General features: G+C 41.8%; 3 protein-coding genes across 6 annotated transcripts; 1 reads left to right on the plus strand and 2 right to left on the minus strand.

Annotated features, from left to right (window-relative positions):
• The first annotated feature begins 402 nt into the window (after positions 1-402).
• On the plus strand, positions 403-22,811 carry TMEM40 (transmembrane protein 40). Its single transcript, XM_053377806.1, has 12 exons — positions 403-649; positions 6,814-6,877; positions 10,509-10,595; positions 14,432-14,488; positions 15,348-15,443; positions 16,071-16,106; positions 17,814-17,846; positions 18,819-18,887; positions 19,946-20,017; positions 20,099-20,173; positions 20,364-20,426; positions 20,860-22,811. Exons 4-12 carry the CDS (start codon positions 14,440-14,442, stop codon positions 20,877-20,879), a joined length of 513 nt encoding a protein of 170 aa, XP_053233781.1. The 5' UTR covers positions 403-649; positions 6,814-6,877; positions 10,509-10,595; positions 14,432-14,439; the 3' UTR covers positions 20,880-22,811.
• Positions 22,812-24,382: 1,571 nt separating this feature from the next.
• TKT (transketolase) lies at positions 24,383-59,477 on the minus strand. 2 transcript variants are annotated; one of them, XM_053377801.1, is made up of 14 exons: positions 59,200-59,477; positions 46,971-47,088; positions 45,791-45,904; positions 44,074-44,171; positions 38,869-39,060; positions 37,289-37,407; positions 33,899-34,092; positions 32,362-32,526; positions 31,008-31,164; positions 28,186-28,316; positions 27,473-27,556; positions 27,246-27,339; positions 25,831-25,953; positions 24,383-24,727 (listed from the first exon to the last, which is right to left on the minus strand). In XM_053377801.1, the coding sequence occupies exons 1-14, from the start codon at positions 59,304-59,306 to the stop codon at positions 24,540-24,542; spliced, it is 1,884 nt and encodes a 627-aa protein (XP_053233776.1). In that variant the 5' UTR covers positions 59,307-59,477; the 3' UTR covers positions 24,383-24,539. The 2 variants fall into 2 exon arrangements, with proteins under 2 accessions (XP_053233776.1, XP_053233777.1); XM_053377802.1 differs by lacking the exon at positions 59,200-59,477 and adding an exon at positions 48,079-48,236.
• A 2,465-nt stretch (positions 59,478-61,942) lies between these two features.
• DCP1A (decapping mRNA 1A) lies at positions 61,943-96,886 on the minus strand. 3 transcript variants are annotated; one of them, XM_053377804.1, is made up of 10 exons: positions 96,703-96,886; positions 92,786-92,826; positions 87,526-87,653; positions 82,158-82,224; positions 78,449-78,572; positions 74,778-74,888; positions 72,276-73,025; positions 71,126-71,182; positions 70,094-70,312; positions 61,943-66,622 (listed from the first exon to the last, which is right to left on the minus strand). In XM_053377804.1, the coding sequence occupies exons 1-10, from the start codon at positions 96,835-96,837 to the stop codon at positions 66,542-66,544; spliced, it is 1,713 nt and encodes a 570-aa protein (XP_053233779.1). In that variant the 5' UTR covers positions 96,838-96,886; the 3' UTR covers positions 61,943-66,541. The 3 variants fall into 3 exon arrangements, with proteins under 3 accessions (XP_053233779.1, XP_053233778.1, XP_053233780.1); XM_053377803.1 differs by having other exon boundaries at positions 71,117-71,182; positions 96,703-96,885; XM_053377805.1 differs by lacking the exon at positions 71,126-71,182.
• Between the last annotated feature and the right edge of the window lie 10,756 nt (positions 96,887-107,642).

The raw sequence follows: 107,642 nt of genomic DNA on the forward strand, positions 1-107,642 counted from the left end.
CAATCCAGTTGCAGGTAGTTCCAAAGATGGAACTGGTACAACAGCGGTATATTATGTGTATGACAACTATTTGTTTATGTACCTTGATGCTGCACTAGCTTATGCAGCTACAGTTACCTAAAAATGGGGAGTATGTTAGGATTTTTATCTATCCGAGCTGCTCCAGCGAAAGGTACTATGGTACTATGATTTGCATACATCATGTGAGTGTCTGGGAGAGCGTGATAAAGGAAGTCTGTCTTAACTTTTCCTTCTGAGTACTGTTGGAAGTTGGTTTCACTTCTGTATGTGTCACAGTTCTGTACTGGTGTTCAGAGAACACAGACATACTGATGGAGTCTCTGTATATAAGACTATAAAGAACATTAAACAAGATATTGAATTTTTCTCTTCCAGGTGTATCTATGCTGTCTTCAAGCCCACCCCGTGTATTTACAAGCCACTGAGTGTTTACCCATGGTATGTCAGCCGTATATGGGCAGCAGCAGAAGCGAGGTAAGAGTGAGAGAGGAAGCAGGCAGGAAGAGGAAGAGCAGAGAGAGCTACTGGCTAACATCAGGCCTCTGGTAGAAGCAGCTGAGTCTAAGAGACTGTGGTGTGTGTAGGTTTTTCAGTTTTACAAGCCAAGGATCAAAAGAAAAGCAGAATGGTAAGCAGCTGATAATGTAGTGTATCTGAAGACGTGTGCATGCACACAAAAGCTCATACCAAGAACTAACTTAGTTGGTCTTTAAGGTGCTACTGGAAGGAAAAAAAATTTTTGTTTTGACTATGGCAGACCAACACGGCTACCTTTCTGTAACTATAAATAAAGTAGTTTTAGAACTACGAATGAGTCTTTCTTCTGCTATGATATACCAGAACTGACTGGCGTGCTCTTTTCAGGAGAGAAGGGTCGCTTATTACCGTTCTCTCTGGACAGATGGAGATTTACAGCCAGAGAGGACCACCGGAGAGATGCTCCAAAGACTTGGGAAGTTGGCAGCCTTCCCAGGGCGTTTTCCCAACAGTGTATGTGTGTAGCTGTGTTTTTGAGGTCTCATCTGCCTATTCCTCTATTGACACTGTCATACAAAACCAGGCAGGATTCTTCCACCTGTCTCAATGTGAGATAAACAAAACACGCCCACTCTAGTCATGTGCCAAAAGAGTGCAAATCAAGCGATAAGCACACTATGGGACCTTAGAAATGAACAGAGGTCAAAACCTTCCAAGTCCAAAATGTCTGTGTTTTCAAGAAGCAGCCATTCTTTCAGCCAGCAGAAGGCTGCCGCTTCATAGTACAGTTTGAAGTCTGGCAGGGCAAACCCCCCTCTTTCCTTTGAATCCGTTAATATCTTAAATTTAATTCTGGGCTTTTTGCCCTGCCAGACAAATTTAGATATGTCTTTTTGCCACCTCTTGAAACAGTCCATTTTGTCCATTATTTGCAATGCTTGAAACAAAAACAGCATTCTTGGCAATACATTCATCTTTATAACTGCAATTCGACCTAACAAGGAAAGCTTTAAATTTGACCAAATCTCCAAGTCTTTTTTCACTTCTGTCCAAGTTTTTTCATAATTATCTTTAAATAAATTCACATTCTTAGCTGTCATGTTTATACCCAAATATTTCACTTTTTTAACCACAGTCAACCCTGTCTCATTCTGAAACCTTTCTTTTTCAACCTGTGTTAGATTTTTCTCCAATACCTTTGTTTTTAACTTATTCAATTTAAATCCTGCCAATTGACCAAACTCTTGGATTATTTCCAAAACTCTTTTCGTACTAGCTTCTGGCTCTTGCAATGTAAGTACTAGGTCATCTGCAAATGCTCTCAGTTTATATTGTTTAGCTCCGACCTGAATCCCTTTAACCAACTGGTCCCTCCTAATCATATTAAGCAAAACCTCCAGGACCGATATAAAAAGTAATGGGGAGATAGGGCACCCCTGTCGTGTCCCTTTTTCAATCTTGAACTCTTCTGTAACCACATTATTTACAATTAATTTTGCTTTCTGTTCAGAATAAATTGCACCTATACCATTCTCAAACCCTTGGCCTACCCCCATCCCCCGGAGGTTCTTCAACATAAAGCTCCAAGAAATGTTGTCAAAGGCTTTCTCGGCGTCCACAAATATCAAAACAGCCTTAGTGTTTATGTTCACTTCCAACTTTTCCAAAATGTCAATTATATTCCTTACATTATCCGACAAATGCCTTTTCGGGAGAAAGCCTGCTTGGTCCCCATGAATCTCCTCCATCAAAACTCTTTTCAGTCTCTTTGCTAAAATGTCAGCAAAAATTTTGTAATCCACATTCAATAACGAGATGGGTCGGTAGTTTTTAAGTTGGGTCTTTTCAGTCTCTGTCTTTGGTATAAGTGTAATGTAGGCCTCTCTCCACGTATCGGGTGCCCTTTTTCCCTCCATAATCTCGTTACAGACTTCCTTCAAAGGTTGTATCAACCCTTCCTTCAGTACTTTATAATATTTGGAAGTCAGTCCATCCGGTCCTGGGGATTTGCCCAACGCCATGCCTTGAATGGCATCTTCTATTTCTTGTGCTGATATCTCCTGGTTCAAAATGGTCTTATTTTCCTGCGAGACCTTTTTCAGCCCATTTTCCTCGAGGAATTGTTGTATGTCCATTTCCTTCTGCGGCCCTTGTGTGTAAAGTTGTCTAAAGTAGTTCTGAAAACAGTTCCTGATTTCAGCTGGGTTGCTTATATTCTTTCCTTCCACTTCTATATTTGTTACCGGGTTGAGTTTTTGTCTCTTCTTTATTTGCCAAGCCAATAACTTGCCACATTTGTCAGCAGATTCAAAGGTCTTTTGTCTCATTTGCTTAATTTTCCACTCTAATTCTTGATTCGTCAGTTCCATATATTGTATTTGATAAAATTTGATTTCTCTTAAAATCTCTTGTGATTTTGGCTTCAATCTTAGTTTCTTTTCCCCTTCTTTTATCTTTTCCAGAATTTTTTCCTTCCTCTCATTTTGTTTTCTTTTCTTTAATGTGTTTTGTTGTATCAAAAACCCTCTCATCACGGCTTTGCTTGCGTCCCATACTATTCTTTTTTCTACTTTAGTCCTTAAATTGATTTCAAAGTAATCTTTCAGAGTTTTTTGGGCCTTCTTGCAAATCTCCTCATCTCTAAGTAAGGTGTCATTCATTCTCCATCTAAAGGAGCCAGTTGTTGTTTGTCTCATCACCATCTTTACTGCATTGTGGTCGGAGAAAGTTTTTGGGCAGATTTCCACTCTCTTTATGTTCTGCGCCATACTGCTAGTCACCCAGATTTGGTCGATCCTTGTCCATGTCATTTTGGCTTCAGAGAAGAAGGTTCCCTCTCTTTCTAGTGGGTGTTTTGTTCTCCAAATATCTATCAAGTCCATATTGTCAGTCATTTCGAAAAAGGTCTTTGGTAGTCTTCCATCTTTTGTTACTACCTGTCTTTGTGCTTTGTCCATATTTGTTGAAACTACTCCATTCATGTCTCCCATCATAATTAGATTATAATCCATATAGTCCATCAAAGTCTCATGCAACTTCTTGAAAAATTCAGCTTTCCCTTCATTTGGCGCATGCATATCTGTGGTATGACAAGGTTAAAGCACATAAAAGTTTTAAAAACCATATTGTCAGAAAAGCATTATTAAATGTTTGGGTTAGATATAAAGATTTGCTGGAAAACAAAACTCCAAGGTGGTTGTCGCCAATGGAAGCTAAGGCAGTTAAAAAGTTAAACATGGAGTCTAAGTGGCCAAGATACTGGGAAATTTTGGAAAAGGAAGGGGACAAACTGAGATTGCAGAGTTTTGAGAAATTAAAAGGGAAGGTGAGAGATTGGTTGCATTATCACCAAATAAATGAAGTGTTTAAATTGGACAGTAAAGTTGGCTTCCAGGTGGAAAAATCCAAATTGGAGACTGAATTGTTAGAATCCAGTACTAAGAATCTGTCAAAAATGTATAATTTGCTGCTGAAATGGAATACACAAGATGAAACGGTTAAATCAGCTATGATTAAATGGGCTCAGGACATTGGTCACAATATTTTGTTTGCTGATTGGGAAAAGTTGTGGACCACCGGGATGAAATTTACGGCATGTAATGCCCTAAGAGAAAATATTATGAAAATGATCTATAGGTGGTACATAACCCCGGTCAAGCTTGCAAAGACTTACCATTTGCCTGACAATAAATGTTGGAAATGTAAAGAAAAGGAAGGTACATTTTTCCACCTTTGGTGGACGTGCCCGAAGATTAAGGCATTCTGGGAAATGATCTATAATGAACTCAAAAAGGTATTTAAATATACTTTCACCAAGAAACCAGAGGCCTTTCTCTTGGGTATTGTCGGCCAAGGGGTGTTAAAGACAGACATAACTTTTTTCATGTATGCTACAACAGCAGCTAGAATACTCATTGCGAAGTACTGGAAGACGCAAGATCTACCCACACTGGAAGAATGGCAGATGAAGGTGATAGACTACATGGGCTTGGCAGAAATGACGAGCAGAATCCGAAACCAGGGAAGAGAAACAGCGCAAGAAGAATGGAAAAAATTCAAGGACTATTTAAAGAAATATCACAAAGTTAATGAAAGTTAGAATGATGATGGATTGGAAAGTAAACGGTTACTATTAGTAATGGTTAAGACAAGGAGAATAAGGAAGATTAGCTTAAACTTAAATTAAAATAAGGGAAGATTTGCTGAGTAATTGATAAGAATTTGGAATACAGAAAAGGGAGGCATGAGGAAGTCGGGGAAGGAAGGTATAAGAAATCAGGATATGAAATGGTACATGTTTTTTGTTTTGTTTTTGTCTTTGTATGTTTATGTATGTTATGTTTATTTTATTCTTGAATAAAAATATTAAAAAAAAAAAAAGAAATGAACAGAGGTCAAAAGGTAGGGCAGCCTTTGCCAACCTGGTGTCCTAATGGGTGTTGTAGTTCCAAGCTTCTGGGGGGGCATCAGTCTGGCAAAGAGTACCCTAGAGATATGGTGGGCACTTATGGTGATGGTTTCCCACCTGTTGATGAAGATACAAGTATTCATGAGGATTTTCCCAAGCAGATTTTTTGGACCAGCTCTATTGGTATTCATGGGTGTCAGTGGTTTTATCTGTTCTAAATATCTGATTGTTTTATTGCATTGATTGTACAATGAAAGGTGGTTTATAAATATTTTAGGCAAAGAAAGTAAAATGGACAAATTCCCTGTAATTTGACTGGGAACTCAGCTACACTGGCAAAGAAAAAGCACTTTATATGTGGTGTGTATGCATTATAACACAGTGATACCAGGTGGCACTGTGGAGTTCTGTTTTTGCAACCAAATTTCTCATACAAAGTATACACCGTGTTTAACTGAAACGCTTCTTTGATGTGTCTAGATCAAGCTTGGGTTCCTTTTGGAGGGAGGGCAGGATAGAAATTTTGCAAGTAAATACTGGTATGGTAGCAGTTCGAAAGCACCCCTAAGTGCAAGTAGATAAATAGGTACCGCTTTATAGCGGGAAGGTAAACGGCGTTTCTGTGTGCTGCGCTGGTGCTGCCTCGCCAGAGCAGCTTCGTCACGCTGGTCACGTGACCCGGAAGTGTCTCCGGACAGCGCTGGCCCCCGGCCTCTTAAGTGAGATGGGCGCACAACCCTAGAGTCGGACACGACTGGCCTGTACGGGCAGGGGTACTTTTACATTTACCTTACTGGTATGGAGCAAAAACCCCCAAAGTTGTGGATAAATGCCCTTGTGGTAAAGATGTCTGCTATCTGTAACCCTGCCTATTTTGTTGAAAGGCGTCTCCCAATTAAGGGCATGTTGCATAAACTTGACACACATGATAGATAATTGGCCAGAGTTGCTACCTGCTGTTTTGAAGTTGCAAACCATGGAATGTTGTAAACACTGAAGCCTTTGAAGTAATTGTGTATGTCACAGAGAATGAGACTCAGCATGGAGCAATATGCTGGACTAGAATGCACTACCCAATTCTGACATCAAATTGTCCTGGGCTGGCCCACCTATGAGGCAAGATGAGGCAACTGCCTCAGGCAGCAAGATCCACAGGGGCAGCAGATCAAAACGTAGGTCTCATCCCTTCTTCCCTGGCAGGGTGTGTAGGTGTGTGTCATTTTGTGGTTCTCCTTAGGTGCCAAAATGTCTCAGGCTGGCCCTGGTCCTGAATATTCTGCTGATGCTGAGGGAGAGACAAGGAAGGACTCTTATTAATGTTGCCTGATATGAAATGCAGCCTTAAAAGGCTCCCAACTTCCTCATGGCTTCAGGAGGAGAGCAGGTTGTACTCTAAATACAATCATCTTTACCAGCTGCAAAGAAAAGCATTCTCAAACAAACTTTTAAACAATTATGTAAATACCTGATCTGAGATTGATTTTAGACAGATGGGAAATATCTTCTAGTGTCTGCATTTCCAGACAACAGAAGGATCAGAATTAGCCCTAAACTCCAGTTCAGTTCATTTAAAAATGTCTCAGATGTGGCCTTTAGCTTCTGAGTACAATTTTTTGGAGGAAGTCACATTTTCTTGTGCAAGATCACTCTGAATGTGGGCAGGAACGGGTTGTTGCAATGTGTCAACACATTATGAAACCTTTAGGTTTAAATACAATTAGCATGAGCCATTAGCGTATAGCTTTTGCAATTAGTAATGAACTCAATGAGTAACAATCAAACCTTATAGGATGTTTTGTAGCAGGAGGGAGGAGCATAGCTAAACTAACTAGAAAGTCTTGTTCCTGAGATTACAGAGAGGTGCTGTCTTCCATGAATTTTGTTATCCTTCTTTGTTACTATTTCAGCAAAGTGCTAATTTTGCTGTGCTTAGCTGAGAACACACTGCTTGAAACCAAGAATATTTTGCTGGTAAGTGATTTGTTTGGTGTTCTGTCTAACCTGATCAAAGTTTTAGAATTTTACTGTCTGGCTGTATGTAGTAAACCTTACTTGGCTGGTGATTTTTGTGTTATATATGAAATATGATTTCTCATTGTGTGGTTAAGAAAGGTTTCAAATCCATCTGTTCTGGTTTCTAATTAATGGATAGTTCACAACCACTATAAGATAGCAGTTCACATTTAACTGAACTTTAAATCTGTTTAATGCTAAATGCTCTCAAGCAAGAGACTATGGGAATTGTAGTTCTGGGAGAAATAGGGCAGTGATCTTTAGCAAACAATTTCTACTACCTACAACTAAACCTCTTTCAGCTAGTTTAAATATGTAATGTAGATTTACCATAAATCAACAGTTCAATGAGTACTTCAAAGGAAAAGATGAGACGTTTCGTCCAGGTTACCTCTGCATCTGACATCATACGGTCTGATTCCACACTTATCATGACACATTTCTTGGTATCTCTGAGATACCAACACCTTAAGGTGTTGAGATACCCTACACCTTAAGGTGCCAATGGGGGTTACAACATTAAAGCAACATTATTATAAGAAGTTTTATTGATTTTCAGTGTATAAACACAATTACAAAGAGCCCCCCATCCCAACTAACATTAGAACAAATAAGGTGGCTCCTAAAAATATACATCTCAGGTGTTGAAAGCCAGGGTAAAGGGGTGTGTCTTCATCATCCTCTGTATAATGAAGACATCCAGCTGTCTCTCTCCTTTTAATCTAATGCAGTTCAAGTGATAAATGTGCTAAAGAGATGTCTGGTGCCAGGGACTGGATTAGGGCTCATAAACTGAAGCTCAATTTATTAGATGGCTAGGCAGGGGTATTGTTGTTAGCTGACTTTATGGGAGTGACTATAGCTCAGTGACAGAGCACAGGCAGAAGGACCTAGGCTCAGTTCCTAGCATCTCTAGTTAAAAGGATGAGATGTGTTGCTCAAGTACATCTCCCACGAATCCTTGCCTTTGGCCATGTTGGCTGGAGCTGATGGGAGTTCATCGACATCAGCGAGGGGCACAGGTTCCCCAGTCAGGCCAGACAGATGAACAAATAGTCTAAGACAACTTCCTGTATTACTGATCAATGAGGTGGGGTTTCCTCTTCTGGACGGTGTTGTATTTCCCCTTAAAAATCAAGTTTGCAGTTGGGAAGGACTTTTGGATCTCTCCATTACCTGAGAAGTCCAGGTGGTATCTGTGGCATGAAGAGCTAGCATCGTTCGCAGGGCACACATGGTTACAGCAGTCAGAATCCCCCCTCCTCCTATTCCTTAAGTCACCAACAGAGAGAGTAACTTTTAAACAGTTTAAAACAAGGATGGGTGACCCCTGTTGCTCTGGAAGTTGTTGGACTCCTATTTGCCCCTGGGAGTTGGAGTCTAGCAACATTGGAAAGGCTACACCAGGCTTCCTCAACCTCAGTCCTCCAGATGTTTTTGGCCTACAACTCCCATGATCCCTAGCTAGCAGGATGAGTGGTCAGGGATGATGGGAATTGTAGTCTTAAAATATCTGGAGGCCTACAGGTACACTGCTCCTGGCTTAAAGGAGGAAGCAGCAAAATTAGAGGCAGCTGTCACTACATGGTAAATGCCGGGTCCCCTCCAAAAAAACCTCCCAAATTTATCCCCTAGCCCTCACAATTTGGGAGAGGGAAGTCAAAATGACACTCCACATAAGGCAAACCATTTTTAAAAAGAAATGTTCAATGGAACCCATGTTGTAAATGGGTCTGTCTTTTTGAAAACTACTGCTGCAATTGGTGCCAGAATACAGTCACAGGAGTAGTAAACAGTGTTTCCATGCACTCTGGCTTCCACCACAGTGTTTCATTGCACCAGAAGCGGTTTAGTCATGCTGACACATGACTGTCTGTGGACAGCAAGATGAGCACCACATCCCTTAGTCGCCTTTGACTGGACTTAACCATCCAGGGGTCCTTTACCTTACCTTACAGGAGTAGTGACTGGAACTGGCCAGTCAAAACATGCCTCCTCAGCTTTACTGGCTTTCTATGTGTTTCTGGACACAATTCAAAGAGCTGATTATAATATTTAAAGCCATGCACAGCCTGGGGCCTGGGACTCAAAGGTCCCACAAACCAGTCTCCTAGATGTTAAGATCTGCATCCATACTGAATTTGAACGCATGAAACTGCTGAAGCACACAAAGCTTCTTCCTCTCTAGGCCCATTATCAGGGCTTTTCCCCAGACAAAACTCGCTGGAGCTCAGTTCTGGCACCTCTCAGGTAGGCACCATTGCTATTCTAAGAGAACGAGGATGGTGTTCATGGTGACTTCTGGCACCTCTTTCTCTGGAAAAATAGCATTGCCCACTATACTTTCTCTTGGGAGCACATCTCTGATAACCACTCTTCCCAATTTCCCCATATGATCTGGACATGAATGTGTGGTAGCAGTAGAGTCAGAAGATATATTTGCATGCCATCTCCTAAGGCACTGAAAACAGGAAATAAACTCAGTATCATTGTAACAGCTAATAACTAGGTACCTCCCAGCCTTTCACTGTAAAAGAGACATGCAATAACGTGCTGCCCTTATGTGTCATTTTATCCAGTTCTCAACATTTGGCGTGTTAGGAAGACTAGATGCAAACAAAACCACAATCTCCTGCCACCCCATTTGCATTTCCTCCTTTGGGCTTTTGTGTCTAAGAAGGGATATAAAGCTATTATTGGTTGGCTGTACATGAAGTGGTGTGCATTAATGCTAATCCAATGTCTGGGAGTTCCTACAGTTGCTATCTCAGTGGTTCTGTAATGTAATGAGATTTTCTTCACTTAAATTTGAATCTATACTCCTGATATTGTCAGGTGACTGGTCTCCTGAGGCTCAGACCTCAAGAGTCTTGGGGCCTAAAGAGCATTGGGGACTTGTCCTTAGGAAGAAAATGGTCAGTGCCCCATGACCACTGGCAGACTGTGACCAGTCTTGCAGAGCCTGAGCCCACTCCTTCTCTCCTCTATCAGCATTCACTTTCCGTTGTCGTTCTTTTTGTTTGGAGTCTGCGTCACTGTGGTGTGACTCCATGCCCATAACACCAGAAAAAAGATCATTTTTCCCCAAACCCCATTGAAAATGGCTTTCTGGAAAGGCAAGGACACTTACCAACTTTTCCTTGTGACTGGCAACACCTAGCCAGTTATTTGCATACAATCAGCCTCAAGCACTGTAACTGCTGGTTCCCACGAGCCAGTTTTAGATTGCCACTGAAAGCAACAGGGATGCCAGTGGAGAGCACTCAGAGCCAGGCCAGCAGCAGTTGCTAGATAGCTTCAGTCTCTCTAACACCCACCCCACCCCGCTCTCATGCCCTATGCTCCCAATGATAGCAAAATCACAACAGTCTTGCCCACTCAGATCATGGTGAACTGAAACTGCACCAGCTGCTGTGAGTCAGGTGGTTGCCTACAACAGCTGATCTCAGATTACTCGACACAGAGTTATGATTTGTCACACACCCAACTCAGGATGCACAGTGACATCCTGCATGAGATACACACCCAGTTATCCTGCTCTAGCAAAGAATCATTCCTTGGCCATTCACAGTTCTCTCTTTTCTTTCAGGAAGTTCATCTCTGAAATAGAAAGACCAAACGAATAGCACTTACTTACGAGTTACCAAAGAGACAATTATACATAGTAACATCACAGGTCAGTTGATTATTTTTTTCTATGCCTATGTTGTTTTCTTTTGATAGTTGTTTTTCTATAAGTACATGGCTGTTCCATGTGTGGAATTTAAGGCTCATTGACTGGATTCAGATAAATAGTTTCCGATATTAACATTTTTTCAGGCACCGTAGAGTGGGGATTGAATGGCAGAAGGTTGTGTGAAGCAGGTGTATGTTGGATTCACAGCCAACACTTGCTGAAGAAACTGTAGCCTAGCATGTCTAACAAACCACAGAAACCTTAATGCACTGGGCCTCTTCACTCTGTGACCATTTGATTCCCAATACATAGTCAAAAGCCAGTAAAAAAAGAAAGTCTGAATCTGTCTACTACCTAATTGATAAGGCACCATAAGTTTGAACAAAGAGAAATGTAGAAAGAAATTATTCAAAATGTTCTGAGTCAGACTTTACCAACCTGGAGCCTTCCAGATGGTGTTGGACTACAACTCCCATCAGCCCCAGCCGGCACAGCCTGATGGGTTTTGTAGGCAACAATATATGGAGAGCACCAGGTTGGCAGAGGCTGGTCTGAGTCTTTAATATAATTCAATACAATGTGCATGTTGAGCCAAAAAAAATATGTTTTTTTTATTGTCCACTTTGTGCCTTTGATGAAATAGGCTTTTGGCTATGAAAGGTTAGCAATATACATGTTGCTTCAGTGATAAGCAGTGTCCTCTTTCTGGAGTTCTGTTTTTAAAATAATGGAGTGTAGGCAGAGATTATTTTTCAGTCTCTACTTCTATAAGAGCTATAAGCCTAAATTAACTATTATTAAACTTTAAACTATTTTTAATTAAGCTATTATCACTAAATTAATGCTTAGATATTACTACTAATTACTAGGAACACAGGAAGCTGACATATTCTGAGTCAGACCATTGGTCCCACTGGATCAGTACTGTCTACAGCAGGCTTCCTCAACCTCGGCCCTCCAGATGTTTTGAGACTACAATTTCCATCATCCCTGACCACTGGTCCTGCTAGCTAGGGATCATGTGAGTTGTAGGCTAAAAACAACTGGAGGGCCGAGTTTGAGGAAGCCTGGTCTGCAGTGACTGGCAGTGACTTCCCAGGATTTCAGGCGGAGGACATTTCCAGCCCTTCTTGGAGATGCCAAGGATTGAAACTGGCACCTTCTGTGTATAAAACTGTCACTCTACCACTGAGCTACTTACTTTTCATGTAAATAAGATAATGCAATTCCCTGTCCCTTTCTTGGTGGACTTGCAATACTTGATACACTGCTTCAACCGATATCACCTAACCACTTGATCTGCTGTGCATCGACTTCATTGATGATGTATTTGTTAGACAAATATATTATAATTACTATTCATGCATTTCAAGCTTAATTGTGTCTTGTTAGCAATGTATCAGAGAAGCCAAGGCACACCCAGGCTTCTCCACCCCACCACCGCACCCTTTCTCATGGTCTGTTGCCTATAGCAACATTCTTTCAAACCTGTAGGATTCCTATGTGGAAATCAAGAAATATTATAAAATACAAGTGCAGAGAACTGATGTTGCAGGTATATATAGGTCTCACAACTATTTGGACCTTTTTTGTTTCACTGAGTTGGAAACGAGCAAGTAGATTCCAGCAGCTTAGGAAAAGCATAACAATTAAAATGAATTCCATTTCTGAGGCTCAACACAATTCACAGCAACTCATCCAAGCATAAAGCCATTTCACTGGCTCCTCTACTTCACTGCAGGCCACTTGTCAGATCAAGCTATTTTTTAATATATAAAAAAAGAGGCTCGTCTGGAGTCTATTTTCATTACTTCAGTAAAGAGCTGTGAGGCTCAGAAATGAAGGAAATGAAGGACAGTCCTATAGAATAAGAAATATCCCTTCAAATGTGAGACAGTTGATCACTCTAGAGCCAACAGTCAGGCTGTGTTCCAGTGAAGGAAAATAACCCCAAAATTATCTGAACAAACTGAATGATGTGGATTTCCAGGTGGTTCCAGCATCACTGAAATGGTACATTACATTTTAGGACAGTCTGTAAGCTTGTCATCATTACATTGGTTTTGATGATTTGTGTTGTTGTTACCCTGCTTGTTGACCGTTTCTAAAGTCACTGCCACACCAATTCTAAGCATTGACAACAGGGAACCAGCCTCTAGCCATTTGTTTGTCTGCTGTAGACATTTTTGTCTCCATCATTCAGAATAAATCTTTCAAGGCAGCTAACAAGAAGAATGGCAAAATATGGAACAGAGTAAAATATTGAAACAATGAATGATAAACTATTGAAAGAAAACCTTACAACGCTATGCTAGAAAACTAAAAGTAAAAATAGTGAAGGAAGAGGTAGTTCATAATTAATTAAATGGGGGGGGTGTCAATTGTTGTTGGACTCCAACTCCCATCAGCCTACTGACCAGTAGACCGGGATGAGGGAAGTTGTAGCCCAACAGGATTCCCACCTATTAAAAGCATGAGAACAAAATGTTTTATTTAGCCGGTGCCTAAATGCTAGCAGATTAGGGAGATCATTCTGAAACCTGACCATGATCACAAAAAGAAGCCCTGACTTTAGTCACTACCTGCACCATTTCTGCGAGTCGGGGGAGCTGGAGCAAAGCCATAGCTGTCAACGTTTTTAAGGGAAATTCCCTTATTCCAAATAGGATTCCTCGCAAGAAAAGGGAAAAGTTGACAGCTATGAGCAGAGCACCTGAGAATTATCTCAACTCGTGGGCAGATTTATAAAGGAATAAGCAGTCCTTCAGATACCCTGGTTCCAAGCTCTATAGGGCTTAAAAGGCCAAAACCAGTATCCCCAGTTGCCCCCAAAAACAAACTGGAAGGGAGTGAAGCTATTTTAATACTGGTGAAGTGTTCTGACCAGTTGATTTTGACTAATTTTCTGGTGGCTACCATATGTTGAAATGAAGTTTCTGAGTAGTCTTAAGCTCATTGCAGGCTCTTCAGCACTTCTTCTACCTCACCTGATGATGGCATCCCATATTGATGGCATCACATGACAAATCCCTGAGCGACCTTTCTGAGTAGTTGCATGTAGCATGAGATGCAGCATAGAGCTCTATGGGACCTCCTGGCCCTAAAGCCGTGGGGAAGAGGAAACATTATCCAGCATTATCTTCTGAAACCAATCAGTCAGGTAGGGACAGAAATGCCACAGCATGATGCCCCCAAATACCAACATAGATAATGTAGATGAACACCATGGTCAATGGCAATGAGTGCCACTGAAAGATCCAGGATAGGTCATGTGACCAGAATGCCACTATAACATCCTGTTTTGTGACTTAGCATTGCTATAGCTGACAATAAAACCTGTTCCTCAGAAATATGCTCTCATTGCAAGTCATGTGACTGCTTCATGTGTTTCTCTTGTATCATTCAGTGCAATCTTAGGTACTCATAAATGTCTCAATGTGTTACCAGGATTTCAAAGGCGGATTTGGTACCTGGGTGGGTGGGTGTGCTGTGTCCTGGATTTTAGGCAAGTCAATCGGAAAACCATAACAACTTTCGGGGTGTCCTGGTTTTTACTTTTTGAAATGTGGCAACCCTACAATGTGTTAACTGGGCTTACTCCCTGTTAAGCATGCTTAGAATTGCAGCCTTACTGCAGTAAATAAAATGTCATGGCACATGACTCATGCGTGAAGCAGTTCTTTCTCAAGGAACTCTCAGGTTTTCTTATTTGCTTTCCCCACCTTATTTTTTAACGGTTGTTAACACTTTCTGCCTGTACAGATTTGAAATGGATTATGAAAGATCTGAAGGACTTAACCAGATTTACAATCTCTTTCTCCATCTCTTTTAAACAGAAACAACAATGAGTAACTCAAATTCTGCTGATTTAGTTCATACAGGAGGAAAACAAGGTAATGAAAAGATGGGGAGACTAAGCCTCGGGGCACATTATTGGCTTAAAAGACAACTGGGCAACCAAGTATAATATATTTTTGTGTGCTTGGCTGTACTAAAGCGACATTTTTCAGAAGGCAGACATCCATGTGTTTTGTTTCAGCTTATTCTTCTGTAATATTTTGAGTCAAACGCATAAAATAGTTGGATACCAAAGTCTGCATGTTCACATCCTGATTTTGGGCTTGGAATGGGATATGTGAATTGGTGAGATCTCTCTCTCAGTTTTAACAGTACCACTGTCTGTAATTTAGGCTTTCCTGATTAAGGTAAATTTTATTTTTATGGAAATTACTCTCTGATTAGATTATTCTTATTCTAATTATTAGTATTCACCTTCTATAGAATTGTCTCAAGGCAATGTACAATAAAAACACTATCTGCTTATACTCAACACTCATTTAAAAATGGGTAGCTATGGCTGTCAGCACTAACACCGAGGGCCTTCTCGGTAGTGGCGCCCGCCCTGTGGAATGTCCACCCATCAGATGTCAAGGAAATAAACAACTATCTGACTTTTAGAAGACACCTGAAGGCAGCCCTATTTAGGGAAGTTTTTAATGTTTGATGTTTTATCACATTATTATTATTATTATTATTATTATTATTATTATTATTCTGTTGGGAGCTGCCCAGAGTGGCTAGGGAAACCCAGCCAGATGGGTGGGGTATGTATAAATAATAAATAAATAAATAAATATTATTACTATTACTGTATGTAAGGCTAACTCTGTTTAGATATGTAAATAATACATGAAAAGTGCTTTACTATCAGTAGTACATCAAGAAAATCTTTTTCTCTTATACTTTGAACAGGTGGGAAACCAAAACGAGGCAAGAAATTAAAACCGCAAAAAGAAAGTGAGGGTGAAAGTTCTTCTGAGGAGCTTAGAACAGAGAGTCCGTCACAAGGTAACTCCAGAAGATTTTATGATGCTTTGTCTGTGTGCAGGGAGAACTGATCTTCACTTGGGAGCTGTCCTGAGTGCCAAGCTTCAACATGGAAAAAGCACTTGCCAATCAATATTCAGATAAACCCAGCAGCCAAGTTCAGGCTAGTGCTGAGCTGAAACAGGGTGGACCTTCGCAAACCTTTATCTCACCCACTCATTCTGCACAAAACCTGCAGAATGCCCCCTCTGAGATATGGCTGGCACTGAGGAACTTTTGGCATCAGCTGTAGACCCATTTACAGTATTTCATCTATTTGCCACTCTGGGGTTTTTTTGAGAGAGAGAGAGAGAATGGGTGGGATATGAATTCAATAAATCAGTAATAATAAATGCACAGGACTTTGTAATGCCTTGTCAAGTTTTGTTGTTGCCTTTCACTAGGTTAGTATTTGTTTTTAGATGCTATGTCAAATTATTAAAGATATGGAAATGATAACCTGCCTTTCAATTGAAAAGGGCACAAAAAGAAAAATTAAACCACAAAAACAAACTATAACAGGAGTTTCTATATTTTGACAGCAACATAAGCTGGAAAGTTTTACCTTAACCATACTTTTATCTGTTCTATATTTGTGTACTATTTTAGATTCACCCAGAGAAGTCGTTCCATATGGTGAATCAGGTAAGTCGGCTAAAATCCTGAGCAGCACCATTTTTAGGTTTGAGAGGCCCTTGGGTAATACCCCACACTCTGCATCTGTGAGTGGACCAACTGCTTCCTCCTTCATGTTGCTGCTGCTGTTGACTTCACCAGGGACGTCTTTACCATTGGGTGTAGTGGTGCAGCAGCCAGGGCGCCAAGCTGTGGAGGGCGCCTGGCCGAGAGTCCAGGGAGGGGAGAGCGGGGAGGTAAGCAAGGTGGAGCTGGGGCTTGGTGCCTGCATGCTTTCAGTGCCCTTCAGAGGCACTTGGAGCCTGTTCCGCTCTGCAGCACCAGGTCCGAAGAGTGAGGCGGAGGGCAGGGAGAAGGCATGGAAAAAGCCGTCTCAAAGAGCTGTGTGAGAACTTACAGTGGTACAGTTTTGTAATTTAGGCTCAAGGCTCAATGATCTTGCAGCAACAGCCCCGAAATCTGCCTCAAAGTCCTGCCTTGTAGCCTCTCCACCCCCCTTGCCACTGTGTGCGTGCGTGCCTGACAGCTTTAATCTGGAAACGGTGTTGTTTTTTCCTGCCAGCTGGAGACTGTCTATTGCTATTGGTCCTTTTTTCAATTGGCTGCGTCAGTGGCTGTTCCTGATTGGTTGTAACAGCTTTTGTTGTTGTTTTTTCCTGCGCTTTGGCTGACAAAAGCTGTTTTTGGTGCTGCGTGCTAGTTCCAGCGAAGGTATTATTTGTCATTTATTACTGATCTGTCCCTCCTTTAAAAAAGCGCGGAGGCCCCCTAGAAAAAGCTTAACAACTTTGGGGAGGCCCTAAATTTGGGGGCGCTGTGCGGATTTTTGCGGTGCTGCATATGCTAAAGATGGCCCTGGACCTTTTCTTCTCTTTCTTTGCTTCTCTTCTGGGCCAAATTGACATGCCTCTCTCTTCTGCGAGAGACACATGTATTGGTAAACCCTATTTGAATTCTTCCTTAAACAAAAGGCCCCACATGGAAAGAAATGGGTTATATCGAGCTTGAACAAAGCAGCTAGAATTTTCTAGCTTTGGGATGTTTCAAGACAAGTCTTCATTGCTCCCTCTAGTGGTAGCTTCACTCAACGGCTTCTGTGCATGGGTTTTACTGTTGTGAACCACCCGGTGACCTTAGGATGAAGGGTGGCATACAAATTTAATAAGTAAAAATAAATAAAACAATACTGTTATTTGGGCTGATGAGTTGCAGAGAAGCATGGTGAGCAAGTCAAGTAGCTGTTACAATGCACAGAGGTTTATTTTTGGCCAGGTAGGAAGAATCTTCATATATATGCACTTCCTAGTATTGCAATGTGGTTTGTTTCTGGTTTGTTTTGCAAAAGGAGATGCTTGTTTGCTTTGGTCCCCTCCAGACGACCTATTTATTGAACATTCATTCTGATTTGTTTCCACAGAGATAGATTAGGTAATGTCAGCTGTTTGTTGAACATTCGCTCTGATTTGTTTGCAGGGAGATTTATACATCACTGTATTAAGTAATTATCCCATGTTTTCCAATGCATTTCCCCATCACTTTAATTCTAGCAAAAAAAAATTGCATTTTTTGGTGGGGAGGAGGAGGCAGGCTAGTTGCACAAGATTGCCAGATTAACTTTAATTGCACAGCCTGAATTTGTCACTATGTGACTGAATCCCACCTCAAAATCGTGAAAGTCTGAAAGTACCATTTATATCAGTCTGTGTTGTTTTTCAGAAGTTGTGTGCAGAGACGGGGAACCAGCAACTGGTAAATATAAACTGCAGATTATGTTGTTCTTTTCTATATAATTCATGCCTTTTAAGTCTCATACAAGTACCATGTTATCTGCCTGGGCTATGAAAGCTTCAACATTGCATGATCTGCCATATCATCCAAACTTATAATCATGGAATTGTACATTTGGAGGGGATCCGAGGGTCATCCAACCCCCTGCAATGCCGGAATCTTAACTGAAAACACCCATGACAGATGACCACCCAACCTCTGCTTTAAAACCTCCAAGGAAGGAGAATGTTTGCTTTTACTTACAAAGTGTTCTACAATATTTTGTGAAATAGATTTATATTTTAAAGCGTTTTGGGCCACTCGATGGCGGATTTCCTAAAACAAAACAAAAAACAGCATATTGATCCAGTTTTCAAACTAGTCCTTGCTTGTGGCCACAGGTGCAGCTCGGTGTTTGGCTTCCTACGCACCCCCTCAATATTGTGGGGGCTGAGCCCTCTGTTAAACAATATAGAGGGCTCAGCCCATAGGAGTTGGCGCCTATGCTGGGTGGGCAGGAGACAGGCAGAACTGGCCAGGCGGAAGACCCCCCAGGGCACAGGGCCTGCAATAGCTGACCCTATTCCCTGCTCCCAGGGATAGCCTTTTAAGAAATGCTGCCTTTGATAACTACCTCCACTATGGGAGGCAGTGAAACTGAATTGCTGGGAATCACAGGTGGGGAGGTTGCTTTTATGCTCAGGTATGCTTGCAAGCCTCCCTTGGGCATCTGGCTGGCCAGTGTGAGAACAGAGTGTTGGATTGGATGGGTCTTATTTTTACAATACTTAGGTATTGTAAAATGCCCTGAGGTCCATTGACCAATGCACCAACTAGAAAAATAGCAACAACAATAATAAAGAATAGAATTCAGTGGCTAATATGATGTGGCTCAGCTTCAGTTTGTGTACCTGGGATTGACTTTTACTTTAACTGAAATTTCATTTCCCGTAGCGTATGAAAATGTTCCCTGCCACCCACCTCACCACCCAAGATGGTGGCTACCAGGCATACGAAAAGATGGTAAGAGTTTTACTGACCCTCAGACTCAGGCTGTGGGCACATTACCATTTACTCTGGCTCCAATGCACTCCTGCCCCTGAGTACACGTGACATTAGCCAGAATCGATATGTATGTTGTGGTTTCTTGAGTAATGCTGCTGTTTCATGTGTTTCCCTCAGACATGTGTTTCCATCCTATTTGAAAATGTAAGCCCATGGTTAAGCTGAGACGTGTATGTTTCAGACATCCATTGTGCATACACAACTCTGTTGAATAGGACTTGGCGGTGAGGTTGCAGGCACAGAGAAACAAATCAGGTCATAGCACGTACAGCACTTTAGAATGCAACTTGAAATGAACGAGGGGAAAAGCCTCTCTGTGTTTTCAAGCCATTAACATGCACATGCCCTTAATTGCAAAACTGCTCAGTGTGAACCAGAAGTTCTCGCATGTGCAGGTACCTGATAAAAATGCTAGAATTCATTCCTAGAATTGTGAATAAACAATGTAGTGGTGGTTTAATAATGGATGTTTAGATTCTAATACTTGTGTAATGGTTTACACACTTGCAAACAGCTTCAAAGACCATTTTGTCATTAAATAGTATATAAGTAAATAAATACTGCATGTGAGCACATGAAAGACAGAGTGCCTTTTCCACAACATTGCATAATCATAGACTTCACGTCTTGGACTTCCATATATAAAGTTCCTAGTAATTAATCAGTAAACTTAATTGCTGATTCTTGGCGTTTTTAGCTGTGTGGGAATAAAGCATAGTTCCATATTTTAAATAATGTATATGGCTAAGAAGGTTGCTGACTTAAGTTCTTCACTTGAGTTGATGCCTCTGGAAAGTATACATAAATTATATATATGTACAGTGCAGTTAATGAAAGTACTGGCTGTTGGTCTAAAGTATGTGAGTAATCATCACCTTACCCCCCTCCACAAACATATGTGCTCCAAAAGGACACAACCTTCACTAGTAGAAGAAAATTTCAAATTGCAGCCAATAGGGGCATTGAGTTTGATTTTGTGATATCCTTTAAGAACTGTCTCTTCTCTCTCATTTCAGATGAATTCTTCCATTTTGTCATTCTTTGTTTTGCCATTGGAACCTTGTTGGTTTGCTATTACAGATATAAAGGTACATCAAAACTGGAATGCACTGCTTTCCTTTGGGTAACACAGAACATAATGTAATACAAACATATATGTATATTTTTAGACTGGACAGTTTCCCTTGGTATTGGTTTGATGACCTTCGCAGGCTTAGAAACAACTGGAATATATTTCGGTCTAGGTAAGTGTTTCGCATGTACCACTTGAGACAGCAATAAGCTGCTTCGTATTTATACCTAGGTATAAATTTTAAAATATACCAACATTCCTTTGATGTTTATATTACAGTTTGAGTTGTAGTGGAGCTATTAGCTTGTCCAGTTTTCTTTGCTTCTTTGCATATAACCATTTGTCTTTCATTTCCCTAATAGTGCACCGCATTAGAAGTATCCTGGAAAGTTTCATCCCCCTGCTTCAGAGCGTCAGGACACCTGGTAATACCTACTGCCCTCTTGATGTGTCTTTTCCACCCCCGTGGAATCATTTGGGTACAGCACATAGATAATAGTTGTAGTTTTGCCATTTTTTAATAGAAAAACTCTATTCATCCCAGGAAAAAGGGCTCAGGATTAAGAGATTGTGTGTCAGCTCCAAAGATTGTCATGGTTCCAGGTTTTGAGGGGAGACCCATGTAAACTTCCCTGAGGGTCCTTAGAGACAGAGTACTAAAAGCACAGACTTCTTCGTGCTTTTAACCAGCAGGCTTGTGCCTATTGGGACTGCTGCCTCTAAAATCCCTGCTTCTTTCAAACTACTAAATTAAATGCTCATGAAAGTGCTATCTTTTCTGACCCACAAACCAATGTGTGGTATTTTGAAATAATCATACTGACGAGTTTCTCTCTCTCTCCCTTTGTCATTGTGTAGGTTTGAAAAAGATTAACTAAATCAGAGGTGTCAGCAGAGCTGGGTGGATCCTGTTAATATTGACAAGATGTTTACAGGGCTATTACGGCCAATGTAAAATAACATGTTAACTATACAAATGTGAAATTTCCACAGTTGGAGAAAAGAATCATGCTTACAGTGAATCCTTTGCTTCCTTGGTGTATGTTGAGAGATATATGTAAAAGTTGCCAGCCTTTTCGTATTCATTGGGTCTGTGGCTGTATGCTGCAACCCCACTTTGTGAAGGAATATCAGCTATTTCCACTCCGTCTTGTATTCTACCATGCACCAGGTCTCACCAACACTGAACATTGCTGCTCTTATCTATGGCTGAAATCACCTTCCCTACAGTTGGTCAGGACAAAAGACTGTGTATAGCCCATGGCTACGTCATGGGAAATGCTTTACATATTCCGTGAGCCAGCTCATATGATGAGTAGTATGTGAAATAGCTTCAAGACACGTTTCTCAAGTCATTTGTGATTGTGTGGGAAAAGTTAGTTCACATGGTAATCACTGTGCATGACCACAGCTGGCCTGTGGAACAACTTGGAAGTGGCCTCCATGTGGCAGCCATGAGCCATTACTGTGGGACAGCTTCTATTCATTGTGGTGGAACTTCTACAGACGTCCTTGGCTGGTTCTTGCTCTTCATTGTCCTATCATCCTGTCATCCATTTGCAGTCATCCACACTGCAAGGCTTGCCAATGTCGCAGGAACAATACCCCATTTCTCGCTAACACATGGGATATGCTTTAGAAAAAAATTATGCTACGTAATGCAAGCAATGAGCAATCCTAATGCCCATATCTTGAGCATTATTTCAAAGGTGTAATTCTGCGTGCAGTGTTTCCCCATCTCTTCAAAGAGCAACCTTCTGTCGCTCCTGCCTTTATCTGGATCATGGGGCATCAAGCACAATGCTATGCATTACATTCAGGTGAGAAATTTTACTGTACCTTTATCAGGATACTGTTTGTTTTGGTAAGGCATGGTAAGATAAGGTAACGAAAAGGCTGGGCAGTGTAAATGTACAGTAGGGAACAAAGTCTTCATTGTTTGATGAAAGTAGTAAGAACTCTGATGTGAACATACCTGATTTGCTTTAGTTCATTAATGTTTAATACCTTTGGGCAGGTCTTATTTTCCCTCTTGGCCATTTGACCAAGAATTCAGCTTCAATACCTCTTCCAGTCTTCAATCTTGACAACTTCAAATTTTAAAAAACGGGCGTTTCGGGGGGGGGGGGACTGTGGCAAGGAATTTTCTGAAAAGTGAATACAAGCTCAAATGGCAAAGTAAACTTGGAAGATCTGGTAATATTGGTACTTCCAGTTTGTAAAAAAAAACCAACACAAAATGTAGCTGAAACTCATAAGCCCATTGTTTTGAAATATTCCTACTAAATCTGGGGAAATATTTTGAAATGCCCTGTATCAAACGCATAGGGGAAGAGCAAGTATTTTTTAAATTAGGAGGTGGGAGCAAGTTCCTAACATTCTTCTTAACTGTATTAATGTAATTCAGCTATTTCATTAATAACAATTTATTAAGAACAATGGCTTAAATGATTGGAATTTATGTCACCTTTGCTTCATTTCATGCTGGCCTGAATGATGTCTGAATTGTGTCCTTTAAAAAATGCATTGATGCTGTGCTGTCACATTGATATACATATGAAAGGCTACTGTTGATGTTGATAAGTTAGATTTTCTGTTGTGTTGTTTGTGTGTGGTCCTACCTCTGCAAGTATCATAACTTCATTTAGAATCACAAAAGTCCAGTTGAGAAGTAAGGATTGCTGTAGATGCAGAAGGTCAGTGTATCCAAATGCACTTGATGGCTACACACATCTAGTCAGATCGGGCACCACACTTTCATGCGAGGCCCTGAAATGTCATTTGTAGAAGACAGCAGAATAATATTTCAATGTAAAATAGTTGCATACGTCCTTTGGCTTCCAAAGGCAAGCCAAATCTTGCTACCAAACGGACACATGCCTGGGAAGGGATGTAGCTTAGAGGCAGAGTAGTTGCTTTTAAGCAGAAGACCTCATTATCATCCCTGGCATCACCAGGCAAGGCTGAGAATGATCTGCCTGGTGTCCTGGGAAGCTGGTGTAGCCAAAGTTAAGCTAAACCAAAGTTAAGCTAAACCATGGGTAGGCAAACTAAGGCCCGGGGGCTGGATCCGGCCCAATCGCCTTCTAAATCTGGCCCGCAGACAGTCCAGGAATCGTGTTATTACATGAGTAGAATGTGCACTTTTATTTAAAATGCATCTCTGGGTTATTTGTGGGGCATAGGAATTCGTTTAATTTCCCCCAAAAAATATAGGCCAGCCCCCCACAAGGTCTGAGGGACAGTGGACCGGCCTCCTGCTGAAAAAGTTTGCTGTCCCCTGAGCTAAATGGACCAATGATCTGATTCCCTAACAAGGGAGTTTACCATGCTGGTTCAGGAACACCGCTTTGGTGAACTGCACTGGGAGCCATGTACACACTTATAGGCACAAACATGCTGCAGCTAAGTAGGTCTGCCCCAAGATGGGAGACCATCTGGGAGCAATCTGCAAGCTTCTCTGAACTCTGCAGCTGAAGAACAGGATACAAATAATGAATAAATAATAAGAAGCTGCTGTTTCCTCCTCCACTCCCTTAACCTCTGTTTGATTTCCCCATACACTCGAGATGGCATGCTCCACCTTGCTCCGAGCGCAGATGGTGGAGCAGGCTAATAATAGATCATAAACCTCAGAGAAGCCCAAGGACATGCTGTCTGTGGGTACTTGTTTGTTTTAAATCAGTGATGGGTGAGCCAATGACTCAGTCCAGATATTCCAGCTCAGTCAGCACTGATCTCAAGCAGACAGGACCGAGGGACAGAAAATTGGGCTCTTGGCCTTCCTAAACCAATGGATGATGCTGTTTTCTTCTCTCAGCACATGCACAAGAAGTGTGTTTGGTCAGTATTTAAGACAGGGATGAGTAACCAACTCCCATCAGTCTCCAGCCAGTTTGCAGAAGCAGAGGCTGACAGCAGTAGTAAAAGGACACCAGAAAATATAAGCAGAATCCGCTGGCGATAGAGGAAGAGGAGGATGGGAAGAAATAACAGCCTCACTTGGATGAAAATACAGTGCATGGAAATGTTTCACCTGAACATAGGAAGCAGGTAGTTGAAGTGAAATGTTTGCTTTTGTATATCGTATTTCACTACTGTGCCAAATAGGAAGTATTTCTGGACAAGCTGGCAGTTATGTGAGAGAGAAAAGTTTCTCAGAAGAAAGAGAAGAAGGGACTGAGATGTCACAGTGCTACATTCAAAGCCCTATGGTCAGCCATAAAATTCACAATCCCACAAGTGTTGAGAGAAGCATTATAAATCATTTTGGTACATTAAATTACAGCAATTTACTTGGATCTTTCTGTTTTACGTTATGTGCTATTGCCTTATCAGCATCTAGGTTTCCAGAAATCCTAACAGTTCAAAACAGCAAACATGACTTTTCTCCCAAAACTTTTACTTTTATTAGAATTCTTCCATTAAAACTCTGCATATAATTTCAACCCTGTTTGAAAGCTACAGTGTTTGGTTTTCTTTTTAACCATCCTTATCCCAAAACACTGCCCCAGAACACAATGGGTGTACAACACAAACTACTCTGCATTCCTTGATTTGGACACTGCCACCTTCACAGCCTGGATGATGCCATCCTTATCGATGCCAAACATCCTAAGCAGCTCAGCTGATTTTCCACTTCTTGGTATGTGGGACACAGCCAAGCGAGAGACTGTGATCCCTGGTTCTCCAACCACAGCCGCAGCAACGGCTTCTCCAATGCCACCTAGGGAAAGATAATATACAAATGGATGATAAGTCAAGGCTAACAAGCTTTATTTCTTTTTAAATAGCTGGATTAAGCTGCTTACAAAGAAAACAATTGGATAGTTCAGAGGGATTGGAAAGGTTGCAAAGTTGTTTGTCCCATGAGAAGCTTTTGCCTAAACAGTTTTTCTTCTAAGAAGATTAGTGCTTTGATGCCCAATCAAGGCAGCTGATCTCCAAGAGTCCACACAAGCCATCCAAGTAGAGTAGTTGATCATGAAGACACAGGAGATACAAAAATTATATTTTATAAATGTCTAAAGGAGGACCTGTGGTAAAACGTTGCAGTGTGGAGTGCTCCTTTTTTAGTGTTCCAGCCAGCCAGTTAGCTACGCTTTTCTCCACAAAAATTCCATTCCATTATATCATTCCCCCGCCCCTCCACAGCAAACAATCAGCATTCTGAGCACAATGAGCTTGTTCATTCCTCAATGGACATCTTTGAGGTTCCTTAGCTATTCCCCCCCCAAAGAATTTTTTTATGGGAACGTTGGTGTTCACCCAAGCCTGATACCTCCCCATTCTGTGAGGATGGTGCCATTTTGGCTATATAACTAATGGCACTCATACCCTGAATATCTGAAATAGAGGAAACAATGTCTTAGATATATAGCTTATTAGATGATGTTGGACCCCCCATCAGCCCCAACCAACTAATGGTCAGGGATAACAGAGTAATATCTGGAGAGTCAGCAGCTCCACTACAACAGCAGGAAATGCAACTCCAACAGTATAACTGTTGCAAGAGCACACCCAAGCTAGGATTGTCAAGCTAGGATAGTCATGAGAGAAATCTCTTTCATTTCTCTAGGTGTCTGTACCATGTATAGGTAGAGCTGAAGCACAGGAACTAGAAAATAATCAGTGTCCATGTATTTCTCATCATCGTTATTAATCACCTTCCATGTATGTCCAATGCAATATACAAAATATAAAAAACCCTCCAAAGTTAGGAAATAGCACAGAAGAGGAATTAAAAAACAATAAAAAATGGACACCCATGGCAGAAACGCATATACAGTACTGAATTTTTCTCCTTTGTTATCATGTGTGTTGACCTACCTTCATAGTAATGGTCTTCCACAGTGATAATTCTGCCTTTGGTTGCTCTTGCATTTTCAAGTATAGTTTTCTTATCCAGAGGTTTTATAGTGAAAGGGTCAATCACTCTGATGGAAACTTTTTCTGAGAAAAAGAATGGGAACAGAATTATGCCCCAGAGCATGTGGCTCAACAAAACACAGGAGAGGGGACTCGCTAATGTTTAACGTTTCATACACATTTATTAAAGCATCCCAATGGGGGTTTTGAAACCACTATTTGGTTCTAAGAATGGCCAGAATATAAGTCAAAAACAAGCTGACTGATAAGTAAGCGTAAGCCTTACTTTCTCGTTTTGTCATTCCCTAGAATGAGGGCACTCATAACCCACTTCCAAGGACCTTTACTATGATAATTGATCTCCAGAAGAATTAAGCCACCCAGAGGCTAGCTTATGGAATATCTAAAGAACTAGATAGCACAAGGTCATCATTCAACTTCAGTCTTCTTAAAGCACAGCTGCCTGCTCATTTATCCAATGGCTATAATTGCATTAACTTATTAGTACTATCATCTTGTGGACTTCTCAATAGTGAGATTTCCTTTATTCCACCAAAGGTTATGTTGGAGAATGCCAATAGTCTTGGATAATCATGGCCCAGTACACTTCCGATACTAAAATGATGATATCTGCAGTGAAATGAGTAGCAACACATGTGTTTCAAGGAGCAAAATGAGGATGGGAATATGCGACCTACTGCCAGTTAGGTAGCCTGTAACTGAAAGTGTTCAGGTATGGTGCAACCTATATGTTTCAGGAAAGATGACATTTCATCTACTGTGAAACAAACCATGGTTTACTTATCCAGGACTATCCATCTAGTAAGATCTTGTGCAGATGCAATATTCCTAATCAATATACCACATGCTCACTGACTTCTCCTTTCCCTCCTTCCCTTTCATCCATGGTTCGTCTTGTACATGCACTGCATTGAGGCTGATCATAGTTATTCCGAACCAGGGTGACCTCAAGTGTTTAGAACCAGTTTGCGTCAGATTCACCAGTCCCTGTCAAATGGGAATCTAGTTAGCTATTCTTAACAGTGATGTTAGTGGCGTAATGTTACACCATTGTTAAACAAACCATGGAAATTCACAAGGAAGAGAGGCCATGCAAATCCATATCACATTTCCAGTCTCTATTGTTCATACCAGGGCTACGTTGCTACAGATAAGGTACATGTTTGGGTTTGATTTTATATATTAAACTAACTTTTTTCTTGTTTTTTTACAAAATAGACTTAAGGCTCCAAGGAAAGGTGTAGTAATTAGATTACACTTCTAAAGAATTTCCTACCCCCCTCCCTTTATAGCCCTTATGTTCTTCCCTACAAGATGGCTGGTGTGCATTTCTCAAAAGAGTTTGGTGTAATCACCTCTCTTCAGTTGCTCAGCTGCAGCCAGTGCCTCGTGCAGAGTTACTCCTGCTCCAATAACCGTGACCTGGTCATCTTTGCTCTTGAATACCACCTGATAACAACAGTAAAACAAAGAATTAGAGAAAGTTCTAGATTTACTGGAAAAAAGCTAGTAAAAATCACAATGTTCAATGACTACGTTCTTGTAGTTCAAGTCTTTTAGCAACTTTCAAAATGGTGCTCACCTTGGCTTGTCCAACATGGAAATCCTCATTGCTGCCATAGATCACGGCATTTTCTGGACGACTGGTTCGTATGAAACAGATGCCCTGTTTCAAAATGAACACAGGATAGATTGTAACACCCACAATAGCCCATGGAATTAAACTTCAAAACGGAAAAAAGCATTTAAAAATCCAAACACCAAAACTAGTCTTTTTAAAGCTGGGTGTGTCTAGTTCTGGATGGGTGACCACCCAGGTATTATAAGCATGACACCTTGGGTTCCATGACAGAAGAAAAATGGGGTATCAATGGAATGAAATAAACAGCCAACCAACAATGAAACTCTGACAAATTCACAGCAATGGGCACCCTTCCCTATATTCTTCTGCAACAGAAGAGAGCAAACTTCAGATCTGGAGGCAGTAATGGGCCAGATCTTTATCTTTTCCCCATCCCTATGCAGCAACTGTCAATCATCTGAGGTCATGAGGATGCCAGGCGATTGACGCCTGTCAAAAGTCCTTTGCACATTTCCTTCCTAATGCCCACTGCACTTGGGAAGTGCTACACAATGAGGAGTCCCAACGTTACCTATCCTCCATCTGATGTCATATATGATGTCAGGTGTAAGGCTTGCCTGAAATGAACTTGCAGACCAAATGGGGAGGGCCAGCAGGTTCCCCACCCCTGCTCTAAAACTCCCAAGCAAGCACACTGCGGAAGAGTTGCATACCTTTGTATTTGCAGCCAATTCTACTGCCTTTTCAGTGGATACAGCATCACTAGGGTAAAATACAGTTGAATTAGGAATGGCACGGAACATGCACAGATCTTCCAGCCCCATCTGTGAAGGTCCATCTTCACCTAGAAAAGAGATGGTTTAGGGGCGGGGGGTGAAAGAAAAATATCAGTGTTGAAAAGTGAACAAACTTCTCTGTATGCTTCTTAAAACAAAAGGCATCCAAAATAAATATAAGGCACTCACAGGACATGGAAGGCTACCTACCATCTTCTGCTTAAACTTGGAAATAGCAAAGAAAGAAGATAGAAGGAAACTAAAAAGAAAGAAAACTAGGGTTATAAAGAAAAATCATGAAAAAATGCAGGCGTAAATGGTAACTAAAACAATAAAGCAGAAACTAAACCACCACTACCACAGAGGCAAAAGAAGAAGGAAAAGGGATATAGGGCTACATACATGAGTACAGAAATGAAAGAAAATAAACACACAATTTTAGCCAACTGGCAAAAGAAAAATGTACAAGGTGACAGTAGGCATGTCTCAATTATTGGTGGAACACAGAATAATTCATGATTCTATCAGAATGTCCCATCCTGGGAGGGGGCACTTGAAGCTCATAAGAAGCTTACTTTTCAGCGAAGATTGGCTTAATGAAACCCACAGAGAGATGCATTATAATTAGGGATATATTTGGGGGTGTGGGTGTGGGTGTAGAGCAGTGAATGGCACAGTTCAAATCCCTCCAGGGCCAGCAGTAGGAAGAGCTGTGGATGCACTTGTGCCCTTCTGGTAGAAAAGAAAAGTATTTACGGGAAACCAGTTAGAAGAACTGAGTGCATTTTTTCCAGCTTCTACTTGGCTGAACTGACTTGTGAACACTGTCTGCCTTAAAAAGGAGCCAGAGAGCCACTCCAAAGTCATTTTTTTTTAAATGTGGGAAAGTGTCTGCTTCCTGTTTCAGTACAATTGCCACAGAGGATGCAGTGAGAGTTACTGAAATGGCACTACCACATCTCATATATAGCCACAGCTATATGGGGCTGCTTGTATCAAGTTAGACCAACAGCCTATTTAGTCAAGGACCCCAAAAAGCCCCAGTCGGTTGTGCATCTCTGCATTTTAATAAACTTGAGGGGGTAGAGGTTTCTCTCATCGTTGGAACTTAAGATCCCATTCTTGATACGGGCAAGGATTGAACCTGCAGCCTCCTACATACAAACACACACTTCAGAAGTAGGCGAAGCTTTTATTCTGATGGCCGTGAGAGATCTACTGAAATAAGTTCTTGACATGTGCAAAAAACAAAAGCACATGCCCCACCCTACAAACAGTAATAGAATGTGTGCACTGAAATATACACTGGCACCTGTACTTAAAAGTGGGCTTCACTGTACTGTTGAAGAAGCAACTGGAAATTCTTTGAAGAGAAGCACAAGTGGCAAGTGGTGTTAGAAAGAATCTGAGGCTAATTAATGGCTAAAGCGAGCAACCTGAACATGCGACAGCACTGAGACAAGTATAGCAAAGCCCAAGCTGAAAATTCCTGAACCACTGCCAAGCTGTTCAGGCTTCACTGCTTACATTTCCAGTGCAAACTCTGAGTGCAGCATGAGCAACACTTAAGCCAATAAGGAAACTTCCACTGTGCTTTCCAAAGCTCAGATTTAAGAAGAAATTTGTGATAAGCCACTTGCAGTTCTAATCAGCTTATAGTATGGTATCATTACTGAACCATACACTTTGTCAATGAGCTATGAAGGAACAATATTGCTCCCAAAGATCTGGCAGCTGCTGGCAAAGGTGATTTATACTCACATCTATCAGACAAAACACTGTTCATAATAACCCAATTTGCACACACCCCTAAGGCAAATTATGTCTTGGCCAGAATGAGCAAGCATGCAGGTACCCAGAGAGAAAATTATGGTTACTTTGCTTATCTCTGGTCATGCTATTGCACTGCTTGTAGCTAAACCAGGGTTTGGCTTAGGGTTATGTTTGAACACAGACTTGAGGCTTGTCTCCCCCAAATAACCAAGGTTTTTGCTTGGTATAAATTCTGGTTTCTTGGGAGCGAGACTAACCACAAGCATTAAGTTTACACAAAAGCTAAATTAAAGCATGTATTTGGCTCATGGCAGTGCAGCAGAACCAGGGGAATGACAAAGCGCATCAGTTTTCATGCTGGGCACCCACATGCTTGCTGATTCTTGCTAAGTCATAGTCTGGTTTAGTATTATGTACAAACAAGGTCATTATCCATATAGCAATAATAGAATAAAAGCTCGGGGGAAAAGCTTGCTTTGCTGTTTTAATTTTGTTGGGTATAGCCAGAGCGTCCTGCCCGTTGACACAATGGTAAAGTGTAATGGTCATTTGGAACTAAATGAGAATACACAGCATTTTCTAGCACATGTTGGAACAATCTCCGATACATCCAAAACTCACTTTATTTGTCTCTAATGTATACATGGAATGTCTATTGTAGGCAGATCAACTATGTGAGGTTTGAAAAGTACACTTTGGTCAAAGGACTTAGCAGACCATCAGTTTTAAAAGCCTCATTTCCTCTATGATGCAACAAGTGATATCAAATAAAAAGCAGAGAATAAAATTTGTACGGTAATAAGGTAGGGGGGGAAGATTCCTACAGAATTTTGAAATTACTTCCACTTCACGGGTAAAGCAAAGTTTAGATTTGAATATTTGTTTCAAACTCTAATTTTAACCATGCCCCTTAGTTTTATGAGCTGTCTGTGTGCCTGTATCTGGGAGACTAAGGCAATCTGCTGAATAAATTTAAAGACGCTTACCAATGGATACACCGCAGTGAGATCCACAGAGGTTGATGTTGCTCTCGGAAATTGCTGCCATGCGGATCTGATCATATGCCCTGGTGTAAAATGTGGCAAAGGTGCTGGCAAACACAATGTTTCTGTCCCGGGTTGCACAACCAACGCCAACGCTCACCTGTAATGTGGGGAGGGAGGGGAAGAGCAGATTAACCAGTTCCAGCAAAATGTGAGTGCTACATGCTGAGTTAGCTAAATGTTTTATGCCTATATAAACGATATACGTTTTATATATTTATATTCTTCCTCTGAGGAGAAGTTCAGGGCAGTATACAAAGCTCTTCCCTTCTCCCTATGTTATCCTTACAACAAGGTAGAGAAAAATGGGAGTGACTCAAGATCAGCTGGTAAGTTTAATAGATGAATGAACTTGGTCTCCATGCTCTTGGTCCAATTGCTACGTCACTACTTGACTAATAGAGCTGGAGTGCATAGAGGAGTGGGAAAGGAAATAAGAGTTACATGTGCCAACAGAATGATCATAGCAGTGCAACCTGCTCTCATGCACATGTTTGTGGTGCACAAAATGTGCTTAAGCTCCTCAATAAATTGGAAGTAATGGCTCTGGTTGCAGCAGCCTGATCTGCAGAGCTCTGAAGCAGAAGCTCTCTGACAATGGTAGGCTGGATATAGGGAGAGCAGCAGCAAGGTGTCCAAGGCCTGAGGGAAAGGAGAAACAGGGCAGGAGATGCTCTGAAAGAGGTGGGAGGGAAAGAGGTGGTTAACTATGGGGCTGAAAGAGGAGGAGAACTATGGGGCTGATGCACTATGAAATGTGCCCTTGAATCAACCTAGCCGTTGCATGTTGCAGTGCCCCTAGAAACCCTAAGCCCGTGGTGCCCAACATGGGGCACACGCCCCACAGGGGGCAATTTGATTTTTAAGGGGGGCAATTCGAGAATGAGTTAGACCAAGTTAATGACCTTTTAGCTTCCTCCATGTGAACAGGAGTTCCCTTTTTGAACACAGTAATAAGAATTATATGTCACTGGGGAGGATCAGGATTTTAGAGATGTTTAGGTGGGGCATGCCCCCCTCAAAAGGTTGGGAACTACTGCTCTAAGCTCTTTAGGACATTGTATCTAACCAAGTCATCTTCAGAGCAGAGTCACCAAAATCAATGGACAGCACTAACTTAAGCCTATTGATTTCAAAGGGTCTGCTTCAAGGATGACTTAGTTGAATACGAAACCTTATTTATAAAGGTAGGGTAATGGCAATGGTTTAATTATGAGAGTGAGAATTTATCCCCAAAAACCCCTGCTTAGTTTGAAGGAAGAAACAAATGAAGAAACACCCAAACAAGCCACCTTACCATGTTTTGTTCAGCGATGTAGCATTCAATAAAACGGCTGGGGTGCTCTTTTTTGAAAAGCTCAGAGAAAGTGGAATTTTTGGTATCCCCATCCAAAGCAACCACACGGTCACAGGCATGGCCCAGTTTGGCAAGGGCCAAGCCATAAGCTTTGCGAGTAGCAAACTGTGGAGAGGAAAAGGACATTGATGCCCTGTTTTCATTATGTTCAATTATTCTGTTATGCTGCAATTGCAAATCTCAGAAATAAAAACCTTCGAAAATGAGTCCAAGACAAAACTCTGGATGACCAATATTACACTGAAGAGTTTCAAAGAATCTCTAATGCTCCCCTGTATGTTATAGTATGTCACATCAATACCTTATGCTTACAGCCAACATTTTAAATGTTTACCATTCTGATCCTAAGCATAAAGATTGTCATAGCTAACTGAAGCATCTATAATATGTCCTTGCAATCCTGGTTAACTTCAAGCTTTCTGGTGTTGTGCTAGTAGTACAAGGGTCTTTATGCCTCTAGTCATCAAACACATCACAGCTGAAGTAGAAAGACCTAGGAAAAGGCCTCAGGGGAAACTGTGCTGAGAGAAGCCAGGTTGTCCTCATACGGTCACACCAAGTGCAGTGTTGTCCTTTACTTGACTAAAAGCTAGACATGGGAACACAACCAGCGCTTCCCTAGAGAAGTGGAAACCCCAAACCACCCTTCCATGAGTTTCTCCTTCTGTCTCTGTTTGCTTTGGCATCTAAGAGTTTCCATAAGGTTTTTGTCTGCAGGCTCAGGTAAGATTTCCATGCTCTTCAAATCTGAGGACAGGGAGAGAGACTGGTAAGTCTTCCTTTTCTTCTCCCATTTGCTACATTAGTTCAGCTGCCTGACAGCTATAACTTGCTCTGCATCACAGCAGGTGAAGGAGACAACTGGCCAGTCATGTGACTTTGCCACTACTAGACACGAGGGACAGGCAAACTCTCTACCTGCTTCATTCTTAAAGAAACAAGAAGTCTGCCTGGGTCTAGAAATGGCAACCAAATTTGATCAGGATCCCTTCCAGTCTGAAGTAGGGACCTGCAGCCTTCACTTGCAACCATCCTGAATGCGCAAGGCATCTCATGTGTGATGGCTCCACAAGTCCCATTCTTAGCAGTTACCTTAGAAGTGACTCACTAGAATTATGGCCTAGCCTTTTAAACAGGCATGAAGTAAAACATTTGCTTTGAGACTCACATGTACAAGATCAAGTATGGCTCATCTTCAATAGTTTGAAATAGCGTTTACTCTTCTCCCAAAAGGTGTGACATTTTGAATGGGCATTCTGCTACTATGATGAATTAATTACAATTGGAACTCCACTGAGTAGGCGGCTGAATGTCATCTGGAATATTTTACAGAATTCTGGACTGAAAATTGTTTATTCTTATTAATCAGCTCCATAAAAAACGCAGTTCCCAGAATAGTGAGCAAAAGCACCTTTCCAATCACAAATATAAACCTAAGCTAGAATTGCTTGAGGAGAACAGAGAAAGACCATCATACCTTCTCTCCCAACTTGTAATTTGGTGGTGAAGGCATCTTGACATTTCTGATACTGACAACTGGTGCATCTTCTTGCGGAAGGGCTGGAGAAAGCTTTTTCTTGTTCTGGATTCTATCATCAATCTCTGAAATGACTTGCTCAGCCATGTTTCTGGGAAGAGGTTTGCCATGCCAGTTTTCCTTATCCTCAACACCTGCGGATTACCATACACATAATTAAAAATAGGAAATAAGTTAAATACAATACACTTTCTCAAAGTGCCAAAATCAGCAGCTTCTTCTGAGTTAGGCCCAAGTAAGCTAATAAGGTTATTTGCAAATGCAAACATCTTCCTATGAGGTTTAAGCTAGCAACGCCTCAGCCTGCCTCATTCCTGTTACTGTATTCCTTTGATCCTGCAGAAAGTCTCCTGACACACTTCCCTGATGCCCCTACGGCTGAATTCCTTCTCCCTCCCCATTATACTCCCGGTTCCATTATTCAAAGATGCTGATGCTGAGCCAGTCATGAGAGTGTTATACTAAGACTGGAAATACCTGGGTTAAAATCCTCACTCGCCCCCCCCCCCACGCATCCAATGTTGCTATCATTCAGCCTGACCTACTTCACAGAACTGCTTTGAGTTTCAAATTGGGAAGCAGGGGAAGGAGATTCCTGAGCTTCTCCCAAGGACCTAGCAATCAATTAAGAAAAATATAGTCCTAGTAATTCCTCCCTTCATCTTCTCGTCACCTCCTTTCTAGAGTAATCTCCTTTGGTGCTTGGGCCCACTAGAATGACAATATAACACACACATCTGCATCAGTTCAATTACAACATAAATGCATATTGCTATTATCCCTTTTTGGCCTCTCTTAGTCCTCTTTAGATCATGAGCCTCTGCAACACGTATCATCACAATTTTGCTTCTGCAATCCTGCTAGCTAAACCCTTGGAGCAGGTTGCACTATGTGTTCAAGTAAATGAATAAAATCAAGCCAGCAAATCAATAACCTTGACTGCAATAATGACATGCTAGGTATTCTGTAATTAAGGACCTGAATAAGCAGGCACTCTGTGCAAGCACGAAACGTCTCTTTGCTTCGGGAAAGAGCATCAGACAGACTGAGCTCTCACAGTAACAGGAGCTAAATACTGGATTCTTTTCGCCATACAGAAGTCTCACAGAATGGCAGCATTTGTTCCTGAAAAATGACAAATATCCTAAGTTTATTTAGCTATTTTTGAAATGGCTTAAGCCAGCTGATGGATGCACAAGATTAAAAATGTAACATAATGGGGAGGAGTGGGGAATACATGATAAATGCATAGTGGCACAAACCCCCAGTTGCCTAGCGCAAAGAGATTCATTATTCATTGTGATTTCAGCTGGTTCTCTACCAGAGCAGAAAGGAATTCACATCCTTGCACGTATCCAAATTCAGCAGATGTGCCTGGGCTTTATTTAATTTTTAATGGGCACAGACTGCCAAACAGGCAGAAGGAGCACAAATATCTCTGCTGCACAAATGAAACATTTGATGTGTCCTGCCACTTGTGACAGCTCACAATTCATACTGGAGAGCCAAGCAGAAGACGATTCCTGCCTACTATTTACCAAAAAGTGGCAGATTACTTAACGTGAAGCAGGAGGAAAAGCACAAGAGATATTTTGAAGGCTAACTCAAACTTCATTTGATATAAATATATGATATGAGTGAGCATCTCATTCATATTTAACAACTACTGAATTTTTAAAAAAATGTCCATGTGATTCTCTTGATTTATGGTTTGAATACTGCACACTCCACTTTTCCTGATGGCTTAATTTTTGGACCATAACCATTCTCAGGAATATGGAAGTACATATACGGGCATTCTCCTTTACGCTAGCCCACTCTTCTTCCCTCACCCCCCTTGAATTGAGCCTAAACTTCTATTTTATTTAGCTTTACATCTCAGCACCATGCTTGACACTTTTGTAGCATGTTTACTGCACAAAAAGCTTTTCCTTTACAATAATCAATGAGTTATGCTCCCTTAAGAACAGGGCTTTTAAAAATATTTCTGCTTAATATCCCAGATTGATCACATTTTATGTAATTTGTGTGGAAGACTATTATTCAAGTCCTGAGGTATGCTAATCAGGTTTGTTTAGTGTTTTGATTTGCTTTTGATTTCGTGGTGTATATAAATCTGGCTAAATATCAGATATAGCAAAGGGTTATGATTATATACAGAATAATTTACAGCTGAAGCTTGGTGTGAAAAGAAAAGGCTTAGAGTTCAGATCTAGTGTTTCCCACTATGGCACATACTGTGTCACCTTATAGGCAGGGATAGACAACATGGTGTCCTTTAACCCCAGCCAACATGACCAACGCCGGTGATGTAGGAAGGGGGTGCGGTGAATGCGGGCCACCCCAGGTTTCATCACTGAGGGGGGATGATCGCGGGGCCTGACCTGCAGCACGCCCGAGCCACACATCTCTCCTGGGGAATGATGTGGTGGCTTGGACACCTGCAGACTCCGCGCTGCCCGAAACAGCAATGTGGGGCTTGCGGATTCTGTGGAGGTTCCGCGCAGCAGCGGCTTGCAGCGTCCCTGAGTGCAGGGCATTTGCGCTGCCCCGGGCGCTCAAGCAGTTAGCTACGCCACTGACCAACACTCAGGGATGGAGGGAGCTGTACTCCTGCAATGTCTGGAAGGCGACATGCCACCCTGTAATAAGGTGTCAGCCATCTTGCCATTTTAGTCACCTGCAAATGCAGAAATGTTTAGCAGGCGTTTCGGCTTGAGTGAGGAACTGATTTCAAAGAACTGGTTCACACTGAAGTCTTACTGGGGGAAATCAAGCCTTTCACACTTAGTGATGTGGCATAAACATTTTCTAATGAGATCATTAATGACACTGTCATATAATCTGAGGTTTTCTGAAATCAAGCAGTATATATATTGACTTGTAGCTCAGTCTTTTCACCACTATGCTATACCAACTATTACATTTATTTCTCTCTCATTCATATATATGAGTGAGTGTGTGTGTGTGTGTGTGTGTGTGTGTGTGTGTGTGAAATAAATGTGATAGTTGGTGTAGCATAGTGGTGAAAAGACTGAACTTGTAGTCAGGAAACCCCTGCTATTGAATCTCACATCTGCCTTGAACTTACTAGGTGGCCATAGGCAAACCACTCTTTCAGTCTCAGACCCCTTTCAGCAAAACAGTGTTAATGTTAATGCAGGGTGGTTGCTGTAAGGATTACATGACAATATAAGTGTTATGAAAGCACTATGTAATTCCTTATCATCATCCTTATCCTTAATAAAAAAAAGTGGCTAGAAATACTATTAACAAGCAAATCATAGCGGTAGCTGCTGCTCAGCTGAAAAGTCTGCCGCCTGGCATCACCTGTTATTCCTTTGCCTTTATAAGTCTTGGCAATAATTGCAGTTGGCTGATGTTTGGCCTGGCCAAAGGCTTTGCACAGTTCCTCCACACTGTGCCCATCGACGACGATAGCATGCCAGCTAGGAATGCAAACAAACAGATTAGCTTTTAAAAGGATTTGCAGAGGCAAAGCTTTTTATAAGAGCTCCGTGCCGCATAAGCAAAAGCAAGCACTGAACCGGTACATATAGTTATATATTATTAATAAGCTATACTATGGCATTTTTTTGTTGCAAGATGCAGCTAAGATCCAAAGAATAGCTTAAGTGTACCAAAGGGCTTGGCACACCCAATGAGAAGTTTTGCTTTGTTTTTTGAACAGCCATGCCCAAGCTGTATCACAGTTCGCTTTATAATGCCTCTTCAGTATCAAACTCCTCAGTAGTTTGAAATAAATTAAGACCAAGCTCTCCTGGATGCTTAGGAATGAGCACACAGTTCTCTGGATCCCAGCGACATGTCAGAATCAGAAAATGTTGCACTTGGGCGTGTAGCCTTAGCTTATTCGTCTTCGTCTCTGACTTATGGCATGCTGAACAGTAGCAAATTTTAGTCCTAGCATATTCAGCCTAACCTTTATAAATGAATAATAAAGGAACCAGTAGCTAAGAATATTAGGCAAGAATGTATCATGGACTAAAAGATAAATATCTTCCAAGTATTCATAAGCATAAAGGACCTTTGCAAAAACCAAGAATTATCTCTCTGAATAATAAGTTTTTACTTTTTCCACTTACTATCGCATTCTCTTTGTGGGCTCAAAGCTGCCTTCAACCTGTTTAACCACTTTATTAAAATAACTATAAACTAAAGCCAGGTCTAGAATACTTGTTAAGGACACAAGAATCTATAACAATAAATCCTTTCTGAAATAGAGGCAACACCTATGTGACCTAAAGGCTCAAATAGTTCAATGGGGCTTTTAAGCGTTTTAAGGAGTGAGGAAATAGCCAGTTTCCTCAAATGTGACAAATTTCAACAGAGCCAGAAATAAACGCTATGAAAGCATGACTGTCAACGGCTAGACAAATTTTAAAAAAGCTTCCTTGCCATTTTGTGCTCTTCAAATGAAAGAACGGACTGATTCCTGGACAAAATTTAACAACCTGTATTGGCCTTTACTTTTCTGTATTTATGATCCCTCTATATTGACTATCATGGCTCCAAGTTGGATGCAGACGTCTCTGTTTGTGGAAGGGATTGAGATTCAGTAGAGGCTCCCAGTGCATGAAGAAGGCAAGGTGATTTTCACCAAATCTGTCTTCTCCGTGTAGCCCCATGTGCTCTGTATCCTGACACTCTGGAGCAGCTTTTCAGAGAACACAGGAATTTGGGGGGAGGAATCAGGGGGGAAATGGCCTCTTCCTTCAGCGGGAGAGCCCTGTGGGAAGACTGCTGCCCCTAGAGATTTTGATTCTGCATTTAATGATCCTCCAAACTCAATCCACAAATTGAAAAGAGCACAGAGCAACCGAAGTTGAAGACATCATATATTTCTCAAATACATACATACATACATACATACATACATACATACATACCCAAAGGCTTCACAACGTTTTTGGTAGATTTCAACATGATGCTGCAGAGGCGCAGGGTCACTTTGTCCAAGTCGGTTAATGTCAAGAATAGCAACCAAATTATCCAGCTTGTAGAACCCAGCAAAGGCCATTGCCTCCCAAACTGAACCTTCAGACAATTCTCCATCACCAAGGACACAATAAACACGGTAGCTGCGTATTGAATAACAAAAAGCAGGGACTAAATATTCAGTATCGTACGTTGACAAAGGAGGAAAAACACTTTTTCAGATAAGCCTACACAGTATGGACAATACAACAGTAGCCCCAATGAAACATTTTGCCTTTAATGACACTCTTCCTACATAGATTTTGTTGGCTCTTCTTCAAAGCCTATAACATGCTTCAGCCCTCTGAGGAATTTTGCTTTTGAGTACTTTCCTTTCTTTCTACCATTTTTTGTTGCATCATTATTACATAACCTAGTTAGGTGTTACAGCAGCATATCTGTGTATCTGGAGAAAATAGGTTTGGATCTTAGGAGCAAAAGGCAGTCAGGGGCACAGCCCATCATGCCAGCCACATGCTTCCTAGCCTGACAGACTTTTGGTATCAAAAAACTTCAAGTGACAGCCATGTGAAAGAGCACACACCATGTGAAAGAGTATATCACTTCCTTTTATTCTTAAATTCAGACCCTGTCACCATCCCCAGCTTCCTGTGTGGCTGGGGAAGAACTGGATTTCAACACAGGCCTGCTGCCGTTACATTCGGTTTCACCATTAGGACAGGGGCAGGAAACTTGTGGCTGCCCGTATGCCCTTGGACTACAATGCCAACTATCTGTGAACAATGGCCATGCTGGACAGAAGTTTCTAGTTCAGCAACATCTGAAAGGCCTTAAGTTTCCCACCGCTGACTTTGCTACAACCAGAATGAGTGTGCTTCGCATACTATTACACGGCCTTCTCAAACTTGGGTCCCCAGATGTTGTTGGACCACAACTTCCATCATCCTTGGCCACTTGTCCTGGTAGCTAGGAATGATGGGAGTTGTAGTCCAACAACATCCGGGGACCCAAGTTTGAGAAAGGTTGCTATAATGTTTCCAAAGCATGCTCTCTGGATACTAAAGGCATTAAGATGTCTTGGGTTATTTCTGTTCTGGCGGCCAGTTTATTTTGATTTATTCCTTTAATCAGAGAGAAAGTATACAATCCTCATTAGATGGGTCGATCCAAATGTCTTGTTTGTGTTGGTTTGTGACTCATTTATACTGAAAAAGCTAAAGTGATTTATAGTACTGGATGTGACATAAAATAAAGTTTATGAGCCTAAAAGGTGAATCAGACAAAGGCTCATCTAGTCCAGCTTTCTGTTTCTACCAACAATCCAGCAAATGCGTTCTGGAAAATAGTCACCAAAACATAATTTTAAAATCTAATTTAAAATAATGAGTCAGTTTTGAAGACAGGAGGAAGAAAACACAATTTTTTAGGGCTGTGTCAAAGTAATCACAAAAAACTTGCACATGTGCAGATAAAAGCTTTATGCTAGCTATGCTATATTTCTTATGGCTGCCATCCGCAGGGGTATGGACACAAGATTTATGCCTGCATTTGGGGATTTGGTTTGACAGGTCACACAAGGCTTGTGGATGCTCTCCGAGGTCCTGTTATACGATCAGGCTTGCACTACAGACATAAGCCTGCCTTCAATGTCATGGCTTCTCCCCTTCCCCAAGAATCATGGGAAGTATTGATCTTATTAGAAAGCCCTCCCCCTCCCTTTGTGGAATGAGCCTATGGAATGAGCTGCTGCAGGATATGATAGCAGCCACTAGCCTAGATGGCTTTAAAAGCAGATTAGACAAATTCATAGAATATAAAAGGCTATTAGCTGCCACTAGTTAATGATGGCTATATGCTACCTCCAGATTTAGACAGGACGCCACTGAAATATGGTTGCTGGAAACAATAGTGGGAAATGTCTTCATATTCTGCTTGTGGGCTGCCATGGGGCATCTAACCGGCTAGACTAGATAGGTCTTTGCTCTGATGCAGCAAGATTCTGTCAGCACCCATGCAAAATTACAAAACCCATGCAAAATTACAGTCATTTAGAAGCTATGTCTGACATTACTGGAACCTTAAGCACAGATTAATATTGGTTTTAGGATTCTAACATAAATGTGCCCTGAGAGGACAGCTTTTTTTCATAGTCATACACCATGAGAAACAGGGCTGCAGACAAGTATTATTCAGCTCCATAATGCAGGTTTTTAAGACCAAAATTCAAGCCCTCCTAGTGTAGTTCACTGAACTAACTTCATTTGTTCCTGTGGGCTGCTGCGGGTGTTAAGAGGCCTAATAATGTGTGCCCGTGTGCCCTAGAAAGTATTTAAGGAGCTCGTAATGAGCAGCAAGAATAATCTGAAACACACATTATTCTCTACTTTTGGTTTTTCCGCCTAAGTCAAAGCCTCACCTAAAGGTAATCAAAATGAGTAACCAGAGGGAAGCTGTGAGTCATTAGTGCCAATTATTGTAGAATGAGAATGTAACCTTGAGGGGGAAAAGGTGCTCTAACAATGACTCTTACTGTAAAGCTGGAATGAATGCGTGCCTGCTAAACACACCATCACTGTGACTCAGCAAAATCCTTGGGAAAACTCAGCTATTACTTAACAAGTGCTGCTTATAATCTATCCAGCCAGAGGCAAGGATTTGCACATTATTCAATATGTATATTTGAGTCTAAATGCTTAACCTCTAAGAACTGCTATACCTCAAGGGAAAACAAGTTGGGACACTAAAATGCTTGAAGTTTTGTTTGCTTGTTTTATAGTTCATAGCTCCAACCAGCACCAATGGAAACTCCCTTTCTGGGTTGAAGTGACAGCATGAGGCATATTTAGCAGAGGATAGAATTTCCCACCCACATATCGCTATTAGCTGTAAAAACAACAACCACCAGACATACAAATGCAACTTCCAAATGCATTTAGAGTCATGTTTAATTTGGCCCTCAGTTGTGGCCTACTGCAGTTAAATAAAAGGTTCAGCCCCACTTCCATTATACTGGGTTTACCCCCACTTCTTTCGTGTCATTAGCATCTGCCACAAGTAAAAGCACTGGGAGCGACAGTCTTGCACAGCAATGTTCCTTCGTGGTACGGCTGATTATATTAATATAGATTAGAAATCTTTTGATTGATTAAAAAGGTGCCCAAGACTCAGCCTTGCATTTAAGCACTAGCCTGGTAGCCACAAGTGATTAGGAATTGCATGCAGGTTGAGCGGATGATGCAATTCTAAGCAGGCAAGTGAGTGGTGTTAAGAGAGGGATAGAGAAGTCTGTCGCTGCTGAGCAACCAGCAGAGAGACTAAGGGAGCTGCCAGAGGATGGAAACCCTTTCCCATTTACTTCCAGCACACAAATGCCACAGCTTGTTGCAAAAGGAACTGAGCTCTCTAGCCATCCTTTGCAAGCCGCCAGCAAGCTTGAAAACATTTCTGCAGGCTAGTAACTTCTATGGGCTTATTTACAAGTTCTGTGAGTTTTAAAAAGCAAAGCAAAAGAACTGATTTAAAAAACGTTCTTAGAAAAAGCTGCAGATGGCAGGTGTTGTCTTTGAAGAGGCATCCCCTGTCCCCTCTCTCTTACAGAGGATGAAAAGTCTCTAGTAAGATGGCGCCTACTGCAACATGTGCAGGCATTCAAGAGTATGCTTGCATTGTTGTTTATTCTGATGCAAATTTACATAGTCAACTAAAAACCATATGATCAACTAACTAGCATTTCTTTAATCAGGTGACAGTTCTACTTCATGATTTTTTCAAATGAGCAAAGGCCAATGTGATGCATCCTAGTAGGGACCAGCAAGGGATAGAAAGAGCCACTGTGAAGTAACTGCTGCATTGCGCAATTTGATGCCATTTTTTTCTGGCAGACAAGTTGACATTTAATGGGTGATTTGCGACCCATCCCAGTATCTCATGATGGGGAATGCACTGGCAGCAGCATTTAAACCTAATAGGCAGCTGTTAAAAAGCCCAGGAGGCTGATAGAACAAAGTTGACAATCCTAGATGGATGTAACATCCCTCTCTCGGCCTTAAGATTTTGTGAATCAAACTCAACTCCAAGTGACAGGGTCCGTCCCCCGTCCCCCCCAGTTTAGCTTTTCTGCATTTCCTACTTCCTCAAATACTTTATAGATGACTGTATAATTTCTGGGCTGATTTGTCTATTTGCCGAAACATCAGTGTGCAAATTAAATGTATTTGTGTGAGAGGTGAGGTGGGGTGTGTGAATATAGCAAGCTGGCAATAATACAGCAAGACAGGAATAAATACTGATGAGAGCAGTTCATGCTATCATCTACAGTAAATATCATTTGTGTTAGAGCACGTATCTGCAAACTTTATTAGTCACCTAGCTAAATTACGATTTTACAAAACCCTGGCTATTCCCCAGCATGACGTGCAAAGAGCCAGTGAGCACCAACCGTAGGCAGAGATAAAGTCTTTCTATGAATACCACCTGCCAGGCTGCATTAAGATCAGCACATCAGTGTACACAGAAATGCTTTCAAGCAAGTGAAGTGTGCAATGTAAAATTGCATTTACTCAGCAACCCAGATTTTCATGCTCTAATACTGTCACATAAAATACATCAACTTCCCCAACACACACAGACAAATGCCTTTGGATATCTACTTTTCTTTAACACCACATGAAGATTTTCATACCAGTTCTAACAGGACTATTGCCCTTGAACTCACTACGAGTTGCACAACAGGGTTCTTCTGCATAATATCTTCTAACACCTTTGTTGGACAACGCTGTGTTGCCATAACAATCTTTGAACAAAATTCGCTTTCGCTCAAGCTAATTACTGCTTTCATATAAAGTCACCTTTCTATTCCATTGTCACTAGCATTATTTCTACAGAGGTACGGAGATTCTCGCTCTTTCTCTCATACGTACATGGGCACCAAACAAGCTATAATGGCAATTCAAAAGGTTGTGGACCAGATTTGGCATTTCTTTGCTCTGTGCCCAATTTAACAACAGATGAATCTTGTTAATTTAGCAGGGTCTGCATTCTCAAACTTGAGACTGGAAACTTGATTGTGTAACAGCATCAAGGACAGTTTTGCTTCATTTCCTTATCCATCCATATACCTCCATGAAAGCAAAGAGGGTGAAATATTTTCAAGATACCTGGCTTTGTCAAAGTACTTCCCGGTGTAGGCCATACCGCATGCAGCACCTAATCCTTGACCGAGTGATCCAGTAGCTACATCAGTGAATGCTTGTTTCTAAAAAGAAGAAGCAATAGCATGTAATCAAAAGAATATCTACTTCATAAACCCTAAGCTTTCAATCCTAGGCACACCAGCAGTGAGCCCAGTTGGGGTTACTTCCAAGTAAGCATTCACAGATCAGGCTGCATGTTCAACCCTGACCCAAAGTTCCCACAGGTACATCTCGTGAGGCAGGGAAAGATACCAGCCTAACTCTCTGAAGACTAATTTGTGAAGCTCACCTTTTCACCATCAATACTCATCTTTTTAGCCATCTATATTATCTAAGTACCCTACCCTACCCAACCCCACCCTGCCCTTGAAATCTGGCCCTTAATCAGCCTTAGCTGCCAGATCAAGCACTCCCTCTGAGCACTTCAGGAAGTCACGAGAAGAGCCTAAGGGCTGCATCCAATACAATTGGAGTTCCATTCATGCAACAAGACTACTACCCCTATGTCTTTTGTGTGACCCAAAATCTGCTCTGGATCAGATTTTAAGGGTGCACAAGGGGCTGCGGGGAAGAGGAAGCAGACATTCCCATGTGCAAGAGGTAGTATGTTGTGTGAGCAGTTTAGCAGCACCGGATGCAACCCTACATGAGTAAATTAGTGCAATACAGGTGTGTCAGGAGTTAAGTATTACTCTGCAGTCATAACCTATACTGCACATCTCTGAAGTTCTGAGATGCAAAAGCTGCACCTGCCCCAAATATTTAAAGCCCCGTTTTCTGCTCTTAGCTGGCAGCTGTTGCAATGGTCATGTTAAATAGATTCTAACAAACAAAGAAAGCATGCTGAACTAATCATCTTGATCAGCTGTACATTTCAAAAACAGCTGCTCACTAGGTGAACCTGTGCCTGGCAATGCTCCCTCTTAACATCAGTCCAGAGACAAAGCAGACTGAGACTAGGCAACTGTCTGCGGATCTGCCCTTCTACCATGTTCAATAGCAGAGGGTGAGCGATCAAACTCTACAGCCACTTCCATGGGCTTCTGCATCTAGGGCAGGCAGTGGCAGTGTGTGGAGGGGATTTGTGATGAAGCATCCATCCATTCTCAGAGGTATGAGAGATGTGTCAGAGCATCATAAAAAGTAGCCTGTTTTAATAAAGGTAAAGGTAAAGGTAAAGGGACCCCTGACCATTAGGTCCAGTTACAGATGACTCTGGGGTTGCGGCGCTCATCTTGCTTTACTGGCCGAGGGAGCCAGCGTACAACTTCTGGGTCATGTGGCCAGCATGACTAAGCTGCTTCTGGTGAACCAGAGCAGCGCACGGAAATGCCATTTACCTTCCTGCGGGAGCGGCACCTATTTATCTACTTGCACTTCGTGCTTTTGAACTGCTAGGTGGGCAGGAGCCTGTTTTAATACCATAGCTAATATTGACATGCATGAAAGTAAAGGCATTGAGTGCTGTTCTAAAATGTAAAAGTAATCTTCTTTGGTTGCTTTCTCGGGGGGGGGGGGGGCCTTTAACTATACTACATTTGTTGTCAACCCATGGGTTTATTTCTGTTACCTAAACCACTGCTAAACTATCACTATGAACCAGATGTCGACAGTAGTGTAAAAGGTACACAAACTTTTTGATTCCTAAGGCAATCTCCCTGTGTTTTCCTGAAATACTCACTGGCACAGGGTGGCCTTCCAAAATGGAATCAATTTTCCTCAGGTTTAATAACTCTGATTCATGGAGGAAGCCTGCTTCAGCCCAGGCAGCATACAGGATTGGGGCTGCATGACCCTAGACGAAGGGGAAGAAACAAAATCAACAATTGCAGACCATCTTAAGAAGAGAGGCAAAATAGCATGCAAGGATATGGAAATGCTCATGTCAACATGTTGCCCTCATATTCTGCTTGCAGGCATCTGGTTGTCTACTGCAAGAACAGGACGCTAGAGTAGATGGGATTTTTGCTTGATGCAGCAAAGCTCTTGTGTTTGTTTGTTAGATAGATATCATACTAGATATCATACTAGTGACATGGTCCCTGCTGAAGTGTCTTATTCAAATCCGAGAGTTTAAATGAGGCAAAAAGGGACAGTGAACTAGTAGAAGGGGGAAAGGGGCTCAACAGAAAATGGGGACGGCTGTTCTAGAACAGGAAACAGCATGGCAAACATGGCAAAAACAGGAGTAGGAAGTAATGGGAAAGAGGGTGGGAGCAGACAAGCAGCTAGAACAGAATAAGGGAAAGTTTTTAGAAATAGGTATGTCTACATGTGCAAAGGCAAAAAATATTTGAAGTCAAAGACCAGAAGGCTGCAAATACTTTCTCCCAGTCCCTCCTCTGTTCTGCTCATTGTAGAGAGAAGCAAATGCCCAAAGAGAGAGATGAGAAATCAAAATCCCAAGGATCCTGCAATATATGGGGCCTCCTGGTTAATGGTTTGCTTCTCTTCATAAGTGAGTTTGAGCCCCACTCCCCATCTCAGGGTGTACAAAGAGGTAGAGAAGGAGTAACAGCCCAAAGCAAAAGACAGCCGGCTGAATTTCAAATTCCACTGAAATTAATGTCCTGTTGGTTACTTGTCCTACTGATTCCAATAGGACTTAGGTGTGACTAACTTGATTGGCATTTGAGCCAATGTCTCAAAAGCCCAAGGAGTTTGAAACAAGTGCATGAATCCAAGGGTCAGCGTAGAAATTGTGAAGGATGGCAAAGAAATTCTTGGATTTTTTGCATTGTTGTATAAGAACACTGTTGAGGATATTTTTTCCCCTGTTGCAAAGAGCCATTAGGAAACAGAGAAGAGTATTCAATCAGAGCTAGCCTTCAGGAGAGTAATGAAAAAGATCTAGCTCTTACCTTGGAAAGAACAAACCGGTCATTGTTAGGATTTCTGGGATCCTGCGGCTTGTACTTCATGGTATGGAAAAACAGCACAGACATGATTTCTGCAGCACTGCAACATGACGTTGGGTGGCTGCAAATCAAAGCACACGGAGCGTTACAACTGCAGCCTCTTGTCAGGTCACATTCCTGTCACTGAAACACCAACATGCTCATCCTTCCAGGCTTCCACAGGGAAACGTGCCATTAGAAGTGCCTGTGAGAACTCCTTCCATCTACTATCACCCTAGTGTCCATTAGCTCTGATCAGTTAAGAGAAGAGGATGTCGTGTTATCTCCCCCAAAATGGATGCCGAAATGTAAGCTTCAGTGACAGGACACCTTGAGCTACTTTCTCTCCACTAAGATCAAGAAAGAGAATCAGAATCAGCAGCTATTGTGTTCATGAAGTTACACATTCACCTACTTTTAGAGAAAAGCTTCATTTCCTGTGAAAGGCCCAAGGAGATCTCCTTGACCTGAACGAAGCCCTGACAATACTTAGGTATTTTGGAAAAATGGCCCCTCGCCTATGGTTTATTATACGTGGCCAAAAGGTATTCGCCGCCTAGATGCCGCTGGACTCTACTTCTCACCAGCCCCAGCCAGGATGATGGGAGTGTAGTCCAGCAGTATCTGAAAGGACACAACTTTGAAAGAGCATTTATCTGACTAGATGTTAAGTTTTAATGAGCACTTATAAAGGAAAGTTAAGCTCCAGAAAACAAATTGGTGCATTATGAAATTGGATATGTTTTCTTTCTTTCGAGAGCACAAGTTGAAGGAGATTTGCAGCAGTGATTTCAATGACCTTGTGAAGGAGCATGTCATCTATGATTTTCTCCTGAGCTTCAGGGAAGGGTTTCAGTTGGTTTGCCAAATAATCATGTCAGTACATTACTAAAAGGAAGATGAACAGGAGAGATGCCCTTTCTAGCACTGCAGATTATTAGGCTATTTCAGGACAAGAAACAAGTACAATTCTGTTTAACCTAGTATAAACTTGAAGTGGCTTGCTTCCTCCTCCTATATATCCCAATGTGATCTTAAGGATCAACAGCAAACAATTCTTGTAGTACCACACCTGAGCATCATGTTCAGGCAGCAAGAGAGATTCTCCACAGTTGTTAAACTAATTTCTTTAAGAGGTTTCTAAAAGCCCCGACTTGCCTCGAAAAGAAAAAGAAAAACCTCAATAGATCTGGCTTTTGAATGATGGAGTAGGAATTCTTCCCCCCGCTTCATTTTTCATTTGTAAACATTTGTCATACCCTTTTAAGATACTGCCTACCCTGAACGATTATCACAGGGAAACTAGAAATTAACATTTCTAGGGATTGGAGAAACTGAGAAAGCAAGCACTACCCTGAGGTGATTTGCTTTGTCTCTAAAAGACAGAATTTATAAGAATGCATACAGTTAATTATAGATAGTATAACAGCATTCCATAAGCAAGGCATCTGGATTTCAGAATTTGGACTTATCAATAATATATCATTTATTTTAATATATTTAACAGAATTTTACAGCTCAACCCTATGTATGATTACTTAGCCCTGCTTCAAGTGTGGAGAAACCTTTTGGCTCCACAGGCCAGATCCAACTCATGGGCCAAATTTAACAAGTGAGTGAGGATGCCTACCTGTCAAAACCCACATTCTGTCACAAACGATATCAAGGTTTTTTGCCCTTTGAAATCCCAAAGTCAGGACTTCAAAGTTTGTAGCAGGCAGGAAGGCACTGCTAACATCTGTTTCACTACAAGGGATTTACAGTGAAACAACTGCTGAAATGAAGAAAAAAGCTTTCTTTTAGCAGTGCTTTGCTACCTGCTGAGTGCTCTGAAAGTGCAGCCAAACTGAGATGATTTGGGTGTGTGAGGGAGTTTCCTGTAGGATCACTCTTTCTTTGCATCAGCCAATGTACCAGGAGGGCAATCCTGCTTAGTGCTGGGTACCAGTTTTGTGCAGCATTTCAAAGGCCCCCCACCCGTATCTGTATGACCCTCAGGTGTAGGACAGGTGAGCATGGCTTGCCCAAAATGGCTTTGCAGTCCAAATGGGGAAAGTTGGCAGGCCAAAACTGGCCTCCTGGGCTGGAGGTTCTTCACTCCTGTCCTACTGGGTTCAATGAGGCTTAAAAGGTAAAGGTAAAGGGACCCCTGACCGTTTGGTCCAGTCGCAGATGACTCTGGGGTTGCGGCGCTCATCCAGCTTTACTGGCTGAGGGAGCCGGCATACAGCTTCCTGGTCATGTGGCCAGCATGACTATGCCGCTTCTGGTGAAGCAAAGCAGCGCACGGAAACGCTGTTTACCTTCCCGCCAGAGCGGTGCCTATTTATCTACTTGCACTTTGACATATTTTCAAACTGCTAGGTTGGCAGGAGCAGGGACCAAGCAACGGGTGCTCACGCCGCCGCAGGGATTCGAACCGCCGACCTTCTGATCGGAAAGCCCAAGGCTCAGTGGTTTAACCCACAGCGCCACCAGCGTTCCAATGAGGCTTACTCCCTAGTATAAGTGTATTATGGACTGCAGAATTAGAGTAAAACTGTTCGTAAATTTATGGCTGAAATCTGTGACCCAGGATCATGCTCAATTTTAAATATTTCTAGTCTAAAAGCATCAGTAGCTTGTAATGATCCAGTGGAATGAATTGTCAGTTGTACTAGCTGACATGCTATAGGGCAGCTATAATAGTTAACAGCCAGAAATCCTGTTCATAGAGTAACGGTCTACTAGTTTGGCTGTCACAAGGCATTTTCTCTTTGACTACATTTTCCATGCATGTTAGCATTTTAAAATCATAAATCCAGACACATGATACAACAGTTGTATGACATCCACAGGACTTAAGGCTATATAATGTGCTAATTATCAAGCTGCCAATTAAATATTGCTTCCTAATCCAAACCCCTTTGGGAACACTACAGCACTCTCGTTAACAATTTCTTAAAACACATGCAAATGCTTTTTTAAAAAAAAAGGAGTAAAGGTTAGTGCTCATCCTTTGTTAAGTACTTGCACGCTAGGAATTAAAATAATTAGATTTAAGTCACGACTCAAAAACATGTATTAGTAAATATTTACACATGGCTGTTAATCAGTAAACCTTACATGCTTGCTTAAAAGGCTTTCATTCCTTAAATCTTATAAATGTTATACTTAACCATCTCTCTAAAGAACTGCTGCTCTGAGCGTAAAGTTTTTAAATAAACCTATTGGTGAACATGTAGAAGAAGAAAAATTAAACAGGGAATGAAAACAAACATTTAAAAAAAATTAAAGCAACCAATTAAAAACATTTTACCACAACAATTCTCAATTCCAACAAAGAATCTTGAGGCACCTTAAATGCTAGCTAATTTATTACAGCATATGTTGCAGTGGACAAGAGTTCATTTCATCAGACAAGACTTCTTGCTGTTTTGCTGCAGCAGACTAGCACAGCTACCCCTCTGGGCACTCAGATATAGATACAGATATAAATATATAGTTATAGAAATACAGATATGTAGATATATTTGTGGTAGGGGACTTCAATAATTGTTAGCATTAAAAAAAATTTAAAGCAGGTTTAAAATTATATTAATAAAATATAAAAACTGAAAATTGAGCTACCTATCCACTGGAGGGGGAGATGTTAAATGTGCTTAGGATTGCAACCTTGGTTACCAGGAAGCAAGTCCGATTAAATTTGGCAAGATGGACAACACAGTTCTAGCCATGTCTACTCAAAAGTAAGTCTTACTGATTTCAACAGGGCTTACTTACAGGTATGTGGGAGTATGACAGTAGCTTTAGGATTAGATTGCAAAATACTGATATTGCAAATACACTAAGCAATAGTGTTCTGCAAGTACCACTAATTTTCATAAGACTTCTGCAAAAGGCTTCAAGCAGATTTCAAAATGAACTAAGGTGTTGCAGAAAGCGTAGTAGAGCACACCCTCTACCTTTCAGCTTCCATCAGTAACTGGAATTCAGTTTACAAGCCGAGCTACGCTCCAATATCTGAAATTCAACACATTCCATGTAAAAAACAATTCCTGTTGAAACTAGAGATTTTCAACTATTGGCCAATGTGCAAAATAACTTGTTCCCTATACATCTGCAAACAGCACTCCCAATACGGACAACATGTTTTGGAAAAGGAATGCAAACACAGTGAATTCTATGGAAATACATTCATACGTAACTTCCTTCTTGCAATTTCTTAAAAAATAAAATATTCCTCCGAAACTACAATAACCATTTATTCTTTTCCCCTTTGAAAAAGAAAAAGAAAATCAAACCTCTCTTCTTTCAATCGTCAAATTCTATTAGTTCTGGTCAAACTGCTTGGATTAACACAAAACAAACAGAGCTGCAATACAAAAGATGCCTACTCAGCATGGACAGTTGATTAAGCAAAAACGCACCAAGTGCCAGCGGGTGGGGTGGAATTATGCAGAGGCAAATATGCCCAAAAGGAGTAGAAAGGTGTAACAACGTGAAAGCATAAAACAACCAATTTCGGCTTTTACCAAGAAGAGACATTTGGACATCTGGAATAAGTGACTTTCTTAACATGGAGGTTGTGAACCCATGTTAAGAAAGTCACTTATTCCAGATGTTGGCAAAGGAGGCAATAGTCAAGAGACTACCTTGAGTTGCTGCACTGAAAAGGACCTGCAAAAACCAATGTGATTGCTCAGGTTGAGCATGCAGGGCCAGCTGGGTAGGACAGCCAGCAGCCTACAGCCACCAGTTACCAGGTCTGTGAACTCAGGGCTTGTGCTAAAGGCAGGGATGCTTCAGGAAGTTGCTATCACTATGCAACATGGCACAGACGCCATCTAGCTCTACTTCTCCTTGTCATCTGAATCCTTGACCAGTGCCCAGACGCATGGGAGGCATCTAATGAAACCAGCGTGGCAACATAAGGAACTTACAGATGAGCTGAGATGTAAGAAGGGAATGAATAAGAAATGGAAGAAATGGGAAGAGTATACATGAGTTACCAGCAGTTGCAGGGAAAAGGTCAGGTGGGCCAAATCTCAGACTTGCAAGAGAGGTCAGGAGTCAACAGCAAAAAAAGCTAATGCTATTCTAGGCTGCGTCAACAGAAGTACAGTGTTCCAATCAAGGAAAGTAATAGTCCCACTCTATTCTATCTTGGTCAGACCACACCTGGACTTGTGTCCAGTTCTGGGCACCACACTTTAAGAAGGATGTTGACAAGCTGGAACATGTGCAGAGGAAGGCAACCAAGATGATCAAGGGTTTGGAAACCAAGTCTTATGAGGAACAGATTAAGGAGCTGGGTATGTTTAACCTGGAGAAGAGGAGACTGAGAGGAGATAGAATCATAGAATCATAGAATCATAGAATCATAGAGTTGGAAGAGACCACAAGGGCCATCGAGTCCAACCCCCTGCCAAGCAGGAAACACCATCAGAGCACTCCTGACATATGGTTGTCAAGCCTCTGCTTAAAGACCTCCAAAGAAGGAGACTCCACCACACTCCTTGGCAGCAAATTCCACTGTCGAACAGCTCTTACTGTCAGGAAGTTCTTCCTAATGTTTAGGTGGAATCTTCTTTCTTGTAGCTTGGATCCATTGCTCCGTGTCCGCTTCTCTGGAGCAGCAGAAAACAACCTTTCTCCCTCCTCTATGTGACATCCTTTTATATATTTGAACATGGCTATCATATCACCCCTTAACCTCCTCTTCTCCAGGCTAAACATGCCCAGCTCCCTTAGCCGTTCCTCATAAGGCATCGTTTCCAGGCCTTTGACCATTTTGGTTGCCCTCCTCTGGACACGTTCCAGTTTGTCAATGTCCTTCTTGAACTGTGGTGCCCAGAACTGGACACAGTACTCCAGGTGAGGTCTGACCAGAGCAGAATACAGTGGCACTATTACTTCCCTTGATCTAGATGCTATACTCCTATTGATGCAGCCCAGAATTGCATTGGCTTTTTTAGCTGCCGCGTCTCACTGTTGGCTCATGTCAAGTTTGTGGTCAACCAAGACTCCTAGATCCTTTTCACATGTAGTGCTCTCAAGCCAGGTGTCACCCATCTTGTATTTGTGCCTCTCATTTTTTATCAAGATATGATAGCCATCTTCAAATATCTAAAGAGCTGTCACACGGAAGATGGAACAAGCTTGTTTTCTCCTGCTCTGAAGGATAGGATTTGAACCAATGAATTGAAGTTGCAAAAAACAAAGAAAGAGAGACTCAGGAAGAACTTTGACAGTAAGAGCTATTTGACAGTGGAATGGTTTCCCTTGGGAGGTTGTGGACTCTCCTTTGTTGGAGGTTTTCAAGCAGAGGTTGGGTGGCCATCTGTCATGTATATATATGGTAGTTGGGATTCCTGCATTGCAGGACTAGAAGACCCTTGGGATCACTTCGAACTCTATAATTCTATGAGGACCAGTAAGTAGATACTGAATCTGGACAAGAGGGAGGTCCTGTAGGTTAGTAGATTGCTTTCTCTGGAATTAGGTGGACAGCCTGTTCTGGGTGCAGTCAGAGTCCCCTTGAAAAGGCAGGTACATAGTCTGAGCATGCACTCATTCATCATTGCCACTCAAGGAAGATAAGTGTCTTCATGGACAAAGGCTGCCTCCTTCTTCCAGCTCTGGATTGTTTGTCACCATCACCTACTTCTACCTCTGGCTCCTCCCACAACTGGCATGTTACCCGCCCCCTGGTGGCCATGAGACCCTTTTAAGACTCTACTAGATGGCTCAGTCTGGACACAATAGGGAAAGAGGACTAAAAGACTACCCAAGCGTCCTCAGGCACTTTTCTGTTAGTGCAAACAAAGAAGTGGGTAGGGCATATCAACTGGAGACTTGCAGAGCCCCATAACATGATTCATCATAGGCATGCTCATGCATTTTCTTCTGGCCATTTTCTGCTCCCAAGGAGTGGCAAGAACAGATATCCATCTATTCATTCTACATCTATTCATTCTAGTATCAGGCCCCAGGGATAACAAAGGAGGAATTAGATCTTGCCGAACTCAGTACTGAGTCTCTGCTCCCTGCTATTTACTAAAGGGACTGTTCAAATAAATATTGATCCTGTATTTGAATGTACTGTACAATCGCATTGTTCCCATCTCTTAATTTCCCAGTCACTAGGCTCTGCATCCCCACAGTCTCCTTCAGACAGAACTCCAACTGACCTCAAAAAATAAAACAGGAACCACCTTGATGTTGTAAAATGGTAAATATAGCTATTGCAACACCATACCGAGAATAAGAAAGGCAACTTCCTTCTAAGGGTTCTGCTTTATGGTTAGCTACTTTCTTCCCCTGCCCCCATAACCTGCTTCGTTTCCCCCCCACTCATTCCATATCCTTCCTCAGAAATGGTTTTGCCTTAACAAATTACTTTATTACAAGAGATGTAGCAATTTGTGACAGAGTCACATTTTAATGCGCATAAAAATTAGCATAGGCTTTGAAAGTACAGAAGAGCTGTGACCAAGGCTGAGGAATGCTATTTGCCCTCAACTAGAGACACACTCAAAGTCTGGTGAATCCAAACTGCCTCTCTATCCATTTGCAAGCTCTTAAGTTGATTGCTAAAGAATGCATGATATATATTTGGGAAGTATGAAGCTGAATTAAAAAGAAATAGAGATTGCAGAATAAGGCTGCATTGCCTGCTCTGGAGAGTCATGGCATTGACACAATCAATTTGCTGCTCTGGATCCAGATTTGCTGCTTGAAGCTCAGCTGGCAATGGTAGCTAGTTATAAATGATTTTTGCGTGCCCAGGCAAAGTCCCCACCCCACCGGGAGCCAGACCTCAGGATCAAGCAGGAGACACGACAACATCTTTAGGGATTAAAATGGCCACAACTTTATTGAATTTCACATGTTGGAAACTTTGGCATAGGCACTGGGTGTGTATCCCTCTCAGCCCCCCTGCTGGGGGTCTGAAGCAAGTCACGGTCGAATGGGAATATGGGGCCACAGCAAAACGTGTGTTTATGCAACTGGCTCTCTCCCACGTCACTGGGGGGAGTTCTATGGCCCACTTGTTGTGCCCTTGTGGACAGAGATTCCCCTCAAGACCTCTTTAACGGGGTACCCTGGTGTCACTGCCGCAGAAGGGGTAAGTCACCGCTTTACCCCTTTTTCAGTTGTTAAGACTAAAGGATTCTGCCCAATGCCTAAAATCGCCAAAGTTGTGACAACTGCTATGGGGTAGGCAAAACCTGTAGAGCAGGGGAAATTCCTTCCCAGCTGTGAGAAAACAGCAACCATTGTACGACCATATCAATGCCAGAGAACCTAGAAAGGTGAAAGGTTAGCCTGTAAGAACAAACAAGATTAAAGGTGGGTGGTGCTCTGGGGTCGACTGCGCTGCCAACGTCAGCTCTGGCCCCTTTTTATGATTCTGGAGTGGACCAGACTGAAGCATACTCCAACTCGAACCGCTGCTCTTGCCCCACCCCCAGGCCGTCGTGGATAGGCCGGAATTTGAATCTGGGTTTGGCGGGAACCCATCAGGCACTGCAGTGGCCAGGAGGGCGGAGCAACCAACCGTGGAACAGCATGGCTTCAGGAGGATGGTGAAGCCGCACGCCGAGTCACTAACATCACCCACAGCCAATATAAAGTCATTTTGAGCTCCATCTGGGAGAATAAGGTTTTTGCCACCTTCTACATGACTTGGTGAACTTTAGGATCAAGCAGAACACGCTCCATTCAAGGCAAATCAGGAACGGTGATTAGAACTAATATCAGTTTTAAAATACACTTGCATTTAAATTCTTGCTGTTGTTACTTCTCTTACAAAGGGACTCGTTATAAGGCTATTCACTGTTTGTTCCGAACTCCTCTAATACTGTGAGCTGCCCTGAACACAGCTACAGAGAAAGCTATGAAAAAGGAGAACTATCCTGCGAGCAGAATAGAGCACCCATGAAGATGCTACACCTGAAGTCACATGTGCACTTTCATTTCCCCCAGCTTTTCTGCCTTAAAGGTGCACCAAGGCATCAGCCATACCTATGGTGTGTCAATTCAGACAATCATGGAATTACAGCTAGTACAAGCAAACTCACTTCATATCATGTTCCCCGTTGTAATTTTCAGTTCCATTACAAATCATGGTTTCTCAGGTCTGATGTCACATTGAACCAACGTTAAGGTTAAACTATGGTGCAATGGTTTGAATTCATTCAAATTCAAAATGGGTCCATCACTTTTCTTTTGTCGCAACTTCGTTGCCCAACACAAGGTGGAAGGGTTTACATTTTTATATATATGTATTATTATCCCTAATCCTTCAGATGGACCTCAGAACAGAATGTGCGGTTGTCAGAATTTGGCATTCCATTTAAATGAGATTCAGTGCAGGAATGCCTCCAACGATGGCATTTTCATGCACCTTACAAAATTCAGTGAGATCACTACAGACAAAAGGAATTTAAAACGTGGGCAGATGTTTCAACCTTACAGAAAACTTTTGCTTCTAAAAATTAAATTTCAAAATGTGAAAATGTGAACCTTAAATAATATAGCACACACAATCAACAGAAAATGAAAAAAATACAATCCTTAGCTGAAACAAAGTAAATATATTGTAAAGAGATTTTAGAAAATCAGTGTTTGTCAATGGAACATTAAATAAACCTGTTTGATGTGGGGAAATAGCTTGATTTTCACATCAAAAGACAATGGATTTTTCCCATCGCAGAGTACAAGCAAAACTAGACTAACTCTGGAATCTGCAGACAGAGCCTAAAATAACCTCTATTCTAAAGCCTGAATAAACTGCCCATATGAGACTTCAGGCATTTGAAAAATAATCCCACTTTGGCGAACTTGAAATTTTGCCGATAATTAGTTACGACTGTTGGGTACAAAAGAAAGAATTTGGCCGAAAGCATAAATTGTTTTTCTTCCAACTGTGTGTCAAGAGAGCATTCCTGAGTTCCCTTTCTGTCATATCATATGCATGAAGAACCTTATAATCCAATTCATCTGTGTCAAAAATACACTGTCAATATTATACTCTCACGCTTTCTGGACGCTCTGATTTTAGCTGCCCACTTTAGCTGCACATGATTAAAGCAGACAGCATTATGGTAGAAGGGCTGATTCTGCACGCTATCCACACTGAGCCAAACATTTGGACACACACACTACATGCATAAACAAACTGTATGAGTATAATCAGAAAAGCCCCTATACAGTATTTAAGAGCAATTAACTCCGTTCTCTTTCTAAAAAATAAGCTTTTGAACCCATCTATATGATGTAAAAAGGGTTGTTATGCAATGAGCCCTTATCAAAACATACAAAACACAAAAATATTTCATCAACACAAACATCCAGTGTTCAATGTTTTATCATTCTTACTCATTTTTCACAGCCACAGGTGAGGTAATAATTTTCACACCCGAGTGTATTTGCAGATAACTGCTGCATATATAGTTCTGATCTGTATCTTCCAGGGACAATTATTACATCCAGCACAATCCTAACATTGGTCTATTCAAAAGTTGTCCCATTGAGTTTAATGGGACTTACTCCCAGATAAATATGTATAGGGCTGCAGGCAGCAGCTGAAAATGGGTTTGTTCAGCTCCTTGGAACTTACACAAATCCCAAATTCAATCCAGCTACAGATGCAGCAAATAAGCTATCCAATTCTATTTGCACCTTCGCTATATCTGCAACTTTCTAAAGTGATTTGTAATGGCTACATCTTCTATCCAAAGAAAATCCTCCATTAAATTGTATGGCTGTTGAAAGCTTTAGGTTGCCAAACCAGGTTTGCTTATTACATGAGTTGTGAAACATAACTGACACCTAAAGATTGCTTTAAACCTGCATTTCAAAACCTAATGGAAGCTCTGAACCCATTTTGCAACTCAAAATTCAAGGTTTCCCAGTAAGAACAAAGATCTTCAGCTCTGTATTTTATTTATCATTACTGCTTTTTAAGAAAGGGGGGGGGGAACAGGTGGTATGCAAACAGGTATAATGTTTAAGATATCGCTAGCCCATTTGGGCAAAGCTGTGAAATAAATTATTGCTCCAAGAGAAACACCCTACTGAACTCAAATACAATGTTTAGGTAACAGTGTACGCACATTGTGGCTTGATGACCGATGCATAAGTCAATGGATTTCAACAGTCAGATCTCTGCAGAAATCCCCTGGACTGTACACACACGCAACAGTAAGAAGCAAGATTTGGACCAGATTTCATCCAGAGGCACAGAAGTCCACACAAACAGCTGGTAGTGTCAAGGCTGTTTGACACATTAGTAGCCTTGCTCTAGAATCATTTGTAGCAGGACCAGGGAAGGAAAGCACAACTATCTTCTTGGGCTACACAGTACTAAAGAGACACTTAAGTAGGGGCTACCTTTTGCTAGCTAGGATTATTAAGAGTGAAGGGAGGAGAGAGAATTTATCCATCTTATGGGGTGAAATGCCAATAATGGTATGATCTGCTTAAGGAGATAGCAAGTGCATTTTCCTACCTTCAGGCAGTTGGATAATGCTTTGATATGTTGTGGGTGGGAGCAAAAAATAGATGTTAAGAGAGTTGACCCCACCTTGCTCAGAAAATGGTAAGGGTCTGTTCTTAGGAGGATAGCCAGTACCCAAGTAAGATCTACCCTGGGATAAAGGTGGCATGCGACATTTACAGAAGGCACCAACAGAGCAACTTTCTGCCCCCACCCCACACTGTGGGTGGGAAACGTGGGGCAAGATCAAAGGCGGGCGGGCAGTGCTGAATATGTCAGGCAGACTGCCGCCATCCCTCCGTGAGTTCATTTCAGCCAACGCTCAGCTCTGGAGAAACAGGTCTGCACTCCGGAAGCGGCGTGTATTACAGGGGAAAGGCATGCAAACGGTGCTCGGTTCAACCTTAGCATCTCCACTGTAGGGCTGGGAGAACCTCTCTGCCTGGAAACCCCGAGTGCCGACTGCCAGTCCGAGTCGCGCAACACTAAGCTAGGACCAAAGGTCTGACGGTGTGAGGCAGTTTTCCTTCGTCGTGCTAGGCTGCCTTGATCCCTCATCTGCGAAATCCGGGGCCTTCCAAGAGCGAAGGCGTGACTGGCCGGCAGGCGTGTGAGCCCCGGCACTTCTCTAGTGAGGGAGGTTCGCTCTGCCTGAGTCGAGCCCGGCTCCCTCCCTCCCTCCCTCCCTCCCCCTCCCCCTTGGCTCACCCGGAGCCAGCCGCGGTGGTGGCCTTGATGGAGTTGATGCGCAGCCGATTGGCCGTGTCCTTCAGGGCCTGCAGCGTCTGCTGGTCGGGCTTGTGATAATCCTCCATGGCGAAGCAGGAACGTGGCCGGCGGCGGGCTCGGGTTGCAGGCGGCGGCGGCGGCAGGAGCTGGAGCGTGTGGCGCTGGACAGGCCCGGGCTCGGCGACTGAGGCAGTAGAGGCGGAGCTGCTCGGCCGGGCGAGGAGGGGCCAGGCGCCGGGGCCACCTCTGCCAGCGGCGCGCGGGCGGAGTCCTGCCTGCCTGCCTGGGCGAAAAGCCCCCGCCTCCCCAGCAGCGCGCTGCCTGCGGACTGAGCTCTCCCGCCCGGCTGCGAAGGCCAGCCGCTCCCCTCCCGAGGAAGAGAGGCGCGGCTGAGGCGCAGAAAACAGCCGCGTCCTCTTCCCTCTCGCTCCGCGCGTAACGGGAGCAGGGCGCGGCTGAGCGCCATTTGCGCAGCGGCGAAGTGGAAAAGCCCAGGGTGCAACTCAGCCCGCGTAGGGCGCAGGGCTTGCTTTCTATCCGGCCCTCCGGCTCCCATCACCCGCAGCCAGCACGGCCAATGGTGAGGGATGCTGGGAATTGGAGTCCAAGAACACCTGGCGGGCCCGCAGGTTTCCCCCAGCCCCGCGTTGTAATGGCAATCTGTGCTTGCGATGTTGCTTGGCCTTAAAGCGGAGCAAACGAGTCGGTTTGGGGAGAAAACGCTCAAAAATTGAGAGAGACTCTGTGCTATTTTTCTTGAAAAAGAGGCCTGGAAGTCACCAGGAACGCCTCCCAAGTTCTTTTAGAATGGCAATGAGGCCCACCTGAGAAGAGTTCCGAGTGAAAAAAGCGCTAGGAATAATGTTCTGCACCCCCTCCATCTTCAGACTTTAGCTGTAAAATGAACCATATTTCTTAAATAGATTAGCCTCCACTGTGCCTCAGTTTTCCCAATGGAAACACTGGGTGAGTGCCTGGAAACCCCTGGAATCCTGCTTGGGGGTTCCAGAGTTGGGAGAAGTCGCTGAGAAGGCCCTCTCTTGTGTCCCTACCAAGCGTGCCTGTGAGGGCGGCAGGACTGAGAAAAGGGCCTCCTCTGAAGATCTCAGAACATGGGCAGGTTCGTAAAAAGGAATATGGTCTTTCAGATAGCTTGGACCCACAGAGCATTATAACTAGCACTTTGACTTATGCCCCGAAACAGACCAGTGGAGCTGTTAATACTCCCTATAACCAGACCCAGTCAACAATATGGGTGCAGCTCTTTGGATCAGTTGAAGTTTCTGAGCACTTTTCAAAGGCAGCCCCATGTAGAGCGTGTTAGAGTGATCCAAATGGGATGTAACTAAGCTGCGTGTGTCACACTGGCCAAATACATCTCAAGGAACGAATGCAGCTGGTGCACTAGCCTTAACTGTGCAAATGCACTCCTAGCCACCGTAGAGACATGGGCATCCATGCTCAGGGCTGAGTCCAGGAGCATTACGTAGGGGTTGTTCCGGGGCTCCATGCACATAAGTGGAATCGCATAAAGTGGGGAACACCCTCTATATGCCTATTTCCCCCTGCTCTTCAGCTCTATGTCCTGCTCTCTCTCCACTCCAGACCAAAATAAGAGTTTGGAGTTGAAGCTCTGGGGTTGGCTGGAGGCCGCGTGGAAAAGCGGCAGTTGCTGCTGCTGTGCTACCCCGTACATCAGCTGTTCAGTGGGGAGGCTAAGCGGCTTAAACAAAGCCCCACTGAGCCTCTGGTCTCTTTGGGACTTCCTCTGCCCTCACTGACATCCTCTTTAGGCTCCAGGGAAGGTATGGTTCTATTTACTTACCGTATTGCCCCAAATATAACCCTCTTTCCCCCCAAATTCCAACCATGAAAAGTTAAAGGGTGGCTTATATTCGTGACCTTATGGTATGCAGCCAGGAGCGTGGGGCAAACAGCACCAGGAGCGTGGCAAAACAGCGCCCGCCCCGTGCGTAGTCCCCCGTCCTCTCCCCCAAGGTCAGGAAGGGAGTGAGTGAGGAAGAGGAAGGGCCACCGGCAACACAACATGGCTCCCACCCCCCCAGCCAGGAGCAGCGAGGAATGGAGCGGCTTATGTTCGGGTATTTTTCCTTCCCCTCCCTCCAATTTTAAAGGTGTGGCTTTATATTCAGGCCAATCTGCTATTTCTCAGCACTGTGCATATGTGTGGTCCTGTACAAGTATAACGCACGTAAGTAGGGGATGCTTGTATTCAGGTTACATCTTCATCAACTTGAATGAAACAGTTAATTTCAGAAGACATCCTGGCTTTTTAAAGATGCTGAGCCTGTCAGGTGAATGTCTTACACCATCTCCAATGATGTGTTCTCCTTAGCTTCTTCCCCCAATTTCATAATTGTATATTCCCTGGGTAAGTGTGGCATCAGATGTTTGTATAGCATATGTTAAAGATTTATATTAAAGTGTTAAAGCAAACGAAAAGGAACACAAATGCAAGAATCTAGGGTTGCATTCAATGTTAGTCCACATACAGTACCTCCATTGAAGTTAATGGGCACGACTAACTCAGATCCATTAATTTCAATGGGTCTACTCAATGTTAGTTGGCTACAATCCCAAGAGTCACATTTTTGTGTTAAAGTACAGATACGTCTGGTTTTTGAAGACCAGCTCTCCTAAGCTGGACTCCCTTTTCAAAAGGTGAACTGCCACCAAGAAGATATCAGGACAGACCAGAACATTTGTCTTTGAAGTTTTATTACAAAAATATATCTGCAAACATACAAAATTTTCAATGAAAAATGCTTATTCTTAAACATTTATGCAATAACTTAATATTTGCCAGTATAATAAGATGGCACAAATTACATACCCATATACTGAAATGTTAATGAAGCATTATGGTGACAGTTTTAAAAGTTGCTCAAATGCTAGTGGGCACAATCCAGGCCACCACAGGTGCAGCGCCAATATGTGGAGGATTCCAACAAGTTCAATATATATCAGCTCCCAATACCCCCACCTATATATGTGCGTAGAAGGATGAATAACTTCAACCAAGCAGTCAAGGACTACGAATATGAATGAGACGCGCGTACAAAAGTTCCATTCCTCTTCCTATCGGTCTCTTGTACTTCCTATGTGCCCACAAAAAATGGGGAAACAGGGCTCTATTGATCCTCTGGGAATCATTCAGGTATGAATGCTGTGCCTGTGGAACAGGACCATGCCCATTGTTTTCCTAAAGTAATCACTTAAAATCCAAAAGATCGGAAGCACCTCAAACTCTTGATATGCATGCGAGTGCAAATTAAAGCGCTAAACCCAAACACTGAGTGTAGTGTGCATTTTTAACAGAGAACCACCATGTGCCCACAATGTTAAATTGGTACAAAAACAAACCACAGGGGGAAGATTATTGCAAATGTTTCCCACTTAAAGTGAAGATATTGCACCTTTAACATGTTCACGAAAGATGTCCAAAACTGAGGTGAAATATATATTGCACACATTCCTCTTTTTTAAGATATGCTTAAGAAGCAACTCATGTAAGCCAACAAGAGGTGGCTGGGTTTTTGTGTCAGACCACTCCACATTAAATATATTTCCTGGAAAGTTCCACACTAATTATACCCATGCCTAAACATGGCATTGGTGGAATGCCCTAAATTCAAGCAAAAGAAAACTACGGGGGGGGGGGATACCATTTAGTATGCCTGAAACATGATTATACTCTCTGGCTTAGATCCAAAGTTCCAGGGAGTGAAATGTCACTCTCAGAAGATGGAAATGTGGAAGCTGTTTCCACCAACTCTTCCTTTCTACCAAAACTACTCTGGAGGGCTGAGGAACCTTCCAGAAAACTGAAGCGGCATGGGGGAGGCAAGGAGGAAGTGGGGATCTGCAAGATCACCTTCCCCCTTTCCTTCAGCAACATTTGTCTCTTCCACAGAATGAGCTTTTCTGCTCATGGAAGAAACGTTGAATCCAACCCCATGTCAGAATAAGACATGCTTTTACTTGTCATGCTGTTATTGTGCCTTAGCTCTTAGCAGACTGTTTACATTTTGCCGAGTGTGTCACAAATACAGAGTTGCTAGGCACATTTTTAACAAAACATTGTTAATGCAACAGAACAAAACAGCAATGAGTTCTTATTGAGTAAGCTGCTTGTTTTAAAGCCACTTTTGGATGGACAAATATTAAGCAATTTTTAATAAAATGCTGCATATAGGCAACGAAAAAATACATGCTTAAGATACTGAATATTGATTTTAGGACGGTCTAAAATCATACGTTTGCTTGTGGGAAATAATACCTTGCTAAAATAAAAGCTTGAAAAGAATGGCCCTAGTCGGTTAGCTATGTACTTGTTACTGTTGCATGCAGGTAAGAATAAAATGTTTCATTATAACTCTAAACTTCTACAAGAGATTAAAAGACCAAATTGCACTGAGAACAGACCTATTGTAATCATTCAACTTAAGGAACTTAATTCCATCAATTTCAATAGGTTTACTCTGAGTATGATTACTACTGGATATGACCATATGTAATCAGGGTAAAGTTGTCCAGTAATTTCTGCATTTTGTAAGCATCTGTGATTTTCACCTTGCAGCTGAGTTTTGTTTTTCAAAGCAATTCTTAAAATGTTTGGTTTTGTTTCGTTTGTTAACTTCTCATGCTACAATAAGCAATAAAAGCAGAATGCTGCTTTGTATTGCCTAGTTTGCCTGTGACCTCCCAGCTTGAGCCTGCTACATACACAAATGTTGTTAACGACGTGTGTAAGATCCTAGGTTAATGCAAATCTGCTGACAAAAAATAAATAAATTCAACTTTCTTCTAGCTAAGGGAATTCTCTTTGGAAGCAGAGAACTATTTATTGATGCTGCACATACTTCTATCAGTTGAAAACTCTGACCTGCTAAGCTACCAGATGAGGTTTCTAGGGAATTATAATGCAAAATAGTAAACAGGAGGACAAAGTATACTGGTGACAAATATTCTTTGAAACAGTGATGCTGTCTGAAGCAAAACTCTCTCTCACTAACCCCTTGAAGTCACAAAACCGTAATGGTACATTCAATATAAGGGAACCCTTTATAGCAGGGGTAGCCAACGTGTCCCCCAGATGTTGGATTACTATTTCCCTCAGCCCTACCCAGTATGGTCAGTGGTCAGGGAGTTGCAGTTCAACATCTGGAGAGAACCACACTGGCTACTTCCGTTTCATTTCCACAGATATTTGGATACAATGCTTACTTTGACCATTGTGACCAAGTTCAGCTCAATATCGTTATTCCTCCAATATTATGCTTATGGCTAAGAAGGTTTTCTTCTTTCCATACACAATAATTAAGGACTGTTCTTGAGTCTTTATTATCTACAAACACAGCATTATATAAATTTGGTTCAGGGGGTATGGTTAATACAGCCACTTAAAATAAACTGAAGAGTACTGCAGTGGCTTGATTTCTGCCCCGCCGCCCGGAAAAAGCTTCATACAGAGTAATTCTGTTTAAATAAGCAAGCATGTTTTTCTTGGTGCACATACATGGGTGTGCTATCAAAGGTCCAGCATTTAAGTAGAGCTCTCATGTTTCCTTTAAAAAAAAAAGGTCTAGAAAGCCTGAAAAGAAGCATTTGAGTTTTACCATTAAAGCCAAAACATTAGTCGAATATGCATATCACTACTAACATAGTTCCCTGAATTCTGCACATATATCTGATATAAAATACTATGTTTGCAACTAGAAACACTGAGTTCAAAGGCTGAAGAGGTTCTCTCAAAAGGCAGATTTTGCTAAACATAAAAACACCTACTTAAAATCACTCAAAATGAAGTACATATTTAGATTTTTTAAAAATCCAACACGCTATATATCAAAACACTGATTTGTGGTGGAATCATAATTAAAGCTTGGTAGATGAATTACAGATAGTATCTGCACCTTGAAGGGATCATCGTTACATTTAAATTTTAAGAGCAACAGGTACATTCTAATTCAGGACCTTTTCCATTGCAAACTCTACCAAAAGAAGGGGGCCTTTATAAGATCCTGGCTGTGCTTTTTATCAAGCCCTACTCATTTCAATGGCTTGCACAGGAAACTGATTGTAACACATGGATCCTCCATTCCAGCAATGCTTTGACAAATAAGAAGTGTGTTGATCGGTTAAAAGGATTACAAAATTACCTTTCACAATATAAAACAAAGACCTTCTACTAAAAAACAAAAACCACCCCATCCTTTTAATATTAGTATTGCTTGAACATATTGAGATTTATGTTACACTAGAGTATTGCTAGCTACTATCACATGCCATAATGAAATAAATACAAGTCAAGGAGAGACCGATAGCAGCATATAAAACTACAAGGAGATCAGAGCAACTTCCTTTGGGAAGAAGTTTGATCTTTACAGTGGTAATGAAATCTTAACCTTCTATGAGAACTCACAAAAACCTGCAAATGGAGGGAAAATATGGGGAGAAGAGCAGACTGCATTTGTTGTTTATGTCCCCATTTTTAAACACCAAAAACGAAATTATACACACTTCTCTGGGTTCCTTCCCATCTATGCTACAGGCAAACCTCCAAAATTTGCAGTAAGCCTGGAAAGGACAATAAGGTGACCACAATGATGTTCCATCCATTTCTGTTTAAAAATTATTTGCTTGAAAATAGTATCATTAACAAAATATAAGAACACTGCAAGTATTGTTAAAGGGGTATTTCATAATCCACCTTCATTTTGCCTTAGTAAAACATAGGGATGCATAAGCCAGCACTGCATATTAAGGGAGTCAGTTTGATGGTCAATACCATGCTGAGTCCATCCAGCTCTAAGGCTAAAAAAACCCCAGCATTTTTACAATGCTTTCCACTGTTTCCTTGCAAACTCTAAAATAATCTTCTGCATTCCGTCCACAGCTCTTTAAATCAGAAGTTAGCTTCACAACTTGTTATCTTTACTCAACTGCCAAAGATGGCTTAGGCCACATTCACCCTAATTATTTAGATGTATGTACCAGATGAAGAAAAATCAAAACAGTTTTTCATATTACTCTAAACCCACTCAAAAATAATGTGCTGTTAAACATGAAGACCATTTTCTGCATATAGAAATAAAAGCCTGCTGGTGATTGGTCACAGTGAAACCTAGATCACTTCTAAGAACATTAGTTACGCAATTTTAAGGGACAAGGTCTCCTTACTTTAACAAAACTTAAAACTTCAACTAAAAACAACCTTTAAAAATATTAACAGTTTCACAGAAGAGGCATAATTGTTTCTGAAACAATTAGGTGGTAAGTTGAACTGTATTTACTTCAGTTATAGTTTGATGCTGTCCGTATTCTTGGTCAAGACTTGTAAATAAACTTCATGAAGCGTACTAAGAAAATTCGCATCGTTCTGAAGGAAAGAGAGGGGGGAACCATAATTAAACCAACGACAGAAATAATTCATTACTTTTTCCTACCCAATTCATTATTCTACACCTATAAACAAAACCTGTAAGTTTAGGAGTTGGGTAGGAGGCATGAAGGAGAAAGTTTAATAAAGCTATACAGTGCTACCTAGGGTTACATATGCTTCAGGTTACATACGCTTCAGGTTACAGACTCCGCTAACCCAGAAATAGTACCTTGGGTTAAGAACTTTGCTTCAGGATGAGAACAGAAATCATGCTCCGGTGGTGCGGCGGCAGCAGGAGGCCCCATTAGCTAAAGTGGTGTTTCAGGTTAAGAACAGTTTCAGGTTAAGAACGGACCTCCGGAACGAATTAAGTACTTAACCCAAGGTACCACTGTACTATCAATGATATATAGCTCAGAAATATCACTGAGCATATACAGTGGTATCTCTGTCCTGACCTTATGGGATAAATGTAACTGCCCAATTCAGTGCTCAAGGCTATTCCAGTGTAACTTGGTAACACTATCAAAATTCATTTGGGCTGTTTAGATTGTTTTCAACCTGAGGAAGCAGTATGGATTTTAAAATGAATTCTTTCTACATTAAAGCCGGATCAATCTTATTTACAAGGGTACACTACTTGAAACCTTTTAGAAGGGTGCTTGCAAAGCAACTAAGATAAGAAAAGGTAAAGTGAATGCGGAAGTACAGAGAAACAAAGAGAAGTGACGAAAACTAGTGACAGGGGAGTATTATGAACTAACAAATCCATGTTAAGTCTCAAAGTGAAAGCTAATGAGGGAAACCTGCATAAGTGAATGCAACTGTACAAGAAGAATCTGAATTAGTACAGCAAGCACACTCTTGAAGACAAGAAGGATCATTTGTTTTGGATGATAACTAAGAACCAGACAGGAATGAAATAAAAAGTCAGCGTCCGCATATGTAGGATTTTACCTGCCTTGAGGTTTGGATCACTATACATTTCCATTTAGTCTCTTCCTGCATTTTAGGTATAGCCTGGGTTGAGTTAGGCAGGGCATGTTCACTACCTGACCTCCATGGACCAGCTGAGCTGGCATCATCATCATCATCATTGCCCATGCCTCTACAAATCTACCTATACGCATGGCCTGGGACTTTCAGTGTCCCCATCATGTGAATTTGCATCTCAAATTAAACATCATCAACAACAAACATCCTGCCAGTTATTCATATTTCTGGTCCTTCATTGAAAAAAGATACCTTTGTGTACTAGGTGGGCAATTCTAAGCCAATAAATTCATGAAAATTAGCCAAACATAAAAGATGTGACCATTTGGTATTTTATGGCCTTATACTAATGAGAATGTGAACCTAAAGTGCCATTTAGAAGGGTGAGGGCCTTCTTGTAATGCCCCAACAGAGGAATCACCTCCCAGAAAAGGCTCGCCTCTCACCTATTTTAATATCTTTCCATAGTAAAAAAATCCTCTCTTATTCTCTTAAGAATCAGCTATATTAATTCATTTATATCTACATTTAATGGTAACTTGGAACATGGTTTTAGTGAGGATGTGTAGTGGCTCTCCATTACTGTTTTATTACTTGACTTTTAGCCTCTACTCCAGCTGTTTTGTTTTGCAGGGGTTCTGTGCTGTCATTTGACCGGTGTTTTATTTGGACTGGTGTTTTAAATTGTTTTATTCATTCATCACTTAAAGAACTCTAGTTATAATAAATGTAACAATCAGATGAGCTATGCATTTTGGATCTACATATAGCTTATGGAACATTGTAGCACTATTTTTTAATACTCCTCCACTGAAGGGAAGCAGAGTTTAATAATAATATTATCAACCAGGTCGGACATACACAAAGCAGAGAGCTGACTAAAGGTCAGAAACAGCATTTGTGAAGGTTTAAGACAACACAAAGCACATTCTCAAGATCACTGAAAGTGCGGCATGATTTTAATTACAAAGTAAAATTGCTGACAGTTGACCTCTGTTCAAAGGGGCTCTTCTCCCCTCCATTCACAGTCAGCAAGTTTCTTTGTTTCACTTGCGGTTCTGACAGGGGAAAAGAAACAGCAGGTTGTGCAGAAAAAAAACTACAAAGAAACAAAACAGAGGCCACAAAGCTGATTATGTGACCCGAGTACAGGCCTATTTTATTCCTAACAATTCTATTACCAAAACACTAATTTCTGTGTCCTGTTATTTTTACACTAATTTCTGTGTCCTGTACACTGTATGCAAGACTTACTGATATCAATATAGAAAGAACTAGAGAGGCCTGATGTAGCACAAAGGTTTGTGACCCTGGTGATGACAAAAAGGGCAAAACAATCCTCTTAATGTAAGCCTGTCCTAGGTGCAAGATCTCTCTTTGTGATTCACTGGATTTATTGGCACATTTGCAAAGCAGCCTTGCAGCTGAAGCCAATACGTAACTAAAAAAACAATTTTTCAAGTCGGCCAGTGTGCGTTTGCTGACTAAATACGAGCGTCAATGAATTCTCAAATATTTCATAACAGAATAAACCGAGAATGGCCAAGCCACTTGGAACTTCTAATGAACAAACTCCTGTGGTAAAGCAGGTTGATTTGTGATCTCCAACTACACCTTTGTAACCTATTTTGCTAAAGGTTTTCATGTATAAAGTCAAACATCTTCCATCTTTATTTTTCCCATCCTTCTGAACTTACAGATTAGATTCACTCAAAAGAAGTGAGCTAAGGGAAGGTTGAGCAGTTCTTTAAAATGCAGACAGCACGTATTTCTTCCTCTGATTGTGAACAATTTGGACAGTTCAAAAATCAGAACCCTCTACGTGCCCAACACATTTCAGGTGCCATGGCTACAGCAAAATTTGCCACTTGGGAGGTCCTGATTATCCACTTTCCCCCTTCAGCTGTTATCATTTGGCTTAGAAATATGAACTCCAAATATTTCTGAATCAGTCCTGAAGTGCATACCTCTTGCCTCAAATTCCTTAGATAGAGAGATACAGTCATACCTCCTTTTGCGTCTGGGATCTGTTCAACGAAAGAGACCCTTGACAAAGTGCCGCTCTGCGCATGTGCAGAAGTGTGATTTAGTGCTTCTGCATGTGTGTGAGCAGCAAACCCGGAAGCAACCCGTTCCGGTACTTCTGGGTTTGCCATGGATGTTCGACAAAATGGACCCTAAACGGGGAGGACTCAGAACGAGTGTACTTGGAGAGTTGTCCTTGGTAGATGATACTTATGTTAGCATATTTAATAATAAATTGTGTTATTTAACTGAATTAACAATTCTCATGTTTTTAAGGTTATCAATATCATTACCACTTAAAATACTGCTAACAGTTCTCTAGTTGCTGCTTTTATTGCTAAATGATCTAATACACCTATCAGTGTTATTCCTCCTAACCTTCTTTATGGTGCCCACTTATAATCAGCACTTTATTCTGAATCAAGAGTCCAAATGAGTAACTGACTGTACCTTTATTAGATATATTAAGGTTTCTTGAAGCTGAGATCTAGTAAGAACTGTCGGAGGTAATGTTGGAACATCTACTGCTCCAAGAGTGAGAGGAGAAGAGGAACCAACTTTGTTTTCGATGTCGGAGGACTTCATAGCTGACTGTTGGAACACACTAGGTGACAAGAGGACTGAAGGTGCCATTGTGGTTGTAGCTGCAGCAAACTGTGGGGAAGCAACCTGCAAAAACAAGAAATCAAATGAGATGGGGATGATTTTTCCCCTCATTTTTAAAGAACTATCTAAATATATTAAAGACTCTTCTGATATTACCTTTCTGGTACTGTTTGAAGTCCCAGTTAAAATAGCGGGAACCAGTGATGTAGCTCCTTGGCACACTGGCAAAAGAAGCGGCTGCTTCACTGGCTCTTATGTGACCTGGGCGCTTCCAACATTATACAAGCTGCAGGGACTTACATGCAGAAATGAAGCGGCTTAAGTTGAAAGGGCCTCACAAAAGCTATGGATGCTAAAAGTAACCAGTGTGACCAACCTGGATCACAACGCCGTTCAGGAAATAATTAATAAACCCAAATTTCTATTCTGGCATACTGATGTGGTAGCTCAAAGAGAACTCTGTAGCAATTTACAATAATATGGATAGCAGTACAATTGTTGATGCCTTCTTGGACTCTTTGTACCAGCATATAAACTCGATCTTACAAAGAAATGAGAGATTACTAAAATGTAATCTGGAAAAATTGGGCACTTTTATAGAGAGCAGCCAATTGCATTATTGTTTTATGAGCTACAAGGGAAAGGATTGTTGGCTAGGCATATTTCAATTCTTGCAAGACCTGGAGGTCTCCAGAAGGAGTATACTAGTAAAGGAGAACTAGGTCATCCTAATTAATGGATAGGGATCAGGATTCAAGACACATTGGCCTGTCAGCCTGGATGGAACCAGGTTTTGTTGAGAATTGGCCTTTGCACAAATCCAGACAGGGAAAGACACTCTGGTGATGCAAGGATTTAAATACATACTTGGCTTGCCTTTGACAAAGCTTTGGGGTGTGAAAATGTTTCAAGCTCCTTGCTTTGCTGTGCAACCTACAATTTTAAAGAAAGAAATACGTAGTATCTGAACAATCCAGCATTCTTCTTACATTTCCCCCTTTAAAAAATGCATACACATACACGTGCTATTGCTTAATTTGTTAAATAAGATGCCTAAGGTGACCTATTATAAGAGTTCGTAACCAAAATTGTCAGTTACGTACTGTACTACTCCTCACCGCATGGTTGCTTGGAAATGTGAGACTTGGACTTCCAGATTCAAGCACAGTTTTCTGACCATCTAGTCTCTACTGCCATAATCAACAAACACTGTTTTGGCCGGATACAGAATTTCATCTGTATTGGACCAAAGTGTTCTGATCAATACATCACTTTTAAAGAAAAACACTGAAAACCCAACATTGTTAAAAAATAACTAACTGCCTAGCCAGAACAACGTTATAAAGCACCCCTTACAAGACTAGTATCCAATACAAACGTCCAATTCACCCATTGGCAAGAAAGAAATTGTGTTGGCACTTTCAGACTCAAATAACATAGTATAATAACATGAGAACCGCTGCTAACAGCACTAACCTACCAATGTTTTTACAATCAACCTTATTGCTAAAGAAATCTACATATATTAATTTACTAGGAGCAGCAACCCCTGCTCATTTTGCTCGCCCAAGCCGTGCACCTCTGTTCCCCCCCTCCCACAGCTCGCCTGAAGAAATCTACATATATTAACTTACTAGGAGCCGCAACCCCTGCTCATTTTGCTCGCCCAAGCCGTGCACCTCGGTTCCCCCCCTCCCACAGCTCGCCTAGGCAGCAGCCCAGGCAAGCCACGGAGGAACAGGCAGGACAAGCTGGGGCAGCTCCCCAGCAATTGTCCTGCTCTGCTGCCACTTCCCTCCCTGGCCTTCCATGCTGATGAGGCTGGAATAGCAAAAGCCACGAGAGGCGTACAGTGGCAGCAGAGCAGGACAGCTGATGGGAAGCTGGTCTTCTGCAGCTCACCTGGGCTGCACTCCTGCTTGCTCCACCCACTTGCCTCCATACCTGGGCCACCCGCCTGCTTCTCTATTGTGAACAGCAGTGTGATAACACTCTAACCATTTTATTATACACTAAGAGAACTGACCTGAACAGGTGGAATTGCTTTACCAGTCAGGGCTTGTTTGGTGTGGGATTCTTTGAAACGATCTGGGGTCGCCAGCTGGCTAGCGGCAGAAGAGGAGTTAGACGCTACTGGCGCTTTATTTGCCGACTGCTGCATAACATCATGTTGTGGGGTCAACCTGAGTTTTTGAAGGAGATCCGTATTTGCAAGCGGCATGTTCGAAGCGCTTTCTGTACTGGTTGCAGCCAAAGATGTTAAGAATTGGTTCTGACTGGGAGTGATGTTCTGCGGACCGTGGTTCATATCAGACGGCTGCTGATTCACAAGCGGAGACATTTGCTTGGCAGCCTGCTGCATAACTTGCAGCATGTTATTGTTTGTGCTGCCGCTCTGAAGCATTTGCACACAGGGAGCTTCTGTGGCCAGAGTGGAATTAAGGTTAGGGCTTAGCTGTACGGCATAGTTTGAAGCTTTATTCACTTCAGGTTGTGGGGCAGAAGGTGAGGCAATCAGTAAGGGCGGCATACACTCCTGTGGCAATAAGGTACAAGAATTACTTTTGAAGCTTGAGCCATCCAGTTTCCCCAGAGGCTGATGGATCACTGTCGACTGCTCAAATGAAAAAGGAAGGAGCAAATTGTGCTCTCTGCATGAGGAGTCAGGCTTCTTGGTTCTCTCTGGATTAGAGTAGGAAACTGTACTGTGTTCCTTTGGAAATGACGTTCCAAATAACTCTTCCACTGTTAGGTGTTTTGGTATGGATGAGCACGGCTAGAAATAGAGAAAAAAAGAACAACCAGAAGCTCAGCTTAAAAGTCTCCAGTAAATTAGTGGTAGTGTGTAGAATTTAAAAGAGAACAGCTTGCTAAAAGTTGTAAAGCCATGCAAAAAACACATTACGGGCCATAGGTTTTATCAACAATATTTTTATACTTATGTGGCACAATATGTTTGTATATCACGATGAAACAATATACGCTAACAACCAATTCTTGGAATCCCAATTGTAAGAGTTTGTTTTCCTACTGCTTTTCATTGTCTTTAAAATTGCAAAGCATTTTAATCTGCAAATACCTTTAAGGAGAGAATATTTATCAGGAGACTTAAAAAAATTATGCAGCTGTAAGCAGACTTGCCCCAAGAAGCTACTTATTTTCATACTCCTTCACCCATTCTGCACAGATATTGCCATCCTATCTCATGGTAGTCCAAATGATACTTCAAAGAATTATCAGTTTCGCCTCACAAATAAGTACTGGTAGTTCTTATTTGTAAAGATTGAAAACTATAATAGATAAGTGCAAAAAAGGAGTTTAAAGTAGAAGTAAGCTCTGCACATGGGCATAGGAAGGAATGAGCTGCTAGAAGGCCAACAAAAGGGTATTGGGTTACTTTGCATGGCATGGTGTGTTACTGTACACAAGGCAGGGCTCCAGCATGGAGGAGAAATGGGGTTGTGTGTTATTACTGCAAGGATTTATTTGCTCCCTTTGCACAGAAGCAAATATTCATGGTGAGAAAATTAGCTCCCTGCCACTTTCAGAACTGCAAAACTCATTTATATCGTAAGTTTTTTGGAAACTGTTTCATAATACAATATAATAAAAGACAAACGAATCTAAATGAAAAGAAAAAGAAATAGCAACGTCCTCTCTCAAGTAGATTTTAGCCCTTGTCTCACAGAGAATGGGGTTGACCCTTCCAGTTATCTCCTGAGAGATTCCCTTTCTTCCCTTCCCTGCCTCTCACACAGGCTCCTTCACCAGCCAGCCATTACCTTCCATGTTTGTGTAATCCCAATAATGGCCCAGAATAGAAGACACCAAAAAGGAAGGAAGGGAGGGAGAGAAGAGAATAATAAACGGAAAAAAGGTGGCCAAGAAAGAGAAATAAAAAGGATGGGAAAACTCCTGTGATCTAGAAGTGTAACATTTTAGAATCTTACAGCACTAGTTCACTTTAATCTTCAATTCCATACTAATAATTGGGACTATGCACCCCAAACCCCATTAAGAGCCAAAAAGGCAGATAAGACTACTTCTGATCAACTGCATCAATTTAAAAATTGAAACTTCCAACATCCAACATTCTCCTTGTAGATCTGTCAAAAACCCTCAGTGGCTTCAGTAAGACAAAATGGCCCTAAAACCCCATTTCTAGAAGGAGACTCTCCAAGATTAAATTGTGCACCACTCCTTTTCCTCCATTAGATGGCACTATTAGCAGGCACAAGAGCTGCTCATCTTATTTCTTGCAACCAATTTTCTGTATTAGTATACAGTATCTTTCTTGGCTATGTCTCACTTCTTAGCCAAAGCTCCTGTTTAGTTGACTGATAAGCCTTACAATGTCCAGTGAGGGCCAAAAGCTGGCCAAGGTGGTTGGAATTCACAAAATGTTTAGGGGTATGCGCCCCCCCCGTGTCCGCCCAGAAAAAAAGGACTTGATACAACCCCATGATCCACTTATTATAAAGGTAACAAAACAGTGCAGTAGTGTCACAGTGCTTTAAAATGAACATACATGGTCTTGCATTTGTAACATTGATGATCCATGTTCTGAAATCTCTGTATTTTCCGTCTTTGTGGGATTTGCACTTGGTTGTGTCCAACAAATGAGGTCACTCTTCTGATTCTAGAAAATAAAATACATTATTTTTTTTTTAATTCCCACTCAGACGTGTTCATTTTTCGCACCCCTCTATAAACCTCCCAGGAAGATCTCTGCCTCACCTGCTCTTCTTCTCTCTGAACTTTACGCTTTTCACAATATACTATCTATTCAATATTGTGGTGATCACATTGCACAATCCTATGATAGTTCTGCCAGTGTCATGCTAAAGGCACGACTTGATCAGAAGCTGATTAAACATTATGGCCAGCATCACCCAGCTTCAACCCAAACAGTTCTCCCAGCTGTTGTCAGCTAGACAAGAATGCATGACTCAGGCCATTTGGGTTACCCAAATGAATGGAGAAGATACAGAATGTCTACGCAACAGAGTTTTTAAACATCTCTTACAGCTATACAACTGGGTGCACGTCCTCTAAAAGGGTAGATGTGCTTACACTTGTGAAAATACACACCAAGGTGTACACAGAACAATTATAAAATTAGCTAGAATAGTCATGAGTCCAGCATGTTTCCAAGCATTAGGGAAATGTACTAGCAGCACTAAAATAAAGTGATGATTCAGCTTCATGGTTCAAGAGACCTGCCAGTTTAAATCTTTTAAGTGTGCCATTTATGATGCAGTCAACAGAGCTGAAGTTGACAGTCTTTGCTGCTGTTGGAGAAAAAATTCAGTCGATATATTACCTTACGCAAAGTTTTTCCCCAAGTACAAGCTTCAAGCTTTATGAACTGACCATCAACACAAGGAAGTTAAGCTGACTGTAGCAAGCTGCAAGCTGCAAACATGGCCAGCAATGGAAACCTGCCACATCACTACAACTTTCGATAAATATGTAAAGATTTACTTTACCTTACAGATTTAAAATTCACAACATAGATTGACAATACCCTCTCTGCTGTGTCCCTGTCCCGCCCCCCCAATTTCCTGCACTTTTAGTGTGGTTAACATTTTGGTAAGGAATTTAAGCCCAATTCCATTGTTTATAAACGCAATCCCAAAATATCATTGCTTGTTTAATGCCAGGTTACAAAAAGTGTTATAATCTTTCTGAAGAGGGAGGGGAAAAGTTAGCTATTTAAAAAAAGAATCCACCCACTAATCAAACTCATTCATTTTCACATACGGACTGGATGCAGAGAGTACATGAAAGATTAAGCTGGTTTAGAATCCTATATTAAATCACTCAGACAGTTACAAAGCTCTTTTCTCACTCCTGGCTACCCATTCTCATGCCGACTCTCTGCCTACCACATGTGGGCTGCACAGCAGGATTATTTTATGATCCATCTGGACTGTACTAGGCAGATTTTTCTATAAAACGCAAATTCATCTATAATTATTATAGACTCAAGATAATTGGCAAGGAATTAGTAAGAGGAATGACATAAAAACATACACATGCTTGAAAAAGCATGCAATTAAAAGAACAAGGAGCAATAATGTGTAAGACACATGACACAGCAACAGAAAGAACCCACAACTAAACAACATAAAACACTAATTCAATTTATACCAGGAGTTTATTTCTAAAGCTTCCCTCTCATTTCTTTCATTAAACAGGTACTTTACAGATCTGCATATTTAGAAGCATCACCTCTGAAAACCAAATTGGATAGCTGTGGTTTAGGGCACATTTCAATAGCTGGAGGAGTTATGCAAAGTATGTGCAAGAATGTGGAGTCAAGAGTCCCTGCCTCCCACAGATGGAAGAGGCAGCATTATAATGAATTCAACCTGCCCTGAGTGTACAGAATGGTGTATACATTTAATCAAGTGATTCAATTCAACTTGTTCAAGCTATTCATATTAGACCCCAAGAGAAAAGAGGGCATGCAGATTTAGACAGAAAGTTAGCGTACAATGACATTTACAAGACAGACAAGTAGACATATTTTCCAGAATAGTTCACATGATTAAGGTTGCCAAATTATTTCTGGGCTTCTCCTTTGTCTTTAACAGCATGGAAAGCAGAAAATTAGGTGAAGGTTTTCTTTATTCCATTATGTAGATACAGTAATAATAATGTTAATGTCTCAATGTTGTTGAATTGTGTTGAGAAATCCCATGAACAGCGTTGCAGCCACAAAACATTCCACACATGAAGAGGGGGAGGGGAGAGGTATACTCTAGCGCTAGGGGACCCTTCAGAAAAGTGTGGCAGGTGGTGAATAAGGCTTCATGGGAAAATTGCCATAAATCATCTTCTCATCCATGAACGGGAACTTCTGGTGGATCCAACCCTCTTTCAAAAAATGGAAGGAGATACTCTGGACCCAACTCATTGAAACTGTTCCTTTTCTTAATTCATTCTACTCCACCACCTTAAAAAAATCAAAATCAAGGAGTACTTACTAATTCTCTTCTCTCTTATTACCTCTAGTCCTACCTGATTCATTTAACATGTCTTCCTGAGGAGGGAGGGAATAAGATGGGTGGGGGCTGGAAGTAAATGAGGCATTCACAGTGCACACGTTTCTGAAGGACTGGACACCCCACTACAGGCGAATTGGAGGGATGGTGGGGAGACTGCCATAGTTAATAGAACCTAGGCAGTAATGGATGTGTGGTTGCAATGCAATTAAGAAGGCACAGGGTGAGCTAGACAACTCTACGTTATATAGATTACTACTGAAGGTGAGGGTTGGGAAGGCATTAAACATAGAACGAAGAAATTTAAACTGATCAGATGTAAAATACAAAGGCAAAACCATATTTGCATAACTATGCCCCTTCTCCCAAATAAAACAGAAGCTTGGGGGGGGGGAATCTCTCTCTCTCTCATTATTTCTCCTTGTAAGTTTTCAGTCAATACTGTCAGAGCCAAGACAGATTATGTCGCCATTATTTTATAAACCATGACAGGCTACTGTTTTCGTTTTTAAAAGGTACAGTGACTTATTCTAGCTTGGATAAACACCAATGTGTCTAAAATTGGTATTCCAGGATGGATGAAAGCCCTTAGCCATTTGCTTCATGATTCAACATGCCCTGAGGTATTGTAATATTGCCATGCACTGCCTATGATGATTCACCGCTCACTCTTTCTCCTTCAGCAAGTTGGGTAAGGAGAAAGAAAACAGACTGTATTATAGTACTGAAGACTGTAAGGAAAGTTTCCAGAGTGTGAAGTTGTGCTAGGGGGATACTAAAATACAGGCAACTTTGTTGTTGCCCACTTTTCCAGGACTGTTGTTAATATAATCAAGTTTGCACAGAAGTTTGCACATGAACCTTGAGTAATAGTATGCAATACCTCCATTGACATTTATCTCAGCTTCCAGAAAGGCAGCCATTTGAGACTGAAATTAAATTTCAAAAGCCTAATTATGTACAGTGACACACAAAAATTACATTAATGGAAATCCAGTTATTCTCAGAAAAACAAGGCAGGACAGCCCCATTTTGCCAGTGCTTACTGTTAGAAAAAGAAAAGAGAATGAATGGAAATCCTTGAGGGATAACCATCCAACAGCAAAGGTACACCAAGTTTATTTTGGCTCCCACTAAAATATGTAATGCAAGCCTGACCTCTGATTTCTAATACAGATACTTTCCTTACCTGTTCATATTCAACCTTAGCTTTGCTAAGCATCTCTAGGATATCAGTGCATCCATTAATCCTGCTGACACTTCTTCTGTCCTGGAACAGCAGCTGGGATCTCTGAGCTTCTTCTTGCACTACTCTATGATAGAGGAGGGGAGAAACAGCATATGATTAGATTTTATTAAAAATGTACAGCAAAACACACCATTCACTATAGAAGCAGTTTGTTTCATATTTTGAACTGAATACATGCTGCATGAATTCTGTGCACATCTTAACCCCAACAGAGCTATACGTTCTAAACCTGAATTTTATAATTTCAATTCATTGCTGGTTTCTACTTCCCAAAACTGGCAGGGTTTTGTACAGTGGTTATGTATTGCATTTAGATAACCTAACAGTAAAGGCATGTAAATGGGAGCAAGTAATACTGTAAACCAACACCTATGATTCCACTGATTATGACAAAGTTAGGCCATTCTCAAGGTAGCAGAAGGAGTAAATGTACTTTCTTAAAAAAAGCAGACTACTTACACAAACAAAAAGCTTTCGTGCATTTGAAGGAATTTTGAATTTGGGCTACTTGTAAATGTGCTCAGTCACCAAGACTCCCCAGTTCACTTTTCATGTGAACATTTCCCACTTTTGTAGACATGTACAATATATACAGTGCAAAATACAGAAGCAGCCCATCAAAAAAACAACACCAGGAGATTCCTCTATAAAATCCTTTATTAGCCACTACTCCAAAAATGTTTTATTGTCAAACAATAGAGCCCAGTTTATAATGACATTTTTTGGCACAAATTATCACAGGAAGCTCTAAGTGCATTATGGGAATAGCCTGATTCTCATCAGCTGGATGGCGTGTTTGTGTACAAAATTCTGTATAAGAAAGAATAAGATTAGAGGGAAAGAAATACAAATGATATAGTCTAGTCACTGAGAGGTATGTCTGATCCCTTCATGGCCTATTTTCAAGTGCACACTTACAGACTATTTTATTTCAACTTGCATTTTTAGTCAGAGCCTTTTAAAGGTTTGTTTTGCTTCTGTTTTGCAATATACTGTGCAAGTGGATTATATTGTCACATTTATTTTGTTTTAAATGTAACTTTCAGTCTACATATGCATAGAAAGATGGGATATCAATTTTGTGTGTGTGTGTGTGTGTGTGTTTTTAAAGGAGACTATTATTTTACCATAACCTCTCTCACTGGTCCAGAGCAGGAACATTGCTAGAAATTTAAAGGATCAGGGCACAAGCCCATGACCCAAATATGCATTACATAGGAGCCATCTCCAGGGGGCCGTGGGCACCCACAGTAACAACTTGTGGAGGCTGAGCCACCACAAAGTCAATGAGAAAAGCCAGCAGGCGGCAGCGGTGCTGCCTCTGAGAGAGAGTAGCAGCTCAGCTCCATCCTCGCAGCCAGTGAGTGAGGCATCCTTTTCCAGGGCGTGGGGCTTGGACGTGGAGGCAGAGTCTCTCTGCCTCCGAGTCTGAGCCTCTCCCCACAGAAAACAGTGCACCGCTGGCTGCGGAGAGGAGGAATAAGAGGAGCCACCACCGCCGCAACATGGACATGTGATGTCACACACACACGCCTGCATGTAGTGTGTGTGACGTCGCACGCCCGTGTTGCAGTGGCAGGCACCCACCATCCTGAGGATGAGATGGCACCCCTGATGCATAATATTTGGAGATGCTAATTTATAAACATAGATACCTCTCAGCAGTTGAGCCCACAACTGCACTATATATTTAATATAGTATCATACCACATAGTCATGGCTTCCCCTAAAGGATTCTGGGAACCATGGCAGGGTAGCAATCACTCCCTCTTTCCAGGGAACTTTGGGAATTGTAGCTGAGTAATGGAAAATAGAGGTCTCCTAACAAATCTCTGCACCCTTAAGTACAGTCCTCAGGATTCTTGAGGGAACTCATGGCTATTTAAATTGGTATGATATTGCTTTAAAAATGTATAATGCAGATGTGGCTTAAGATGATGGGTGGCTGGGTATCAACACCACTCTGCTTCAGAGGGCATCCAGTCACCCTATAAAAAAAGCTTCCTTCAACAAAGCTTTTAAAATGGGAGGGAAAGGGGCAGGAGATCTAGGCTCAGGCTCAGAATAGCCAGTGCTTGGTCCCTACTTCGTAGCCTGCTAAAAACTTAATGGTCCACTTTCCTGAACCAGGTAAGATCAAAGCCGCCTGAATTAACACACAGTAACCTTCAATGAGATGGAGTTGTGATTTTTTTTTTTTTAATCTAGTCTCCTGCAGTGAGAGTAGATTTGATTATTAAGAACAGGAAATGCCATGTCAAAAGCATCAGGCTATATTACAGGCAGCTGATGGGAAAGCCAAAAGGTGATATCACAACAATCACAGAATATGTCAATCACGCCATATCTTCTCTTCATGAAAGGATGCTAGGGCAAGTTAACTCCCAATAGCTTACTCCATCATTACATTAATGTTTCCTCAGTCTAGAATGAAAAACTCACTGAAACAGAAGATCATAAATACCATTAAATTCCCTGGAGAGGGTTGAGAGTGGTCCGTTCTCTCAGCTCTAAAGTATTTGCTGATGTAGCTATTTGATGCCAAATAAGTGTGGTTTGTCCTCCAAGACATGACATTATTATAGGTAATATAGAGGGCATGCAGGGCACATGCTGCGATAAAGCCACCAAATTACACAACAAGAAGAGAGGCAAACCTTCGCTAATTGGCACAGACGATCTTAATTTGCATGATTCAGATCTGAGAATTTGGATTCTGTATCACTGGATCAATGCAGATGTAATGTTCCTAACATTGTAACCACGGTTAAAAAACAGGTAGCCATGGGATCGTGTGCTACTTGGTATAAATCCCTCTCTCTCCAGCACAAATCTAATCCCCACTCTTATCCATCAGTTTGACCAGAATTTGAACCCAGCATTGGGTTGCAGAATCAGGAGTGTTACGTACAGTGATCTACTGCAACTCCTCACTCATTTTGAGCACCGGATCGCACCCGTTCAATAATTCTGTTACTTTACAATTATAAAAATGAACCAGTTTATGATAAATTCTTGACCAAAGAATTGTCCTGCTGGACCTGGCCCAGGGCCTATCAAGTTCAGTATTCTGTTTTCACAGTGGCTAGCCAGGTGTCTACAGAAAGCCCACAAGCAGGACACAGGGGCAACAGTGCTCTCTTGACTGTGACCCCCAGCAATAGGATTTGTCTAGTCTGAATTTGTATTGAATTGTTTTATTCACTTGCTGTTTGCCATCCTAGGCTTTTTTCGGAAGAAATGGGGGAGGGGAAAGTTAATTAAACAAATTAATCCATCCATCAAATAAGTTAGTATTCAGAGGCATGTAGTGTCTGATACTGAAGGTACCAGGGCTATTTGATATAGCATTATCCTCCAGATATTTTGACTTCTGTTCTGCTCATGTATAAACTTTGCATGCACTATAAGAGAGCTCATATCACACTGCCTGGTTGCTAAGACATAGTTTGGGTTAGCATTGCATGCAAACAGGGAAAGTAAATGGCCTTTACTCTAAGCACAAAATTAAGCAGTACATTACAAACTAAGTTATCATGAATTTTTACTGGCGGCACAAATATTGGCAAAGATACATGGTTTTATAGGAAATGCTATAAAATGCAAACTAGAAATAACACAAAGTTGTTTTAAAAAATGAGATACTTACTTTGCCATGAGTTTTGCTATTCGATGACAGTCATTCTTGTCATAGAACCAGATACTGTAAATTGACACTTGAGGAAGGTATTTTAAAAAAAGACAGTTAATATAATATTATTATTATTTTAAAATCATTTTGATTACAGAATATCTCCATATAGAAAACAGCAGGATGCCTAGATTACAAATTCAGTACTTAAAATGATTTATGCACATATGAGCAGTACTACTAGGTAATTTCAAATATTCATGGAAACAGGAGCAGCAAATAATAAAACAGATGTTAGGTTATGGTATTACACTTGCTAGTGAACAATTTAATATGTACAACCATATTGAAAACAAACATCTTGTTCCCAGGCAAAAGCTTTAATCTTAGGCCAAAAAAAAAGGTTACATGTAAAAAGCTCCCGATCTGACAGGTTAAATTACAGGCAGGTCAGATAAAATGAGCACTTAAGACTAGTGCAGAACCCAAAGTGCAGTGCAAATCAACATAACATTCAGCCCAGTAATATGTGTACGATAATTATGAACCATTCACTTAGAAGTCAGTAGCAGCTTAAATTAGACTTTGGATTTAACATTATACAGTTAACTGGATGTACCAGTAAGTCCCATTTAGTTCAGTGGGACTTACTTCTGAGTAGGTATGTGTGCGCTTGTACCATTAAAATGCTATGAAGTTAACAACATTAACTCAAAAGAGAATTCTGTATAAGCGTTAAATACATTTAAAAATGTATATTTCATTTTCTGCCCTGGGAGTGAAAAAGAAAAGGTCTAAACTAAAGGAACCAGAAATCTGTCAGACTGAATGAGTCTTTCCTTTTCCTTCACTCTGTACTTCTAGCCTTTCATCTGACACGCATATACAGAGTCCTTTCTGTGTCACCTTCCTGGCTATAAACCTTCATTCTATTCTTGCGAAGTGGTAAAAAGGATCTAGCAAGAAGGAAACTCAAGGTCAGGAGGCAAGGCAGCCGGAGGAAGAGAAGTAAGTAACGGGCTAAATAACAGAGTCCCAAGAGAGGATGGGTAAAGGAAGCAAAGGATATGAAGCAGAATAAACAAAGGAAAAGGCACTCTTAAGAAAACCATCGCATGGGAACAGGAAGAAAAGTAGCTCTGCTACTTGGGTAGAGACAAAATGAAGATGCAGGATGAGTGATGCCCAGTTTAGTAATCTGATTTGAAATAACTGTGGACTCTAAAAAAGATATAATATACTACAGATAATTTATATAATAGAACAGGTTCAGGGAACTGGATCAAGCTAGCAGGCCCATAATTCCATGGAACAGGAAACTTGTGGCCTTGTATTCACACAAAACACTAAACCATAGTTAACAAAAATAGGGATTCAGTAACAAACAAATTCTTAAATAAAAATGGGGAGATGTGATTCCATTAAGCATTGTGAAATATTAAATCTTTGAAAGCAGGTGACTATTGCAATGCAAAACGATCTTTTAAGAAAACTGGTTCATAGCTATGTCCTAAACAACAAAAAATAATAATACTCAGTTAGAAAGTACTTCTGAACCCACTGCTGTCGCTTTAGGTTCAGGTGGCCTCAGTGGGACAGAGTGCCTTCTATCAGCTTTGGCTGGTAGACCTATCTGCACCCCTATCTGGATATGCCCAACTTATGTCATCTAGGCTCTGGTAACCTCTAGGTTAGATTACTGCAACACAATTATATATGTAAGTCTGTCTTTCAAGACAGTTTGGAAAGTTCAGCTGCTGCAGAGTTCAATGGCCAGGTTGCTCACTGGGGCAAGACAGTTTGAGCATATTACACCGATCCTGGTCCAACTGCAGTGGCTGCCAATCAGTTTCCAGGCCCAGTTCAAAGTGATGGTTTTCACCTATAAATCCTTAAATGGCTCAGGACCACCATCTCATATGAAGCCCTTCTTCATGTGGCTCCTCCACGAGAGGTCCAGAAGGAGGGAACATGAAAATGGGCCTTTTCTGTGGTGGCTTGCCGTTACATATCTTGAGGTGCCAGGCAAAAACATTCCCCTTCTCCCAGGCCTTTGGCTAATTAAACAATCTCTGCCATTTTAAAGCATGTGGGGTGGGTGGGTACAGTACTGGTTTTGTTTGTTATTATGTTTGTTATTATGGTATGTACTATTGGAAACTGCCCTGTGAGGAGGGCAGTATAGAAATTTAATAAATCATAATAATACAGTGGTACTGTAACCTTATTTGAGTTCACCGACTGGGTCTGCGTTGCTCCGGGACAGTACCTCGGTTTAAGAACAGTCCTGTTTATGAATGATTTGGTTTATGAACTCTGCAAAACCAGAAGTAGTGTCCTGGTTTGCGAACTTTACCTCGGTCTAAGAATGGAATCCGAATGGTGGAAGGCCACCGGCGGCGGGAGGCCTCATTAGGGAAAGTGAGCCTCGGTTTAAGAACGGTTTCGGTTTAAGAATAGACTTACGGAACAGATTAAGTTCATAAACTGAGGTACCACTGTAAATACAAGCGACATTTTCTCACAAACATTTTCTAACTCATGGGAAAACTTGTAAGACTAATAATATGAGCTGAATTCATTGCAAAGTAGCAACAACTACCAACTGTAATATAACTTATAAAAGACAGGGTGTAACAATTCAAGGTTTTAAAGCATGGGTAGGCAAACTAAGGCCCAGGGGCCGGATCCGGCCCAATTGCCTTCTAAATCCAGCCCGTGGATGGTCCGGGAACCAGCGTGTTTTTACGTGAGTAGAATGCATCCTTTTATTTAAAATGCATCTCTGGGTTATTTGTGGGGCATAGGAATTCATTCATTCCCCCCCCAAAAAAATATATAGTCCGGCCCCCCACAAGGTCTGAAGGACAGTGGCCCTGCTGAAAATGTTTGCTGACCTCTGTTAAAGGTTATGCTAAGGAAGGAAGGAAGGAAGGAAGGAAGGGAAATGAAAGGAAAGGAGAGGAGAGGAGAGGAGAGGAGAGGAGAGGAGTGGAGAGGAGAGTCTTTGATTTAATCTGGAGTTATTAGCATGGTGAAACAAAACATATGTCTAAGAGGATATCAAAGCCAAGTACTAATGGATTTGTCCTGAACAAAGCTAGCTATCGAAGACAGAAAAGAGATAACTGCTTTGCAACAGAACACAGAACAAGAAAGTGACTGCTGTTTAACACATTAGCTCATTGCGCAACACTATTCTACATGTTTGGTTGCCCTCAACTTAAACTCCATTATAAAGGTAAAAGGTAAAGGTACCCCTGCCTGTACAGGCCAGTCTTGCCAGACTCTAGGGTTGTGCGCTCATCTCACTCTATAGGCCGGGAGCCAGCGCTGTCCGGAGACACTTCCAGGTCACGTGGCCAGCGTGACAAGCTGCATCTGGCGAGCCAGCACAGCACACGGAACACCGTTTACCTTCCCGCTAGTAAGCGGTCCCTATTTATCTACTTGCACCCGGAGGTGCTTTCGAACTGCTAGGTTGGCAGGCGAAACTCCATTATAAACATCCTAAATGCAATTTTACCATTTCTCTCTACAGAAATAGCAACAGCAGTCCCACTCCTTATCTTTCTTGAGAAGGCAGAGTTAAAGCAGTTACTAAAGATCCATTCCCCTTCCCTGATCAAACACATGTCACTCTGACAACACTGCTGATATCCACATGTGGCTGGTCTTCAACTTTCTGGACCCACTTTGATATTTTTACAGCAACGAAATAAGACTGCCTGGTTACAAAAGTATATTTAGGGAGCAATCTGTTGTTACCACCAAGGTAACAGAGTTTCAAGTACATCCTTCTGGAATTATATCTCTGCTGCTGCATTTCAACTGGAAAAAGGACATACAGAGCTCAAAAAAGAAGAAAAGGAACAAGTGCAGGCAATATCTTCATTTGAGAATTCAGAGTTGTATACCACTACCTATCTTTTAATATTAGCATGGAATTTCGTTCTCTACATCAAGACAGTGACATTAGATACAAAGGAAGAATTGTGAGTGAAACTGATTTGGAAGCATACTTCTTTAAGACCTTTAGAGGTAAGTTCAAAATTATTGATTTAAAAAGCAAACAAACCCAAGGTTCTGAAATTTTTGATCACATTTGTATCTATGAATTTATTAAGTGGTTGATGCTTATATTTTAAGCCTTTTATGGAGAAAGGTACAATTACCAACCCTGTAGGATACTAGAAATGTTTTTACTTGCAGTCATATTCTTTTTGTCACTGAGTGCTTTATATTGCTTCCCGTTATGCAGTTTGGTAACTACAGCATATCACTGATGTTACAAACATATTTAATATATTATGAATAAAAGATGGGAATTCCATAACGGTCTTCTCTAGAGCTTCTGAAGTTAACTTAGTGACTTTCTCAATACAGATTAAAATAGGTCTTTGGTGACATACTGAATAATTAGCATAAGTGATGCTAGCTTTTAAAAAAGATTTAAAGAATAATCCAGCTGTTACTGTTATCAGGAAAAACACAATTTTTCTTAATACAAATAGCTGGAGATCTGCATGCCTTGCTCCCTCAACTAAAGATACTGTGGTCAAGAGAGGACAGTGATCCAGCAGACTTGCCAAACTGATTCAAAATATCCTGCTTTTTGAATTTCTCAGGTCCTTGCAAACATTACCTCTGGTGGCAAGAGAATGGTTGTGTGACATGTGTTTGATCTCATAGCAAAGCCTTGAATGAAAGGAAATAGGGCTGTGCCAAACTAAAGTAATTAAATTATGATCTTTGGGGATAATTTGCTTGTGCCCATTTCCTATCTGGAATATAGTTTTAATGAAAGGTAGGACAGAAATGCTGAAAATAGCAAATACATGCTGTGCTGAATAAGGCCCATCATGTTTGGCACAATTTGCCTCCAGCTGGCTGGGGTGCCAGCCCTAATTAGCTCTGAGCAGTGGTGACTTGGAGAAGGGCCACAATGCATGCTCAAATCTAGCATGGCCTACCCACTGCATGCTGCTTCCCAAGACATTTTAGTTCACCCCCCTGCCTCTCCCCTAACCAAGCATCTGCCCATCTCTGCTAGCCTTTGATATTACCCTACCTCAACACATCAGTTAAGAACCATTATTTGCTACTAGTCAATCAATTGGAATTATGGAGACAGGTGTTTGAGGACACAAAAAGACCAGAGAGGTGTCGAAACAGAAAGACAGAAGACTATATAACACACTGAATTAACACTGTTTATGGATGGAACACAGCTGGAAGAGTGGCACCCCAGAAACTGAACTGGTGTTTAGAGTCTAACTAGCTACTGCCACGTCACACGTATATTACTTTAATGGCAGAAGTGGTCCAGGGCAGTTCAAAAAGTGGGGTCTCCTAAATAACAACATTATTCCAAGTTTATACTCACAGTTAGCATTTCTGTACAGAAGAAAGGGCTCGTGTAGTTGAAACTCCAAGTCTTTGTTTACAGGCTCAACCAAGTTGTGCATATTCAGTCGATTCACAATTGTGAAGCCATGGTAAGGTGATGCAGACCTGTTATTTTAAGAGAATAACAAAACAACTGTGTAAATCAGTGGTGGCCAAACTTGGCCCTCCAGCTGTTTTGGGACTACAATTCCCATCATCCCTGACCACTGCTCCCGTTAGCTAGGGATGATGGGAGTTGTAGTCCAAAAACAGCTGGAGGGCCAAGTTTGGCCACCACTGGTGTAAATGCATAACATGGATATCCAGAGGAAAAAACTATTAAACAAATGCATTATATGAATAAACAACCTGCTTTCAGGAAAATAATCAATAGCAATGATGGTGATGAAATGTATCCAACACTATCACTCAAATGATGGTGAAGCAGAATGGGGGGGCCAGCTCTTTGGAGAACTTTTTAAAAAAAATTTATACCACTTTACAAGAAAAATTCTTTGCAGAAAGGGGGCTCCGGTGGGCAGGTAGAATCACCAAATTGCTTCCCTCCTGGTTCTGTTGACAGAAGCTTTTCCATCAGCAATTACTCCTTTGGGAATACCCAAATGACTTTAGTAAAATCAAAAAGCCATGCAAGCTTGCTATTTGAAACACAAGGTGTTTCACAAGCATAAGGAATTCTGGGAGTGGTACTGTTCTGTGAACTATTGTTCCAATGGCTAATGGAATATATTATTCAAGAGCTAAGACAAAAGTTCATGCAAGAAGAATAACACTCCTCCTAAATCAGACAGCACACATGTGCTTGTGGAAGAGGCCAAGCTCACAGACTGGCACCTTTGGATCTAACCAGATGAATTGTTGTAGTTCTTTATCTGAATATCAAAAACATAGCAATGATTAGTCTACTTAGCAATATTGTAACTAGAACTAAGGGAGGGGAGGAAGAGATGCACAATCTTTTTTTAAAAAGAAACAAAGAAAAGAAAACTGATTTTCAAGGCTACTCCAAAGAGGAATAAATTCATTCTTCTCCTTCATTTAAAATTATATAGCAAGTTTCACATGCCATGAAAAAACACCGAAGGATATTTCGGTATGCTTACAACCTTGTATGCAAAACTTTTAGAGCAGAATAGTAAACAAACATTTCAGGTTATCAATAGCAATTCAGAGAGAGGGAGTAGGAAACATAACTTGTAGAGGCACATTTAAATCCAATTCTCAAACTTTTCATAAATGTTAATTCATGCAAAACAAAAAACAAAAAACAGAACAGTGCAGGTATAGAGTCCCGTCCCCCCAAAATACACTTCAGAAAGCACTTCAGGATCAAAAGTATCAAATATACAAAAAATAGCTATAAAGTATGTATTTTCAATGATGAGCTATTTTCTAGGAACCAAACATGTTATTGCAAACATACCCTTTCTTATATAAATAAAAAGTATATCTGTGTTGAGAACAGCTGTGTTAGAAACCAAATTAAATAACTATACATTAAATATTTATTGGGAATGCAAGAGAAAAACGACACAAACTGCATTCTAGCACACTGCTAAGCATGCTATCCCATAAAGTTAACAGGCCTAAAGTGTCATTGGGCTGTGTCTGAGAAACGTAAGAGGTCACTTTAATACATACTTTCTTCTTTATTTTCTACATCTATTATAACAGATGGACTAACAGCCTGAGTTGGCATGTCAAAAATAATTAAAATTCAACTGAAGTCATGATTACAGCAGTAAAGGTCTGGAAATAGCATGTGTAGAAAGCCCAAAGGCATTACAACAGTGTAAACAAGAAGAGTGACATTTTTGGTTTTGACTTATTTTCTCTAGATCTCTAAAAGGGTTTTGGAGAAAGCTGATCATATTGATATATTTCTTGCTGCCCAAAATAAAATAAATGGTTCACAAGAACAGTTTTAAAAGCACTGCTAGCATTAAAGCATTACTGAGAAGACTGTTATTAAAGAGTTATTTTTTAATCCTTAACTGTATACATGTACGCAAGCAGAAGGAAATCAGAACAGCACAATCCTAACCATGTCTCCTCAGAAGTAAGTCCTTTTGAATGCAATGTGGATTACTTCCAGGTTAGTAGGGTTAGGACTGCTGCCTTAAGTACCAGGAAATAGGCCTGGAAGCCTACATTAAACTGTACAGACCACAAAGCACCCATCTCAACTTCTATGGATAACTGAGCAGGTCATAAAAGGACTCTCATGTTCTGCACCCTCCGAGTTATATGTAAGGACAATCCCAGCTAGGGTCCTTAGAGATGTCCAGTATGCATGATAAGAGGGATGAGAGTGGCAAGTTCAAGAACTGAAACAGAGAGTTAAAGACCCTCAGACAACAGACAGAGTAGTTAAAAAGCATGCATATTCAGTTGCAACCTGACACTCCATCTGCAACAGTCAACCATTAGAATGAAGCACACAGCATATCTATGTTACAGGCCTAAGTAAACCCAAAGATTAAATTGCTTCGGTGATGAAGACATTTCCTAATCTCATCACCCACAGATTACAACACTCTGCTGACCACAAGTGTCCACTACCTTGTAAAGTGATTCTCCGTGCCACCTTCAAGCACCAACTCATCCTCTAAATATTTCCAACAGTTAAAGTTGGCCTCCTCCCTCAAAAAACTCCTACAGCTCTATTTCAAGATTATACCCTCTATTTACCACATATTTAAAATACTCCTTTTAACCTCAAACTCTAGTGTCACATTAAATTATTTCGTATAATGATGATACACTGCAACTACTATTCTTTTGCTAAACAGCATTTCTATGGCCATTCTTTCAAGCCAGTTTAGTTTCAGTAAGTCAAAATAAAAAGGAAGGAAGGAAGAAAGAAAGAAAGGAAGGGGAGAATATTACATAAGTGTCGCCAGTTACTTACTGTTAATACCAATCCTCTACATCCCCTCTACCATAGGTCTGAAGATACTATGGGAAACTCTCACAGTTATACACTTCCCCTCTTCATTGCAAATTCAATGCTTACTAAAATCAGTCAGGGGGAAAGATACATTACCACTGGCAGAGACTGCCACCTGAAGAGGCAGCTAAGAACATAAAATGGCCCATCTAGTCCAGCATCCTGTTTTTACAGTGGCCAACCAGATGCCTATATGAGAAGTGTAAAAGCAGAACCTGAAATAGACTAGGTTACCTCCCCTTGGGCCCAATTCTGCATGGGAACCACTAGGGGTCAACCACTAACATCCATGGAAAGAGTAGCTGAACACTTTTGATGTCATTAAAAATATTAAATCATTATTATTTATATTTATTTGTTACTGACTACAAACATGTCTCTAACCAGCTAACAGTTATAAAAGCATATATAATACAAAATATAAAATACATAAAAGAGAATCTTAATAAACCAGAAATGCTCATCTTGCAGCAACATTAAAATCCTACCCCACCCTATTAAATATGAAGACCAAATCTTAACCACATATCACTAGATCATTGTCTTACAACAACCGCAATAACAAAAACTTATGTTATTGTCTAAGTGAGTGTTTTGCCATTATTTACAGAAGGAGTGTGCAGACTTGAGGGAGCCATTTCATTTTTTTTAACTAGGAGCCTGGTGCAAAAGGCATACAGTTAACATTCTGAACCCAGGAATTTGTTATGAGTAGCAGAACTGAACTGGACTAGATGACCCTCTGGGATCCCCTCAAACTCTACAATTCCAGGAACTGAACTCATAAGGCTTCTACACAAAATCCCTCTCCTGAGTATTCCCACTTTTGTTCATCTCGACAGTATAAGTTAGTGGGGGAGCTGTTTTGTTGCTGTCACTGTTAATCAGTTGGGGAGTCAGAAATCCTTTCCACTCTATTTCAAATTGTCAAGAGGTGTACAGTGGAACCTCGCGTAACGGACAGAATCCGTTCCGGAGGCCCATCCGTAACACGGAACTGATGCAAGCTGAAGCGCCACGTCTGCGCAGGTGCGTAATTTAGCGCTTCTGCGCATGCACGAGCAGCAAAACCCGGAAGTAACCCGTTCTGGTACTTCCGGGTTGCCATGGGACGCAAGACGAAAACATGCAACCTGAAGCGGACACAACATGAGATATGACTGTACCAGAAGATCCCAATCTACCTCCTGCATGCCTGTAATTTACAGTGAACAATACACATCATATCCAGATTATGCCCTCCTCATGGAATTTACAATCTAATTATTATTGTACATTCTACAGGAGCACCTGTATTATGAAACTAACAAGTTTAATAAATAAGAAGAATTTTGACTGCAGGGGAAACAAATGGTAGAGAGGGAAATCAGAAGCAAGAAATGTGAGGGCTCAAAAAACCAAGTACATATTAAGGTTGCCTTTTACTTGGGGATAAGGACTAAACAAGTTAAGCCAAAGGCTTCACAGGAAAGGCGCATCATGATGAAGGATTTGAAGGGAGACAGTGCTCTGGGCATAGGCACCAGCAAGGAATATATAGAATGGAACTTGTGGGAGGGCTGAAGGGATAAATTTTGAAGAACAAAAAGTCACAGGCATGTATATAATGGAAAACAAAGGTAAAAAGAAAGGATATTGCACAAAGAGTAAAAGATAACAAGAATTTTGTGGCAGATGCTGAAATGAAGCCAATGGAAAGCTTTATTGAGTTATAAAGCTTTCCACACTGAAGGCATATGCCACAAGCCATGTCCTGTGAGAATTTGGCTAAACTGGTTGTGATTATCCAGGAAAGATTTATCTGGTTCACTGGAGGAAAAATCAGTGAAATTTGAAAGAGGCAAATTTAGTGTGAAAACAGTTACTAGGAAAGTATTTTCTTTATTTATTTAAGCATACTATAGCCATTTCAAATGTGTACAGTACTAGTTACCCCTTCTTAAGAAGGATATCCAAGAATTGGGACAGGTACAGAAATACCATTTAATGTGACCAAGGAACAGGGAGGTTCTTCCTTACAAACACCAGAATTTGAAGCATATTATGTTTACATAAAAGATATGGCAAATTTTTAAATAATATCATATACAGGGTTGCTAACAACAGCACAACACAGTAGCATGCAAGCTTTCCTGAAAACCTTGTTTCTCAAAAGAAAGCCCAAATTTGTTTTCTTAGAACTGCAGGTAGGGATAAATAGGCATGCTCTATTTGAACAGCAAATAGTTTTGCAATTCATAGTGTTGAAAGCAAAACTGACTCTACAATAAGATTGATATACACTTACCTTTTATATACAAATAAAGTACCTTCAATGTCAGTCTTCTCCTATAACAAACAATAAGAATAATTTATTGTAGCAATAAATTAATTTGAGCATTACAGCCCCCGCTTTATTTATTTTCTTACATTTATATCTCATCTTTTTTCCATCATGGAACCCAAGGTGGTGAATTTGTGGTTTCTAAACAATCGCTGACCAGAACTGCTTGTTTTCAGCTCAAATGCCTTCAGCTCATCCCCTGAGCTTTACATTTAACATAAAATTATAACTATAGCACTTAATGGGTGCTATTTATTTTCATGGTTAAGAATACAACTGTTATGGCTGAATTCTAAGACTTGCTGTGCTGTCAAGAAGGTGGTTGAGTTGTACATACTAACATCTGCTCCAACCTAATGAAAACAAACCCTGAAATTATGCTAGAGGTCTAGAAAAATACATCAATACAACTGTTTATACATGGTGGCATTTAATATTGCTATATATGATGTAAGGTGACTGCAAGCAGGAAGGCACAGCACTCCATTCAATATTTAGAACTTTAAACAAAATATATGGTTGATTCATTAGCATGGTTCAAAAGGTAATGATAAATAAATAAGGTGTTAAATTGCATGTACTTTTACATTTGATCTGTAATAGTCATGCTAAATTCGTATTAAAAAACTGAAGTTTAATTATTTGTTGTTTTTCCATTAATTCTGTGGGCAACTAGAGAGAGATAAAGTAAGCTATTAAATAGCATCAACTACGCCACACAATGGGCAAATAAGATAAATAAGACAGTCAAAGTCACTGCAGAATTGCAGTCTGCAATTTTTTTTTAAGCACATGAAGTTTTCCACATTACTATTCTGTTTCTGAGTCAAGGGTTGCCAAGATGATGCCCACAAACATATATAGGGTCCCCAGCCTCTGATGAAATTAGTCTTGAAAGAATAATTGTAGCTAATAGACTAGGTTGTGCTATGTGTGTATGTATGTGTGTTGTGCCCACAACAATTTATCTGGTGAGCAAATGTGCCCATGGACCCAAAAAGGCTGGTGACCTCTATTAAAAGCTATAAACTGTAATATATACTGAATATTAAAATGGTGTATATGTTTGCAAAACTAAGGTTTTTTAAGTTAATGGATGACTGACCACAGTAGTCTCTCAAGCATTACTCATTGCAGAGACAATTTGCATGGGAGAGATGAAGTGGCATGCAAGTTTCAAAATATGCTTGCAATAAGAAAAAGTACAAACAAAATCAAATCAAAATATGAGATCACTGGAGGCAAATCAGAACAACTCAGTAGAACAGAGCTTTTCAAACTGTGTGCTGCCACACGTTAGTGTCGGCTGCAATGTGTAGGTGTGTAGTGCGAACACTCCCTGCGCACCTTCCAGGGCTGGAAAGGGGTTAGTTTAACCTCTGGTTTGCTAGTAAAACTGAATTACTGTGTTGTGAAATGATGTCTAAAAGTGTGTCACCAACATGAAAAGTTTGGGAAGTTCTGCAGTAGAAGATCGAAGGAAAGAGCGGTAACCCATTCCTTGGTAACATGTTACCACTATGTTACCATTCCTTTGTAACGTAAGTGGTAACGTAGGCTCACTAAAGATCAAAAAAGATCAAGAGTGTGTGGTGCTATCTTGGAAAAGATTGCTTTAAAGACTGCGCACAACAGCAGAAAAGGCTCTTACCCACATATTCTCCATCCTAATATCTGAAGGCAGGAGGAGTGGGCAAGTTCAGATGAGAGGAGGTGGCCTTTAAAAGGCTGATACCGACCCATTTAGGAAAAGAAGTTTCTGCTACCTCTGTCAGCGAGGCTCTCTTGGTAAATATAATGCAGTGCTTCTAATGAATCCCAAGACTTACTGTGCAGATAGTTCAGTGAATGCAAAGGAATATTTCATACACTAATTTTTTTTCACATATACATGTTATTCCTAAGTTTGCATGACTTGTTGAAATAGTGGAGAGGGTAACAGCTGTTTGTTTGTTATTGCAACCCATATGTTTGCACCACTAACCACCATGAAGAAATGTCCTGCAAGGGCAGATGGGGAGCAGTAAAATTATTGCAAGCTATACTATAGCTCAGTTGTAGAATACATGTGTTGAATACAGAAGGCCCAGGGGTTCAATATCATCTCCAGGCAGGGCTAGGAAAGACTCCTGTCTGAGATCCTGGAGAGCCACTGCCAGTCAGTGTAAACTATACTGACCTGTATCTGACTCATTATAAAGCAGCTTCCTATACAGTAAGAACAGAGATGGCATATGCCACATTGCTCACTGAAAAAAGATGTACATCAACTTCTGATTTGATCCTAAGAAGGGTCCAAGCCTTGTCAATCCACATGGAACAAGTCATGAATTCTGGATGACAATGACCTAAAATCCTGTTTGGGTACAGTTGTGTGCAATCAAAAATTTATAAACAGTCCCTAGAAAGGACGAGTACTTTCCACCTTGTGGTCTCTTTCATGTCTAAGTAAGAAGCTGAGTGCAACTGCAGAGTCTTCACCAGTTCAGTAATGCCCCCTTTAAAACAGAGATGAGGACCTTGTGACTTTCCAGCAGTTGGGTGGGTTACATCTCCCATCAGCCCTGACTACTGAACATGCCAGCTGGGACTGATGGAAGTTGGGAGTCTAACAGCATCTGGAGGTGCACAGGTTCCACACACCTGCTCTAAAATATGTGGTTAAGTAGGAAACAGTGTAGGTGGGAGCTCTGTAATTTATTTAGCCTACCTTCCCCCAAGTAACTCAGGTCTTTCCACAACCACATGTTTTTTTTCTAACAACAGCCCTATCACGTAGGTTAGACTGCAAAATGGTGATGGGTTGAAATCCACCTTCAAACAATCCTCAAGCTTTGTGGCTGAGTGGGGATCTGAACCTGTGTCTCCCTCATCCTAGTCTGAATCATAGTGATAATCAGGTAATCTAAAAGAAAGCCTTGAACTTGGGCTGGCTCCGACCTATGAAAGAAAGGAGGAGAGATGTACACAAGTCAAGCTGGAATCCTACTTGGTTCAAATGAAGTTCAGTTCCAGCTTTCATAATCCTGCACTATATAATTAGAACCTGTCGCTAAAACCTTGCTCCCTCATAAATATACACTCACACCAACAGATATGAGCCCTGACATTCTCTGGATCCATAATTTCAACAACTAATGCAAATCTGAAGGCTGGCCAGGGATGCTATTTCATATTTTGGAGAGGAGAGGACAGCAAGATCCAGTAAGACCCATTCTAGGATGTGGGCATGGCTAAAAGCAGCATTTTAGGCATATTCAGTCTTCAGAATCTGTGGACCAGCAGCCAGCCACAAGGGCCTCCTAGACTCAGAAAAAGCACCGACGGAAAGAAAAGTTCACTCCAGTACTAGTTCCTACCAGTTTTTAAACCACCCTCAACTGAGGCCGGCTAATTTGAAAGGGTGTGTTAGGCGCTAACTAATCCGCCCTGAATTTTGAGCCCAGCAAATTAGTGGCAGGAGGAGGAGAAGAGCACGAGGAGGAGGTGAACCACGGAAAACCAAGGGAGGTGGGCGTGTTCCCTAAGAGCTGCGCCAACCGGACCGGGCAGCCTCCTCTCTTCTCCCCCACAAAAAACATTCCTCTGCGGACAGTAGCGGATATATAGGAGGGGTGGGGAGGGAATGCCGCACGTGCGCGCCCGCCCCCAACCCAAACCACCCTCTTTCCTTGCGGGTGGCAGGCGCCAAGCGGAGGCGCTTTTGTGCGCCTCTTCCATTGGGACCTTCCTTCTCTGTGAGCCTTGGGACCCCGCGAGGAGACTTTGGACGAGGGCGGGTGGGGTGGAGGGGCAGAGAGAAAAGGGTTAACAGCTGGGGCTGCGAGGGGGGCGCCCCCGGCCGCCTGCCCCCCCCGTCCCCCGCTTAGTGCCCCACTCACCCACTCGTTGGCCTTGGGGCTGAAGCGGTAAAGGGCCACCTGGCCGGTCACGTCGGCGATGCTGGTGATGTAGGGGTCGTTCTGCTTTAAGGCCGCCAGGCTCATGTCCTGCCCCGCTTTGCTCAGAGACTCCATCTTGGACCCGGGATCTCAGCCGCGGCGAAGGTGGGGAAAGGAAGGAAGGAAACAGCCAGCCCAGCCGCGCGGAGGAGCCCTGTGCGCAGCGCTTCCTCATCCGCCGGCCGGAAACCGCTACCCTGCGCCTTCGGTTCCGTCGCTGCAGCGCGTAGGTTCACGGGAGTCCTACAGGGGTTCCTGAGAATGCTTAGTCTCTGGTCGCTCTGTCTTGTCCTCGTTTCTCCACACGCCCAGGCTTGGCCAGTTTCACAATCGAAATGCGTCGCCCGCCCCCCCCCCTCACCCAGAAATAAAACCCGGCTATATAACCAAACCAGCTCCTGCAGAAATGCCAGGAGCTCAGAAACACATCAGAAGTACAGTGGTGCCTCGCAAGACGAAATTAATTCGTTCCGCAAGTTTTTTCTTCTTGCGAGTTTTTCGTCTTGCGAAGCACGGTTTCCCATAGGAATGCATTGAAAATCAATTAATGCGTTCGTATGGAGACCGCCTTCAGACCAGGTCCGGGGACAGTCTGTCCCCGGACCTCTTCTGAAGGCTGGCGGTGGGAAGAAAAGCCCTTCTCCCGCCGCCAGCCTTCAGAAGAGTTCCCGCAGGGCTGCCTAGGCTGCGGCTAGCAGTCTGCTGCCCGGCGCGAGGGGCGCTCTGAAGCAGAGCGCCCCTCGCGTGGGGCAGACATCTGCAGCTTGGGGAGCCCTGCAGGAGTTCCCCGCAGGGCTCTCCAAGCTGCGGATAGCAGCCTGCTGCCCCGCACGAGGGGCGCTCTGCTTCAGAGCGCCCCTCGCGCGGGGCAGACATTCCCAGCTTGGAGAGCCCTGCAGGACTTCCCCGCAGGTCTCTCCAAGCTGTGGATAGGGGCAGCAGGCTGCTATCCGCAAGCTGCGGATAGGGGCAGCAGGCTGCTATCCACAGCTTGGAGAGCCCTGCGGGGAAGTCCTGCAGGGCTCCCCAAGCTGCGAATGTCTGCCCCGCGCGAGGGGCGCTCTGCTTAAGAGCGCCCCTCGTACGGGGCAGCAGGCTGCTATCCGCAGCTTGGAGAGCCCTGCGGGGAACTCCTGCAGGGCTCCCCAAGCTGCGGATGTCTGCCCGGCGTGAGGGGCGCTCTGAAGCAGAGCGCCCCTCGCGCGGGGCAGCAGGCTGCTATCCGCAGCCTAGGCAGCCCTGCGGGAACTCTTCTGAAGGCTTGTGGTGAGAGAAGGGCTTTTCTTCCCACCGCCAACATTCAGAATGCTGTTCTGAATGTTGGCGGTGGGGAGGAAAACCTTCCCACCGCAAGTCTTCAGGACAGGTCCGGGAACAGAGGAGAAGCGCAGCGCGCCTTCTCCTCTGTTCCCGGACCTGTCCTGAAGGCTTGCGGTGGGAGGAGGGCTTTCCTCCCCACCGCCAACATTCAGAATGCTGTTCTGAATGTTGGCGGTGGGGAGGAAAAACCCTCCTCCCACCGCAAGCCCCGGGAACAGAGGAGAAGCGCTGCGCGCCTTCTCTTCTGTTCCCGGACCTCCCACCGCAAGCCTTCAGGACATGTCCGGGAACAGAGGAGAAGGCGCGCTGCGCTTCCCCGCTGTCCCCGGAGATTTCCCTATGGGCTTTTGTCTTGCGAAGCAAGCCCATAGGGAAATTCGTCTTGCGAAGCTGCTAAAAATCGGAAAACCCTTTCGTCTTGCGGGTTTTTCGTTTAGCGAGGCATTCGTCTTGCGGGGCACCACTGTAAAGTGAATCCGTCGCTTTCTCCTGCTGGAGCCTCTTCAAGCTGAAGATTCCATAAGTTATTATTGGTTCTCAAATAGTTCCACGGTTTTTGTATGTTTGGCGAAAATGTAACTACTGTACGTTTAAGAAAGCCCTGAATGTAATGACACCGTTTTATTATCAACTATTTAATTAAAAGCTAATCATAAATTCAGTATAGAAGTGGGGAGGTGTGTAGCAAGAGGGGAAGGGAGGGGTTTTACGGTTTATCCAGATTTGGGTACAGGCACCTAATTTTTTTTATATAAAGAAAACATTGACTTCATGTAAATAGCTTTGTGAAAAGCAGCACTGCTTTCCAAATCTCTTAGCATTCTGGGATCATTGGAAGTTAGGATATTTTTGTTTTGCTTTGTTCTGCATTCCACTCTGCCAAATAAAGAACGTGAAGAACGCTTCATTTATAAAAACACACATGATAACAATGAATAATCTACCAAGTATAGCCATGTATAGCCTTAGGTTCAAACAGGAGCATAACTACTAGTTTTTGTTTTACTTCCAAAACTGATAGCCATGCTCAATGTACGGCAAGGGTAATTTTACATTATGCAAATGTAACTTTACAAGTATGCAAATCCACCTTAAGTTGCTATTTCTCAACCTGACTTAACTCCTGGAATGTTTGTGAGGATGGAATGTGGCTCTGAGCTCTGTGGAGGAAAAGTGGCATATACATGAAATAAAGCAGACTTTTCCAACTGTTTTGTTACCATCTGGCCCAACATGCATGGCTGTGCTGGCTGGGACTGATAAGGGTTGTAGGCCGAAACAGCTGGAGGACACCAGGTTGGCAAAGGCTACAGTAAAGCATGGGAGGAGCTTTCAAATCAAATCTTTATTGTTGTGGTCAATGACTACCATTAAACAATCAAATTAAGAAGAACATAGATGTTTGTCCAGATGTGCATAGTTGGATATAATAAATAAAAGTAAAACAGAATAAAATAAAATGAACATAAAAAAATAAAGTTATGGTCACGTAATGATCTCTAAAGAAGAAAATTTAAAGAGGTCTGGAGTCAGTTCTGTTATGTACTGAAGTTCTCACCCTAGGCCAGCAGGGGGATACTGTAGATAGTTTTCACTCAGGTCCGCATATACAAATAAGGAATTGAAAGTGACGTTCAGTGATTGGATAGTTACAGAAAGTTGTTACTGTTGCTTTGTAGTTGAGCTCTATATAAGCAGGTTGGCTGAACCCTTCCGTTCAGTTCAGTTCAGTCCTGTGAATAAACAAGAGCTGTCTGAAGAATCGCTATGTCTTCTGATATGTTCTCCCACAACTTAACAAGTTCCTGATGGGGTTTGCTTGCTGCAGCTGAGTATTTGGCCACTGAGAGTGATAGATGTGTTTTGATCTGAGGTGAGTAAAAGAATGTAAAATGCATCTGATTGTCCTGGGTTTGATGAAAATTTTTCAAAGACCTCAGTAAAAGGAGCAGTATAGGAGGGCACGATTCACCAACTTGACCTCTCCAGAGGTACAGGGAGAGCTTCAAAAAAATCCTCACATATTCCAAATGAATGTACTCATTTTGCCTATTGCAGGAGCAACAGCAGGAAAGGGCTATTCAAGTCTGCTTGTGGACTTTTCATAGGAATCTGATTGGCCACTGTGGGAGGCAGATACATGGACCTTTGGTCTGATTCAACCTGGCTCATCTTACCACCCTGGGTTCACACCTATGCTGTTAGTTAACTGAGCTTCAGTAGAAACTCAGAATTAAATTCGCCCTCCCAGAGTATAAAGGGGCTGTAGCAAATGTAAAGAGAAATTCTCAGTGAAGGCAGCTTTCAACTTCTCAAGTGCTTAAGTCCCTGTGAAAGTGCAATATGATACATAACAGCTTCTGATAATAGATTATTTTCTTAGTTCTCTAACACCACTTCTGGTGGATTTCTTCTTAGATGCTATTTTCATTAACATAAGAATGTGAGAAAATAATAGGAGCCCGCAGGATCAGGCCAATGGCCCATCTAGTCCAGCATCCTGTTCTCACAGTGACCAACCAGATGCTTGTGGGAAGCCTGCAAGCAGGACATGGGCACAACAGCACTCTGCCCACCTACAATTCTCAACGTCTGGTATACAGAGGCATAATGCCTCTGACAGGGGAGTTAGAATGTACCTATCATGGCTAGAAGCCATTGATAGCCCCATCCCCTATGACTTTATCTAATGTCATCTAGGTTTGTGAACATCACTGCCTCCTGTGCAAGTTCCTGTGCAACCATGCACTGCGTGAAGAAGTGCTCTCTTTTATGTGTCCTGAATCTTCCAACGTTCAGTTTCATTGACTGTTCATGAGTTCAAGCATCATGACAGAGTATGAGAGACATTCATCCACTTTCTCCCTGCCGTGCATGATTTATAAACTTCTATTTGGTTTTACATTAGTCACTTTTTAATAGATGCATTAAAAGACACAAATAGCAACCATGGTGTTTCAAAATGGACCCTAGAAGCTGGGAGTTTGGCCCCTTTACAAAGTAATACATTGGAGCCAACATGTCATCTTGGGCTGTCATAATGTTTTCTGTGCACTGCCAGCCACCAAGATCATAAGGAAAAGACAGTGCGCCTAAGATTCACAGAAGGTAGCAATGCCACCCCCCCAATTCCCCCTGTTCCCATCAGTCAGTGTATTGGCTCCTTCCATGCCTGCTGACAGAAGTGCGAGGTTGCATTCTGGAAGTGCAAGCATGCACTCCTTTGAGTGGGTTTGTGTGCCCTGGTGTCTCCATGACCTTGGAGGCAGAGACGGGGTTGGCACCAGCTCAGCATCTGATTGACTCTCAGTCATGTCTCCCAAAGGAGAGGCTCATCACTGACAGGAGGAGATGCCAGCTCAACAGCAGGAGGTGTCTGACTAGGGGTGTATCAGTTTTCACAGGGGTGGAACACTCCTCTTTCAACTTGCTTGATCCCTCCTCAGGATCCAGCGCTCTGTCCCCTGAACAACTGGCCTCCTTCCTGGCCTCTGGTACTTATTGATTTAACCTGGCCCATCCTGCTAGCACCTTTTCCAGGGTCTTCAGCCCCAACTCCCATAGCTCCTCCTTGGAATCTGACCATGACATCCATTACATGTTCACAGGATTGTTGTAATGATAAAACAGAGGAGGCAGAACTCTGTACACACCTTAGAGAAAATGCAATAAATAAAGCACCAAAACCATGCTACATTACTGCCTTCATAAAGTATCATAAAGAGCATTGATAAAATAATAATATATGCACCAAAATCCCCTGCCTTTCTGTTGAAATTTCCATCCTGATATTTGTAGAAGCTTTCATTTGTTTGTTTTGCTCAGAGCTAATCTCAATCAATCACAGTAGATAAACTGTAATGTACAATTGCCCCAAAGTGTTTGCAACACAGAACAATTATTTTTATCTATGTAGACTTGTTTTAGGAGCCTTCTGATTCTTGCATTTGATCCTTAAGCTTACACACCCCCAGGCCTCCAGGAAAGGATAAAGTGTGGGGAGGCTAATGTGAATCAATACACACTGCTTGCTCTTTCCTGTGAAGCCAGTGAAATCCTTTAGGAAATAAATGTAGAGTAGGAAACATTAAAGAAATGGTGAATAATTGAAACCATGTAATTTAATAGAGTACAAGTATAACAGCATAGAAGAACAATTTATGCTTCTGTGTGCTCCCCTATGGTTGTGGAATTAACTAACCATAACTAGTGGCTGTTCCAGCTAACAGATGTGAAATGGCCATTGCTGAACAAAAAGGGCTATAAACCACCCTGATGATCCAATAAGAACAGCTGCTGATAAGCAGCCAGTTTCATTTCTATACCAAGGCTGTTCTCACCACAGCAGTAGGAAAGGTTGAAATAGGTCACAGGCAGCCCTCCTTACATTGCTCAAGAACATTAGAAGGATTAATAATTTATGGATTATCTCCTAGAAACAATGATCTGGTGCAGACAGGTAATCCAATCTCCTGCATCCTTCTGACATGGGATGCCATTTCATCAGGGGATTGTGCAAAGGCGGCAACTTTTCTGGAAAGGCAGCATCGGCCTGCCAGCTGGAGACATACAAATTGCAGGAATTTGCTTCATGAATATGACATCTTCCGTCTGAGGGCGGTAAGTGGTTCTAATGACACAGGTAAAGCTGGAGCTGTAAATGTGCCGCTCACAACTTGCAATCCTTTATTATTATTATTATTATTCTTAAGAGGATCTGTTTTCTTAAGGCAGCTTGTGGTAAAATAAGACATCCTCCCTTGTCATTAACACTGCTAGCCCACCACAGATGCAATTTGCATTTCTGTTCTGCTTCTTTTTGTGTAAGAGTCGAGAAAGCTGCTGATTTCTTTGGCGCATTTAGCAAACTTGCATGCACTTTGCAAAGTGATGAAAGTCTCTACCAATGCAATGGGAACTCTCTTGTTCCCTTACAGTATACAAATATTTGTTCTTCTCTTTTCCTAAATGTTAACGTTTTGAGCAATATTCAGTCACAGGTAATATAATTTCAATAGGACTACTGTAGGTCTGCAGTAAACAGCTTAAATCTGCAGCTGTAACAAACATAAACAGTGAACGTCATTCCTTTGTGAAATAATGGAAGATCAGCCATTTTTGTCATTAGGAAGTGAGCAAATGCCATAGAAAACAATTGTGGTTGACTAATGGGGGAAACAGCTCCTGAACCCCTCGGAGTACGACTCACCTGCCTCCCCACCATGCAAAAAAATAGAAAGGCAATCTTATGCATTCTTACCTAAAAGCAAGTCTCACTGAAATCAATCGCAAGCACTTTTGAGACAACCTCATCAGTAGTCTTGGACTGTCTGTCTTTGATTAGGTCCAAACTTTTTAATGTAAACTATGCCTGCAGTGGTATATAGCAACAGGGGTGAGAGAGAGAGAGAGAGAGAGAGAGAGAGAGAGAGAGAGAAGAGTCTGGGTCCTGAACAGTATACCTTGAGATACCTGCAGCTGCTTTGCCTACGAATCGTAAGTGGCAGCATTAAGTAGACATTTGAAAAGGTGTGATTGACATAATGTGCACTTTAGCCCTTAACTCCCTGACCGAAGCCATAAGCTCAACAACAAGGATGGGAAACCTGCAGATATTGCTGGGCTACAATCTCCCAACATTTCTGACCTTTGTCCCTGCTGGCTGGAGCAGAGGGGTGTTAGAGTCTGAAAACATTGGGAGGGCCACAGATTCCCTATCCTTGCTTACGATCTATAGTTGCATGGCACTGCACTATCCCCTGAACCTACTGCCATCATCATGCTTCTGCCCACAAAGTCTCCAACAAACACCTACGAATTATAACCTAAGATTTGGGAATCCCTCATGTAACAGACTTCTGCAATTGAAAGATACTTGTAAATATGATGACATTTTAAAAAGGCAACTTTTTTATAAATTTGGTGTGGCAAATCAAGCTCAAGCATTCAAAGCTCTCCGTATATATGTCTAGTTACAGGTAGGTAGCTGTGTTGGTCTGCCATAGTCGAAACAAAATAAAAAATAAATTAAATAAACAAATAAACAAATAAATAAATTCCTTCCTTAGAGACCAACTAAGATAGTTATTGGTATGAGCTTTCGTGTGCATGTATATATGTCTGCCGTTGCATCAACTTTCTTCCACGGTTTAGCAAACGGGCAGATTCTTCAGATGAGGCTGAATAGGATTCCACTGAGTATAACGTCTCAAAATTAGCAATGTGTTTTATACTCACATAAGTTGCTTTGCAAACAGACACTTATCAAGTTGTACCCCTTGTGGAATAATTCTGGTGTTCTTGTTTGCCAAGTATTTTAATTACACAGATTTTAAGTCAGTATTGTTGATACTTTGTCACGCAAAAAAGCTTAAGTGTTTCATAACAGCCCCTCTTCATTATTTTAACCTGAACTGATGGATCTGGGTGTTTTGGAGTTTGATCTCTCCGCTTAAGCTTACAAACATATGTTTATGTGCCTCTTCATTAAAAAAAGAACATAGTAGTTACTAGAAAGTAGCAAGTGATGCTATCTGGCTAACGCCTCTTACATTCAGTTATGATGAGAACTGAAACTTGAGAGATATTCCCTGGAACCAGTATCAGTTATTCCCTTATCATACAGTACAAAACTGTATACATAAGATTCTAGATACCAGCCACTGCCTTAGAATTCTGGAGGCCAGCCATTGCCTTTAAGACAATTCATTTCCTATTCACATAGATTAACTAGCCAGACACCACCACCAACACACACACACACACACACACAGAGAGAGAGAGAGAGAGAGAGAGAGAGAGAGAGAGAGAGAGAGGCAGGCATGCAAGGACTCCTGGTGGTAGTGATGGTAATGATAAAGAACATGGCCTCCCAGTGGCGTAGCGTGGGTTGTCAGCACCCAGGGCAAGGCAAGTAATTTGTGCCCCCTAACCCGTGGATTTGCGCCCCCAACCCTAACCCCCAGATGTTGCGCCCGGTGCGGCTGGCCCCCCCTGCACCCCCCACGCTATGCCACTGTGGCCTCCCAAAGTGTCTGTTTGGGCAAGGAAAGTGGTGGGGTGAATGTCTGTTGGAGTAGTCCTTAACTCGAACACAAAGTTGGCTCATAAGAAGAATTCTAAAACTAGTATCTTTATTAGGCCAAACCAACATGATTGGTACTCAAGTGCAGACCTGCTCCTTGCTCCCACATTGACTTACCCAGGAGCTAACAACCAAATGGGGCTTTAGTCTCTTAACATACTTGAGTCCTCACTGGCAGTGGGGGCTGATGCCCATTGGGGGTTGGGTGGGGTGGAAGGCAGGGAGGCCAACAGCAGGCAGAACCAGAGTGAATGATAGGCAGAGCCAGAGGCAGGCGGAGCCTACTAATTCTAGTTTTGTCACTATCCTGCTCTCTGCTGCATTCTACAAGGGCGTAATGAGGAAGGAAGCTGACAGGGCTGGTTGCAAGAAAGCAGGCAAGTGGGTCTGGCTGAGAGCAGATTAACGTTGTTGAGGCAGTACTGCATTCACTCTAATGGACCAGCTTCCACTCCCCATTAGGCTGATTGAAGAGTTTTCTCTGCCTTAGGATCCCCCACGTCCCCTGAAAGATTTTATGATGCTGCCAAGCTGGCTGGCTTGTGCATGGAGCTGCCGTTCTGGCTACAGAATGGTGGGCACTTTCCTTCTGAAGTTCAGAATCAAAATGCATACACACACCTACTTTAATCTTAAAAGTGGGAAGATGGTAAATCCTATTAATAGCCTAATGTTAACTGGAGTGGTATAAAAGAAAAGAAAACCAGCAACCATGGTGATGAGGAAGGTGTCTTCCTACTGCATGTACATTGTAAACGTATCTCAGCAGTATGACCACCACCACATGATCTTAACGCAGGGGTGCCAACTTGAATAAAATATGGGGGAGGCAGGTAAGCCCCACGCTGCATAACTGATCATATGACACAGTGCACACACACCATTTGAATAGCAATGCCCATCAACTTGGGGGGGCTAGCCCCCTCAAATATTTTATTGTGGGGGGTGAAGACCCCTCGGCCCCCAGGAGTTGGCTCCTATGTCTTAATGTACTGTTAGAATAAAACCAGGGAACTTCTGCAGGCCTGACTTATTATTGTTAGGTCACTGGTCAGTGGCCTTATTAGACTTTGCCCGAGAGACTGTCATAATAATAGAATAAACTATTTAAAGACTCAGTACCAATTTGCATGACAGGCTGGAATAGATCCCTCAAAACCTTTATGATAGATTTCCAATGCTTGTTTTCACATTTAATTAATATACTGCAATCTATGCTTAATTGTACATCTTATAATCTTGGAGAGATAATGGCACAATGCTTTCATATTTTTGAGAGTGGCTATATAAATAATATGCAGATGCTGGGGAAGCCTGCGGAGGCTTGGCTGCCTCTCTGGCACTGTGCCCAGCAGAAACGAAGGATACAGTTAGTATTCAGCTGCCCGAGTCCTTACAACAACCCTGTAAGGCAAGTCAGTATTATTATTTCCCATATTGTGGATGGAAAAGGAGAAGTTGAGAGAGGGCAGCTGGCCTAAATGAGTACAGTAAACTAACATCTAACTTGTGTGCATTCAGCTTTACGTGCTTGGCAAAAATAAATCTTTTAAGGGGGCGAAGAGTGGGCAGGCATCTGGGAAAAAAGACTTTGGCAATGCCACCCACCATTGAACCCATTGTGTTTTGACTATATGTGGTTTTGGTTTTAGGTGCCATCCCCTAAGCAAGTTGCAGGCTTACTGTACACAGCAGAGCCAAAATTCAAACTGATTATTTTTTGTAATAGTATATGCTCCATCATGTCAGGAGTGCTCTGATGGTGTTTCCTGCTTGGCAGGGGGTTGGACTCGATGGCCCTTGTGGTCTCTTCCAAGTCTATGATTCTATGATTCTATGTCAAAAGATGCTTCTAAGCAGCTAAATTCAGATTCTTAGCCGCTGTGCTATGCCAGCATTCAAATCTATATCCTATTTTTTTCTGTCTGAATATGTCTTTGGAAGTAAGTACCATTTTAAGAGTAGCTTTGCAGAGCTGCATAAGCTTCGAAGAGAAGAGCAGGATCCAAGATGGCGTCGTCGTTAGTAGTAGCGTCGACTTGAGCTCCGCATCAGTTGATGCTGTTTTTATTATTTTTATCAGTTTTTATTAGCTTTTATCAGTTTTTATTAGCTTTTATCACGGGTTCAACATGGCGCCGAGGTAAGACGCGCTTACCGGTGCTCTTCGGATTTCTTTTAATCTTCTTTTAATTCTTTATATTTTATCTTAACTGACCCAGTCAGTCTTTGAAGCATTTTATAATTGCTGCAGCTACATGCTATGGCAACTTTCTGAGAGATTTGGCCCTGCTCCAGATTGTAGCAGACTGCTCCTTGTTTCTCTCTTATCTGCGGGCCGGCCTCGGCTGCTAAAAGAGAAGAGAACGCCATTATCCTAATTGGAGAGAGGGTTATTATGTTATTTTAAGAATCGTAAAATCCTTGGCCTGAGGAAAGCATGGGTCAGAACAAACGCTTGAGAGACTTTGACGAG

This window comes from Podarcis raffonei, chromosome 2, assembly GCF_027172205.1.
Source record: "Podarcis raffonei isolate rPodRaf1 chromosome 2, rPodRaf1.pri, whole genome shotgun sequence".
NCBI classification, from domain to species: Eukaryota; Metazoa; Chordata; class Lepidosauria; order Squamata; family Lacertidae; genus Podarcis; species Podarcis raffonei.

Excerpts from the sequence above, each read along its gene's own strand:
- TMEM40 (XM_053377806.1), top strand. The coding sequence starts at position 14,440 with ATGAGTAACTCAAATTCTGCTGATTTAGTTCATACAGGAGGAAAACAA. Across the intron at positions 15,444-16,070 it reads AACAGAGAGTCCGTCACAAG|ATTCACCCAGAGAAGTCGTT; the intron begins GTAACTCCAGAA and ends GTACTATTTTAG. Across the intron at positions 20,427-20,859 it reads TCAGAGCGTCAGGACACCTG|GTTTGAAAAAGATTAACTAA; the intron begins GTAATACCTACT and ends GTCATTGTGTAG.
- TKT (XM_053377801.1), bottom strand. The coding sequence starts at position 59,306 with ATGGAGGATTATCACAAGCCCGACCAGCAGACGCTGCAGGCCCTGAAG. Across the intron at positions 34,093-37,288 it reads TAAAGGCAAAGGAATAACAG|GTGTTGAGGATAAGGAAAAC; the intron begins GTGATGCCAGGC and ends GGTAATCCGCAG. Across the intron at positions 27,557-28,185 it reads AATTGGCTGCAAATACAAAG|GGCATCTGTTTCATACGAAC; the intron begins GTATGCAACTCT and ends ATTTTGAAACAG.
- DCP1A (XM_053377803.1), bottom strand. The coding sequence starts at position 96,837 with ATGGAGTCTCTGAGCAAAGCGGGGCAGGACATGAGCCTGGCGGCCTTA. Across the intron at positions 78,573-82,157 it reads ATAGCAAAACTCATGGCAAA|AGTAGTGCAAGAAGAAGCTC; the intron begins GTAAGTATCTCA and ends CCTCTATCATAG. Across the intron at positions 74,889-78,448 it reads CTAAGGTTGAATATGAACAG|AATCAGAAGAGTGACCTCAT; the intron begins GTAAGGAAAGTA and ends TTTATTTTCTAG.